Raw genomic sequence first — 144,179 nt, forward strand, 5'->3', positions numbered from 1 at the left:
GAGACTCGGCTTCTTAGATGGTACAGAAAATTTGGCGCGCACTGGGCAGACCCTAAAAAAGTGGCCAGTCTGCCCACAGCTAAAACATGGCCCCACGCCACGATGAACCACAGGCAACACCGCTGGGGAACCACCTCCTCCCACCTGCCTGCACTCGTCCGCCTGCACCAGTGTGTCCACCTCCCTAGCAAGGACTACAGGGGGCATAGTCGCCAAAGCCGCAAAAACTCGTCCATCGACCGTAGAGATGGTGAATCGGCCGGCAGGGAGAAGGCCCAGGATTGGGGATCACCTTTAAGGAGGGATATGATTAATCCCACCCGCTGTTCTTCACTCCCTAATGAACGAGGGCGGAGCCTGAAGTGTAGCTTGCAGGCCTCCTGAAAAAAAACAAAAAATGATCTCTCTCCAGAAAACCTGTCTGGGAGAGATAACTTGGGTTCTGGTTGAGTCTGAACCTGAGCTGAGGCCCCGAGTCCCATCAACTGCTGCAGCTGCTGCTCCACCACACCACGTAGCACCCCACGCTCCTTAGTGAGGGTCTGCAGCAATTGGAGACAGGTCTGCATTAGAGCCATGGCTCACCAGAAAAAATGGGCGGTTGGTAATGATGTCACGGGGCAGTTGCGGGGAAACAGGAGACATGGAACCTGGGCCCCTGAACTGCCAAGACACAGAAGTTGTCAACACTGTGCAAATATTTAAAGACAGATTTTTTAAAGGCTTAATACACTGATGAGATGAGAGTGACTCTTGACAGACCAGATGGATGGTCCCGTGACTGGATCAGTCATGGTCACAGACCTCCACTTCGACTCAGACACTAGTAAGATGAAGGAGTGAAACTTCTATGTTCTGGTATTACTAAAGATAAGCTAATTTGACCTTTTCAGACTGAAGAAGGACTCAATGTCAACTCTCAAACCTACAGCCAGTGGTACAAGAAAAAAATCTTCATCTTTCAAGAAAGCCATGATTTTCATGCAGGACACTGCTCCATCGCTTGCACTGAAGTACCCCACTGATTGGCTAACCAGTAAAAGCTTTAAAGATGAAAGATTAAAGAATAATGGCATGGTCTCCTTTTTCACCTGACATAAACCTTATTGAGAACTTTTTAAATGGGAGATTTACTGTACAGTGAAGGAAAACCAAACATCTCTCTGAACAGTGTCTGAAAAGCTGGGGTTGGTTCTGCCCAAAAAATTGATCTTCAAGAGATTAAGAAGCTGACAGGGCTCCATGAATAAAAGGCTTATGACTGTTATTGAAAAGAAGGGTGGTTATATTGGTCACTGATATTTTTTAAAGGTCGGAAATGTAATTTTATAGATTATGATTTGTTTGTGCATGATGGACGGCTATGGGAGGTGGGGCCCAGATGCTACAGAGACATGATTGACGGCAGAGAGGCGGCTGCTTCAGGGGGACACACCATACCTATGGGACGCATTACAGGTATGAGGACCTATTTATAAAAATTAATATTTCGGCGTTACTGGGGGTCAGAAACAGAAGAGCCACCTTCACAGAATGCAGCCTTAGTGCTGCTGAAAGTGGCTCTTTTAGCTAAAAACACCCAGGGAGGTGACAGGTTCCCTTTAACAGATAAGGATAAACAACCTGAGATGGGAAAATTTAAGTTTTTTTATTTAGCTGCATAATAATTCTGAACAGTAATAGTTGCCCAATAATTCTGCATGCATAAATATTCTCATTATCTGTATTCACTTTAACTCTTTAGAATATTCAGGTTTATTAACCTTTTCGATTGACTGATAGGGCTGTAGTTATTAAGTAATAAAATTAATCATCAGAAATATGAATTACCTAATTATTGTGCACACAGGGTAGATTACACCATGAATGACCAGCGAACAAAATGACAATACTACAAATAAGTAATGGATGTCAATCAATTGAGATAGTAAGCAGACTGCAGAGATTAGGCCGAGGTCAAACTTGCAACTGAAATGAGAGAAACTCGTGCGACTCTCTCGCATCAATACCCGGCACTACCACCTGCACTCGGATCGGAGCACTCAGGTGCATAGAAATACCTGCAGCCGCACACTACGGTCCCGAGTGCCAGTGGCAGTGCCAGGTACTGATGCGACAGACTTGTGCAAGTTTCTCGCATTGCAGTTGCAAGTGTGACCCCGGCCTTAGAGTGCATCTTGGCTAAGAGTTATGTTGTATTATACAATTAAAATACAGGTTACAGGTAAAACATGATGGTTACATTAGTGCATTAACCCTTTTGGGATAGAGGTGCACTTCTTTGCACATAATACATTTGTTTTTTACTAGCTGATTCACAGTTTAGGTGACGGATCAGTAAAGGTCCACTTTCATGTGCCAATTATGATTGTGAATTGCATACAGTGGGGAAAAAAGGTATTTAGACAACCACCAATTGTGAAAGTTCTCCCACTTAAAATGATGAGAGAGGCCTGTAATTGACATCATAGGTAGACCACAACTATGAGAGTCAAAATGAGAAAACAAATCCAGAAAATCACCTTGCCTGATTTGGTAAGATTTATTTTGCAAATTATGGTGGAAAATAAGTATTTTGTCACGTAAAAACATGCAAGATTTCTGGCTCTCACAGATCTGTAACTTCTTCTCTGTCCTCCTCTCATTACCTGTAGAAATGGCAACAGTTTGAACTTGTTATTAGTATAAAAGACACCTGTCCACATCCTCAAACAGTCACACCCCAAACTCCACTATGGTGAAGACCAAAGAGCTGTCGAAGGACACCAGAAACAAAATTGTAGCCCTGCACCAAGCTGCGAAGCCTGAATCTGCAATAGGCAAGCAGTTTGGTGTGATGAAATCAACTGTGGAAGCAATAATAAGAAAATGGAAGACATACAAGACCACTGGTAATCTCCCTCAATCTGTAGCTCTACGCAAGATCTCACGCCTTGGGGTCAAAATGATCACAAGAACGGTGAGCAAAAATCCCAGAACCACATGGGGGACCTAGTGAATGAGCTGCATAGAGATGTAACCACAGTAGCAAAGGCTACCATCTAGTAACACACTACGCCACCAGGGACTCAGATCCTGCAGTGCCTGATGTGCCCTCTGCTCAAGCCAGTTCATGTCCGGGCCCATCTGAAGTTTGCCATAGAGCATTTGGATTATCCAGAAGAGTATTGGGAGTATGTCATATGGTCTGATGAAACCAAATTAGAACTGTTTGGTAGAAACAAAACTCATCTTGTTTGGAGGAGACTGCATGCTGAGTTGCATCCAAAGAACACCATACCTACTGTGAAGCATGGGGGTGGCAACATCATGCTTTGGGGCTGTTTTGCTACAAAGCAACCAGGATGACTGGTCCATGTACATGAAAGAATGAATGGGTCATGTATCGTGAGATTTTGAGTGCAAACCACCTTCCATCAGCAAGGGCATTGAAGATGAAACATGGATGGGTCTTTCAGCATGACAATGATCCCAAGCACACTGCCAAGGCAACGAAGGAGTGAGAAGCATATGAAGGTCCTGGAGTGGCCTAGCCAGTCTCCACATCTCAACTCCATAGAATACTTTTGGAGGGATTTCAAAGTCCTTGTTGCCCAGCCACAGACCCAAAACATCACTGTTCTAGAGGATATCTGCATGGAGGAATGGGCCAACATATCACCAACAGTGTGTGCCCACCATGTTACGATTTACAGAAAACGTTTGACATTAGTCATTGCCAACAAAGGATATATAACAAAATATTCAGATGAACTTTTGTTAATGACCAAATACTTAATTTCCACCATAATTTACAAAATAAATCTTGCCAAATCAGACAAGGTGATTTTCTGGATTTGTTTTCTCATTTTGACTCTCATAGTTATGATCTACCTATGATGTCAATTACAGGCCTCTCTCATGTTTTTAAGTGGGAGAATTTGCACAATTGGTGGCTGTCTAAATACTTTTTTCCCCACTGTATTTCTGATTAATATTATAAGTAATTACTCAGTGTAAGAGCTCAAGGTCATCAACGTATTAAATGCTAGTTGATGTACATTGGTTTTCATGCATACAAAGTTGTTATTCTTACATATGAAACTGCATTGCTTATATTGGTTTACTTGCATTAGTTTTAGTACAATACCACAAGCTCATCCATTTTTGGCTTGTAATCATTTTGCCCACCGAGTATTCCTTATTGGTGGTGTAAAGTGGCCTAAAGCTCTATCACAGAGGCTTGATTAGTGTCATTAAGTCATCTTAGAGGTGTCGTAATTAAAGACTTATAGGAGCAATCATGTAATTAGTTTTACGCCAATGCAGCAAAGAATAGTAGAGCCACTGGTGAAATTGTTTAGAAAATGGGATTTTGCTTAAGCTGGTCATACATGGCTTGATTTTTTCCTATAATCTGATGAGCCAGAAAATCAGAAGACTGTGTAGTGGACCACAAAGGAGATTTTCTGATCACCCAAAAGGAAACCTCAACAGGTTTTAAATCTCTGGATGGCATTAGTGACCTTTTCTGTTTTTTAGATCCACTTGCCATGTCCCTATCTTTTAAATAGTTGTGTTATGAATGGATTATCCCTTTAATTTATGCAGTAGGTATTCATTATAAATTAAGTGTAATTGTTCTCTTACAAAAATAACCACCTCTTATCACTATAATGAAGGGGCACCAGACTGATCGCCAAAATGAAGGTGCAGAAGAGCTAATCAGCTATGTGCCATATCTCTCTGAGCCTAAAGAGCAACTCTATAAACTTTGTATTAAGCCAGTCTTCAGTCTCCGAGGAGAGAGGCACTTGGTTGTGGGTTCCCTTGTTTTAGTGATCAGTGTGGTTCAATCCAGGTAAGTTTACCTAACAAAACTTCTAACAGGTTATATGTCTAGTTTCCTAAGTGTAAAAATTAAAAAAAAAAAAGATTGTGCCATATTAGTATGTACTTTTTTGTGGCATGTTGTTAGATTTGAATTTCAATTCAGATACTTGTTCTTAGGCTACCTTCACATTTATATTGTACACGTCCATTTGTTGTCAATTTTTTAAAAGCACAGCACATGGACTCATAGAGTTTCATTGATCATTGATTAGTTGTAGGCTGTGTATAGGCTGGCTGTTAATTGTAGTCTGGGTATAGGCTGGTTGTTAGTTGTAGGCTGTATATAGGCTTGCTGTTACTTAGGCCTCTTTCACACTTCCGTTTTTTACAATCAGTCACAATCCGCCAGGTTTTGGAAAAAACGGATCCGCAAATTTCTTTTGAGGATCCGTTTTTTTCCCCATTGAATTTCATTAGTGGCGGATCCTGACGGATTGCTGTCCGTTGCATCCGTTTTTGTGAGGATCCGCCGTGATGTTGCTGTCCGTTTCCATCCTCAAAGATTTTGAAACGGAGCTTGTAACGTTTTTTTTCCCAGCGGATCCTCCAGACACTGAATTAACCCGAAATTCTGTCTGGGTGCCGGACAAAAAAAAAATTCTCTCTCTCTCTCTCTCTCTCTCCTTCCCAGCCAGCGTTTCCTTTAAACTTCCTCATTTTCAGGATCCGTCTGAAAACGGATCCTGTGCCATCCGTTCACATCAGTTAAGAACGGATCCGCTTTTCTAACTTTTTGGCGGATTTGAACTGATGCAAAAAACTGAAGTGTGAAAGAGGCCTTATAGGCTGTGTATAGAATGGATGTTCGTTGTAAAATGTGTATAGACAGGCTGTTAGCTGTAGGTTGTGTATACACTGGCTGTGTATAGGCTAGCTCTAAGCTTAGGCCGTGTATAGGCTGGCTGTTAATTGTAGTCTGGGTATAGGCTGGTTGTTAGTTGTAGGCTGTAAATAGGCTTGCTGTTACTTATAGGCTGTGTATAGAATGGATGTTCGCTGTAGAATGTGTATAGACAGGCTGTTAGCTGTAGGTTGTGTACACACTGGCTGTGTATAGGCTAGCTCTAAGCTTAAGCCGTGTATAGGCTGGCTGTTAATTGTAGTCTGGGTATAGGCTGGTTGTTAGTTGTAGGCTGTAAATAGGCTTGCTGTTACTTATAGGCTGTGTATAGAATGGATGTTCGCTGTAGAATGTGTATAGACAGGCTGTTAGCTGTAGGTTGTGTACACACTGGCTGTGTATAGGCTAGCTCTAAGCTTAAGCCGTGTATAGGCTGGCTGTTAATTGTAGTCTGGGTATAGGCTGGTTGTTAGTTGTAGGCTGTATATAGGCTTGCTGTTACTTATAGGCTGTGTATAGAATGGATGTTCGTTGTAAAATGTGTATAGACAGGCTGTTAGCTGTAGGTTGTGTATACACTGGCTGTGTATAGGCTAGCTCTAAGCTTAGGCCGTGTATAGGCTGGCTGTAAGTCATATATCTATCTACATCTGCTTTTCTATACACAGGTTTCTATTTTGTCCTTATTCCAGCAAGGTACTATGAAAAAGAGCAGCACTATGTCAATTATTTATTAACACTTTAAGCACCTAATTTTTCTTACTTCCTGTTCTAGTTTGGTCAAAGTGCAGTGGGCAGAGAAGTCTAGGGTATTAGCACACTTTGAAGATAAGTGGACAGGATCAAATTTCAGTTTTCCCTGAAAAAAATAGTATTAGTATCTTGAATTAGTAAGATTTACACCCCTGTGGTTGCTCTCTACTTTGAAAATCCTTTGGGTACATATTCACATGGTTTGAGTTGGAGCAACAGTGTGACAACATTTCATATTGTCCAATGTGGAAAAGCGACGACTTTATGAATTTAATTGTAGAATCTACTACCAGCACTTTAGATGGAATAGTATTTATTCTTTCTGTATGAGAATATCAAATGACAGACAATGAATAAAAGATTGCCATGGAAAACGCGAGCGGCCCATTCACTGCATAATAATAGAAAGTGTGTCATCACACAATTACGGAAAACAAGGTTTGTCACCAGCGTGCGTCAGCTGTCGTGTCATCCATGTAGCTGCACGGTAGGACTTAAGGACCAAGTGTCAAGCGCTACACATGGTCAGCGTAAACAAGAGGTTGGTCACGAAGAAATCAACCGAATGTTTAGGGACCTGCGTTACAGTCTTCCATTTAGGAACCAAAGAAGAAAGCGAATTCAATTACTATAAGATGGTGTTTAGTAATATTTGTAGAGAGGCGGCTAGAAGGAAATGTCGAAATGTGTGCGTAAGAGGAGCTGAAAGGGGGAAGTAGAGCAAGAGCACTGTACTGTAATGTGATAGTCAGAAAATCAGCTATCTAATCTCGCCTGCAGATTCCTTCCCCCCTCTCTCTCTCTGCATGACAGAAGGCAGTTTACTGGGTTGTAGCTGGAGGCAGTGTCTGTGATGAAGCTGCAGAGCAAGCAAGTAGTCAGCCAGAATGCCAGCATGATCCACTCCACAGCTTTAATGCAACCCAGACTTCTGCTTACTATTGTACAACCAAAAAAAAATGTGAGGCTTTATGTGGGAAGCCCTGAGTAGGGAACTGATTTACATTAGCCAGGCTAGCAGTCAGGCAGAGCTCCTTGTCAGCAGACACTACTTTGGGGTTGGTTCTCATGCCAGTCACGTCCACCATTTGGAACAGTGAACAGCAACACCGGGGCTTCATCAAGTGATGAGAGCAGACGTCAAACTGCCCTATGAATATTGATGTGGAGGCTAGTCTGCTTTCGTAGAGGAGCAGAAGGAAGCAAGATGGCTGCCCTTTAGGATTTGTTAGAAAGGAGACCAGACTGTTTGCTGGATTTCTGCAAGGCAGAGGGGACATATAAGAGGTCAGAGTGCTATATTTATGCCCATACGTCCTTCCTATCTCTCTCTTCCCTATTTCTTTCTCACACTTTTCGGAGACACATCTGTTTGTTCAGTGTGTGCAAGAATAAAGAGGAGAAAATACTGATCCTTCTCCAACATGGCTGACAAGTGTAGTTTTTTAAATAATAAAGAGCCTTTTCTTTTCATGTTTTTTTTTCTCTGTCTTTCCAGAATGCTTTTTTGGTTTTGTTTTTGCTTTGCGCTTGATATTTATAACATTTCAGTTTTTGTTGTGTTTTCTCAATGTTTTCTGTTGTGTGTAGGAAAAAAAGTAAAACCTAAACAGCCTTAAACTCAGCTTAAATTCACCTCATTTCTGATTCTAGGCTTGGCTTGAATTTGCTAGAGCTTTTTATATTTCTTTAGAGAGAATTTTTAGTGTTTTGCTTTTGCCTTTTTCTCCATGTAAGTTTTTTGTTCTCTTTTTTTTTTTATGTACTGTAACAGATAAACCCATACATTTGTATCTGGTCAGCCTACATGCCATGTGACTGGGCAGGAGATACTTTTCAGAGAGACATCTTGCTCTGTTGTATCTTTCAGCATACCTTGAACATTTTTAAGGCATCATTCTGCCTTTGTGCTGCTGTGAATCAGCTTTCCTTTCGATAGTCGCTGAATGACATGCAGACACAAAGGCAGGCGCAGTCAAAAGGACTTGGACATAAACATACATTTTTGTACATTTTATCAACTGTAACCTTATTGCGCCCTTTAACAAAATGTAATTTGTGTTTTATTTCTATTTTTTTGGTGATAAAAGATCTGATGTCAGTGCGCAGATTTGACAATCTTGAAGATTGGGCTTTGTTTTGTTCTTCAATTATAGGGCAGTAATTGGCCTTTTCTCATCTTTAATGACATACCGATAAGCATGTGATAACAGTTTATGATCATCTCATACATGGAAATGTTTGCGCCTGATCATTCCAGTTAATTCTACGTGGGTGGTGCATTGTATGATTTTTGGATGCTTAGTGGCCATACAAAGCTATAGAAAATGGATAAATCCATCTAGAGATGAAAGTGGCCTGTGCCATTTTCAACGGATAGCTAAAGGGAAAGGGAACCTCCATCACAGAACCGGCAAACTGCTCATTGTGACACCCAAGGAAATTCTTCAATGCTGTTGGTTTCGTCACACTTTGGCTGAACCGTATAAAAAGTGAGGTAAGGCAACAGCACAGATTCATTCAGAAAGCCGCATCCCCAGATCCTCTCCCAACAGTGGCTTTTTCTCCATTCCTTGGGATTTAAAGATCTGTTTCCTGTCGTTAGCTAATGGAGGTTGTTCCATTTGCATCTTAATGGCTGTCTGCATTGCTGCATAGTGGGGAGGAACTATGCAGATTCAATTGTATATTTACATGTGTATCGCAACATAGGACTTTCCTTTGGAACTGACAGAGATTGGGATAAAAGGGGACAATTCTAAACCTTTTTCTTTCATTCAGTGAGGCTTCTATCCTGGAACTTGAAACATGTTGGGAAAGTTAATCCTTAATGGCAAGACAATAGCCATGGAAAGGTGTGTAAAAGGCATCAGTGTTTACAATCAGGCATCACTAATGTGCTTGCAGATGGGCCGTTAGCACCTTGTTTGCGCCTGCTTTTGAAATGATAATTTGTATCTTAGCTGTCTTATCTTAAGTATTTAGCTATCTGTACAACATCTTACCAATCTAAATTTGCATTGGAAAAACTGAATGTTATACTTTTCTATTTTTCAAACTTATCGTTTGGTTGACTTTTGGTTTTGATACCTGAGTTAGAGTGATCTTGAACAGAACAGTCACATTTGCCCAGGATATGTCCATGGTCTTAGCATTTAAATCATCTCTTGATATCTGTTTGGAAAGTTTTCTTTTTTTTTACGAGATATAGTGTTGGCATTGTTTCTATGACTTTTGGCACCTAGCCAGGTCACTGAAATAGTCTTGATGCGGTGTAGAACTCTGGCATGTCAACATTGTTTAAAGAGCAGGCAACATGCGCCGGCTCAAGGCTCGTTACCACGGAGGTAGTATGAACGGTTGTTTGTCGGATTTATGGTTCAGCTCGGTAACTAAGGTCACTAAAGTAAGATATAGCTTAAACTTCTATCATGTCGTTCCAACTATATACCTCTAGCTTGGCAAATATTTTTGCGTTTAACCTCTTTAACCATCAGACTGCTCTTTGATGCTTGCTCATGTCTTTCGTTACAGAAAATGCACCAGCTTCGTTAAATTTGAGTTAAAATTCTTACTCGACGAAGTGTAATAATCATCACAGTTAATGGAACTGTATTCTCAGCTGATTTCAGAAAAGTCACTCAAAAGTGTACCGAGCCTTGTGTTCAGGAAGAGAGCTGCCAAGGAAACAAGGAATGTCAGTGGTAATCTTTGGAAATAATTCTGCAAAACATTACCACAAATTGTTTAGTCAGATTCACAGTGTCCCTACTTCTCATTGTGGTATATAATCATAAGAGGGCAGAAATCCAGAATACAGTTCTTTACCATCCACAAACAACTGCTTGCCAGAAATGCACCTTGTAGGCCGCCAAAAGACATAACTTTAGAAAGACTAGGAACCTATAAGGGGCAAAGTGAGTAAGACTAGTCATTGGGTGGTATAATCAAACTTCAATAAGACTTAGTAAGAATATACTCATGATCAGAAGTATAGCACATTTTATCAATTAAGTATTGGTAAAAGGCCTAATGGTGTTGTTATGACTTTCTATTAAACTAGTAATTGCGTAATATGTGGTGGTGTAATATGGACGGGGCAGACACATCATTGGTGCAACCTGTGCAGCTCCACAGAGGCCCAAGAGGTAAGGAGGACAGTTTCCACCTCCAAAGAAGGGCCATTATGATGAGCTATTGGACTGCAATGGGCCTACATATTGTTCTTGCACAGGGGTCCTCTTCTGTCTTTTTCCACCAGTGATTTGCGAATTGTAAAAATCAGTATGAGAGTACTGTAGAATGTTATTATTTTACTAGCCCTTAATGGTATTATCTGGACATGGTTCCATAAGTTCAAGGGAACTAGTGCATACATGGACATGTTTTACCAGAGCTTGACCTAGTTTTGACCCTCTCCGATTGAATTCACTTTAAAGCCATGTTTCTTTATGGCAGATTTACCTACAAAATGTGATATATATATATATTTATATATATATATATATATATATATTAGATATTTGTTTCACAGTAAAAATACAGCTGAAATTAGCAAAAATGTAAGAACATGATCCATTCCTGGTGGACTGGCAGCGGCATCTTTCCCTGTTCCTATTGCGACCACATACATTGTCATTCAATTCAAGTGTGTTTATGGTGGAATTAGAGAAAATAGCCTGTAAGAGTGTTGAAGGGATTATCCAGGGCTAAAATATTGATGTCCTATCATTCTGCTGATCGATGGTGTTCCTGGGTGTCAGACCGATAAAAAAAAGCATAGGTCATCTAAGCGAGCAAGTAATCCCAAATCTGCTATGTCATCAGCTACTTATAGTGAAGGCCGCTGCCATTTTTATCACTAAACTTACTATATATTCACATAAAAGGCTAAGAGCAACAATAATAGTACACCTAGCGTCTTACTGCCAAGGTGAAGTGTTGGAGGCAAGAGATGGGATTCCACGTGTGGCTCTTTAAATGTAGCGTGATGTTGCTTGACTGGTATTATGTAATGTTGCGAGCTTTAAAACGAGTTTTGTAACATATTCGTTTGACTCAGGGTGTGACTTTCATTTTGATATTTAATAAAGTCGTTAGTTAAATATTCAAATTTTGTCAGTAAGGATTCCAGTAAAATAGACTAACTCCACTTGTATAACTATCTTTGACAGTGGCCACCCCTTAAATATATAGGAACTGTATAATACATAATAAAATATACTGTATATAGTGTTTGGTTGTTCCTCTTTGAAATGTATGTTGTGAAGATATTGAATCCCATGGCCATAGGGTGACTTCACACCTTGCGTGCTAGACTGCCCAGCTATCATGCTAAAGTAATTCAGCCTGTAGAAAAATGCTTTATTGGTAGATGTTTTGCTTCTATCCATGAATCAAGGCTGGGGTATTGTGAAGATAGTGAATCCCACGGCCATAGGGTGACTTCACACCTTGTGTATTAGACTGCCCAATTATCCTGCCAAGTTTAGGCCAAGTTCACTAGCACTAGTACCAACACATAGCGTCACCATTACTCTGCTGCACTCACTGATTTCATGTGGGTCGTGGCTATGATGGCAACTAACTAATCGGATCTCTCTCAATGACATTTTACTTGACTACTCTGAGGTTGAGGGGCCTAAGATGACATTGAGTTTTTGTAATATGAGATGATTGAATGCTTAACTGGTAGCGAAATAGCTAAAAGTTTGACTTCAACTTAAAATTAGTATGCACAAAGTAGGCTTAAAGGTGACCTGTATTTTTTTTTATTTGTAACCAAGTCCCGCTCTCCAGAATCTTGAGTTGTTTTCTTTTTTATGCTGCGCTGCATCTCTCCATCCATGAGCTATGGATCCCCTTTTCTGCTAAAAATCTAGTCTTGTTAAACAAAGGGGGCTTCATCCTCAAGAAGTTTAGAATTGAGAACCAAGTCCATTTGGCTAACAAGACTAGATATACAAACATAGCTCTGGAATGCGGAACAAACGCTAAATAACCCCAAATTTAGGAGAACAGAAGCATTTAGACTTGGTTAAAAATAAAAAAAATTACATGTTTAAGATACGTGATAGGTCTGCCTTATGTGCACATCTTCTAGTTGTCTCATTTAAGTATATATATTTATATGAAGTTCACTGATTGCTCAACATACATATACTATAACGCAGTAGATCAGTTATGTCATTTTCTTATTACGAAAGTGGATTGTTTGGCAATGCAAGCGATATAACAGCATTTTTACTATTGTAAGAAACTTCGGAAAATACAACATACACTCAGTACTTGCTTTTTTTTCCCATAGATTTTCGAGGGTTATGTCATATATGGTATATATCATTTATAGAAACCAAGAATCTATGATGCCTGAGGCATCTAATTGGTGATTTTTTTATAGGCCATGCATGTAAAATCTGAACTGAATTTCCTACAAAAGGTTACCTTGAAAAAATAGTGTTTCGCTATTGACACCATTTCTTTAGTTTTTATGCCATTGTTTGGAGGAAAAAAGAGTTAATGTGATGTGCTACCGGGAGACACGTGGACGACACGCGCACATGTCTACACTGTTTACAAAAAGACGGCCCAGAATTCCCAGGGACATTTACGTAACTGTCTCTATGTGGAAGGGTTCAAATACTTGGTGCTGCCTGCACTGTGTGTGCTGGTAGTCTACCTGAGCGTGCTTCCTAGGAAGGTTGACCCAGCAGGATTTTAGCTTTATTTTGTCTTTGTATAATCATGTGAGCGATATCGAGCACCGTGACTTGGATAGAGGTCATCTGCGGTGAGCCAAAAATAGATTCCAACCGGTCTCACAAACACAGGTCTGGTGGTTGTTGCGCTACGCATTGGCAATAGAAAAACTGTTCTGCTTGGAGCATATAAATAATTTTGGCTGTGCTTTAAAAGAATTGGAAGGCATAGAAACCCTTTGAATCTGTAAACAAAGAGCTCCCCATTAAATAAAGTTGTTGTGAGGAGATGGTTTGCCCATGTTATAGCAGTATGTTTGTGCCGTTCTTTCCAGACAGATCATTAGATGCCTGCAAGGTTATTGTTCTACATATAAATAAATTAGAAGCAGGCATCGGAGACAACATAGGAGAAAATAGCACAGAGAGACTATTTGGTACGTTATACTCGTAGCACGTACATACATTTGCGTCAAGACTTAAATAGATCTGGCCTTGAACTGCTCTTTATCATTTTTATACTACCTTTATCTCATTTGTTGCTTATTGGTAACTGTTTGGGCTGGTATTCGGACAGCTCCGTTGATGAGTTAATGCCATGTCCTAATTTGACCTCCTATTTACTGCTGACATCATTAACTTACTTCTCCTCTGTTCTTTGCTCCTAGGAAGTCATTTCACAAAAAGGGCAAGTCACATTTATACTAAACCGATAAGTGAGTTGCGCACACATTGGGAAATATGGCATAAAAAGAAAAATGGAGACATGGCAGAATTAGGAATACGCGTCATGCATGCATGATACCATCGATGGTAGTTCAGATCATGCGGTAGTAAATGAGTCGAGACGCTTCTCAGACGGTCTTACCATTCTGCTGAGTCATATCAAGATTGATTGATGCAGCAAAGCAAAAGAGGCGAGCACTTCGCTGACAATGTGGCTGAGGTTCCTCCTTAACATTAGCAGACCTTGTGCCGCTCTTTAGGCTTCAGTGCTTGGAATCGACAAGAAGGGAGGGAGTTAAAGATTTCTGGCGTTGTTGCATTAATATCGGTGCCAGAGGTGACTCCACGAATAGGATATTCCAGGTCACTGTGACGCCTTCTCACGTGGTAACACGCACATGGCTACACTGTTTACAAACATGATTCCAGAAATACGAGGGGGAAACTGGAGGGTGTGTCAGTCCTATTAAGTGTCACAAGTGCCGAAAATGTCTAGACCGGACCGAGGCAGAAAACAGAATCGGACATCCTGTAGAATCTGTTATCATCGAAAACGGGCAACTGTTAATGCTGTAACGTTGCCAGATTGTTAGATGACGATACCTGCAACGTGTGGTGACTATTGCCGAAGAGCAATTTAAAGGGTCCGTCTCCGGGAGAGAAAACCCAGTATAAGCAATATTGTTAGTAGCAGATATTAACAAACATGTCTGACCCGCTAAGAACAATCCTGTTAGAGAGATTAATCGCTGCCTTAGCGACTTGTTGCCAATGGTTAACCCTATAAATATTGCTGTGTTGTATTTTTGGATCCAGCTACGTAAGAGCCATTTACTTCTCGGCAGTGAGCCACAGTGGAGGTTTTTTTTCGAGGATACAAGGAGGCAAATTAACTGTTCTGTTTGAAATCACTGGTCATAGGATGTGCAGAATGTAAGAAAAACATTGCGCATGTCTTAGGAAGGTCAATCTGGGACACTAGGAAATAAAGCATAAGGAGTAGCATCACACAATGAGTCCTTTCTGTGTGACTACGAACAGATTGCTTATATTACCTGCTCCAAAACCAGTTACCGAGTGTGGTGGGATACACAACGATGCCTCGTTTTGTAGTGAGGTCACTTTACCTTTTTTAATATGTTTATTATGCTGATGTTTGCAAATATTTTTTGATTTACCTTTGTAACAATTTATCATACACTTACAACGCTTCTTATAATTCTTGAAAATGTGATTGCAGAGAAAATACACATAACACATGTAGTATCATATTGTACATTGCATCCTGGAGTGGAGGCTGTATTGTTATAGGGTCTTTTAAAAAGAGGCCAGTCACAAAGTATCTTCCTCCTGAAACCCCAGCGACCATTTGTAATCTGTGAGAAAATCTGTCAATAAGTTTTAGTTTCCCTGCAGTGCCTCTAAAGGAGAAATTAATTATTACACAGTGCCCATCATAATCAATGAGCTGTCCGGTCTTCCAGAGTGAGCGACACACTCTTTGTAACCACTCTTGTAGTCGAACGTCGTTTTGTAGTCAACCTGATGTTTTTTGGTTCACAATTTTTAGGCAGTTTGGTTTATACGTTTGTTCTTTAATGACCCATTACTTGTTTGAATAAAAAATAGCAAGCTGTACCATATGTGATCGACTTAAATGGGCTGACCAGGCTTATGATATTGATGACCTATCCTTAGTATAGGTCATCAATATCAGATTGGTGGAAGTCTATCATCTGCAACCCCAATCATCAGGTATTGTCAGCTCTGGTGGCAGCCTGATGTAAACAGTGAATGGAGCGGGAACAAGACTGCTCCATTCATTCTGTAGTGTCCATTACCAAGATCTGTAACTTGTCTCCTATCAATTCAATAGCTGACCTCCATTTTTGGTAACAGCTGCTACACAGTGTATGTAGTTGTGCAGTTCCAGCTCCATTCAAAGTTTCACACAAGGCTGCCGTGAGAGCTGAAAACAGCCCCTTGTCCTCGCTCCATTGGAGGTTTACATCCACTGATCATGAGGGTGCCAGGTGATAGACCTCAATATCTATTGATGACCTTTGCACATTATGATATTACTGACTTGTAGATAGGCCACCAATATAATAAGCCTGGGCAACCCCTTTAAGGCCTTATTCACACACTGAAAATGCCATAATGTGCAAATAAAGGGCAAAGGTATGTAACCTTTAGCTACACTTTTGATACAATATTTTAATGTATTGTCAAACTATCTCAGCAGGTCTAAGTCAAAGTGGCTCAGTGCTTAGCATTGTTGCCATGGTGCGCTGGGTCTTGGGTTTGGTTATGACCAAGTACAACATCTGTATGGAGATTGTATACTCTTCCCATGTTTGCACGGATTTTCACTGGAAAAAAGTTCATATCTACAACTAGTGAGAAGTTCGGCACTATCTTGGTCCCATTGGCTTCGGAGTAGAACATTAGACCAGAAACCATTTCTCTGTCACATTGTAAGCAGTCATAAACTGGTTCTTTTATCTATCCATGGCATATTGCATTACCTCAAAGACTGATTCAGGAATGTTAAAATTAATATTTTTACATTATCATGATTTCCTCTGAACAAAAGCCTAAACAGCAAGTGTCCCTATCCCTTTGATATCATAACATGCCCTGTCTCTGTGGTTGAAGTATCTTGTAATTAAGGAAAGGTATCAGCCTGCCTTACTTAGGAAAATAATACATTCTTTCATCTTGGGATCTTTCCGCCAAAAAGGCCTGCATGCATCTAAACCTAAGAGCTGAAAACATCTGGGAGTCTTTTTAGATGACTATTAGAAGACTATTTTTACATAACATTTATGGACACAGCACAAGGAGGTCCCTCGAATTTAGCTGGCTTTTTGAACCCATGGCTTGTTGGGATTGTTTATAGTCAGCTGGTCATTGACATTGTGACTGGCTGATGTCTCCCGAAAATGCAATTCGCCCTTTTTTGGATTTTTAACTCCTCGGTAGTTTACACTATATGTGTATGGTGTAATCAACTGGTGGCCCCCATATTTGACACATTCATGATGTACAATTGACTGGATGTATGGTGGTCGGTCATGTAAAGAGGTTTTCTGGCTAAACATACTATGAACAACTATTTGAAAGGTAACCCTATTAACAAAATGGGATTGTCAAAATCAGACGAAGTTTTGTTATATCCAAGATTACTAGTTTATATCGCTATAGCCCCACATGGATAGTGCGTTTTGCTTGGACATTTTTACAGGATATCACAAGAATTGTTGAATGATGGAATATATAAAGATGCTTCCTCAGTTTTGGTTAGAATTTGCAACATATTTTATTTTCCTTCCTCTGTTAATTTTATATACATTTTACATTGTTGCAAAAATATAACAGACATATAATATTCTGGTCTTTTAAAAAATCTATATAATATCAATCCACACCTCTAATCTAATACAAATATGCTAGCATGACTATTATAAAATGGATTACTCTCAAAACAAAAGCTAGAAATAAAAAAAATAATAATATTTCACATGTGATATTGGCTGTATATGCTGTAAATTAATTAATAATTTAAGGTGTAACTATTTTTTTTAAATTTAATTATGAATTATAAATTTTTGTAACATACTCCATTATCTTATCTTGCTTCTCTTTCTCCCCAAATCTATGCTGAAATTGATATTTCAACTGGCTGTCTCTTTTGCTTAGAATAGCTGATTTGAACTGCAACTGGATCCAAAATCTTTAACCCTGGGTGAGCTTGTTTGCTCCATTCCTCGATGTTCAGACAGGGACAAAGCCTGTAAATAGTGTCTGATTATGGGGGAGCTCACACAAGAATACAGATATTTGTGAGACCAGAAGTTCAAAACAGTTTCTCTATAGCACATGAACCGGGCAGTTAAAACAGCCCTTTTAGCATGGTGATTGAGAGAGGGAACCCGTGGACGTTTGGGTTTAACCAAACTTTAGTCCAAAGTTCGGTTCAGGTACCGGAACTGTACTCGAACTTGAACCTCAGCCTCAACCCCATAAAAGTCAATGGTGACCCGAACTTTTGAGCTGAAAAATCTCTCTCCGAAATTCCAGGAGAAGTCCGTGTTCCAAGTTAATCACCGGACACTGTCATCTCTACTCTTTAAGCTTATTATTACAGATAGTTTCTGTAATCACAAGTTTTCCTGACTTTCGTTAGCTAATATGAAGGTGTTCATACACCTTAGGTAACTATCGGCCTAATAGCTAAGTCACCTGACTCCCCCATACACGTAATGGCTTATGTCAGCCAATCATTCACATATCTTTTATGGGAAGAGTGAAGTTAGCTGCTGCCATATTGTTAGGGTTGGCAGATTGCACTAAATAAAAATGAATAATAAAGTGCAATTGCAACCCAGGGTTCACCGTGCAGAGATGTATAACTGCTGCTGCTAGTAAGCAATGACAGAACAAAACAGCGAGCAATTGCTTGAACACACTGTGTTAACGCCACACAGTGTGAATGGAACACTGAGTACAAAGCTCCCTTAGAGCACAGAGAGGTATTGACCAAAAGAATACTGAGTGCAATAACCTGTTAAACGTCACAGGGTTATAGCACGAGGATCAAGCTTGCTCTGCAACTGAACAGTGTCAATCGCACACTTAAACGAATCAGATGCAAGTCGGGAGAAGAACTCATATGATGCTAGATATACCCTGACTAAGGGTTTGTCACGCCTCCGCATACTCACCCGGTCTCCGCTCCCACGCCGCGGCCCCCCGCCGCCCGACAGCCACGGTGGTCCCTTCTGACAGGCTCGTGGTCGACAGGGTCTCAGGGTCTCTGCATGCAATGTTCATGCGCCATAGGCCATGGCCGCGCCTCCCTCCTGTTACTTGTGCTCTGGCAATGCCCTGACCCAGAAGCACCTACAGACCAATGGCAGACCTGACAGGGCCATATCAGGCTGTTTCCCCTGAGGCATGCGCCTGATCATTGTGTTTGCTAGCACACTGGGCCCTGCTTCCTCATGTGCTCTCTGCAGTCTTGCAGTCCTACCTTCCGTGGTCCCTGCAGTAGCCCCGCAGTCCAGTGTTCCTGCTCCATCCTGCTATCCACACTCCAGTCCTTCAGTTCTACTCCAGTCCTGCCTCCAGTGTTCCTGCTCCATTCTGCTATCCACACTCCAGCCCTTCAGTCCTACTCCAGTCCTGCCTCCGGTGTTCCTGCTCCACCCTGCTATCCACACTCCAGTCCTTCAGTCCTACTCCAGTCCTGCCTCCGGTGTTCCTGCTCCATCCTGCTATCCACACTCCAGTCCTACAGTCCTACTCCAGTCCTGCCTCCCGTGTTCCTGCTCCGTCCTGTTGTCTATGCTCCAGTCCTGCAGTTCTACTCCGGTCCAGTCTCCAGTGATCCCGCTCTGTTGTCTACGCTTCAGTCCCGCACTCCTACTCCAGTCCATCCTGAGCCGCCCCTCTTGGTACCGGCTATCGTGGTACCCGAACCCCTGGGCCTGCTCCTAACGATCCCTGTATAGGGGTCGGCTCCACCTGGCAGCTCGCCCGGGGCCCCTCGGTGCCACGGTCCAGAGGGTCCACTCCTGGAGATTTGTCTCCTGATCAGCCATGGTAACAGGGTTGAAATTGCCCTGTAACTCCACCGTGCTAACCGCACACGTGTAGGAAACAGGTGCTAAGTCAAGAGCTAATTGCCCCCACTGACGCTAACTGCCTGCCAACGAGTACAGTCCCAAACCTAGACAGACTCACACAACCTGCAGACAGATTGGTAGAGTATCCACACTCACACCATAACATACATGATATTAGCGTGCCGACGTGCGCCGCTGAGAGCCTTTTATACGTTAGGCTCCACCCCAAATACTCTCGCCAAGTCAGTTGAGTCATTGCCCGCGGGCCAATCTGGAGCTGCCACATCACCAGAGCAGCTGATGTCCGACCACCAATAGGAAGACGCCACATCACAGACATGCTCAGTAAGGTGATTTCCAGATTTAGACTCCAGAGGACAAGAGTGCATCTGAATATGAGTATTTACCATAGACGCACCAGCAATCCTTACCAGGTCGTATCGTTGTCGGGATCGCTGGTGCGTCGCTAAGTGTAACGGTACCCTAACACATATATTTCTGGCATAGGCTTGGCTGCCTAAAGAGCAAATGGATTAGAATAAAAAATTGTGTGAGAGTCTGGTTTTTCTTCGGAATTTTGAGGCAGATTTCACTAATTTAATACATCTATTTTACACACTTATATAGTGCCTTTAGTTCCCTAGCACTTTACAGACATTATCCACATTGTCCTCATATTGGGGCTCACAATCTATGTTTTTGGAGTGTGGAAGGAAACTGGAGGAAACCCACACAAACACGTAGAGAACATACAAACTTCATATGGATGTTGTTCTTGGTGGGATTTGAACCCAGGACCCCTGTGCTGCAATGCTAACCACTGAGCCACCGTGCTGCCCATATGTTGAGATTCTGCAGCAAACATTGTATTGTGTATTGTAATTTTTGAAGATTCTGCAGCTAGTTTTTTGAAACAAGTAAACAATGTGTGAATCCACACACTACTATTTATCAGGTGTGTAGGTGGGATTACAAACAGGGCGACAATAAAACTTATTTTCCAGTTCCCCAACCCTGTCCCCAAGTTATATAAACTTCTAAGCACCATGTGTCACTACATATACAAGTAATAAAGGTCCATTAGATAACCCACTAATCAGAGAATGAGTGATCATAGGAAAACTTGTTCCCAATTACTGGCCCGTCTAGACAGGCAGGCAATCACCAAATGTACAAACAAAATGCTCATTCGCTGGTTAATTGCATTGTTATTGCTTGTGTAAAAATTCTCATTATCGGCAGCACATTGTAAAAAGTTTTGGGCTGCCAATAACATGATATTCTATGCACAAAGATTGATCGTATTAGCGATTGTTGTGTGCATGTAGACTGTTTGTTGGTTTGTCTGAACAGGCCAAGAGATAACCAATTGGTGGTCGTTACCAGCCTGAAAAAGCCTGTCTAAATGGGCATAAGAATATTTTTTAGTTTCTTATATGCATTTTGATCACAATAAGTTAAATTTTTCTCTTGAGACCCTGGCATAAAAGGTCACTGACTTCATTACTAGTTTCTTTGATAGTCAGAGTAATTTTTAACCTTTACACTAGTCATAATGCAGTAATTTAAGGTGACATTCAGTGGTGGTGTTCAGTCTTCTGAGGACAGGGTGACCTGCCTGTTGCCTGCAGTGTTGTCAGCACATGCAAATAGTAGCTCCAAAGAACAATCGTGAACAAGTACTATCAAGGGTTGGTCACCTGAAGAGAGAAAATCCTGCTTAGCAAGTTAAAATAAAGACACACCTAGCGTGCCGTGCCCTTTTAAAGTTTTGATATGAGTGTTGTTCCTGCAGAGTATGAATACTCGTTTATCATATGTCTACGTACATTTATATTTCTACGTACATCCCAATAACAAGCTAAGTTTTTTGCTCAAAATGTGATTTTATGTCCACATTGGATTTGTACCCAATGATCCCTTTATTTTACTGTTACCTTAAATCAAACTGAAGGAGGTGCTCCCTATTTATGCCATAATACAAGTCGCTTAGGCTAAACACTTTGGTTATTTTCATTTCTGCAGCCAAATAACAGAGGTGACACCAGAGTGAAATAGACAAATGTTTTCCTTTAGCGCTTCAAAAAAAAGAAAAAAACGCATGGAGTCTAGGGTTTATGTAAAACTAGCGAAAACTAGAGACAAGGACAAGTAAAGCATCTCTGCAGGATGCAAAATCTAGGAGTACACTAGCGGTCAGCCACTGTGACTCTTGTCAGCATGACATAGTGGAAGTGGCATATGTAAAAGCTGTAGATTTAGCTTGTTGGGGTCACTCATTACAAAAAGGAATAAAATAATACTTGTTTTTCAGTGCCCCACCACTATTCCGCAATTTTACACTATTTGTCATAACGGACTAGTGAGATGAACCAGTATTCGGCAAACAAAACCCTCCTTAACTTATCTTAATTGGTAAAAAGAAGTCTTCTTTGGAATACCTTGTGTATGGATGACCAAAAAATACCATACACTAAAATACCATAAAAATGATGATCATCCTTAAAGGGAACCTCCAGATTTTCTCAATATAAAGTATGGCCACCACCATTCAGGCCTCTTTTACAGTGTTCTAGTATGCTGTATGTATGTTCTCAATCCCCTAGCACAAAAATGATGTCCCCAAAAAAGCGTCTCCATCCTACTTCCCTGCTTCATGTGGATGATGCGTCCTACGCCATCCACACAGTGTCTCCCAATTGAGCTCCTGCGTAGGCATGCTGAGGGTTGACCAAAGTACTGTAGTGTATATGTGCTCGCTTTACTTCCGGGTCATCAGCGCATTTCAGTACTTTTTCCTGGCTACTGATTCGGTGACAATGTATTGATGACGTAGGATGCATCATTCACATGAAGCAGGGATGGAGGACGGCGATTGTAGGAAGAGTAGCGGCACCTGATTAAGACAGCAACGCCCATTGGACCGGACTGTGACTGAGACACTTTTTTGTGCTATGCAAAGGGAATTGGGGACATACATACAGCATTCTAGAATTCTGTGAAACAAGCCTTAAAGGTGGTGGCCATACTTTTAATTTGGAAAACCTGGTGACAGGTTCCCTTTAAATTTCTTTCAATATTGTCAGGCATTTTTAGCACCGAGCTCCCACTCAGATGCAAGTGTTTGGTTTCTGGATATTTTTTCTTATTTGCTATAAAGCCTACCAAATCGCGATATGGAATTTTAGTCTCAGTTTAGGGGCAACATGTATCTTTTTACAGACTTTTACATAATGATTTTGTTTACCTATTCTTCGTTCAGATCAGCAATATCTGAGCATAATACATTAATATGTGAAGTTCGTTACGTAAGTGATCGAGTGGAAAGGAATGTGTTAAGTTATATATTGCACATTAAACTGTGGGAAACATACTTCCTGAGCCACGGCTATTTAAGTCGTTGTCACATTAATGACTCGAAATTGATAGCGCTGTATGTATACCCTATGACCTACATTCTGATATGTCATTAGTTCATTCAGTTATCACAGTACCGCTACTGTAGAGTCTGTCCCTATGTGAACTCGGCACAGCTACGGCATCATCCAGCTGCATGGAAGTGCCTTCTACACCTAGGATAACGTCAGCTCATCTAGATATCAATCTTATGCATTGACCTTTAGAATTTTTGCTGCACTTTTTGCATCAATTAATCCAATGTAATGTTTCGTCAGTCGTCAGCTGGTAGTAAATATACATCTAAAGTTATCCAAGAAGTATTAATGCAACAATGGTCTGAAGAAGACCTTGTATTATGTTTGCACAGGAAATGGCATTGATATCAGCTTTGTACCACAACCTCATGGTATGACTTTTTCCTTTTTTGGGTTAGTCAAGCTAAATTAGCCAATCCCTAGACCTTGATAATTGCAGCTATGCATGACATGGACTATCTGGCACTTTTCCCTTTAACGAGTGACTCAGACACGCTTTGCCTCTCCTGGCTTTATGCCCAAGTGCTGTAATAATGATTCAATTTTTGAGCAAGAATGTTTTGCCAGACTTGTGATACTGTGCCCATTTGGCATTGAGACCATATAAACAGGTTCCCAAACGTACCTTCCTGCCTAATGTGGTGCTACAGGGTAAGGTACTGTATATTATTCATATTAAAATTCATTGTGGCTTTGGATTTTTACTTTAGATTTTGGATTAATTTATGAGATCACTCAAGGTGACTATTATTTTCTCTTAGTTTTTATCATTTTTTTTTTCCTATTGTGAAGTGTAGGAAGAAGGTGAGCGTTCCCACGCATGGAGTATTGGAAGCTCGATGTCAGATGAATGACGGCTTTTACCAGCTTTAAAGTCAAAAAGTGACATGGTGAAAGGACCACTGAACATGTAAAGTATGGCTTCTCCCAATTTGAGATTTATTGGATTAAAAAAATCATATTAAAAAGCCTATAATAGATTAAAATGCACAAAAAGTTCATTTACAATTTACCCTTTGGCTTGCACAAGTATAAGATCAATATAGAGGAGGGCAGAATACTTATAATCTGCTTGTTTTGTATAGTCTCCAATAAAATGTGGGGAACACACGCAGAATCTGCATGATCTTTAAGGTCTTCAACCTCACTTACCTACAATGGTATTGTTAAACTGACAGCTAGACATTTTTTCTTGTCTGCTCATTAGCTGCTATAACCGGAGATGCAATTTTGACTGGCACAAAACAAGTTGACCACAGTCAGATGAGTTTCTTTGGGGACTTGTTAAAGAATGCAACTTCTTTCTTTGACAGCATATCAATGTGCATTCCAATCTGTTCGAATTGTCACATGAAAAACAAAGTGCCGTACTTGGAATCATACTAAAGTAATAAAAAAAGGCAGGCAAAAATGGTGGGTGCTAAAATAGTGGGAAACATTAAATTGGTCATCTGCATGTGTTTTCCATGTGTCCACAGAGTAGTCACTCTGGGATCATTTTATACCTCGAGCTTTCAAATCATATGACTTACTGATTTTAATTAAGATGGTCACCTACAATTAGCCAGAGAGTCTATCTGCTGGTAGCAAGTATATATGTGGACCCTTTCCAGTCCAATAGCTCCTTATAATGGACAAGTCCACCTGCTTTGGAAATGTAAATGGGCCCCTTCTCTTTGGACTATGGCTGCTGCACAGGTTGCACCAATGGTATGTCTGCCACTGCTACCTGTCTACACCAATATATCCGACTTGTTGTGCTTATTGTATACTTTCGTTATCAAAAGCCCCAGCAAACTCTGTTTTGGCCAGATACTGTTCATGTTCAAGGTGCCTCCTAATTCATATGTTTTAATGCCTCGTTGTGGAAAACTATTACTTCTAGGGACAATATGGGCTCCAAACAGTGGCACACAGATTGCAGGCACATAATATAAATCCACTGGTTACCACATATTGTACAGGTTCTGTACATTCAGCTTTACCATGTGCATGAAACCTTGTAGAAGTATATTCCTCCATATCCTAGTGTTTGTTGTGACTTTTTTATGGTTGTCCTCTTACATAGGTATTTCATGAAGCCGGTTATACAAGTAGCAAGTTGATCAGTCTAACAGATGTTCATAGTTAAAGTATTCAACAAGGACTATTCTGGGGATGCTGAACTATTTTCACAGTAGACATGCCCCTTTCAGGCTCTTGTTACATTTAAGGATCATGGCTAGGTTTTTATTTTGTTTTTAACAAACAGATACAGTATACTGCTATGTATTACACTGTGCAGTGTAAGGGGACTGACCAGCAGCACAATACGACCCCTGACCGGTAAAGTTTTACCGATCGGTGTTTGTATGGTAGACCGCAGTAAACAATGCGTACTGAGCGACCTACACTAGATAGCTCTGTACACATAGGCTTCCATGGTTCTCAGCAGTGCGAGTCCCGGTTACACAGAGCAATGATACTTTGCTCTGAACAAAAGTTCATTTCACATGATGAACAAGCTTTTTGCTCATTCATAGGGTGATCGACAGTCTTTTTAAACAGTAAGATAATTATAAATGACTAGAATGATGAAAAGAGGCGGTACAATGCAACAAGGTGTAATGAAGTAGCTATAATTTATCAAAATGCATTGGGTGAACCCCCATTTAATAGGGACATCAGAGTTCACCTGAAAAGTGAAAACCAAACAGTTCAAATCAGCTTTCTTCACAGAAAGTGTGATGGAATAACATATCCACTTTTATTTCCATATGGGGACAGTAAATGGACAATAAATTTGACAACTACAATTGCCCAAGTGTGCAACATCAAGGAATTGGTGACATTCATCTACCATCCATACCAGTGGATCAAGATCGACAAGAAAAAATCACCCTGTTGCAGTACTATGCATACAGGCTTGCCATTCATGACAAGTTCAATCCCTTTTTAAATGCTGGGAAGTTGACGCAACAATTTATCGTTGACAGGTTGACAGTTAAGTCAAAATTGAATCCGACAGGATCGAATATATAAAACAATATCAAAAGGCATTACGCGTCGACAGTTATGCCGGCGTTATGGATCACATCCATAATGCTGCGTTACACCAAGGGCTAAAAGCTGGGACACCAGTAATTTTACCATCCAGTTTCATTGGAAGCCCAAGAGCGCGTGGTTACACCCCATTACGAGGTCAGTCTGATGCGTGGTTACACCTCATTGCGTGGTTCGTAATCCCAGCGCGTGCCCGAAGGGCACGCAATCACTCATAGTAACTAGTAGTGGCATCACTAGTTTTTAGCAACGCCATATTTAATCCATTGCAAATCGAGTCACACAATCAAGTGCAGCAGCCAGACCAGTGATCTCTGGCCACTTGATGGAAGCCATGAAAACCGCCTCCTTCCTCCCAGCATCCGTGGCTCTTCTTTTGATTATTCGTAAAGACTCAGATCAATAGGAATCGGCATACAGGAGTGAAGATACAGTATAATCCCTTAAAAAAGTTTTAATGATCAATATTAAAAAAAACACCTTCCCAGTGAGAAAAAATGGCAAATGCCAAAATCTAGAAAAAGACCTACTCTGAGGTGCTGCAAGGCCCTAATCTAGGCCTATCTTTATCTCTGCCTGTCTGTGGAGGTTGGCACCCTAAACAAATATTTTTTTGGTGCCCCCACTCAAAGAGGACTGTCCCTCACTACCCTACCCATCCCTATTCTCATAGGCAGGAAAACAATTTCATGATAGTGCAGAGATGAAAAAGAACAAAATGCCCTAGGATCAATCTATGCATGCATTCTCAGAAAATATATATATATAATAAAATAGTAACCAGGTAATTCCACATCATAAAAAGTAAAGACCAGAAGCATGCCTGATGAGTGTTATGACATTCGCCTCATACTTCAGCAGAGGACCCATTAATAATTGAATCAAAGAGGCATAAAAGCCGGTCATCATGAGCAGATACACCCCGACACGTTTCCCCGCTGTAACGGTTCATAAGGAGGTATGAGTGATGACACAGATGTCCAAAATGCCGGATGCCATGATGTTGAATGATCTTTTGATTACCCAGCATGGGCGACGGCCTCCAGTTCACTCATATTTTTGGATGTGTGTCCTATAGCCGCGTTCTTCAAATCCCTCTAAAGATTTTCTTTGGGGTTCAAGTCAAGTGACTATGACATCCAATGCAGAATCTTCCAGGACTTCTTTTGAATCTATGCCTTGGTGAACTTTGAGGTTTGCTTGGGATAATTGTCCTGTTGGAAGTCCGAGTGACGCCAAAGCTGGTGATAGCTTCCTTTTTCTGCCACGTTCAGGTAATGTAGCCAGTGTTCCATTAACATTATACTTGTGGACCGTGGTTCCAGCAATATCTCTAGGAGCACTTCAATGTTTTTGCTATCTTACTGCTTCTTTTAACATCATTTAACGACCTGGAAACCCTAGAATATTTGGTGAACTGGAGGTCATTACCTATGAGGAATGGGCTAAGATTCCTCAGGAATACCGATATAATCTAGTGTGTGGCTATACATCACATTTTCAGTAGTTTATAACAGCCAAAGGGGCTCTACTAAGTACTAAAGATGCTTGTCATGAGGGGGTATGTAATTCTGAGTGTACAGTAGTCATTAATAGTGGGGTTTTGTATTGAATTTGGAGAAACCACTTACTGTATTAGTTGTGTTGAGCTACTTGTACTGTTCTTGCTTGATTGGTTGATTGCAAACAGCAGAAAATTTCTAAATTTTGCTGATAAATATTATTTGTAATGTTGTTGAATAATTTCAATGGCAACTGTATGTGGACTAAATTGGTGAAGCTCAGTAGTCATTATTGCCTCATCCTGACATATATACTTACACCATAGCTGTTTTTTACTTTGTACTGCTTTCTGAAGAGAAACACAATAAGCAAAGCACACATTGGGCTATTTCTATATATTATCAGGTCCTCCCTATCCTATGAAACATAGTTAAGTACATAGTCCAAAACTATTAGGAGAGGGCAGGGAGGATAGTTTCAAAAGTTTGACGTGGACTGCAATTTGTGTGTTGCTAATGTGCAATGTGGTATAAATTTGTGTTTGTGTATGTACAAAAACATATATATTGTAAGGTAGCGCTTGTCATTCAGGTAGGGGATACTCGCTAGGCAGCCGATAAATCAGGTCCGGCACAAGTTTCTCAACAAAACTCAGTCCATTCGGTTTATTATGCAGCATAAACTATCAACAGCAACAGAAAGTTCATATCCAAACAGCATAACGTCCATGACAGAGCTCCGCTCTGTTAACTCTGTGGTCACACAGGTTTTGTTATCTCCGGTAGACAGGCTCTCTAGCCTCACAGTTATTTCCCCTCTCCGGGTTACCTCATAGCTGCTTCTCAGTCCTGACGTTCATTCCCTCTCCTGGGAACTCTCAGACATGTGCAGCCATGATACACAGCGTCTCCACGTGCACTCAGGAAGGCAGACACATCTTCCTGCACAAGACCTTCCATACGGACCAACTGGGTCCAAGCATTCACTCATGTGACCTACCCTGGCCACCTTATATGGTCCATAGCCACGCCCACCGGATCACATGGTCATTTAGGACCCTGCTCCTGTTACCACTCTGGACATGGCTATCCGTCCTGGGACACCCACACAGCGCCCCCTAGCGGACACAGTGGTCACTACACCACTATATATATATATATATATATATATACATATATATATTTATACACACTGTATATATGGAAGAATTGTAGCACAGTCGAATTGTTTTTGGTGCTACTTCATGGTACAAGTCTTTTTACAGTGTCCCTCTATATAAGTCAGTGCAGTCTATGGTGAATAATCCAGATGGAAGGCAAAACAACACATTTTTGGCCTCTATTGAATGAATGGAGGCCTATGGGAATGGTACACTATGCGCTGAGACAGGCGCCTATACTGTCAGATAAGTGCTTAGACATAAGGTGTACATAATCGTAGCTTACTTAGGCTCTTTGACGGTAATCAGTCAGGAACTGTTCAGTGTTTATTGAGGTCTTTTTAATCCCCAAAAAACATGATTCCGACAGAACCCCAACTGAGCCACAGATTACAGTGACACAAGCAGAGTTCAAATAGACTCCAATTGTACGTTTTTTTGGTGCCCAATTTTTCAGACAGGCACAAGAAGGGAGACAACTACGCTTTTATGTCTGTATGAAAAAAATGGATTCCTTTGAACCAAAACAAAAAAGAAAGAGAGCTTGAACTCCATTTGTGTCATGGCCCCAATTTTTGGGAATTCAGATGGAAGCTCTGAACATACTACATAAATTCAGTGTGAACATGGCCTTACAGGAAATGCTTTTTAACCTATATCAGTTCCTCAGAGACTCAATTAGCTCCAGTGGGGAAGTTAGATTATAAGTGCTCAAAATTGCTGAAGGTTCTGGAGAAATTAACAAGTATCTGTCCAATGCCAGAGGTAGTCCAGCAATAAATGCCATAAAGGATGCAGCCCACATCACTGGTTAACAAGGGGATATCCTGAATAGGGGATCCGCACTATTAATTTAAAAAGGACCTTTCAGCAAGTTGCCAAAACTGACCACTTTTGACCTGGTGACTAGTCCACCTTAATATGCCTTCATGCCAGGGGCGGCTCTGGGCCCCCTTTACTTGCGATACTCACCTTTCCCTGTTCCACCACTGAGACGTCTTCTGTCCTCTGACTGTGATGTTCAGGACAGAGGGTGCGATGACGTCACTAGTGTGTGCCCTCTGCTTGAACGCCTGAACAGTCACAGAGCAGAGAGCCGGAAGAAAGCGACGCTGAGGAGTATGGAGCAGGGCAGCGGTCAGCAAGGAGATGTGAGTATTTCCATAATACTGTATGGAGCAATATATGGGGCTCATTATGCTGTATGGAGCACTATGTGGTGCCTATAATACTGTATGGAGGAATATATTTTCCGGTTTCTGAGCTATTGTAGAATATACAATAGATATGACTCAGTAATGTAAGACGTGAAATCTTTGGCATAGTACTATAACTATATTTCTCTGCCATATTTGTGCATCATTAATTGTGGTATGTGTTAAAGGGGCCCACTGAGACTCTTTCGCTCAGGGCCAACGAAAACCTGGAGCCAGCCCTGCGTTATACCATAGGTTATTTAAAGCAGTAGCTTAGCGCTGATCGACATTATAGAATGTTGACTGCCACTTGTTTAAACTGATCTTTTATAAGAACAAATGAATGCTGTATGGGGACAGTTACACATTTCCATAAACTTTGAATGAGCGCCGATTGGCCACATAGCAAGTGATAGGCAATTGTTTGAAAGCTCTTTTACATGGACAGATGCACACTTTTACATGGACAGCTACATATTTATATAAACTTAATCCATTTCCTTCTGTTGTGAAAGTGGTTCTCTCGGAACAGAATTAAATAAAAAATGCTATTATAAATACATTCCTAAATAAATTAATTAGCAAATCCTTTTTGTTTTGTTTAGAGAGGTAATCACTGTAGAACATCAAATTTACCTTCATCTTGTTATACTGATGGAAACCTATCCTTGAATTTAGTCCAGGCTAAGCATGTGCACTTGGTGCTCGACTGTTGTGACCTGGAGATACTTTCCGTATATCACATACTGTCAGTCTCAAGATCACAGCAGCTGCTCAGCATTCAGAAAGATAGGGTAGAAAACAGAGTGAGGGGCCTCTTCTTACCTCATCACACCAGACATTAGATCAGAAAAACAAAGGGCACAGCAGTGTAAGTGGCCTCTTCCTACCTCAAGACCCATGGTATCTCCTGTATTAAATCAGAAAGAAAGGGTGGACCGTGGACAGCAGTGTGAGTGTTCTCTTTTTATTGTGGCACTACTGGGATCTCCAGTAGTAAATAAGAAACATAGGGTAGGCAGCAGTGTAAACAGTGTCTTCTTACCTCAGTGCCGCTCATATCTCCAGTATTGGCTCAAAATGACAGGGTGAAAAGCAATTTGACCAGCCTCTTTTTACCTCAGCACCCATGGTGTCTCCAATATTTGATCAGACATGCAGCTTGGGGCAGCAATGTGAATAGACTCTTCTTACCTCAGCACTCCTGTTATCTCCAGTAGTAGATCAGTAAGACATGATGGACATCCATTTCTGGAATCTCATAAAGATGGGGTTGACATCACTGTGAGCAGCCTCTTCTTACCTAAGCACCCCTGGTATATCCAGGACTAAGCTAAAAAGCAGAATGGACAGCAGTGTGAATGACCGCTCCTTACCTAAGCAACCCTGGTATCTCCAGTAAGTAAGAAGAGGCTGCTCACACTGCTGTATACCATGTAGATTAGAAATACATGGTATACAGCAGTGTAAGCAGCCTCTTCTTACTTCAGGACCCCTGGTTTCTCCAGTATTAAGTCAGAAAAACAGGGTAGACAGCGATGTGAGTGACCTCTTCTTACCTCAACACAATTGTTACCTACATTAGTAGATCAGAAAGACAGGGTGGACATTAGTGTGATAAGCCCTTTCTTACCTAACCACTTCTGGAATCTACAGTAGTGGATCAGAGAGGGAGGACATCAGTGTGAGAAGCCCCTTCTTTCCTCACTACTTCTGAATCTACAGTAGAAGATCAGAAAGACAGGGTGGACATCAGTGTGGGCAGCCTCTTAGCTCACTTCTGATATCTCCAGTATTAGATCAGATAGACAAAGTGGACAGCAGTATGGGTGGCCTCTTTCTACCTCAACACCTCTGGTATCGCTAGTATTAAGTCAGACAGTCAAGATGGACAGTAGTGTGAGCAGCCTCTTCTTACCTCAGCACCTCTGGTATCACTAGTATTAAGTTAGTCAGACAGTGTGCAGCAGTGTGATCCGCCTCTTAATACCTCAGCACCTCTGGTATCGCTAGTATTAAGTCAGACAGTGTGCAGCAGTGTGAGCAGCCTCTTCTTACCTCAGCACCTCTGTATCACTAGTATTAAGTCAGACAAACTGTGTCCAGCAGTGTGAGCAGCCTCTTCTTACCTCAGCACCTCTGGTATCGCTAGTATTAAGTCACAGTCAAGATGGACAGCAGTGTGAGCAGTCTCTTACCTCAGCACCTCTTGTAGCTCCAGAATTTGATCAGAATATTCACTAGAATAAGATTCCTACACATGAAGAATAGAAGGTGGAGCTTCCTACTGCACATGCTCTCTCTATTAACATCCTAGGCATGGTTTCTGTCAGTGTAAGGCTGCTTTTACACTTGCCGTGTTTTTGTGGGATGATTTTGTGGCCCCAATATATTTCTATAGGGCCGCAAAATCAGCCCGCAAACATTCCACGGTGCGCCGTGTGCCGCATGGCCATGAGGGCCATATTTGTGGCCGTGATAATAGATCGATCTTGCTCGATCTTTTTAATGGCGTACGGACACGGCCCCCATTGAAGATCACCGTGACTTCCGGTTTTGCCGGACGCCCTTTTTTATCCAATACTATTTCCATAGTATTGGAAAAATTAAAAACAGCGATTCGCAAGCTTTTTTGTGGTCCGTTATCCCGGCAGACCGTAAAAATTGTGGCAATACGGGCCGCAATAACGGGCCGCAAAAAAGCGGTAAGTGTAAAAGTAGCCTAACAAGACAATGGCCATTTTAATTTTATAATGATAAAACAAGTATGATTTGCTATTTGAAGATATTTAGGAATTTTATGTTTTCTTTATTACTATTTGTATTTTCTTTTATTCCCAGAGACCTCTTTTCATATGATCATTCAGTTTGCATATTGCCATCTGCACATCCCCCATCTTAGAACAATCTTTATATTTGATCAGTCACAAAAATTGTGAATAATTGCTTTCATGCAATATTTTAGCGCCATCCTACCATGTAGCGCAGTATAGCTCTTGTGCTTATTACTCCCACAGCCTAAAGGCCCCGTCTCACTAAGCAATCTCGGTAGCGAGATCGCTGCTGAGTCACAACTTTTGTGACGTAACAGCGATCTCACCAGCGAGATCGCTGTGTGTGACAGCGATCAGCGAGCGGCCCCCCTGCCGGTATCGCTGATCGCTGCAAGAAATCTCTGGACATTTCTTTGGTCGCTGGTCTCCCGCTGGCCAGCACGCATCGCTGTGTGTGACAGGCGGGAGACCAGCGATCAGGTGTAAAAAATAATAAAAAAAATAAAAAATATAGTTATTCTCACCTTCCGACGTCGCGTTCAGCCATCCTGCCTCTCTCCACGCTCCGGTCCCAGTGATCCTTTGCACGAATGACCGCGAGACTTTGTTATCCCGCGAGACTGTGACATCTCGCGGTCATTCGTGCAAAGGATCACTGGGACCGGAGCGTGGAGAGAGGCGGGATGGCTGAACGGGACGTCGGATGGTGAGAATAACTATATTTTTTATTTTGATTCTATTTTTTACAGGATGGCCAGCGATGCCGGGCGCTCGGCATCGCTGTGCTGATCGCTGGTGAAGCTGTCTGTGTGACAGCTCACCAGCGATCACATAGCGACTTACTAGCGATCCTGACACCTTGATATCGGTGTCGGGATCGCTGGTAAGTCGCTTAGTGAGACGGGGCCTTAGTTCATATAGTAGAAACATATTCATATAGGTGTGATTACAGTGCTTTATCCCATTTATTAAAACTGTACACTGAACCTTTCAAATGCGATTGTGATGTAAAATACAACCTAGAATTATATATATTTTTTAACCTTATGGATTTTTGTTTTATTTTCAATGTCTTTATAATGAGGGGGAACATTTGATAACTTGTCTTTCCTTTCAGTGTAACCCTGAAAAGCTACGTGCAGTCTGAGAAAAGCCTTCCTCTGTACTGGTGCTTGTGCTGGTATAAAGGTTGTAAGAAAAGATCCCATCAGTTGTCTTGTTTCTGCAATGCTGAGGAGGGAGGAGGGGAGCAATATGGGTGTTACACCAGTGACATCAGCAGCCAGTAAGCAGCAGCAGTAGTAAAGCTCCGGACTGGATCGCTGCAACTGCTGGAAGGGCGAGCAGCTGATTAATCTTCTCGCATACAGTTTACTCTGAATAATCCGAGATGTTGCTTTGCTTTCATGCAGCGTATTAGTGTTGTTTTATTACTACAGGAAAGATGCATATCTTTGCACCGTGTTAGCCAGTAGATAGAAGAATATTTAGAATTGAGAGTCCTCAGTAGTTGATACCTTTTAATGGCTAACTGAAAAGATGGTAACACATTGCAAGCTTTCTCTGGTCCAGCCTGATGAAGAGACCTGAGCAGTCTCGAAAGCTTGCAATGTGTTACCGCTTTATTACGATTCACTTTTAGAGGTGGTGCCTGTGTAATGTATACCAGAGACGAGGGATTTCTGTGAAGATCATGTAGATGAATGGCAATGCTCACTAGCAGAGTAGTAGCCCTTCCCATTAAATCACTAATGAAGAATGGCAGACTGGGACATGAATTATGGCCTGAGCCCTTATCAAGCAGGGTGTGAAGACAGAAAGGAGGAGAGTAGGAGGGCTGCTTGTCCTCATTTTCTGACAACCCCTGTGTTTGTTTAAGACTACTAGGTCACACTGCTATAAACAAAGCGCCATGGCCCTAGTGTGGAATGCAAAGTGTATACACTGAGAAGGACGCCGTCTTGAAGGCTGAAGGCCAACTCTAGTATCCTAGCGAATATTTAACTGCCAGCATCAAGGCAATATCTACCATTCACCTACCTATGAATTGTCATTCTAAATCTATAGACATCCTATAAGGGGGATCAATAAGTTTACACGCTACCAATCTGCAAAGATCTGACTTAGGGCTCGCTCACACCATCGCATTATTGGTCCAGGTACGATCCGACAAAACATTGGATCGCACTTTGACCAGTGTTAGTCTACAGGGCTGTGCACATGTCAGATTGCAGCGAAAATCACAGCGAAAATCGCAGCACATCCGAGTTTCTTTCGATAAGTCAATGAGCGCGTGGAAGTCCTCGGACTGCATTCGGATGACATCTAAATGCAGTGCAATTTCAGTCCTTTGACACAATGGAGGAGATGGAAGAGTTATATTCTCCATCTTTTCCTCACAATGTTCTCGATTCTCTCATCCGATAAAACTGGATAGCACTATGCTGACACTCGGATCAAACTCTAATCAGAGAGTCATTTGCACAATCAGCCTGATTCTCTCGGATGAGAGAACGTACTGCCGTCTGACCCTAGCCTTATGGTTAGAGAAGGATGAATGTGTTATTTGGAATGTGAATTATCCAGCAGAAAATCCACAGCATAAAAAAAATTGCAGTGGACTTCATTGCTTAAATTCTACAGATTTGCATCACATTTCACCCTTTTGTTCTGTCCCAATGGCCACAATCTATGAAAAAAACGGATGATTTTTCATCCATATTGTCATGCATATGTCTGATTAGTATATGCATGTGGCCTCCAATTTTTACAAGAACAATCTAATAAATAATAAAAGGTCAAATAAAGTTTCCTACTTCAAAGGAAAGCTGTCATGTCAGATAATGGTATTAGCTCGCAGATATAGGATTGATCTACAGGTTAATAGCCTTTAAGAAGGTGTAATAAAAGTGCGGCTCCCAGGAAAAAATGAACTTTATTTCTCCAAGGAGCCGCCAGCTTTCAGTTATGCAGACTTAAGAGGTGGGTGTAAGCAATTCCCATCAGTATGACTGACAGCCATCCCTACGCTGATGAGCCGCATGTCGGTCTAACTGCTGGGTGTGCTTATATCCACCACTCATAGTATAGTAGCAGAGAATGTAGCCTGGCCGCCACATCTGCATGACTGAAAGCCGGCGGCTCCTAGGAGAAGAAAAGTTCATATTCACCTGGGTACGAAACTTTCAGTACAGCTGCCGGGCAACTTCCTAATGCTATTAACCTGCAGATTAACCCTATATCTGTGGGTTAATAGCGTTATCCATCCTGACAGGTTCACATTAATCATTGCAAAGGATCCATCAGAAAGTAATGATATACGGATGGCAACCTGTGATGGGTCTGATCCGAAATACAAATCAAAGTAGTGAATGCTGTGCAATGTCATGTAGTCGCTGTGTCCAGCTATTATGGTAGAAATGAAATGGAGGCGCTGCTGGTGCCAATGGCTTTATTGATTTTCATAGGTCAGTGTGCTGTCTATATGCCACCCAGGGGCAGACATATCATTGGTGCAACCTGTGTGACCGCACAGTGGCCCAAGAGGTAAGTGGGCCTATTTCTACCTCCAAATCAGGAGCAATTTTGCATTTTTCGGAGCTTATGTCAAATGCTTTACACTGGTAAATTTACAGGGCACAATTCTAGGATCTATTAGGTGAGATTTCATTAAATTTCATCCACTTTGCTGCTACTGAATTTCCTGCCTGGATAGAAAACCTGTTACCTACTGCATATGTCCCTATGACTTCCTTCACACATAGGTTTTTTTAATTTTTCGCTTTTAAGTACAATGAAATATACGCATTTTTACAAGCGTTTAAGTGTTTTTTTGGCAGCCTTTTTTTAAAATTTTAATGCATTGAACCCAAAAATCGCAGTGACTCAGTGAAGAAAAAAAATCCCAAAACATACAAAAAAAAAATCATTTTAAGTACATATTATAGTTCAATTCTGTCTCTAACCAAACATCTGGCTGAAGTATTTTTGTAAAAGGAAACCCTAGATTTCTATGTTCCGGAATAAAAGCTGTAAAAGTATATGTGAACACAGTTTTCTTTCTGGCAGCGGAGCCACCAAGTTTTTATAGGCTTAGTCACTTCTGAAAAACGCCGGCGGACTTTTTCCTGAAGTGTTTCCCTGGTGGCCTTGCCTTAGGGTTTTTGTGGCTTTTCCGCTGCCAGTGTATTTTCTCTTCGCTTTACGCTATAGTGGCAAGCAACCTTCTAGTGGAAGAGTGAACACGTTACTTCTCTCAACAGTTTCACAATTTCCAAATCCTGAAGAGGTTAAAAGAAGTAACAGAAAGCATTGCTTTGTTTTTGCAGCGCTTTTTTTGGCACTTTTTCAGGCAACAGCAGTTTTCCTAAATAACTATGTGCGATCCCCCCTTATGTGATGTGCACACCAAGTTTTTCAAGGAGTATATGAGTATAGAAACTTTCTAAATCCTCCTCTAAGGCTTCTTTTACACTTGCCGTGTTTTTTGCATCCCGTTTTTGCGGGCCTTTTTTGCGGGCCGTACTGTGGTCATTTTCACCGTCTGCCGCAAAAACGGGCCGCAAAAATCTTCTCGGACTTCTGCAGGCCTTTGAAGTGATAAACAGGAAGTACATGGGAGTGTCCTAGTAAAAATACGGTCTTCACGGTGTACTGCAAAATCAACACACTGGGCAAGCTTCCGCTGTTTTTGCGGCCCCATTGATTTCAATGGGGGCCGTGTCCGTAAGCCGTGAAAAATATTGAGCAGGCTCGATATTTTTTCACGGCCGTAAATACGGCCCTCACAGCCATATGACATACGGATCTCCAACGAATTTTTACAGCCCGTTTTTGCGGCACCATAGTAATCTATTGGGGCCACAAAAACACGGCAAGTGTTAAAGAAGCCTAAGTCTCAAAAAATTTGACATTTCTGCTCCGAAAACTCAGCAAAAAGACTCATATTGCCCCATTATGCTTCTTGATTCCCTTATATCATTACTGTGAGGAGTCTAGGCACCCTAGCAGTGTAGCAATCTGGCGGTTGTAATATGGTGCCCATAAACTTCACTGACTTTGCTGTACATTCGTCTACCTCCAACTTCATGTATGTTTATTTTCATGTTCAGACACCATATTATGAGGGGCTTTTATTTGTATGCAAGCACAATTCTTGAGACTGATAATCAGGGACCATAGGCAGAGACGAGACTAGCCAGCTTCTCCTAGCGCTGCTAGAGGTGACTGACAGGTTTCTCCAATCGACACTAACACGTCAATCACCTAAAGCAGTGTGGGAGAAGCCCCATCTCTGGCTATGTTCCCCAGTTGAATATTTAGTGTAAATTTTATTTTATATAAATATACCTACAGTAGCTACAGTTGTGCAGTCAGACATTGATTTATGCAGCGCGCGGTTTAGACAGCATGAATTTGCTGACAGATTACCTTCAACATTGCAATATCAAAAGTACAAAGATGCATAGTGAGTGTTAAAGCGGTGATGACGGCACGCTGTGAGGATTCTCCAGTGCCGTCATCAGCAGGTCATGTGACTACAAGTATGCGATTTGTATACTCCTGGTCACATTCCAACTAGACGTGTCTGGCCTTGCTCAATACATTTGCATTGAGCGAGGCCGCACATGTCTAGTTGGCACGTGACTGGATGTATGCAAATCGCATAGTGGTGGTCACATAACCCCACAGGAGAATCCTCACAGTGAGCAATGTGAGGCTTCACAAGTCTGCAGTCTCATAAAGTGACTGCAGACTTGTAGCTTAAGGCCAAATAACCTATTTAAGGTCAAGTGGCTGTCAGTCTGTTAATGTAATAGAGCATTGCTCTCTTCATACTTCGTGACTTCATGTTTGACTCCTTGCTCGCACAACTCCATGGGTTTCCTTGCACCCAATATATGTCAACTGATGGCATAACTTTTTTTTGCCAGTATTGGAAAGCATAGTCTGCCATGTTTTCCTAAATATAGCTGTGGCACCACGCGGTAAGCGATTTCTTTTCTAAAGGCAGTCAATAACCAATGCATGCCAGTGTTTGTCTAGACAGTGTCATACATCAGGGGCTTCCATCAGGAAAGGAATACTTCCGACATCTATCTCCGATGGATGAATACAATGACGTGTGAACAGGGTCAAAAATACAGATTCTTAACACGATTCATAAGTTTATATTCTGTAGGCTGACATATTGCACAAGTCAGCTCGCCCTCCTGCTCAGGACATTGGTGGCGGCTGTAACCTGACTCCTTGGTGTGTTTACAGTGAGGCATGGCAAAGGAAGCAGGGATAGTATACAAACATGCCTTTGTGTTAACCCTCTCGCTGCTGGATTCTCTCCAGGCACCCTGCCCAAATACATAAGGGAGCACTGTACAAGAAAAAGCATAATCGGGATGTCATTCCAACATTAGGGGTGCGTAGTGTGCTTCCCGTGTCTTCTATTCCCTGCAGCTGGCCATAGGATAACAGCAGCATCCCCCAATACTGGAATCTCTGTGATTATCGCATGTAACATTGCATGTCTCCCCCATAAAGAATAATATTAATCACATTTTTGTGAGAAGCCTTAAAGGAGTACTCTAACAGCAGAAGTCGATGACAGCGTGCCATTAGTTTATCAAACCTACAGAAGAACAGGGGGCTCGTGTACGGCCTTGTATGAGGTCAACTTTTCCATTTAGGTCATTTATTTGTGTGGCTGTCTGTACATTTCTTTATTGAGAGAAAAACCTACTTATAAAGCTAAATAGGGCACTTACATTTTTATTTTTTTACTATGATTTTTATCATTTTATTTATGTACTTTTTATTCTCCACTAGAAGAATTTCTGATGTGTAAAGACACAAAAATCATCTTCTCTCATATTACAATGTTAGACCCAATTGATGGAGATTGGCCCATGTATATACGGTAGTGTATAGCCTTGTATCTGCTCTCAATTCTCTCAGATATAAAATATTTGACATAGTGTCTACTTATAGACAGTCCTAAACTCCTCAGTGAGTGTCCCTGGGCTGTTGAGTGGTACCACCCTTAGAGGTTTTCAAGGACTTTACTATGGGCCTCAAATCTAACAGGCAGATACAGTAGTTGCTAACAAAGGCACTTACTTGCCTGTTCTACCTGGCGCAGGTGATACAGCTGCTCCACACCTACAGACCAGCTCTTCTTCTTCCGGGCTGCTCTGTTAACGGGGCTTGACTTCCAGCCAGTGTCAGACTGGGTTGCCAAGGGCCCACCAGTTACAGTGACTTTGGGGGGAGGCACTTTTCATCTGCATACAAATAATACACTACCCTTGTTCACAAATTTACCTATATTTCTATATAGTAATAAACTAGGTAGTTTGGTTACAGAATGATGAGATGCTGCTTTTTTTCTGTACAGAGTGAATCATGCCAAGTACTGCCCATACAGTGAGGTTGGGGGCCCAGATCTGCACAGGAGCCCACCGGGGAATCCCCCTGTTGCTCTGTGGGCTAGTCCGAGCATGCTTTCAGCGTCATGCTGATTGACAGCTGGCTTTCCATAGTTAGGCAGCCGGGAGCTGGATGTCTAACACCATGACGTCGGCAGTCATGCCCCATCAACAGAGCAAAGGTAAAGAAAAGCCACTGCCCTGTTGACGTGATGTCAGTGGAATCGCCGACAGGAGCACTCTGAGACCGCTCAGTGTCGACAGAGATTGGCGCCGGACACATCAGACAGCTAGTTACCATCTGCCTGATAGTTCTTAATTCTTAAGCACATTGTAAAAACATAATGTCCTGGATAACACTTTATCGTCTTGTGATTGTTAGTCCTCGGAACCCCTTATGATATATATAGGACAGATCAATAGCCAGGAATTCATTGCATATCCACATAATCTCTTATTCACTCCTCTTTTAAGGTTGATTCGAAACTCATGAACAGTCCCCGTACATATTAGAAAAAAGTTGGATAAAGTTTTGACAGGATCCCCAACCATCTAAGGCTGGTTTCACACTTGTGTTTTTTTTCGCGGGATTTTAGCGCTAAAAAACGCATGCGATTTTTTTTTCCTATACTTTGCATGGGATGCGCTTATGTGCGCATACACACGCGTTTGTATGCGTTTTTGCGCGCATGCGTTTTTTTGCGGTATGCGCTCGGGCGCACAAAATGCATCCTGTTGCATTTTTTGGGCGTCCGACTTGCCTCAAAAAAACGCATGCGCGCGCAATGCGTTTTTTTACAGCAAGACACCCATTATAAGTCTATGGGTGCGCATATGTGCGCATTGGCATGCTTATGTATGCGTTTTTTTGCACATGCGTTTTTTTTTGTTAACCATGGAATTTAGGGGTTTGGGTTAGAGTTAGGGTTAGTTAAGGGGGTTTAGGGTCAGGGTTAGGGTCAGGGTTAGGGTTAGGGTTAGGGTCAGGGTTAGGGTTAGTTAGGGTTTAGGGTTTGGGTTAGGGTTAAGTATGGTTTGGTTAAGGGTTAGGGTCAGGGTTAGGGTTAGGGTCAGGGTTAGGGTTAGGGTCAGGGTTAGTGTTAGGGTCAGGGTTAGGATCAGGGTTAGGGTTAGGGTCAGGGTTAGGGTTAGTTAGGGTTTAGGGTTTGAGTTAGGGTTAAGTATGGTTTGGTTAAGGGTTAGGGTCAGGGTTAAGGTTAGGGTCAGGGTTAGGGTTAGGGTTAGGGTTAGTTAGGGTTTAGGGTTTGGGTTAGGGTTAAGTATGGTTTGGTTAAGGGTTAGGGTCAGGGTTAAGGTTAGGGTCAGGGTTAGGGTTAGGGTCAGGGTTAGGGTTAGTAAAGTCATGGTTTGGGTTAGTGTGAGGGGCCACCTAATGTTTGGAAAAAACGCAAACGCGGTAAAAACGCACTAAAAACGCATACAAACGCATAAAAACGCTGCGTTTTTTTCACGCATGCTCATAAAAATGTTTGAAAAAAACGCAGCAGTTGTATGCTTTTGTATGCGTTTTTTCAATGCGTTTTTTTGCGGGAAAAACGCGCTGCAAAAAAAAGCAAGTGTGAAATTAGCCTAATGCATATGGAGATCTTCCAGTTGTTCCTTGACTTGTAAGGATAATTTGGTTGGAAATCAATTGCTCAATCCTTTTGTTTGGATAAAAGCCACTGTCAAATGATTTAATGGCCTTTTGATATTTTTTCCTGAGACTAGCAAGGCCAATCATTACATTATCCATTGAAGGACACAGACCAAAAAGGCCCCATTTGCAGGAACAATATACGGGCCATTTTCTTCCCAAGAGCTCATCATAATGCACAATTCAACCAGTTTTTGGGGTGGAAATGGGCCCCCTTACCTCTCGGGCACCTGTGAGTCAGCACGCGTTACGCCAATGATATGTCTGCCCCTGCCATTACCTAAGATAAGCATATTGAATGCTAGTACCTCTTGATTTTGCCACATGATAAATAGCTGTTCTCACTGTGCTGAGTTTTCGGTTTGGTTGTGCACTATGTTACTTTATATAGACATTAGATTTCTCACTTCTATTTTTGTTTGTTCCTATCTGAACTCATTTGTAAACTATTTCTAAAAAAAAAAAAACAGTAGTAAGCGTCTATTTACACTGACCGATATGAACCACATGTTTCTGAAATTGCCATACTAAAGACTCAAGAGCCTTTTACGTAGACCAATAATCGCCTCGCTCCTGTAAGGAGGTGGCGGGGAACCTCATGTGCCTCCTCTCACTTGGACACTGTTTGTACAATCACGTGCGGCACCCTGACATTGTATTAATGTTTCATTATTGTGTGTGTACTGTAATGTGTAATGTCTAAAGTGTCATATGTAATATGTACATAATTAGTTCAGGGATAAGAAGAGTTAACTGGGGGGGAGGCTCAACAGGCTGACAGGGAAGGAATTTCCTGTTCCTGCAGCAGAGCCCGGGCAGGCTTGCCCGATGCAGGACATGCTCCACTGCCAGAGGCAGAGGGTACCCCGGTCCAGGGGGTACACTAGCTGCCAAGGACTGCCGGGCAGTGTGAATGGGCCCTAGTGTTGCGGGACCGTCCCCAGAAGGACATTTGTGGCTCCCAAACCCGGATGGGAGCTGGTGATGCAGGGCCGGCTCACAAAGTTGCAGGGACAGAGCAGGAAGCATTCTATTATATAGAGTAAAGGTTTTCCGTTGGAATCGAACTGCGACTGTGGTGTTTTCCTGCGAGCTCATCCCCCAGCGGCTGGAGTACACGTATGATGGAGGGAAATGACCATACCACAGGGCTTGGACTTCACTTGTCTGTTTGTGTGTAAAAGGCCGGGGTGCTCACTGTCTGTGTCTTAGTAAACCAGTCATGACTACCACCCCGTGCCACCTTGTTACACTCGTACAAAATGGTCCTTGCCTGGTGTAAACCTGCCTGTCAACCAGAGGGAATTTTTTTTTGTTTTATCATTCTAGTAAAAAGATATCACTGTTTGGCATTACTACTGCACAGACGGTTATTAGCATGCACCCCCTTCCAATCATTGTTACATGTAAGTGAATGAGCGCCAATTGGTTTCATATAAAAGACAATTTATGGAACTGCGTAAAAGACCTCTATTGTCCACTGTAAATGGAGCAAAAGGTCAGTTAAAAGCCTCTTATATAATTGACTTTCATTGCTGCTGTAGTAGTTATGGCTATGGGTGATTAAATATAGTTCAGGGCAAATATTTTCTGCTTTAAACGGCAATAGCCAGTAATAATGCTCCTCACCGGACAGCTTTGTGTTTCCATCCACCTTTCACTTGAAACATATATGAGTGTTCAGCTCAATTATAGACAGCCTTACGGATCCACACATCGTGTAAGGTCAAAAACCCCAGGAATGAAATGAGATAATCAAAATATTAATTTACAAAAGCAGATAGTCCCGCACTCTATATCCTAAAAATGGAGCTCTTAAAGGAAATCTGTCACCAAGCTTTTGCCACCTAGTCTGATAGCAGCATAAAGACAAAGATACTGATTCCAGAGATGTGTTACTTACTGGGCTGACTATTGTATTTTGGATAAAATCACCGTTTCATCAGAATATTAACACTGGGGGAATAATTTGCTTCTGTGTAGCTGTAGTGTACCTGCTGCAATGAAGTCCTGCATATTCATGAACTCTTTATTACCCTTCCCTACCTCTGGCAGCTTTTTGCCTATGTTTAAGGAGACTAACATGTTGCCCATGTTCCCCCTAGAAGAAACAAGTTTAATGTTATGTGGTGTAAGGTGAATTGTGATGCATAATATGAAGTGTGATGTGCATTAAAGGTGTTAGCAGTATTGGTAAGGTGTGTAGTTTGAAACTAAGGATAGTGAGAGTGGATGTTTGGGACTAGCCCAGAGTGGGGAGGCCAAGTTGAAGCAAAGTGACGGCTTCCTGTCAGGAAGTCAGATATGGCCTGGAGTGCATAGTAAGAGGACTTGAGGTCCAACTTCAGCAGTGCCGCATTCTGGGGTGTCCCTAAAGTTACAGGAGACCGAAGGGAAGGATAGCGAGATCCGGAGCAAAAGTGTTAGAGTGATCTAGCAGAGATGGGTCATGGGAGTGGACACCTAACCGCAAGGCCCAGAGTTTATAACTCACAAGGTAACGGGCCTAGACAGGGCTGAGTACAAGAGACAAATAGATTGTCCCAGGTGTCAGCAAGCTGAGAAGCTAAGTACAGACCATAGTGGATCCTTTAGGGGAAAGAAGACGAGGAATTGCAGGACGAGTACATGACTCTTGCTAAGCAGGGTTGTAGTGTAGGTAGGGGCACCGACAGGGGGGTGGTCCGCTTCTTGCCGCAGACAGACTCGAGACAGAGACAGGATCGTGTCCAACAGGTCTTCTTTATTAGCCATCGTCACGTCGACCACAGCAACACACAACAGCAATTTACACTCTCCGTACACAGGCCCGGGTACCTTCACTTCCTCCTGACTTCCTTGTGACGACCCCCGCGGCTCTTTCACTGCAGCCTCCCTAGGCCTATCTACTGCAGCGCTTCACCAGTCCGAGTCCGTCCACCTTGTGGTACCCCCAGGCTGTCTCTGTCTGCGGCTTCTATCATCAGGGCCACCCCCCTTGACCGTCTCAGCTGTCAGTCCCCTCCGGAGCTTCTTTCCTGTCTTTTCTCCTCAGCAGATCTTCCTGTCGCCTGTGCTCCTCTCACTGACAGACCTTTCCAGAACCTTCTCTCCCTCTTTTATATCCTTCTCGTTCTGGTAACCCCACCCCCATGACTTGACAGTTTCTTTAGCCAATGGCTGCTGTTCAGTCCTATCCTCACAACTCTCCACTGCCCTCTAATGGTCAAACTCCAATTTTACACTCTTCCTCTTTATCTCCAGCTGTTTCCCATCTTTCACTATAACAGTCCACCTACAATACGCTACACCTCTGCCTTCCTACTGCAGACAGGTCCGTACGTTAGTCCACCTTCCCTACACTAGTGTCAAGCTGCATTGCGGTGAAGAAGTGATAAACAATGGAAACAGAGGACTAGTAGAAAGAGTAAAGAGGAAAGGTGAAAATAGAGGACAAGAGAGGAAAGAAGGAAGGAGACTATGCGGAAAATGCTCTGAGTTGTAAAGGAAACATTCATAAGATTGTGTACCCGCTATCTCTAGCATATATTCCCAATAAAGTTTCCGTTAAGCTTATTTTTAAATGGTGGTTTGACTCATTGAACTGTTCAACATCAGGTCTTGGTAAACCAGCAGCATTGGTCACATGTGGCCTACACGGGAGTAGCGCCGGGGCACAGCAGACGAGTACCTCACCCACAGCTACCGCTCTGCGCCATGTTACATATACAAAGTGTACACAGTAAGCTGCCAATCACTGGTGTTGGTAGGGGAATACTGAACTTAGCATTCAGAAAACTGGTAGATCTGCAGCAGATTTAACTGTGATTTTAATAAAACTGCAGCAAGCAGCTCACAAAGTGATACATCGCTGAAATCAGGGCATCTGCCTTTACATCTTTTGTCAGATGAGGCACATCAACTTAAATGGACATATTCCCTTTAAAACAGTAATATTTTATACTTTTTAAAAAGTTCATTCCACATGATTAAATAAAGGACTTCATGACAAAAATATTCTTCCCTGCAGGACAGAAATATATCATTAGACCAGCAGTTAGATCTTTTCGAATCATTCAGTAGCCAATAGTTTTGTGAGTTGTACTTTATTAAGAGGTGTTAAACTTATTAGAAAAGAGGTCATGGGGTGACTTGGAGCAACAACTCTTGGTGGTAAACGCAGACTCATCCTCTGACAGCTGTGCCTCTAAGGCACACAAGCTCCAAGTGTGTAAGTGCTCTCAACTGACAGAGGTGACACAGCTTCTGCCAGACCTTCACACTCGTACAGTAAGATAGCCGATTGGCTCGTTAAATTCAGCTGACTTTCTTGAGGCACATAAGCTCTTCTGCTCATCAGTTATGAATGCAATGTAGTTTTACAATCTTATGATGGCATGCACATTTATTTTATACTAGAGTTGCACAAACTGTTTTCGTCAAAGTGAAAATTTTGTGATTTCACCTTTCATAAACAACATAGCGCTCCTCTGTATGGAAGCGTCTTGAGTGATAGCTGCATGCAGAACGATCTGCCGAACCTGTGACCACCAGCCATCTAATACGTATGGGGCCCCTGAGATGGTGTGTAGCGAACAATAAAGTTATTCTGATTACTAAAGTTGTTACAAATAGGGATTTTCCAAATTCCATGATCTTTGCTCCAAGGATTAGACAACTGCTGGGTGTGGTGGAACACTGACACTTATGGCTGGCTTTAGATAAAAGACAATTTATCAGAAATGAACATTTGTGAGAATTGTTCTTATTCATTTTTTATCTGAAAATTACTTCATTGTACATTGCATGCTAAAACATTTTTGTCACATACTAGTTTTTTATATGGACTAGAAGTAATTTTAGTTTAGTTCTCAAAAAACACGATCCAAATTTCTGCTTAGTGAGATGTATGTTTTCACCACAATCCAATTTACCAGCAGTTCATTGTAAGACAGTTCAAGATGTATAAAACGAAGCACGAGAAGGGCGTGTATGTCTATAAATTCGTCTATATTCATCTTCAAACAACTGTTCTTTATCCCCATCATCCTGAAAATGTCTAGAAATTCCACATAAGGCTTGTATCTATAAATATGGAACTACGCATACAATACTGAGGCCATAAATCAATATTTTTAATAGATGGCAATGAATGTGGGGGTGTATACTTTATTGTTTTAGTTGCTGAGTGGACTGAAGTTGCACATGATAATGCTGAGTAGGCACACTGACGCTCCAAATCTAACATCTGTATAAAATTATAGCGTATTGTATAATAGCCTAATTGGTTCTAACCCCATTGTACACCAAACTTTATTTTACTGGATAGGCAAAAACTAACAGGAATAAGGACTTTAAAGGGAATCTGTCACCACTTTTTCGCATATTAAGTAAAAATATGATTGGATTCAGTGTCAACTATGCATTATAACAGTACTTTTCATACCTCTTGACTCCCCACCTTTGATCAATAAATACCTTTTAGATTCCTCCCGCGGCGTATGTAAATCTCCTTGATTCAGTACGATGGGCGGGCTTATTGTTCCTCTCCCCCCCCTCCAGGTTTGCGCTATGCATTTATTTGGTGTAATTCCTGCGTTCACGTAGATTTAGCACACGTGCACATTCAAATGTCCCCCCGCGTGTGCGCAGTATGCTTTGCCCACAGTTGGGCAAAACATAAAATCATTATTGCGCATGCGCCGGCATACGCCATTACGTTCTATGGCCCGGAAGTATCGCAATATACTGCATAACTCTCATGAATGACACCTCCATGAATGAACAAAACACTTGTTTGTCAGGTGAAATGATATTTTGTGGTGTAACTCTCAACTGCGCAGAATTTGCACTGCCAAGAACTATGGCAGCCTATGCGCACTGACCGATATATCACAGATCATTCAGTGTGCATCTGAAGTCGGGTTGTCCTGTGTAAAGAGGTTATTAACCCCTTAAGCCCCAAGGGTGGTTTGCATGTTAATGACTGGGTCATTTTTTACATTTCTGACCACTGTCCCTTTATGAGGTAATAACTCTGAAACTCTTCCATGGATCCCAGTGCTTCTGACATTGTTTTCTCGTGACATATTGTACTTCATGTTAGTGGTAAAATTTCATTCATATAACTTGCGTTTATTTGTGAAAAAAACAAATTTGGCGAAAATTTTGAAAATTTTGCAATTTTCCAACTTTGAATTTTTATACCCTTAAATCACAGACATACGGCACACAAAAAACTTGATAAGTAACATTTACCACAAGTTTACTTTACATCAGCACAATTTTGGAACCAAAATGTTTTTTTGTTAGGAAGTTATAAGGGTTAAAAATTTACCAGCGATTTCTCATTTTTTCAACACCATTTTATTTTTACGGACCACATCACATTTGAAGCCACTTTGAGAGGTCAATATGATAGAAAATACCCAAAAGTGGCACCATTATAAAAACTGCACCCCTTAAGGTGCTCAAAACCACATTCAAAAAGTTTATTAACCCTTTAGGTGCGTCACAGGAATTTTTTGAATATTTAAAAAAAAAAAATGAACATTTAACTTTTTTTCACAAAAAAAATACTTCAGGTTCAATTTTTTTTATTTTACCAAGGGTAACAGGAGAAATTGGACTGCAAAATTTATTGTGCAATTTGTCCTGAGTACGCTGATACCTGATATGTGGGGGGGAACCACTGTTTCGGCGCATGGCAGAGCTCAGAAGGGAAGGAGCGCCGTTTGACTTTTTCAATGCAAAATTGGCTGGAATTCTGATCGGACGCCATGTTACGTTTGGAGAGCCCCTGATGTACCTAAACAGTGGAAACCCCCCACAAGTGACCCCATTTTGGAAACTAGACCCCCCAAGGAACTTATCTAGATATGTGGTGAGAACTTTGAACCCATAAGGGCTTCACAGAAGTTTATAACGTACAGTCGTACAATTAAAAAATCATATTTTTTCCACAAAAATGATCTTTTCACCCTCAATTCTTATTTTTCCAAGGGCAACAGGACCCTAAAAGTTATTGTGCAATTTGTCCTGAGTACGCTGATACCCCATATGTGGCGGTAGACCACTATTTGGGCGCATAGCAGAGCTCTGAAGGCAAGCAGCGCCATTTGACGTTTTTGGCTGGAATTGAGATCGGACACCATGTTGCGTTTGGAGAGCCCCTGATGTACCAAAACAGTGGAAACCCCTCACAAATGACACCATTTTGGAAATTAGACCCCCCAAGGAACTGATCTAGATGTGTGGTGAGCACTTTGACCCCTCCAGTGCTTCACAGCAGTTTATAATGCCCGGGTGCGAAAATAAAAAAATCGTATTTTTTCCACAAACATGATCTTTTAGTCACCAATTTTTTTATTTTTCCAAGGGTAACAGGAGAAATTGGACCCCAAAAGTTGTTGTCCAATTTGTCCTGAGTACGCTGACACCCCATATGTGGGAGAAAACTACTGTATGGGCACATGTCGGGGCTCGGAAGGGAAGTAGTGAGGTCTTGGAATGCAGACTTTGATGGAATGGTCTGCGGGTGTCATGTTGCCTTTGGAGAGCCCCTAATGTACCTAAACAGTGGAAAACTCCCACAAATGACCCCATTTTGGAAACTAGACCCCCTAAGGAACTTATCTAGATGTGTGGTGAGCACTTTGAACCCCCAAGGGCTTCACAGAAGTTTATAATGCCCGGGCATGAAAATAAAAAATCTTATTTTTTCCACAAACATGATCAATTAGTCCCCAATTTTTTATTTTCCCAAGGGTAACAGGAGAAATTGGCCCCTAAAAGTTGTTGTCCAATTTGTCCTGAGTACGCTGATACCCCATATGTGGGAGACGTCGGGTCTCGGAAGGGAAGTAGTGACGTTTTGGAATGCAGACTTTGATGGAATGGTCTGCGGGTGTCATGTGCGTTTGGAGAGCCCCTGATGTACCTAAACTATTGAAACTCCCCACAAGTGACCCCATTTTGGAAACTAGACCCCCCACGGAACTTATGTGTGATGAGCACTTTGAACCCCCAAGTGCTTCACAGAAGTTTATAACGCCCGGGCGTGAAAATAAAAAGATCATTTTTTTCCACAAAAATGATATTTTTGCCCTCAGTTTTTTATTTTCCTAAAGGTAACAGGAGAAGTTGGACCCCAAAAGTTGTTTTGCAATTTGTCTTGAGTAGGCTGATACCCCATATGTGGGGGTAAAACACTGTTTGGGCGCATGGCAGAGCTTGGAAGGGAAGGAGCACCATTTGACTTTTTCAACTCAGAATTGGCTGGAATTGAGATCAGACGCCATGTTGCATTTGGAGAGCACCTGATGTGCCCAAACAGTGGAAACCCCCAATTCTAACTTCCACCCTAACCCCAACACACCCCTAACCCTAATCTCAGCCCTAACCCTAGCCCTAGCCCTGGCCATAACCCTAATGGGAAAATGGAAATAAATACATTTTCTTTTAATTTTATTATTTTTCCCTAACTAAGGGGGTGATAACGGGGGTTTGATTTACTATTTATGGCGGGTTTTTATGTTTGGCAGCTGTCGCACACTAAAAGACGCTTTTTATTGTAAAATAGTTTTTGCATCACCACATATTGAGAGCTATAATTTTTCCGTATTTTGACCCACCGAGTCATGTGAGGTCTTATTTTTTGCGGGACAAGTTGACGTTTTTATTGGTACCATTTTCGGGCACGTGACATTTTTTGAACGCTTTTTATTCCGATTTTTGGGACGCAGAATGAACAAAAACCAGCGTTTCATGAATTTCTTTTGGGGGGGTGCGTTTACACCGTTCCGCGTGCGATAAAATTAATAAAGCGGCTTTATTCTTCGGGTCAGTATGGTTACAGCGATACCTCATTTAGGTCGATTTTTTATGTTTTGTCGGTTTTATGCAATGTAAACTATTTTATATAAAAAATAATTATTTTTGCATCGCTTTATTCTGCGAGCTATAACTTTTTTATTTTTTTGCTGATGCTGTATTGCAGCTCGTTTTTTGCGGGACAAGATGACGTTTTCAGCGGTACCATGGATATTTATATGCGTCTTTTTGATCGCGCGTTATTGCACTTTTTGTTCGGCGGTATGATAATAAATCATTATTTTCTGCTACGTTTTTTATTTTTATTTTTTAAGGGGTTCGCTAAAGGGGTTAACTAATGGGACAGTTTTATAAGGCGGGTCGTTACGGATGCGGCAATACAAAATATGTGTACTTTTATTGTTTGTTTTTTTTATTTCCAAAAAATGAATTTATTCGGGGAGTATTTTTTTTTTTGTCTAATTTATTTGGCGATTTTTTTAAAATTATTTTAACACTTTTTTTTCAACTTTATTACATTGTCCCAGGTGGGACATCACTGTCCTGTGACAGATCGCTGATCTGTCACATCAGAGATCACTGTGACAGATCAGCGATCTGTCACAGGCACTGCTGCAGACTTCCTCATGCCTGTGCTTTACAGGCACTGAGGAAGCCGGCTCCCTGCAGGCCCCCGAAGGTCCCCGTCGCAATCTTGGATTCGGGGGCCTGCAGGGAAGGAGACCCCCGCAGCAGCGCTGCACATTGCGCTGCTGTGGCGGGCTCAGGGAAGCACGGAGGGAGCCCCCTCCCTGCCGATGCTTCCCTTTAACCCCGGTACACCGCGATCATGTTTGATCGCGGTGTACAAGGGGTTAACGTGTCAGCGGCGGTCCGTGACCGCCCCTGACACCTTGTGCCGGGTGTCAGCTGTGATAATCAGCTGACACCCTGCTGCGATCAGCGGCGCTCACCACGTGGTCGCCGCTGATCGCTATGACGTACTATCCCGTCCCTGGGAGTAAAGTCCTAGGGCACATGGACGGGATAGTACGTCTCATGGCAGAAATGGGTTAAACTACTTCCATTTGGCATGCATGTACAGCGCGCATTGTAAACAGACCTGAAGATCAATCTACCACCATAAACTGTCAATGAAAAGAGGAGATGTCGATGCACAGTTAAAGCTATAAGGGTATATTTATACTGTGTAATGCCAAGAGATAGACAACATGTTTGCTGATTGGGTGCCTGGGTTCAGATGCGCCCTGACTGATCTATAATAGATAGTTCAGTATACCTAGGCTGCCATTGACCTTGGCAGCGTGAGCTCTCTTTACACAGGACGATGCGCTACTGAGAACAAAGATCTTTTGTGTAGCACAACAGCAGATCTTTTCACCCTACAAACAAGCATTTTGTTCTTACTTCGGGTGACCATTCACGATGGTCGTGCAGTGCAAATGGGCCTTTAAACTCACTTGCATTTGCACACTTAGCCTGCAGTATACATTGGGAGCTTTTCTCGACATATACTGATTCCTAGCGTTGAGCGACTTTAGTCGGATCGGGTTTCATGAAACAAAATTTGTTCCAGATGAAACTGGTCCGACTAGGGCAAAAAAAGTCGGAGTTTCGTCCGAAACCCGACCCCAATGCAAGTCAATGGGGAATAAAAGTCGGCATTCAGTGGATGAATGTCACATAGACAGCCCCTCCAGCGATCAGGACCAGTGAGCAAGCTGGTTTCCAATGTAAACAGCGGGTATCTAAGAGCCATGCGGCACTTGGATACCCGCTGTTTACCTTGGAAACCAGCGTGTATGCGGGTTTCTAATAGTCGCGCGGCTCTTAGATACCCGATGTTTACATTGGCAACCAACGTCCAGCATCGCTGATCGCTGGTCTCTCGCTGCCACACGCAGCGATGCATGCTGGCCAGCGGGAGACCAGCGATCAAAAATCGGCCCAGGACGATAGTGCATGATCAGCGATAACCGGCGGGGGGGGGGGGGGGGGGGGGCGGTCGCTGGCCCCCGTCACACACAGCGATCTCGCTGGCGCGTTACAAAATCAGCGATCTCGCTAGCAAGATTGCTGTGTGTGATGGGGCCTTTAGATATGAGTGTCTGAGCAAAGGGTCTGAATACTTATGACCATGTAATATTTCAGTTTTTCTTTTTTAATAAATTCTCAAAAATTTCTACATTTCTGCTTTTTTTCAGTCAAGATTGTGTGCAGAGTGTACATTAATGAAAAAAAATGAACTTTTTTGAATTTACCAAATGGCTGCAATGAAACAAAAAGTGAAAAATTTAAAGGTGTCTGAATACTTTCCTTACCCACTGTAAGCCAGTAAAATAAAAATTAGAACAGGAACCAAAGTTTGTCTGTGTTTGAATTTCTAAACATCAGTGACAAACTGGAAAAAGAGGATAGGTAGTAGGGTTAAAATGATGGCTGATTGAGGGCTTAGCTGTCAGCTATCCCATATGTATGGCCAACTATTAAACAAGACATACATGCTCATCCACTGTTCTGTGCAACTCCTCACCACGGTCAGCAAGGCCCTAATCATTCTAACAATCATGTGGATCACATCAAAGGTGTCCTAACATACTATTGTAATCATGTAGAATATGCCATCTTGAAAACTGATGTTATTAGTGGGACAAATTATTAATGGTCTGAGTTTGTGTCTTATCCACTGTTTAAGTAAAGGAATCCATACATATTAGAAAGCTGTCAGCAAAAGGACCGTTCCATCAATATTTGTCCCCCCTGATTGCACCATATACAGAAATGCTTGGCCAAAGGCATCTGTGTTATTTATGAGAGAGCCACTGACAGACCTACCTTCTGGAGAACAAAAGAATTGGCCGCAGGAAATCTGGATCCTTCTCTCACTTACATCACTTGTCAATGGAGAGTCTAGAGGCACCATATACATATACAGTAGGTGTTGGCCAAATTTGCCCATATTGGCAGGTTTGTATGACTTTAGTCTAATGTGTATGGGAGCATTAACTCTAGTGTTGTCTCTTTTGCCATATTGTTTCACACTCAAAACACTACACAGCATGGTCCATTGATCTCAGTGAAAGCCCTAAAATGCTTTGTTTTCACTCCAGGGGTACTGTTATTGTGAGGAAGACTAATTAGTTAAAAAGAGATTTACATTTGGTTATCTTTGCAGATTCTTGTTTTACATTAAACACCTGTTTTTCTAGTTGGCTGACAATGTCACATTCAAGAGTCCCAGGCACTGGCGATAAGGATAAAACTTTACCTTTTATTCATTCCATCAGATTAAAGGATGAAAATAGTATCCTAACAATATAGCAATGTTTCGGCCACACGGCCTTTATCAGACAAGACACAAATAAATAGCAGCCGAAATGCTGCTACATACACTTTGAAGAGCTGTCGGAAGTACAATGGCTCGGCTGACAGGTATCTTGCCTGGTTCTCCCTTACATAGTAATGCTTGCTCGGCTATGTGCTTCTGTGTTCTCTATGAGATATTTACTGGCAGACTTCCCAAGCTGCATTTGTCTCCAGAGAACTAAAGGATTAGCAGTCCAAAATTGGACATGGCAGATTAAGGCCCCGTCACACTAAACGATGCACCAGCGATCCCGACAACGATACGACCTTGTCAGGATCGCTGGTGCCTCGCTGCATGATCACTGGTGAGCTGCCAAACAGGCAGCTTCACCAGCGATCAGGACCTGCGAGGATGCTAGTATCTAAGGTAAATATCGGGTAACTAAGCGCGCTCGGCACTTAGTTAACCGCTGTTTACCTTGGATACCAGCGTCCTAGCGCAAGCACACAGGTATCTAAGGTACACAGCGGGTAACTAAGTGACGCGCGCGCTTAGTTACCCGATATTTACCTTAGATACCAGCTCCCAGCATCTGCTTACAGCACTGGGAGCTCGCTGATCGTCGGTCTTCCACTGCCACATGCAGCGATGCGCGCTGGCCAACGGGAGACTAACGATCAAAAAATGGCCCAGGACATTGCCGCACAATCATTGATACCCAGCGGGGGGGCCGGTCGCTGATGTGTGTCACACACAGTGAGATCACTGGCGAGATCGCTGATGCATCACAAAATCAGCGATCTCACTGTGTGTGACGGGGGCCTTTTACCAACCAAACAATCATCTGTCGGGAATTGTAGTACACATCAGTATCAACAGGTTTGGCCAATTGTGAGCCAAAACTGTAGTACATTATGGTGATGCCATACTTATTTTCAGTGTCCCTTATTGGACAAAGTCCAAACAATGTCTAAAACAAATGATAAATGTTGTGAAAGTCATGTAAGTCAGTTTTTTGGTGTAAATTTGGCACATATAGCTGGGCAAAGAATCAAGGGAAGAGTCCCATGCACTGAAAATTAGAGCTCTGTACAAACTTGCCTTGACTTTCCACCAAACCAAATAAACAATGCCCTAGTACTTAAGGCATCGGGCATAGGTTGAAACTTCATTTTTTTATTCATTCCTTCAGGTTAAAAGACAAAAATAGCACTCAAAGAATGTAGCAACATGTCAAGTAGAAAAGTTAAAAGTACAAAAAAAAAACAGGTGGCTGTCAGTGGTTAACTTTGTTGCTTTGCAGCACTGGGTTTCTAGGTCTGCATCTGAACAAAGACGATATGCATAGAGTTTGTATGCTCTCCATATGTTTGCGTGGGTTTCCTCCAAATCTTCCCACACTTCAAAAATACACTAAAGGTACTGTCACACTTAGCGATGTACCAGCGATCCCGACCAGCGATATGATGCGGTCAGGATCGCTGGTACGTCGCTGAGTGGTCGCTAGTGAGCTGCCACACAGGCAGATCTCACCAGCGACATCGCAGGGGTCGGGGGTCGCTACTTACATGTCAGACGAGGCGATGAAGACGTCCCCCCGCCCGCGTCCACGCGTCGCTTGTCGTCACAGCAGGAAGCCCCAGCAGGAAGTTGATGACGAGAAATGATCCAGGACATTCTCGCGCGATCAGCGATAACCAGCGGGGGAGCCGTTGGAGGTAAGTATCAGACATAGCGATATAGCTAGCAATATCGCTATAACGTCACAAAAACCAGTGACGTTATAGCGATATTGCTAGCTATATCGCTTAGTGTGACAGGCCCTTAAGAAGTTTTTCTATAAAGTTCACGCTAGTGGGTGTTGGGGATGAGTGTCTAGAATGCAGTCACGGAACCTCCGCTCCACAACTCTCCACATAACAAGAAATCCCTCATGAGTGCGGATATTTTATACCCACCATATTCTACTACAGATTAGTCTGCACCACTTGTAAATACAGTAAGGTATTTTTCTTACAAAATTATATGTTTTGTGTTTTAAAGGATGGTTCTCCTTGGATACCACTTTTCCATTATCTAAAAACAGGTTGCAGTAATTTTGTGCTCCTTTGATCAATAGTTGTCACCAGTGAAACAACTTACTAAATGATAGGGAGTGTTGCACTGCACCCATTGAAACCCTTGGGCATCAATGTATTGCTAAGTTGTCACCAATCCTACACAGTTACCCTTTGCAGTAGCTTTTATGTACACATAGAGCTTTTGAATAGCGAGTGTGTATAGAAGAGAACCCCTATAAATGTATGTTGTCGGAATCTGTGATTGTATTACATTACTCAGCATTTAAACTGCAGCACCATAGTGTCCCAAGAACTGTTCTTAAAACAGGACAATGTCAGGTTGCATGTTGCTTGTGCTACTATGAGCAGCCTGCTTGGCCTATGTTCAGTTATGTATTTTCGGTCAAGGATCACACTCCTTGGATATCTCCAGGCTTGTTTATTACATGAGACTTGTGATACATTCCTCCATTACAAGATGTCTGCTAACAACAACTAACCAACAAGTTCTTACACTATATTACACTCATCAAAGTAGTGAGACCCTTAGAGGCCACATCAACATATAACATATTGCTACATCCTTTTTCTTTTAACTGAAAGAACAATAAAATTAATAAACAATGTATACCATGACCAAGTTAGAGCTATAACATAATAAGTCCAGTTAGATATAATCCTTGAGGTGCGCCGGCTTTCTGATAATTCTGCCACATCTAGTAACATAAGATGTGTCACTGCCTACATCTGGTAGTTCTTCTGATTCTGGTAATATGCCTTCTGATATTGTCTGTCTCTGGCAAGAATCCTCACCCTGATGGTCAGGTGTCACTGTTGGTACTTGACTTGTACTTGCTGCCTCGTTGTCTTGGGTGTCAGGATACTGCTCAAAAGGCCATGAAAATGAATTATCTCTTTCTTGTGATTTCCTCAGATATCTCAGATTTCTCCTTAGTCTTCTTCCTTCCTCTGTTAGAATTTCGTAGGACCGAGGTCCTAGTTTCTGGACAACTTTTGCCTTTTGCCAGTGTTTGTCAAACGTGCTGCTTGGCTGCAGCCGAATGTTGTCATTTCTCTGGAGCTCAGGCAGATCCTTTGCAGATTTATTGTAATAGAAAGCTTGCCTATCTTGATTCTTCTGTAATTTAGCTTTGATGTTTCCCTGCAACTTTGGCTTTAACAGATGACTAGCAGTTGGTAAGAGTGTCTTTGTACGCCTACTCATGAGCCTCTGTGCCGGACTGCTGTCTAGGCCTTGAGTGAGTGGGTGTGTTTCTATCATCTAGCATAGACAGATATACATCAGCACCTGCTTCTTTTGCTTTCTGCATGAGTCTTTTGGCTGTTTTTACTGCTGACTCTGCTTTCCCATTACTCTGAGGCTGTGTGCACACGCTGCGGATTTTGCTGCGGTTACGCAGCGGTTTTGGCCGCTGTGGGTCCGCAGCAGTTTCTGCTGCGGTGTACAGTACCATGATTCCCTATGGGAATCAAAAACCGCAATGCAGACGGTGCGGAATTTTCCACGCGGATTATCTGCGGCTTTCAATCCGCAGAAAGAATTGACATGTCAATTCTTTCTGCGGATTCTGCTGCGGTTTGCCATCTCCTCCATTGAGGAAATGAAAAACTGCAGGGCAAAACCGCAGAGCAATCCACAGGTAAAACCGAAGGTATTTTGACCTGCGGTTTCACCTGCGGATTTATCCGCACCTAATCCGCAGCGTGTGCACACAGCCTGAGGATATCTGGGAGAAGACGTCTGGTGTTCAAATTCCCATTTATTGCTGAAGGTTTTGAACTCTTCCGAAGTAAACTGCACCGCATTGTCTGAGAAAACGACATCTGGAATGCCATACCTGGCAAAATGGGCCTTGAGTTTTTTAATCACTGTTCCCGCCCTTGTGTCCTGCAACAAATCAACCTCCCAGAAGTTAGAGAAATAGACCACTGTAATCAGGTATTCTTTGTCATTCCATGTGAACAAGACCATTCCTATTTTTGACCATGGCCTATGTGGAATTTCATGTGGTTGCAATGTCTCCTTTGGTTGCTTATCACTGCAGGATGCACATATTTCATATTGTGCTATAGAATTTTTAATGTGGTCATTCATACCTGGCCAATAAACAGATTCTCGCGCTCGACGTAGACATCATTCCATGCCTAAGTGAGAAGAGTGCAATGTTTTCAGTATGTCTCTTCTGAGAACTTCTGGTATAACCGCCCTGTCTCCTTTAAAGATGATTCCTTGCTGCAGTGACAATTCATCTCTTATGTGGAAGTGGGTCACCCTCTCACTCCCAGGGCAGCGGGGTACTCGGTACCGGGCCGGTGTCCGGGGGAATGTGTGTCACAGCAGCGGTGACCCAGTCCGTGGCCCTGGGCGCCCAATATCAATGGTGGTGATGTTAATGTTGTAATAGTTTATTTGGATAGTTCGTGACGCCACCCGTGGTGTTTGGCAATATAAGATGTTGAGCCAACACTGCATGCAGATCCGCTGGGACTGATGGTGTGGTGCAGCAAAGATGGTGTAGCTCCCCACAGGTGGAGCTGTAGTCCCAGGGCAGTGTAGGTGCAATGGATGAGGAGAGGCGCAGAATGGTATGGATGCTGGTACTCAGGTGTAACGGTGCGGGAATAACTGGAGGACATGAGAGTATGCGGTTCCAAAGCTTTACTCACTGTTTGCAGTTCACACAACTGCCTGCCTCCGAACTGTGTTCTCCAGATCAGGGCTCCAGCCAACCTCCAGGCAGGATAGGATTCTCCCTTCCACACTCCGCCAACATGTACCTTACTGAACGACTCCTCCAATGTGCCTTTAGGTGCAAAGCACTCCAGTACTTAGTTACCCTGGAATGCCTCTCTCTAGGTGTTCCTAGTCTTTACTTGAATGACAGACAGCTGTAGCCTGCTTCGGTGACTCCACTCTGTGTCCCGGCTCTCTATTCAGTTGCTGTTGTGTCCCAAGTCTATGATGGGAGCAAGGAGTTAGTAGCTCACTACTCCTCCGGTGTCTGTTGCCGGACATAAAGATCCAATCAACCTCGAGGACCGAGCCCCGGCCTTTGCGCTCTGGACTGGAAGAGTTCTCTATCTTTCTTCAACCAGCTTCCCACCGTCCTTCTATTCTCCTTCGTTCTGATCTGTTCTATCTCTCTTATGGAAGGTTAGGTTATCAATCTTATCAGTCTCTTTCTCTGGTCTTTCTTGTGCCAGCAGTCCAGATCACTGGGACCTGCTGCAGCACGTCCTTCACACACCCATCTTCTCCCTTCTCCAACTAACCAACAACCAACCCCTAACTCTCACTCTTCCCACTCTTTTATATCATCTCACTCCACCCGCCTCCCAGCACATCTCGTGTTACGAAGCAGGGTTCCACGAGGGGTGCTCTGCTAACCCCCAGCCTGAAGCTGTTAGGTGGCCGCACTGAACTATCCTGTGTGTGGAATGCAGGTGTGGAGTGTGGTCAGGAGTTCCCACCTTACCTGGATGGTGGGGCACTACACCTTAGGAGAAGGTGCAGTACCTCTGTGGAGACTGAAGCCTCAGGGGTGCCACATACCCCCCCATTAAATACAGCACATCCGCGGGCTGCAAGACAACAAAAGTACAATACAGGAACACACAAAAATTTTTAAATGCTGTTCAACAATACTTATCTAATCTTCCTAATGTAGGAGGCACATTTCTTAAACGTTACAAACAGGCTAACTTCATATCTTGGTATCAAAAATTTACTTAAGTGCAATTCTTAATTCAAAGTGCTATACTCAACACATTTTCTTTATTACATTTTCTATCAATTATTCTCTTTTCCTTTTTCTCTTTCTCTACTGGACGCAAGACACTGACCATCTACACTTGGCCTGTCACCTGTCACTTTCAGTTCATCAGTCTTTATTCAATTCTCACATTCTATCTCAAAACTTTTCTAATTCTCTGTTTCAAATATTCTATAAAAGACATTTACTTTTCATAAGACACAACATTATCAAATACGTTATCATAAAACATTCAAAGATTCTTGCAAAGTGCTGAACACTGCTCCCAGCCGGGATTTCTTGCAGTGTCCCTTGACGTAGACATCATGCTTCGAAAATTGTCCATTCAAAAACATCATCTTCGCAAAGAGTCTTTATATGTAAAACCAAGAGAGAGCACCCAAAGGGGTGCAAACTATTTACAAGAAAGTTTTGGATCACACAGCGTTCATAATCTCCACAGTTCCATTTGTAGAAAAGCACTGCCAATCAGAAGCAGGCAACAAAAGTGCTACCGTAAAAACATGATAGCAAAACAAGGCACAACTGGTGCAAACAAAACCCTCCTGTGTAACGAGATTTAGAAATTGTAAAGTGTAATTCTTAGTGCTGATTCCCTCCTGGGGTTCTGGAATTGTTCTCAGAGGTGGTATCTTCGTCCCGCTGTGGCAAATGGAACCCATGATGTATTTCCATACCCGTCATCTGTCCTTCCCCAATAGGTGGTTCCACTGTTCTGGTACGAGGTCTAGCTCCTTGGGCCTCTGCAGCTTGCCGGCTCTGACAAGCCACTGCCTAGGGACTTGGCAGTGAAGGAATCCTGAGATCACCGTCCCAAAACGATCCAGACCCCCCTCTGGCCTGTAGATGTCGGATCGGGCATGCCAGCTCTAGCCGTACCCCTAGCAGCATGGTCCTCCTCCCCATCAACCCATTAGGAAGGCCGGGGTAGATACCTGGGAGTTCCCGGTGGCGCGGTCTCTGCTCCGGTGCAGGTGTGGGGGTAGCGGGGTCTGCCCGGAGAGATATCGGGGATAGCAGTGGAGCCAATAACAACAATAGCAGCTCCGGTTCTGCGGGGGGCGGCTGGCGGGACCTGCGCAGCCACGCCAGGTCCGAGCAGGGGTTCCTCTTCCTCCGCTTCAGCTCCCTGGGCTGTGCACAACTCCTCCGGTATCAGCGGCAAAGAAGGGACAGAGTACGCTGCTGGTGGCATGGCAGCAGCTCCAAGCTCCGTGGAGTCTGCCAGGAAAAGATCCGGTGCAGCAGCGGCAGGTACTAGTGTTACGAGTACCGCAGGTGTAGGCCCCTCCTGGGCGCGCTGCCGGCTCAGTCTCCCCAAGGCCTCCTGCCTCAGCCGCAACCGGGTGGTCAGTGTGACAATTTCTTCTTCCAAATGCCGGCAGTTCATCTCACGGATCGGGTTGGAGCTGTCAGCCATGGTGCCGGGGGTTTGCACTTCCCCGCGCTCCGCAGGCCTCCTTCCCTCACTCTCCAAAATGGCTTTCTTCTTCTTGCTCCGCCTTTCTGCTCGCCACTGGCTTTCTCTGCCCCTCCTTCCGGGGGCGGCGTCTTCTTCCAGCGCCTCCATACCAAGCCAGTATACGAACCCCTTCGGGGGGTGGGCCATGCATCTGTCACATAGTAATTCAGGCAGGGACGGCCCAATTCTCTTCGTGGTCTTTTCTTAGACCTCCCATCTCTTTACGCCCTTCTTCTCTGCGCCAGCGGCCATTTCTAATGTCCATTTTACAGTCTATTAAATTTGGTCTTTTGCAAACTTTCAAAAGTTGTAAATCCAAGGCACACAGAACCCGATGGCATCAGGTCTCCTCATCCTGTTCGTGACGCCAAAATTGGGTCGCCCTCTCAAACCCAGGGCAGCGGGGTACTCGGTACCGGGCCGGTGTCAGGGAGAATGTGTGTCACAGCAGCGGTGACCCGGTCCGTGGCCCTGGGCGCCCAATATCAATGGCGGTGATGTTAATGGTGTAATAGTTTATTTGGATAGTTCGTGACGCCACCCGTGGTGTTTGGCAAGTAAGATGTTGAGCCAACGCTGCATGCAGATCCGCTGGGACTGATGGTGTGGTGCAGCAAAGATGGTGTAGCTCCCCACAGGTGGAGCTGTAGTCCCAGGGCAGTGTAGGTGCAATGGATGAGGAGAGGCGCAGAATGGTATGGATGCTGGTACTCAGGTGTAACGGTGCGGGAATAACTGGAGGACACCAGAGTATGTGGTTCCAAAGCTTTACTCACTGTTTGCAGTTCACACAACTGCCTGCCTCCGCACTGTGTTCTCCAGATGAGGGCTCCAGCCAACCTCCAGGCAGGATTCTCCCTTCCACACTCTGCCAACATGTACCTTACTGAACGACTCTTCCAATGCGGCTTTAGGTGTGAAGCACTCCAGTACTTAGTTACCCTGGAATGCCTCTCTCTAGGTGTTCCTAGTCTTTACTTGAATGACAGACAGCTGTAGCCTGCTTCGGGGACTCCACTCTGTGTCCCGGCTCTCTATTCAGTTGCTGTTGTGTCCCAAGTCTATGATGGGAGCAAGGAGTTAGTGTCTCACTACTCCTCCGGTGTCTGTTGCCGGACATAAAGATCCAATCAACCTCGGGGACTGGGCCCCGGCCTTTGCGCTCTGGACTGGAAGGGTTCTCTATCTTTCTTCAACCATCTTCCCACCGTCCTTCTATTCTCCTTCATTCCGATCTGTTCTATCTCTCTTATGGAAGGTTAGGTTATCAATCTTATCAGTCTCTTTCTCTGGTCTTTCTCGTGCCAGCAGCCCAGATCACTGGGACCTGCTGCAGCACGTCCTTCAGACACCCATCTTCTCCCTTCTCCAACTAACCAACAACCAACCCCTAACTCTCACTCTTCCCACTCTTTTATATCATCTCACTCCACCCGCCTCCCAGCACATCTCGTGTTACGAAGCAGGGTTCCACGAGGGGTGCTCTGCTAACCCCCAGCCTGAAGCTGTTAGGTGGCCCCACTGAACTATCCTGTGTGTGGAATGCAGGTGTGGAGTGTGGTCAGGAGTTCCCACCTTACCTGGATGGTGGGGCACTACACCTTAGGAGAAGGTGCAGTACCTCTGTGGCGACTGAAGCCTCAGGGGCGCCACAGAAGAATGGTGAAACTTCCCTTAGAGCATGTTGCTTGTATTTTGGCCAGCCCTGCAAGATGACAGTCTTTAAACTCTGGAGACTTTTATCCTTCTCTGTGAAAGTCTGTATTTTCTTCAACTTTTCTTTTGACACTGCAAGATAGTTACACATATTGATGGTTTCAGTGTCTTTCTCCTCATCATTTGTGATAGGAAGGACAGTACCCTATGTCAAAATCATATTTCTGAAGTCGTAACAGCATGCGCTGTAGTCTCTTTGGGGCATTCAGTAGTGGTTTCTTTGTAATGCTCTCCAAAGGTTTGTGATCCGACTGTACTCTTACCCGTCAACCATAGGTGTATTGGTGAATCTTCTCCAACCCAAATACCACTGCCAGTAGTTCCTTCTCAATCTGAGCATATCCCTGCTCTGTTGTTGTAAGAGCTCTGCTTGCAAATGTGAGTGGCTGTTTGTTCTGCATAAATGTAGCTCCAAGGCCTTTTTCTGAAGCATCACATTGTACCACTGCTTCTTGATCTGGATCTAAATTCTTTAGAGTTGCTGCATCTGCAATAGCTTTCTTTACTGATTGGAAAGCAGTCTTCTGGATTTCCATCCATTCCCAGAGCACATCTTTGTGGATTAGCTGTCTCAGTGGCTCACACATGTCTGACAGATGACTGTAAAGTTTGGAGAGATAATTTACCATGCCCAAAAATCGTTGTATTCCACAAACATCAGTAGGGGTAGGCAAATCTTGTATTGCTCTCACCTTTTCAGGATCCACTTTTACACCGTTTGAAGTCAGACGATGTTCAATATAGGCCACTTCTGTCATTTTCAGTTTGAATTTGTCCAAGTTCAGCTTTATGTGTTTTGCTCTGCATGTCCAAAAATTGTATCATCTTCTGATCGTGATCCTTGATTGCAGATTCCATATCTTCACCTTCTCCCACTATTAGTATATCATCTGCTTTTGTCTTCACTCCAGGAAGTCCTTCCAAAGCCTGCATTAATGTCTGCTGGAACACCTCTGGAGCAGGTTTTAGTCCCATGGGCATTCTCAGGGATTTAAAACGTCCAAATGGTGAAGAAAATGTTGTCAATAAACTTGATTCTTCAGTCAGTGCCACATGCCAAAATCCATTTTTCACATCACATACAGAAAATATTTTAGCTTTTGATAGATCTGGTAGAACATCATCTAATGTCGGCATGGGGTAATGATTTCTTTTCAGCGCCTTGTTGAGTGGCTTAGGATCAATGCATATTCTTAACTTGCCAGATGGTTTCTGCACTATGGCCAAACTGCTGATCCAATCTTTGCTCTTATGGACTGGTGCTATCATGCCTCTTCTCTGTAAATCTTGCAGTTCCACTTTCAGCGGTTGCATTAAAGCTACAGGCACTCTCCTTGTAGGTAATCTGGTAGGCTGCCCAAAAATCGTTGTATTCCACAAACATCAGTAGGGGTAGGCAAATCTTGTATTGCTCTCACCTTTTCAGGATCCACTTTTACACCGTTTGAAGTCAGACGATGTTCAATATAGGCCACTTCTGTCATTTTCAGTTTGAATTTGTCCAAGTTCAGCTTTATGTGTTTTGCTCTGCATGTCCAAAAATTGTATCATCTTCTGATCGTGATCCTTGATTGCAGATTCCATATCTTCACCTTCTCCCACTATTAGTATATCATCTGCTTTTGTCTTCACTCCAGGAAGTCCTTCCAAAGCCTGCATTAATGTCTGCTGGAACACCTCTGGAGCAGGTTTTAGTCCCATGGGCATTCTCAGGGATTTAAAACGTCCAAATGGTGAAGAAAATGTTGTCAATAAACTTGATTCTTCAGTCAGTGCCACATGCCAAAATCCATTTTTCACATCACATACAGAAAATATTTTAGCTTTTGATAGATCTGGTAGAACATCATCTAATGTCGGCATGGGGTAATGATTTCTTTTCAGCGCCTTGTTGAGTGGCTTAGGATCAATGCATATTCTTAACTTGCCAGATGATTTCTGCACTATGGCCAAACTGCTGATCCAATCTTTGCTCTTATGGACTGGTGCTATCATGCCTCTTCTCTGTAAATCTTGCAGTTCCACTTTCAGCGGTTGCATTAAAGCTACAGGCACTCTCCTTGTAGGTAATCTGGTAGGCTGCACGGCGTTGTCAATTTCTAGCCTATATTTACCTTCAAAGCACCCATCACCTTCAAATAAATCAGCATACTTCATTTTTATTTTCTGAATATCCAAGTTGTGCTCTGCATTTAGTTTGGCATTTGGTATATCCTGGGAAACTTTAACAGACATAATATTCTGTGGCTGTACTTTTATTAAGTCCATTGCCTGAACAGCTTTTACTCCAAATAATGGTACATGGTTACCACCACGCAACACGGTAAATTCAACTCTATAACTCTTTCTGTTGCATGGGTTCCGTATTTTGAGCTTACATGTCCCCATCGGTTTCAGAACACTTTGATTGTGCATCACCAGTGCCTTGTCAGTTGTCTCAATAGAAACCTGTTTGTTCAGCAGAGCAGATGGAATTACATTGCAGCTTGCTCCACAATCCAGCTGAAATCTAATGGGCTTTTCATCCAACAAGAATGTTGCATAAAGCTGCTTGGCATCCTTGCCTACTGACTGCCTGACTACATTGACTTTCTCTGCTGCAGGCTGCAGTTGTAGCCATGTAATGTCCTCTGCACTGTCAGTGTCTGGTGTCACATTGTGGAGCTGTCTGTACTGTTTGCTTGTTCCTTGCCTGCAGACAGCTGAGAAATGATTCTTCTTTCCACACAATCTGCAGGTTTCACCATATGCTGAACACTTGGTTTTGCCTCTCTCATGTCTTTTCCCACAATACTTGCAGTGGATAGTGCTAATAGGGGAGCTTGGTCTTGTCTTTCCTTTCATAGATACTGCATGTACCTTATCATCATCATTATCACTGGTGCCTGCCATCATCTTCAGGCTGTGTTTTGTCAGTTCAGCAGCCCTGCAGATTTGCATGCATTTCTCTAAAGTCATGTCTTCCTCTCTCAGTAATCTTTCTTTGAGATGACTGTCTCTTATGCCACACACCATTCTGTCTTTGATTAGACTGTCCCTGATCTCTCCAAAGCCACATGTTGTTGCCAGCCTCCTCAGCTCTGTCAGATATCTGTCCACATTTTCTCCATCCTCCTGATGTCTTGTGAAAAAGTTATATCTTTCCACTGTCTCATTCTTCTTTGGGTCACAGTGTTTATCAAATGCCTGCACAATATCTGCTAGAAAGAGGTTGTCTGTGTGTGGGAGTAAGGTGAGGGCTAATTCTCTGCCATTTTCCCATTAAGGTAATAAAACAGCTTCACTTTTCGTTTGTCATCAGTGGGGGCCACTGTGAGATCCACATACAGTGTAAACTCTTCATTCCAATGTCTCCAAGTCTGGGACAAAGTACATGAAGTCACATCCAGTCCCTGAGGGGGCTTCAGACCAGTCTCCATTTTGTAGTAATGTCAGGGAGTCTGTACTTACAGGTGCTGTGTTTCTCTGTGATCCTCTGTACAGTCCCAGCCTCACACAAGCTCTGAGGATTTGCAGGTTCTGTGCCCAGCTGCCACCATGTTCTGTTATGTATTTCTGGTCAAGGATCACACTCCTTGGATATCTCCAGGCTTGTTTATTACATGAGACTTGTGAAGCCTTCCTCCATTACAAGATGTCTGCTAACAACAACTAACCAACAAGTTCTTACACTCTATATTACACACATCAAAGTAGTGAGACCCCCTAGAGGCCACATCAACATATAACATATTGCTACAGCCTAAACATGCTATTAATGCCTGCAGCGTCTCTGGACTTATTTCATTGTAAGCACAAGTGGAACATCATTGGTTGGCAATTGCAAAGCGAACTGCCAGAGGTGGATCTTAATGATTTGCATGCCCAAGTACATTCAGCATGACAAAAAATGCCTCAGACAACCATAATAACCACATTGATAGCAGCCAAGGCATCTAAGTACATGCACTTCTATACATAGTGCTTATACTCTATACTGAATACTTAGCTGGACTGTCAGTCCCAGATCGCTGCCAGACGTAGATCCAGCTCTGTGTTTTCTGTTTCTCTGTGCCTTGTGCTTTTCTTGTGGATCTTTTTCCTGTATAACCTTGGGCCTCCTTCAGACCATCCGTTTTGCCTAGCCCCTTTGCTCTGATCTGTTATCCTCCTGGTATTCTGATCTCTTACCGTTACCTGACTATGCCTTCGTCTCTTCCCTCTGTTTATGACGTACCTCCATGGCTCTTGACCTCAGACTCCTTAACTACCCTGAATCACGGCTTGTCCATGAGACGGGACTCAGCGTCACAAAATCAATATTTTTTTTTACATTTTGTTTACACTTTTTCATTATTTGTAAATCATTAACATTTCAATCCTGTGATTTTCATTCTTTTTGTTGCAATTTCAATTTTGTAGACACTCTATTAGTCTCTAACATAAATATCTGAAATCAGTGCTTAACAGCCACATAGAAATGTATTTATTTATAAATTTTCAGGAGTAATGAACTACATTACATTTTTAAAAGGCATGGATAAATTGCACATTTGTTGCAGGTATATTCTTCAGATGAGAATCTTCTCCAATGTCTACATAACTAGTCCACTGTGACTACTGTAAGATGGCCGCTGGACAGGTCCTTGTGGTGAGATATGTTTCATCAAGGTTGGTAGCCTCAGTGATGTAAGCCTGGAAAAGCAGGTTCCAGCACATATAGTGCTAAGAGAGTTAATACTGCTTGTCAGTACCCGGTTTACGAGCAGTCAGAGAGATGGCTGGGACTGGCTGCTCACATATCGCCACCCTGGGACATGGTACAACCGATCACAAGGAGACCATTTGACTCATTCAGGGTCTGTGTGTGGAGGTGTGTAGACCACCAGTGGCGTTTGTCTTTGTTAAAGTCTATAGAGCTGGATGCTAACCTGAGCGGGCAAACTCACCCTACTGTATTGACAATTTACTTTATGTTTTCACTTTGTGATGGAAGAGGCCGGTTTTTGTTCTGTTATCCTGAGCGGTTTATGGTGTCTTAATAAACCAGCCTGGACATTTACTGAAAACCACCATGCATACCTCAAAATGCAACTGAGGCTGGTTTCACACTTGCGTTTTTTTCCCCGCTGGATTTTAGCGCTAAAAAACACATGCGGTTTTTTTCCCTATATTTTGCATGGGATGCGCTTATGTGCGCATACACATGCGTTTGTATGCGTTTTTTTGCGGTATGCGCTCGGGCGCACAAAATGCATCCTGTTGCATTTTTTGGGCGTCAAACTTGCCTCAAAAAAACGCATGCGCACGCAATGCGTTTTTTTACAGCAAGACACCCATTATAAGTCTATGGGTGTGCATATGTGCGCATTGGCATGCTTATGTATGCGTTTTTTTGCACATGCGTTTTTTTTTTTACCATTAGTTAGACAATGGAATTTAGGGGTTTGGGTTAGAGTTAGGGTTAGTTAAGGGGGTTTAGGGTTAGGGTTAGCTAGGGTTTAGGGTTAGGGTTTGGGTTAGGGTTAGTAGGGTTTGGTTAAGGGTTAGGGTTAGTATGGTTTGGTTAAGGGTTAGGGTCAGGGTTAGGGTCAGGGTTAGGGTTAGGATCAGGGCATGGTTTGGTTAAGGGTTAGGGTCAGGGTTAGGGTTAGGGTTAGGATCAGGGCATGGTTTGATTAAGGGTTAGGGTCAGGGTCAGGGTTAGGGTTAGGGTTAGTAAAGTCATGGTTTGGGTTAGTGTGAGGGGCCACCTAATGTTGGAAAAAAACGCAAACGCAGTAAAAACGCACTAAAACCATACAAATGCATAAAAACGCTGCGTTTTTTTCATGCATGCTCATAAAAATGCTTGAAAAAAACACAGCATTTGTATACGTTTGTATGCGTTTTTTCAATGCTTTTTTTGCGTGAAAAACGCGCTGCAAAAAAAAGCAAGTGTGAAAGTAGCCTGAGTGAGTAGAAACCCTACACTACCTTAATTTGAACCTTGCATTGTCTGCTGATTCTATAAAGAAGTTCAAATTACACGAGCCCCAGCATTCAGTAATATAACTCAAAAAAGGAAGGTGCAATAGGAAATGCTAAAGGAAGGTACAATAGGAAATGCATCCCCTTAACTGCGTCAACAGGGACAACGCTCATGTTAGATTTTGAAACAAGTGGGTCAGCTGCTGCTCCCCTGCCAAGCCCCAGTGATGTTCTCACAGCTCTGACACAAATTGAACAGAGTGTCTGATCTCAGTGCTGGAAATAGAGAATTTACATCTTCAATTGGCCACACCATACTGCAAGTATCGTAAATTTCATTAAAAAAAGCAAGCTAACAAAGACGATTGTTGTTTTTGTTTATCAAATTATGATTGTTCAAAAACATGCGCATTATGCCTATATTTGCTGGGTGTATTCAGGCTCAGTGCCTCGGTGGACAGCATTGGCTATATGGATTTGAGGTGAACAAGTTTTATTTATGGCAGATTACACATGCTGGCACATATTAGCATTGAATGCTGGTAGATTTGTCAGAAATGGAGAACAGGGAATAGTTACATTGGTGAGGTAGGCTGGAAGGCCAGTTTAACGAAATGTGGTAGTACTTTCCAGAGAACTGGTGCAGTATGAGAGAAGACTTGGAGATGAGAATGGCAGGTTTGTATTATAGAGGATGTTAGTCTTAGGCCATTAGTAAAACCAAGAGCACAGGTAGGGGGATAAACAGAGATGAGGGAGGAGATGTAGGCCAGTACAGAATTGTGGAGAGCTTTTTGGGGGGGAAGTAAAATTTTTATATTGTACTATGTGTGGCGCCCCTGAGGCTCAGTCGCCACAGAGGTACTGCACCTTCTCCTAAGGTGTAGTGCCCCACCATCCTAGGTAAGTTGGGGGCTCCTTTCCACACTCCAACACTCGCATCCCGCACAACAGGGTAGATCTGCACAACCACATAAAAGAGTGGGAAGGTTTAGAATTACAGATCAGTCTGACAGGAGGTCAGATCAGTCTGTAGGACAGTCAGTCAGGAGAGTCTGAGGACGGGTCTGAGGAGAAGGATTGCTGCAGCTGCCTCAGTGATCTGAGCCAGCTGGCACGGGAAAGGAACAGAAGGAGAAAGACGTAGAACTGCAACCTAAGCTTCCATAAGAGAGAGAAGGAACAGTGCGGAACGAAGGAGTAGGAGAACAGAGAGGAGATGTGGGTCGGAAGAGGAACCCTGCCTATAGGTTCTCAGCGCAAGGCCGGGGCCCGGTCCCCGAGGTTGTATGGACGCTTATGGTTCTGCAACAGACACCGGTGGAGTAGTTGGCTGTAAATGCACTACTCCCATCTAAGACTCGGGGCACAACAGCTCTTCACACCTTATGGCGCAATAGAGGAGTCGTTCAGGAAAGGTACATGTTGGCGGAGTGTTGGAGAGGAGAATCCTGACTTGCCCGGGAGGTTGATTGAGTCTCTGCCCCGGAAGACACGGCACGGAGGCAGGCACCAGTGTGTACCACGGACTGTGAGTAAAGCTTTGGAACTGCAAGCCCTGGTGTCTTCCCTTCATTTGTGCACTAACACCGTCAGCACTGCTACATCTGGGTACCAGCATTCCTCACACCGCCTGCGCCTATCCTCATCTGTTGCAATTACACTGCCCTGGGGTTACAGCTTCACCTGTGGGGAGCTACACCATCTTTGCTGCAACACAGCATCAGCCCCAGAGGATCTGCACACAGCGTTGGCTAAACATCTTGCTTGCCAAACACCACAGGTGGCGTCACGAACTGAACATACTAAGTATATCACAAACCACCATTGATTTGGGCGCCCAGGGCCACGGACCGGGTCACCGCTGCTGTGACACACATTTCCCCCTGACACCGGCCCGGTACCGAGTACCCCACAGCCCTGGGGAGGGCGACCCGCTATGTAGTGGTTGGGTAACCAGTGCAATATCTGGCACAAGGTGGAGGCATTGGTGTAGCAGCTGGACAGAAATAGAATCATGGCTGCTTCATTCAGAGTAAATTGAAGAGGGGAGAGTTCAGTCAGAGGGAGACCAAGTAGAGAGTTGCAGTAGTTCAGATGAGAATCAGTAAAACAGCAGTCATAGTTTTTTAAAATGATGGTCATTATCACTTATTTAGTATAAGGGGTAATTCATACACCAGACTATAGCAATCTATACAGAATCCCTGACTTTGTGCAAAAAAATTAGGATATTTAATGTTGTTTTGAAGGCAAAGAGTGGTCACACCAAATATTGATTGGATTTAGATTTTTCTTTTGTTTTGGCATTTTGTTAACTGCTAAAAATCAACTATCAAAAATTCTATTTTTAAAGCATTCTCACTTTGCAACATTGTCCCCGCACCTGTCTATAACTTGATATCTGTCACGGTATGACTTGTCCTCTGTGCCGCGACCCGCAAGACGGCACTAACACCTGGACACACAAGGGGAACACCGGGGAAACAGTTACAATGGTGGGCCCTGCAATAGAGAATGGGGACGTGGAGACCTCCTGCACTCCCCTGAGGCAGTGTCCCTAAACACTCCTAACGATCCCTATGCAGGCTCCTCACCTGTCGCCGAGCTGGATACCTTAATCCTTAGCTCACCCTGCACCTATCCCTTACTAGTGAACTGGACGGTGCAGATATTAATCCCATCACTGTACTAATACACACAAGGAAAATACAACAAAACAGGGAAAACACACAACTTAGCTTTGCTCTGCTGCTATTGCTCCAAGCAACAGAGTACGGCACCTGGACCTAAATAGCTGCTACTCCAAAGCTCTGGCTGAGCTGCAAGGAACTCCTCTCAATAGCTCCTTTCACCACCAAGGTTGATTGGGAATGAACAATATCACCAACAGTGATTGAGAACACCTGACACTCCTTTATGGGTAGGAGCCAGGGTAATCACACCTGCTTGGTAATTTATGAGTAATAACCCCAGCGGCCACCGGGGGCAAAACCAGAACTAAAGCAACTACAGTGTAATAACCCCAGCAGCCACCGGGGGCAAAACTAACCTTAAGCCAAGGGCTTAAAGGAAAAAAAAAAAGGTTATATGTGCTAAATCTGTCACAATCCAATATGGATCATGACAATATCTCTGTACATTCTGAAGAATATATATTATTTTAATCAATAATTAGATGTTTATTTTTTAAGGTAAAGAAGATTTTGTTTGTGCTCTTACACTTTCTATCTTTTACATCGTTCTACTGCTATAGGGAGTAGGATTTGAGTGTTCTTATCACGAGCTGAGCTTGTGACCAAGTCATATTGAATAAGTAACTATGATTTTCAGTATAATAGTTACTTATCAAGCAAAGCATGAAATATGTGTCACCCTCCTATTCAGTATTACACAGAGCAACTTTTATATTCTACTGTGCAATTACCATAATCATGTTATTATTTTAGTGTATATTGACTTCGATAGCTTTACTTACCATTACTAGAATGGTAATTCTGTATTAATGTCCATTGCAAAAATAAATGCATCTTGGTTACTACTGTGGATTTTATTTTCCTTTAAAACAAATATTGGGCTCTATGCACATTGGTTTAAGGGTTCCATTTTCACAAAATCCAAATGCACTTTCTAAATTCCTTTTTTTAAGATTTACTTTAAAATGTGATTGGTTGCTGTAGATCTTTTGAAAAATTTCAGCTGGTGTTTAATTTCTAGTTCTGGGTAGCTTTTTCACCTTTCCTTCTACTAGGCTTTGACACGTTTTTAAGGAAAGGAGTAGCAGATGAAATGAAATGCAGAATTCTGCTACTCTGCATTAAATACCTATAGAAAATGATGGTTATACTTGTATAATAGGAAAGAAAATGAAGGAGGAGTGACAGTGTACTATAAATTTATCTTCAGTGAGGTTAGTCATGTTAATCTCGTGGCTACAATTAGAGATGGGCGAACCCGAACAGTAAAGTTCGGCGTCCGTACACAGACACCGAACACGGACTTCACCAGGAAGTCCGTGTTACTATTCGAGTTCAGCTGCCCGATCACTAGGTGTTTGTCTCGCTGTCATGTGCATGACAGCGCGGCAAACATCCCCGCCAGTCAGAGAGTCGAGGTTCCCACGATGTCAAAAGACAGCGAGAGCACTCAGCTGTGATCGGAGGTACAAACTTTACCTCTGGTCAATGGCATCAGCGGATGGGACTACTGCTCCCATCATCCGACACCTGCTACCGCTAATTACAGTGAGAGCAGGAGCTGCAGATGGGAGTATTTATCAGAAGCTCCTGCGCTGTAAACAAATAATTAAAAAAAAAACGGAGTGCGTTCCCCTTATTTTTGCTAACCAGTCAGACAAAACTCACAGAGGGGGGATGCAAACTCAGCTGTCAGCTTCAGCAAGGCTAGTTATCAAGAATAGAGGGGTCCCTACACTGGTTTTTAAATTTAATTAAATAATCTTTAAAAAACGGCATGGGGTACCCCCCATTTTTGACAACCAACCTTGCTAAAGCAGACAGCTTGGGGCTGGTGTACTCAGGCTGGTAAGGGGCCATGGATATTGGCCCCCCAGCCTGAAAATAGCAGCCCACAGCTGCCCAGAAAAGGCGCATCTATTAGATGTGCCAATTCTTGCTCTTTTCCCGGCTCTTCCCACTTGCCCTATAGGTGGCAAGTGGGTCTCATATTGTAGGGTTGAAGTCACCTTTGTATGGTCAGGTGACATCAAGCCCATGGCTTAGTAATAGAGAGGCATCTATAAGACTCCTATCCATTACTAATCCTATAGTTGTATGGTAAATAAAGACACAGCCACAATAAAGTCCTTTATTTGAAACAAGACTAAACACAGTTTTCCATTTTTATTTAAACACCTAATTCCAGCAAAGCCCTCGCTCTCCTGTAATAAAAGTAAAATAATAAAAAACACAATATACCATACCTATCCATTGTTCTGTCCCACGCCGTAATCCATGTCTGGGGGGTAAACAGTTTTCAACCTGGACGGTGCTAAGATGCGACCGTACAGGCTCAAAACCACTGGTGACAGAACTGCTGCAAGCGCAGCCTCAGAGACCAGTGGTGACGTCATCGAGGTTACCTCCGGTCACTGAGGCTCCGTTCTCAGCTGGCCTGAACTGCGGTGACCTCAGTGAGATCCCCACTAGCATCATGAGAAAAATGTGAAAGCGGGGCTGCGGAGTGATAGAGTGGGACGGAGCATGGAGAGCGGGGCTGCAGAGGGAGAGAGCGGGACGGCGGGAGGAGAACGGTTCTCGGAAGGAGAGAGCGTGATGGCGGGTGGAGAGCGGGGCTGTTAATGGAGAGAGTGGGACCCACAATTCGTTACTATGTCCGGGAAGCGCCGGGCTCTTCAGCTAGTTGAATATAAGCAAGGTTGCTAAATTCTGGACGACTAAGTCTGCTTCTTTCCAGCTTCCAGGGATCAGCAACATATATTTGCCTGGTGACTATTAATAACATTACACATGCACATTTTTATTGCCCTATTTATACGGGTGTTTATTGTTATCAGTATGTGCTAATACAACCATCTTCTTCACCCTAATTGGCACAAGTGCCCTTTTTGCTCTTATGTCAAGTTGTCAAACATATATTTCCCATTCATTTCTATATGTTGATATAGCTGTTTAGCGCAATATTATTTATTCCTCTAGTTACCCATCACCCTACGTCACACAGGACCAATTTCACTGTCAGCAGCATCCAGCTTATCAAATTTTTGAGCACTAGTGTCTTATACCTTTTTCACATGTTACCATGTCAATAGCACCTTTAGAAATATATTTACATAGAAAATTGATGACATGTTCAATACTTATTTCACACACTGTATATGCAGCAATATCATTACTGCGGCATAGGTGCATTACTTTACAGTTATCAACATCAAATGTCATCTACACATGCAAGCATTTTATCTAAATCCTCTTCTAATATTATGGCATGGATCCATAAGTAATTGATCAAACTTGCAGATGCAGCGCTATTGGTACTTGAAAAAAATCCGATGCCATCTGTATACGACCCATGTGCTGTCCGATTTTCACATTTGATTGATAGTAGATGATTCAGAAACCTTCCTTTATGTAAAAAAACACTGATGAGAAACTCTGATGCCAAAAATCAAACACAATAAAAATATGATTCAAAACGCTGTTGAAAATTAATAATTTTTTAATTGAGTATTAGAAAAATCATTGAAGTCTGGATGGGAAACCCTATTTTTATATCTTGCGCTATTAATTGCATTTTTGCTATATTTGTGATCAAGGCTTATCTTTTTAAAAAATTTTAAAGAATTTCCACTTTTATTAGGGTTATAACTGTATTTATTTAACAAAAAATCATTTTCAAAATTCCAATTAATTGCTCAACTCCACATATAGTGCTGCTCTAAAATAGACTTTATTTTGGTCTCTATGGATGTTGATTTACGGTATTAAATGTCCAATTTAGAGTAATTGGTTTGAGGGACAGGCAATGAAACAGCATCTTTTTGGGGTGGGAGGGTATTTTAGACACTTTTTTATGTGAGTGTAGTTAAATCCTGTCACATTTAACCTCTTCCTACCATGGCCAGTCATCATTTTAAATATTTGCCATAACTTTTTTATTTTTCTGTCTAATTCCCATTTGATGGCTGACTTTTTTTGTGAGACAAATTGTATTTTTCAATGGCACTATTTCTTTTATGATGTATAGGAAAAATATTAAAAATTCATTGTGAGATGGAATTGAAAAGAAATCAGACAGGTATACATAAGTATTAGTGATGAGCAAATATACTCGTTGCTCAGCTCGGGTCAGGGTGTCCTCCGAGTATTTTGTCGTGCTCGGAGATTTAGTTTGTGTCGGCACAGCTGCAGGATTAGTCGGTCATCACTAATAAGTATACCTTTTTTAAAAACTGTATGTAAAAGCGCGCCCAATCTTTTGTTGTTAGGAAAGATAAGCTGTCACCAGAAATGTCTGACAGAGGCTTAAGGGCCTGTTACACATAGCGATATCGCTAGCAATATGGCTAAAGCGTCACCGATTTTGTGACGCAGCAGTGATATCGCTAGCGATCTCGCTACATGTGACACTTACCTCCGACCCGGCTCCCCGCTGGATATCGCTGATCGCACGAGATTGGCCTGGTCCATTTCTCGTCGTCGGCTTCCTGCTGGCGCCGATGATCGAGCCATGGACACAGGTGGAAGACGGTCATCATCGCTGCGTCTGAAAGGTGAGTATCGACCGCCGACCGCTGCTGCATCGCTAGTGAGATCTGCCTGTTTGGCAGCTCACTAGCGACCATTTAGCGATGCACCAGCGATCCTGACCGGGTCATATCGTGGTCGGGATCGCTGGAGCATCGCTAAATGTAACGGGGCCTTTAGTGCCTCTCCCAATTCAGAACAAATACATGCTTAGTTTCTCAAGAATAGCGGTTGACTGTTATAGGAAGTGTATGCCCACCTAAAAACTAAAATACCATATTTTGCAGGTTATAAGATGCACCGGATTATAAGACGCCCCCAAATTTTGAGAAGAAAAATAGGAAAAAAAACTTTTTTTTTAATAAAATGGTGGTGCTTCTTATAATCCATGTGTCTTATTGCTTACTAGGGGTGGTGGCTTCTGAGAAGCAGAGTCCCAGGGTCGCTCCTGGAGAAGGCAAGAGCGGAGTGTTGCTGCAGGCCGCAGGCTGGGATGAGGGGGTGTTCCGATGTGCGCCGCTGCTGATGTTCGGTGGTGCGGGGGCTCTGCCGACATTTTGTGAAAGCACAGAGACCCCACACTTACATGGTTTACTGTGTGGTGGACTCCATGAAAATGGCTGCTGGGGAGATGGAAGAAGAGATCTCAGAGCTGAGATCTCATCTCCCGAGATCTTGGTGCCGAGATCTCTATCTGCGCTGTCCCCGGCAGCTATTTTCCCGAAGTCTACCGCACAGTAAACCATGTAAGTGCGGGGGCTCAGAGCTTTCACAAAATGTCGGCAGAGCCCCCACACCACTGAACACCCGTGGCGGTGCACATCGGAACACCCCCTCGTTTCAGCCTGCAGCAACACTCCACTCTTGTCTCCCCCAGCAGCTACCCCAGGAACCTGATCCACCATGGCCGGTAAAGTATATCCGCATTATAAGACACACCCCCATTTCCCCCCCCCCAAATTTGAGGGAAAAAAGTACGTTTTATAATCCAAAAAATACGGTATGTCTTTAAAACTTTTAGGAATAAATGATATTTCATATAGAGTTGCATTGGACTTTATGTACCACATGCTCAACCTTCCATTGACTTTTTTCAAGGCCATCATTATCATATACAAAGGACTCTTGGCCATAGTCATGATCAATAATAAAAATAATCTTTAAAGAGCGCTAACATATTCCGCAGCGCTTTACAGTTTGCACACATTATCATCACTGTCCCCGATGGGGCTCACAATCTAAATTCCCTATCAGTAGGTCTTTGGGAGGAAACCGAAGTACCCGGAGGAAACCCACGCAAACACGGGGAGAACATACAAACTCCTTGCAGATGTTGTCCTTGGTGGGATTCGAACCCAGGACTCCAGCGCTGCAATGCTATCCACTGAGCCAATCAGGAATGGTACTACCTAGGGGTGCCCACTTTCACCAACACAATATATTTTGAATCTGGTGACACGTCTACAAAAATTCAGAAAGGACCAGAAAATCCATGGATTCAACACTTGCTTGCAGTTGCATTTAGTTACCGGTATACCATTTGCAGATGATTTGCTCTTATAGAGTATTCATCAATCTAATTTTTTTATTCCATAAATCAATAATATGTGTGAAAATAAGCTCCTTTGTAACATATCTTATCTGAGAAATCTGCTACTTTCTCCTCCTGGAATGATTATTCATTTTCAAAATTCTCAATCAATGGGTAAAATCTGTATTCAGTGAAGACAGATTGATATATTACTGAGTTAGGAGACATTGATGAGATTCTATCTTGTTGGGAGATTGAATTCCTACCTTAAATTTGAGCAGAGACTTGTATAATAAGAATTTATCATATAGAAATAGTTAAGAATTGGTGTTATGGAAGCTAAAAAGTATACTATGGACAATTTGGAACAACTAGTAACTTTAATCTTGATAAAAATAGTTTTCTTCCATCCATAGTATATTGTAAGGCTGGTTTCACATTTGCGTTAAAACAACGCTGCGCCCTGCGTCGTTAAGCCCCGCCCCGAGCCGGCTCCCTGCCCGCCCCATCCGGGATCACCGCCTACTTTCGCATTTGCACGCATGCGATCGGCGCACCCTATCTTTAGCATAGGGTGCGCAGATCATGCGCTGCCAGTGTGAAAGTAGCGTGCTGCGCACTTTTGACGGTGCGCCGTGCGCGCCGAAATGCAACATGCTGCATTTCGGCGCGCACGGCGCACCGTCAAAAGTGCGCAGCACGCTACTTTCACACTGGCAGCGCATGATCTGCGCACCCTATGCTAAAGATAGGGTGCGCCGATCGCATGCGTGCAAATGCGAAAGTAGGCGGTGATCCCGGATGGGGCGGGCAGGGAGCCGGCTCGGGGCGGGGCTTAACGACGCAGGGCGCAGCGTTGTTTTAACGCAAATGTGAAACCAGCCTAAGCTGTTAAACTGGCTAAATACATCCTAATAACATAATACTGTGTATGAGTAAATGAAAGTGGATCTATAATATTATATTATAACCATTAATATTGCATTAAAAGTCTGTGAAGGATATATATTTGGAATTTTTTTAACCCTGGTTCTGTGAGCATCACCAAGAGGCCAATGACAATACTAATAAATCTTTCACACAAACATGTGTAGCAATTCAGATGGATTACAAGGTTCCAGTACATGCCCAAAACGATATGGAACGAAAGGACTTCATAGTCTTAAATAACTCGCCAAAATATAAAGTAATAATATTAATTTTGGAAATAATATTTAGAAACATGTTTGGCATTCTTCTGTATTGTAATTAAGCAGCAACCTAAAAGTATAGATTCCTTGCAGGGGATCAAGTTTTGGCATCTTGATCCATGTTTTCTAAAAACACTGATTTTGCCTAGAACAATTTCACAATTTCTCTTACATCTGTAAGTCCTTGTTTTGAAATTGTTATTACATTTTATATGCTAAATTATATGCAAGTAGTACTGTAAATGTTGGAAGTTAGACATGAAGCAGAAGTCGGAAAAAACGCCTGCATTTACGTTGTGCATTTAGTACATAAAACCAATTTTAATTTAAATTTTCTTTTAATTCTCTTCTAGAGGTGTTCACAGGGCAGCCTTGTGGATGGCCCCGGAGCAGTCCCGATGGAAGAGGAAAGAAGCCACCATGATGAGGGAAGTAGATTGAGTCAATTGCTAATACATCCATCACCTGCTTGCCAAAACAATCCAGCAAAGTTACAAAATGGGAACCTGCCAACCGATAGAGTCCAACCCCAAGTAAATGGAGACAGCTGTTTACAGACAAAGAACAGCTATGGTGTCACACACATGAAGGGAAACCAGGACTGCTCTGACCTCATACCTGAAAACAGAGTATATCCAAATTTACACAATGGTGCAATAAAGCGCACGCTTAGTGAACCTTTGCTGTTAGAGTATCTTCAGCAGAAAAAAGTAAAAACAGTTGAAGAGGTGAATGGAGAAAATGAGGGTGAAATCAATGGACAACATGTCAATGTCCAACCCAGTGTTTCTAATTTGTGTAGCCAAGATAAAGCTGTGAGAACAGAAGATGAAAACTCATTCATTCAGGTTCCCAATGAGCAGAACAAAGACCTTAATTCCAACAACAATGATAATGTCTCGTCAGATGAGACATTTCCATTGTCCAATGGTGCTACTGGTTTTGCTTCTTCCTTGAATTTGACTCATGGTGCATTATCGGAGACGGAATCTTCTCAATATTACCCTGAGAAGGCTTCTGTTGCAGTGCAGAATAACACACCTCACACTGTTGCCATTAAAACGCTAAATGATGCTAGCAATGATATGTCTCCCCAGACAAATCATTTAACACATACCTCAGGGCAGATTACTTCCCAACTCTCCTTGAACTCGGTGCTGTCTGAAGGGCCAGGTGCTATGGCTATTGAGGCCCCCAATGGTGACAAATGCAGCGAGTCAGCTGTGAAGCCAGGAAGCTATTCACTTCACATACCAGAGCAGAAACCACTTCCACAAGAGATGCCCAACTATTCGCAGACTATAAATGAAAAAAACTGTGATGCACTTGAGACTGGGCAACCAATGTGCTCGGAACAAGTTTCTGTTTCTTCTAATCCACCGTACCATGGTCTCCATAACAGACCTAATGACAGCTTTTCTGAGGCTTTTAATAAAGATCATTTTACTTTAATGCAGTTGAATAAATTACTGTTTGCCCAGGAAACTGAGAGCTACAGAACCATCCAAAACTTATGTGGTGACAATTTCTTACCCTCTCAAAATAATGAATCATGTCAGTCATTTGATCCAAGAATTATTTCTCAACCGGCTTTTTTGCAGTCTCAGAACAGCAAGATATTACCCAGCATTGGGTTGCCTTCTCTTCACTGTTCAGCAGGACCCGATCCACCCCAAGAACACAAAAGGCAGACAAATTGTCCAGTTGACAATTATCCAGAAAAGCTAATTGAGCATAATCCACAAAAAGGGAAAGATCATTGCAATGGGATGGAAATAGATGCTATGGATATGATGGAGCAAAGAAGACCTTTTTATAAGTCCAGCTTCAGAGATTTTCGACGAAATCATGATTGTCTGAAGGAAGAAAATAAACAATCTTCAGAGGACTTGCTGAAATTACTTGAGCTCTCTCAGTCACAGAGTCAAAAGAAACTTAGGCAATATACAAGAAAACAGGGTAACATTAATCGGGGACATGCTAGTCAGGACTTAGATGGGCAGCAAATTAATTTCCAAAAGCACTTATCCCAAGAAGAGGGCACAAATTCACAATTGCAATCCTATGACCTGAAAAGTAGTAATAATCTTTTCCAGCATCAACGTTTAGAGCAGCAAACCGAGCACGTATTTGACCAAGCTTTCAAACGGCACTTAAACCAAGAAACATCTGAGGGTGAACATTTTCCACATAATGTACGAACGTCTTTACACCCACAGGGTTTGCATTCGAAACAGGATGGGAATTCACAGTTTCGTCCTAATCCACATTTTCAGCAGAGACAAAATAGAGATTTTAACATGGTCAAAAAGCACTTTCATCATCAATCACCCTACAGTAACACAACACATAGGGCAAGTCCTCAGAATCACTTAAAAATTGAGGAAAGCTCTCAGTCGGTAAATCAGTACCAAAATATGCATCAATACGAGGGGCAACTGAGACAAAGTTCAAACAACACAAATTTACATTTCAATCAGGGCTCTTCTGGATCACATAGAAAGGATCAGTATATTTCAGAAAATCTAGAGGCCGGTAAAGAGCATATACAAATTAAAGCAGAAACTATTGGGCAGTACTATCAATCTACTAGATCCCAGCAACATGACCAGCACGGTTACCAAGAGCATAAAATCAACAGCAATCTTCCCATTTTGAACCCCAATCACATGACACAAAATCAGGACAGGTCAACCCCACAAAATACAATAAACCAAAATAGATACTTACCACAAACCAGCCCTACTGCTCAGTCTTTGCAAGATCAAACAGGATATCATCCTCAGTTTGCAAATCAGATGAATTGTATTCCGAAGTATGCTGCTTTAAGAAATCATTTACTCCAGCGCAGGGAGCAAACCAAACATGAAAGACGCAGATCCATCAAAGTGGAGAATAGCTCACGGTCTATATGCATGCAGACACCCAATGAAAGCAAAACAGGGAAAAAAATCAAACAAGAAATTCAGCATTTTGGCCCAGAAAACCTACAACATAGGAGTATTCTCGAAACAATGGAACAACAAATGAAACATTATCCTAGTAAATCATTGTTTCATCATCATGTGTCTACCATCAAATCGCCCAAGCACATGAAGGTGGAGTCTTCAGGTCACGTTACAATTTTAACTACACACACTAATTCTTCAACACTAGATCATCACAGTGTCCATCCACAAGAAAGAACCCCAACGAAAAGAGCAGCAGGATCTGCTCTGAGTAATTTCTTGGAATCTCCTTCAAAACTTCTAAGCACCCCTATCAAAAACCTATTGGATACGCCTGTGAAAACTCAGTATGATTTTCCATCATGTAGCTGTGTAGGTAAGTGATCTTGCTATACACTCATGTTAGATCTGCCACTTCTTTCATAAATAAAATTTGATTTTTTTTATTAACCAATAATCTGTTCAACTCAAAAAATCATGGCCATTAGTTACAGCTGTATAGCTAGGCTTATTGTCACTCAGGACAAACATTGGTCAACACAACTAGTCTATAATATTGTCACTAAGGAAAAATGGTAACAGTTTGCTGTTACAACCCTATGCCTAAGTGCCAGGATAAGGTAAAATGGCTTGTTGGCTTATATTGTCTAAAGGGCCATTAAGGTTTTCAATTGTTTTTTTATGGTGCAAGCTTAATACATCTTTATAACCCAACAGATCAAAATCACCCCTTTTCCAAGTAGGAGAAATCCCAAATTATAGCAGGTAAACAGCTGTGGTTAAGTCAAATCTATGACTGTAGCCATATAAAAGAGTCACATGATCAAGGGTTGCGATTATGACAGTCTGTCTTTTGCTTATGAAGACTCAGCTCTTGAAAAATATCCCATGAATGTAAGCAACCTTTGGTAGAGAGACTATGGGGATTTAGAATTTTTCAAGAGCTATTGACTATTGATTGATTTCCTGCTTAGTATGCATGCATTTCTTGTGGTCATAATCCTGGAAACCATGATGGACTCTGCCAGACCCCAATATAAGTCAGTGAGGTCTGTCAGGTGCAACTGGGACCAATAATACAATGGAACAACCACAGAGTTGTGGACAACATGAATGGAGCCACAATTCATATGTGACTAGAACCCAGAAAATTTGACCCTTTTTACAAAGATAGCTCTTAATTTGCAAGTTTAATGTATACATTTCTACAAATTCGGAACAAAACAAAAGATTTCATTTTTTTAACAGATCAAATCATAGAGAAAGATGAAGGACCTTATTACACACATCTTGGTGCTGGTCCTAATGTGGCAGCTATAAGAGAGATTCTGGAAGAGAGGTAATTTCTTTATCTTAAAAAAAAACAATCATTTTAGCTAATGTCATTTTTAAGGCTTTTTTTTCACAAGAACAAGATCACAACCGGTGTGACTATATATTTTTTTTCTACAAATAGATAGTAAATCTCATAATGGCCAAAGTATTTTGGTCCAAAGTAAGTTTCAATTAGCTTTTTCAAGCAGTTTTGCACCTTTCGCAGTTGACAACCTATATAAGAAAACAGGCCCTCCAAGAGGTTTTATACTTTAAAAATAGATTTTTGTTGAACAATGTCATTACACAAGTTAAAAAAGGGATGATGACATACAGAAAAAAATATGCACCCCTTCTGAGGAAGAAATTCGAAACGCGCGTCAGGGGCTACTTTGTGGCGGCCTCTGGACATCTGGTAAATATTTGCACCTCTACTTTACTTTTTGTATAGCACTTAGCATTATTTATTTGTTCCATTTGCATGGATTTTCCAAGCATGTTAGACCATGGTGTGCAAAAAAAAGGGACTTATAGGCTGTGTACTATATTTATGAATAACGACTGGTGCAATCTTTATTTTGCAAATCTGCATAGATATTGAACCTTGGCCAGGTGTCCTCTTGGATTGGTTTTGTGCCCTTAGCTATGATTTGTAATTTTTTTTTTTTTTTTTTTATTATCTATCAGCATATATAGGGCAAAAAAACTTTTCCTCTCCGCACAAACTTTTGCATTTATTTTTTTCTGTATGGCATCATCCCTTTTTTAACTTGTGTAATGGCATTGTTCAATAAAAATCTTTTTTTAAAGTATAAAACCTCTTGGAGAGCCTGTTTTCTTATATAGGTTGTTTGTTGTCCACAGTCCTCCGTGTTGATTCTTTGGGGCAATTACCTCTGACCTTTCGCAGTTGGTTTAAGAGCCCCAATGTTGATATCTTCAGCTATTATATACCATATATACTAGAGTCTATACTATGAGAGTGAATACATACTGTATTCTAAATCTTCCAAGCTCAATATGTGACGACTTCCACTAACTGGAGGTTTCATTCTCAGGTTAGGTGAGAAAGGCAAGGCCATCAGGATTGAAAGAGTGGTATATACAGGAAAAGAAGGGAAAAGCTCTCAGGGATGTCCAATTGCAAAATGGGTAAGTGATATGTGTTATGAAATGCACTCCATAATATACTAAAATAGTAAAAGCATGTATAAATGTTAACCTCTTCCTGACATGGCCAAATTCCATTTTTGCTAGGTGGGCACCTGTATATAACTAGTCTTAAGGCCCAGTCACACATAGCGATCTCGCTGCAAGAAACCTCTGGACATTTTTTTCGTCGCTGGTCTCCCGCTGGCCAGCACGCATCGCTGCGTGTGACAGGCGGGAGACCAGCGATCTGCTGTAAAATAATTAAAAAAATAAAAAATATTGTTATTCTCACCTTCTGGCGTCCCGCGCAGTCTTCCCGCTTCTCTCCACGCTCCCGGTCCCTGTTTGACAGCTCACCAGCGATCACATAGCGACTTACCAGCGATCCTGACACGTTGATATCATTGTCGGGATCACTGGTAAGTCGCTATGTGTGACTCCAGCTTTAAACTTGTTGCCCTCAGACATATAACTAGGAGATTTAGGTCATAGAAACTTTGAACAGGTAAAGTTAATTAATTCGTAGTTCATTCTGATAGTAGTTAGTAGTTCTATTTATGCTGCTCATACTTTATGCAATACGCATGGCTTGTACATTAAAAATGGGTCCAGTGACTCATACATGTCTAGTAATACTACTATTTACACTTTTATATGTACTAGTTTCATTAAAAACACATAACACAGCACCATTAAATCTACTTTTCTAAAGCCATTTCCAATTACGAGTTACTATGGGCCTTATAAAACTTGCTGATTTGTTGACAGGTCATTCGACGAAGCGGAGTTGAAGAAAAAATGCTGTGTTTGGTGCGAGAGCGTGCGGGCCACTCCTGTGAAACTGCCGTGATAGTGATTTTAATCCTCGTTTGGGAAGGCATATCAACAACTCTAGCAGACAATATGTACTCTGAGCTCACTGAAACGCTACGGAAGTATGGAACCTTGACAAACAGACGTTGCGCGCTCAATGAGGAGTAAGCTAATTGGAATGATAGGAAAAAAACAACTGGATTTTGTAATGTTATCAACCCACTAATATATATATTTCATATTATTTAGGCGTACCTGTGCATGCCAGGGGCTGGACCCCGATACCTGTGGTGCCTCATTTTCTTTTGGGTGCTCTTGGAGTATGTACTACAATGGGTGCAAGTTTGCTAGAAGTAAAATACCCAGGAAATTTAAACTTCTTTGTGATGACCCAAGGGAGGTAAGTGTATGTTATTTCAAAAGTAATTACATGAAAAGTAAAAAAAAAAAATGAGAGAGAGAGATCATGGGGGAGTTCTGTGCATGCGTGTGCACAGTCACAGTGCACGTCATGATGTTGTGAACTTTTGGGCAATTGTGGGGATATCAATGTGAGTGGCGGTGATCTGAACACTGGGCAGATAATGCGGAGAGGTTGGAGAGGAGCTGGTGAGGAGTGGAGGGGCTCATGAGGTGAGCGGTAACATGAGTATAAGGATTTTTTTAAATTTTTTTTTTCATTTTTATGGCCCTTTTCAGTTCAGAAAAATGCAGTTGAATCAGCACGGAAGAGAGTTACAAAAAAATCTGCACTCAAATGTATTTGCTCATCTCTAAGATACAGAGATATGTAGATAGATAGATAATAGATAGGTAGGTAGATAGATAGCTAGATAATAGATAGATAGATAATACAGAGGTAGGTAGATAGATAGATAGATAGATAGATAGATAGATAATAGGTAGGTAGATACAGTGCCTTATAAAAGTATTCGGCCCCCTGGAACTTTTCAACCTTTTCCCACATATCATGCGTCAAACATAAAGATACCAAATGTAAATTTTTGGTGAAGAATCAACAACAAGTGGGACACAATTGTGAAATTGAATGCAATTTATTGGTTATTTTACATTTTTGTGGAAATACAAATACTGAAAAGTGGGGCGTGCAGTATTATTCGGCCCCTTTACTTTCAGTGCAGCAAATTAACTCCAGAAGTTCATTGTGGATCTCTGAATGATCCAATGTTGTCCTAAATGACTAATGATGATATAGTCCACCTGTGTGTAATCAAGTCTCTGTATAAATGCACCTGCTCTGTGATAGTCTCAGGGTTCTGTTTAAAGCACAGAGAGCTTCATGAAGACCAAGGAACACAACAGGCAGGTCTGTGATACTGTTGTGGAGAAGTTTAAAGCCGGATTTGGATACAAATTGATTTCCAAAACTTTAAACATCCCAAGGAGCACTGTGCAAGTGATCATATTGAAATGGGAGTATCATACCACTGCAAATCTACCAAGACCCAGCCATCCCTGTAAACTTTCATCTCAAACAAGAAGACTGATCAGAGATGAAGCCAAGAGGCCCATGATCACTCTGAATGAACTGCAGAGCTCTACAACTGAGTTGGGACAGTCTGTCCATAGGACAACAATCAGTCATACACTGAACAAATGTGGCCTATATGGCAGAGTGGCAAGAAGAAAGCCATTTCTCAAAGATATCCATAAAACTGTCATTTAAAGTTTGCAACAAGCCACCTGGAGACACACCAAACATGTGGAAGAAGGTGCTCTGGTCAGATGAAACCAAAATCAAACTTTTTGGCAACAATGCCAAACAATATGTTTGGCATAAAGGCAACACAGCTCATCACCCTGAACACACCATTCCCACTGTCATACATGGTGGTGGCAGCATCATGGTTTGGGCCTGCTTTTCTTCAGCAGGGACAGGGAAGATGGTTAAAATTGATGGGAAGATCGATGGAGCCAAATACAGGACAATTTTTGAAGAAAACCTGTTGGAGTCTACAAAAGACCTGAGACTGGGACGGAGATTTGTCTTCCAACAAGACAATGATCCCAAACATAAAGCAAAATCTACAATGGAATGGTTCACAAATAAACGTATCCAGGTGTTAGAATGGCCAAGTCAAAGTCCAGACCTGAATCCAATCGAGAATCTGTGGAAGGAGCTGAAATCTGCTGTTCACAAACAATCTCCATCAAACCTCACTGAGCTCGAGCTGTTTGCCAAGGAAGAATGGGCAAGAATTTCAGTCTCTCGATGTACAAAACTGATAGAGACATACCTCAAGCGACTTGCAGCTGTAATTGCAGCAAAAGGTGGCGCAACAAAGTATTAAGTTAAAGGGGCCGAATAATATGGCATGCCCCACTTTTCAGTTTTTGTATTTCCACAAAAATTTAAAATAACCATTAAATTTTGTTCAACTTCACAATTGTGTCCCACTTGTTGTTGATTCTTCACCAAAAATTTACATTTGGTATCTTTATGTTTGAAGCATGATATGTGGGAAAAGATTGAAAGATAGATGAGAAAGGCAGAGAAATCTGCCAAAACGTTGCTGCTAATGGATCAGTAAAGCCGTGGTTTTTCACTTTAATTTTTGGAGTGCTGCCTGTTTTTTTCTGATTTTCTATTTTGGAGGTTTGGACATCACCTTAGCAGGTTTTATTGCACCCGGTTTCTTTTGGTAGTGCTGCCAAATTTTCTTTAATTTTTTAGTTAGATAGATAGATGGATAGATAGATAGATAGATAGATAGATAGATAGATAGATAGATATGGGATAGATACACACGTGGTCAAAATTGCTGGTACCCCTTGTTTAATTGTGCTAACCATGAGCCTTACATCAGCTTTATATCAGATATAAGATGTAACCTTTATTAGAACTTATCTAAAACAAGACTACCACACAGAGTAAACAACCGTGCCACCTAACATGGCCCTGCAGAGGAGCCCTGATATTAAACTACCTAACAGCAGAGGTTGGCACCCTAAACACAATCGAGATTGGTGCCCTTGCTCTACGACGGCTGAACCCTAAATCTCCTATATACCCCTGGACTGGTGCAGCATGCAGTCACTCAATTATACAGGAAAGAAGCATATAGAGGTTGCCAAGATAGAGGTAGTTTGGTAGGCAACAATGAAAAAATGTGGAACAAAGGTGCTAGTGACACAGACAATAAAGTGACATGTGCAAAACAAATGAGTACCTAACTATACTGTTCCCTGTGACTGTAAGCCTTCCTGTCAGCAGAGGTTGGCACCCTACTGGTCAGCGGAATGGCGCCCCCGCTCCACGACGGCTGTCCCTTGGAATCCCTGATATGTCTAATGATCCTTAATAAGGGCAGCACAACAATACAATAATATAGGAGGCATGGTTCATGCCAGCAATGTAATATTGTAAAAACACCCAAGAATGGCTAAGAGGAAAACATTGGACTATTCTGAAGTGGCCTTCTATGAGCCCTGACCTACAGTAAATCCAGATGAGCATCTTTGGAAAGAGCTGAAACATACCATCTGGAAAAGGCAACCTTCAAACATGAGACAACTGGAGCAGTTTGCTCTTGAGGAGTGGGCCAAAATACCTTTGGAGAGGTGCAGAAGTCTCATTGACAGTTACAGGAATCGTTTGATTTCAGTGATTCCCTCAAAGGTTGTGCAACAAAATATTAAGTTAAGGGTGTCATCATTTCTGTCCAGGCCTATTTCATGAGTTTTATTTTTTTAAAACTTCTGTGGAAGCATGGTTGAAAAGCAATGTCTGACTTTCATTTGTTCATTTTCATAGATTTTTGATTTATTATTACGTTTGTGAGATTCAAGTTATTTCTGTTACCATTGTGGGTTTTTATGTCATTAATCGAGGGGTACCAACAATTTTGGCCACGTGTGTAATAGATAGATCAATAAATAGATAGATAATAGATAAATAGATTCATATATGTATATATATACTACCGTTCAAAAGTTTGGGGTCACCCAGACAATTTTGTGTTTTCCATGAAAACTCATACTTTTATTAATCAAATGAGTTGCCAAATGAATTTATAATCTAGTCCAGACATTGACAAGATTCGAAAAAAAGATTTTTATTTGAAATAATAATTTTCTCTTTCAAACTTTGCTTTCGTCAAAGAAAGCTCCCTTTGCAGCAATTACAGCATTGCAGACCTTTGGCATTCTAGCAGAAAATTTGCTGAGGTAATCTAGACAACTTTCACCCCATGCTTCCAGAAACCCCTCCCACAAGTTGGTTTGGCTTGATGGGCACTTTTTGCGTGCCATACGGTCAATGAGGTTGAGATCTGGTGATTGCGCTGGCCACTCCATTACAGATAGAATACCAGCTGCCTGCTTCTTCCCTAAATAGTTCTTGCATAATTTGTAGGTGTTCTTTGGGTCATTGTCCTGTTGTAGGATGAAATTGGCTCCAATCAAGCACTGTCCACAGGGTATGGCATGGCATTGCAAAATGGAGTGATAGCCTTCCTTATTCAAAATCCCTTTTACCTTGTACAAATCTCCCACTTTACCAGCACCAAAGCAATCCCAGACCATCACATTACCTCCACCATGCTTGACAGATGGTGTCAGGCACTCTTCCAGCATCTTTTCACTAGTTTTGCGTCTCACAAATGTACTTCTGTGTGATCGAAACACCTCAAACTTGGATTCTTCTGTCCATAACACTTTTTTCCAATTTTCCTCTGTCCAATGTCTGTGTTCTTGTGCCCATATTAATCTTTTCCTTTTATTAGCCAGTCTCAGATATGGCTTTTTCTTTGCCACTCTGCTCTGAAGGCCAGCATCCCAGAGTCGCCTCTTCACTGTAGACGTTGACACTGGCGTTTTGCATGTACTATTTAATGAAGCTGCCAGTTGAGGACCTGTAAGGCGTCGATTTCTCAAACTACAGACTCTAATGTACTTGTCTTGTTGCTCAGTTGTGCAGCGGGGCCTCCCACTTCTCTTTCTACTCTGGTTAGAGCCTGTTTGTGCTCTCCTCTGAAGGGAGTAGTACACACCGTTGTAGGACATCTTCAGTTTCTTGACAATTTCTCACATGGAATAGCCTTAATCTCTAAGAACAAGTTCTTTTTTTCTGGCCATTTTGAGAGTTTAATGGAACCAACAAATGTAATGCTCCAGATTCTCAACTAGCTCAAAGGATGGTCAGGTTTATAGCTTCTCTAATCAGCCAAACTGTTTTCAGCTGTCCTAACATACTTGCATAAGGGTTTTCAAGGGTATTCTAACCAACCATTAGCCTTCTTACACAGTTAGCAAACACAAAGTACCATAAGAACACTGGAGTGATGGTTGTTGGAAATGGGTCTCTATACACCTATGAAGATATTGCATTACAAACCAGACATTTGCCGCTAGAATAGTCATTTACCACATTAACAATGTATAGCATGTATTTCTGAATCATTTAATGTTAGCTTCATTGGAAAAAGCTGTGCTTTTCTTTCAAAAATAAGGAAATTTCTACGTCACCCTAAACTTTTGAACGGTAGTGTATATATATTTATTTACGCTATAAACAACATATTAAAGAGGCCTAATATTCGGGCATACCTCCAGGGGTTTATACTGTTTCGCTATGAGAGTAGAAGCTGATTTGTATCACGTAGTGCTAAAATGGAAAAACAGTTGTTACATTACACAACAATATATTTATAGTATACAGACGGTCATATGAAAAAAGAACGCCATGAAAGTACTGCTAAATAAGTGTTCACAGTATGCACATAGCTGTCCATTGACTTTTAATACCATCATGTGGTTTACAGTTGTAGCATAATGTAATCTCACGACATGCATTGAATGTGTAGAGTTTCACTTCTACATAAACCTACCACAATTATTTCTAGCTTCAGAATCAGTGATTAGTTGGGCATAGGCAAGGGCATTGCTATGGTGTTGCAGAAGTCGCAATAAACCCAGGCACTGGGTAACAGGGAGGAACAAGAGATGACCCCGGTATTATAAATGGCAGATATCAGTTGAGGAAACCAGCCCTAGATTTTGCATTGGATCCGTGTAGATTAAAGTTACACCTCTGGGCATAGGACATGTATGGATGTACATTTGGCCATGAATTCTTGCTTTTGGAGTAGTAGAATATTCCAGATGTTCCATAAAATGAATATACCTTTCAGCAGCCTATTCAGCAGGGCTCTCATCCAGCAGGGTTCCCATCCAGCAACCTATCCAGCAAGGCGCCCATCCAGCAGCCTATCCAGCAGGGCTCCTATTCAGCAGTCTATCCAGCAGGGCTCCCATCCAGCAGCCTATCCAGCAGGGTTCCCATCCAGCAGCCTATCCAGCAGAGTTCCCATCCAGCAGCCTATCCAGCAGGGCTCCCATCCAGCAGTGTATCCATCAGGGCTCCCATCCAGTAGCATATCCATCAGGGCTCCCATCCAGCAGGGCTCCCATCCAGCAGCCTATCCAGCAGGGCTCCCATCCAGCAGCCTGTCCAGCAGGGCTCCCATCCAGCAACCTATCCAGCAGAGCTCTCATGCAGCAGCCTATCCACCAGGGTTCCCATCCAGCAGCCTATCCAGCAGAGCTCCCATCCAGCAGCCTATCCAGCAGGGTTCCCATCCAGCAGCCTATCCAACAGGGCTCCCATCCAGCAGGGTTCCCATCCAGCAACTTATCAAGCAAGGCTCCCATTGAGCAGCCTATCCAGCAGCCTATCCAGCAAGGCTCCTATCCAGCACAGATTACTGTGTTGGTTGATGGACCGGCTTGTGCGAATCGATTCACACCCACTGTAGTGATCAAGGTTGCCAAAAATCCATAAATACCTGGACAGTTATAGGTAAAAATAAGACTTTTTTTCATTGTTGGCAAAAAAGAATGGTTGTCTGATCACTCATTGTAGTTTTCCAATTTGTTCATGAGATGTTGATTGATATTAATTTTTGAGTAACTTGACGAGAAATGAGAAAATTCAAGTGTTCCATCCTGTCCATAAATTGTCCATACGATCATGTGTAAGTGGAGTTACTACACCCATGACAAGAACAATGGTCATTAATTTAAAGGGAATCAGTAATCAGATTTTTGCCACCTAATCTCAGAGTAGCATAATGTAGAGTCATAGGCCTGGATTCCAGTGATGAGTCGCTTTCTGGGCAGCTTAGTGTAGTTTTGATTACAAAAACCCACTGTTTTGTCAGTAGGAGATTATCATTAGAGGACTAGTAAACAGGCTGCTAGGTAGTCAAGTACATTCATGAGCTCTGTAAAACCTCACCCCCACCATTGATTGTCAGCTTTCTGTGTACCCTGTACCTGGGCAAAAAGCTGCCAATCAGTAGTGTAGGCGGTTTTATGCAGAGCTCAACGCATCGAGAACTGCAGCAGATAAAGCAGTGATTTTATCATAATAACAGCAAGCAGCCCAGTAACTGGCACATCACTGGAATTAGGGTCTCGGTCTCTGCATTATACTGCTCTCAGATGGAATAGCAAAATTCTGTTGACAGACTCCCTTCTCAGTCACTATGTTCCCTCTTTATAAAATAATAACAGCTACACTCACGTCTGATGCGAGCTCCATTCCAGTAGTTTCATTGTTGTGACACACTATCCCTACAGTCAATCAGCGACAGCTTCACTCTCTCCTCCTTTGGACAAATCTGGAAGAAGTGAGAGAGCAGCCAGGGCTCTCACTTTCTCCAGATATCAGTTATCTTTGAAGGATGGGAAAGTGAAGCACCCACTGATTGTCTGAGCCATTGCCAACACCACAGGTATGATGGTAGCACTGGAGGTGAGCATAGCTGTTATTATTTCACAAGAGTGGAACATTGTTATTGTGGCCGGGTTGCCCAAGTAGAGGATAACCCCTTTAACTTTCAACTTCATACTTTGCCTCCCATACTAGCAAATCCTAGTCAATATACTTCTTATTCTAAATTGTGAAATAGAAACAGTGGGAAAAATACATTTTCATATACTGTACATCAGAAAGATTCTTCATAGAACAAAATTGCAGTTCTCAAAATTTCTGGACATCTCCTGCTAATCAATTCAATGCCCCACAGAAATTAAATATCCAAATTGCCTCTTCAGAGAATAAGAGGACTTGAACCCTAGTGCCACCTATTGGATGTTGCAATCCTTAAAATCAATATTGAACCATTATTGATCCTTGTCACATGACTTAAGATCCTAAGTCATGTGGCAAGACTTGTTAAATGGTTGATATTGACTTTTAGGATTGCTATTATCGAGCCTTGTCACATGACTTAAGATCCAAAGTCATGTGGCAAGGCTTGCTAAATGGGTGATGTTGACTTTTAGGATTGCTACATCCAATCAGTTGCCCTAGAGTTCAAGTCTTCTTCCTCTCTGAAGAGGCAATTTACATATTTAAATTCCCAGAGGAGTATTGCATGGTCTTTAAGTCTCCTTACACAGGCTTAGGACTCTCAATAAGAAGAAAAGTTTTACCTAAGACCCACAAAAAATAAAAACAATATAAACTCGCCTTCTGTTTTGGTGCTATTCCAGCACAGGTTGTTGTGAGTGATGTGGCATTATTTTGTTATGTGACCGCTGCAACCAGTCAGTAGTATCTGATCTGCTGCTGCTCATCACTGGAATGGTGCTGCTGTGGAAGGTGAATATAAGCTCTTCTTAATTTACTCCAGGATATTGAGCATTTAAGAAAAGGTTATACAAGCAGTGGACAACCCTTTTAAATTTAGACCCTAATAGTTTTCATCTCATTGTATAGCTTACTTGATTATATGTTTGGTAATTTCCCATAATTTCCTGTTGATGGTCTATTGTTAAGATAGGCCATCAATAAATGATTGGTGGGGTCTGGCCATTGGATCCTCACCGATCAGCAGACTGAAGGGGTTAGTCCCTTTTTTTTGTTTTACTTTTTTTGGCTTGGAATGGTATTTTAAGTCGTGTATCTATGGAATATAACTTTAAATTCAAAATTATAAACTTTTTTTTCTAAGCTGCAAATGCTATGAGAAATATAATTCCGAAAATATGGGATTCATCTAATGTTATATGTTTTTTAATATAGGAAGAGAAGTTGGAAGACAGTCTTCAGTACTTGTCGACGTTGATGGCTCCAATCTACAGGAAGCTTGCACCAGATGCCTATACTAACCAGGTATTTAATATTATGTGTGAATTTAATATATAACGCTTCATTATAACTAAAATACTTTTTCTCATATATTTTGCTACAGATGTAAATAAGAACAAATATTTGGGTACAAACTGCTAAGACATTACAAAATTTCCTCTTGCTTTGAAAAAAGTTGTCAGCCTAATAGCCAATTCTCTCTCTATCATTGCCTTGTAGGTTGAGCATGAGCACAGAGCCCCAGATTGCCGTCTTGGCCGGAAGGAAGGTCGCCCTTTCTCAGGAGTAACAGCTTGCTTGGACTTTTGCGCTCATTCCCACAGAGATTTGCACAATATGCAAAATGGCAGCACACTGGTAATTCAGATTTGAATTTTTGGATTAATTATGTAAAATTATAAATGAAGGATATATGTTTGATAGTCTCATAGAGAGGCTTTCAATCTAATAGATACCTGAAAGTCCAGTATATCCAGAAAAGCCAATAAACAAATGTGTCCGTAAAATTAATGATGCTCAGACAATCTGTAAAAAATCCCATTCTGTTTAACGAAAAATGTTGGCACAGTTCTGGTGGTCCCATTCCCTTTGCTGTTGGATAGTGAAAATAACAAGTTATTTCACATTAATTGAGGTTGTTCTCCCCCCATGCACCACGCCACTAAAGGCCCCGTCTCACTAAGCGATCTCGGTAGCGAGATCGCTGCTGAGTCACAACTTTTGTGACGTAACAGCGATCTCACCAGCGAGATTGCTGTGTGTGACGTCGATCAGTGAGCGGCCCCCCTGCCGGTATCGCTGATCGCTGCAAGAAACCTCTGGACATTTCTTTGGTCGCTGGTCAGCACGCATCGCTGCGTGTGACAGGCGGGAGACCAGCAATCATGTGTAAAAAATAACAAAAAAAAATAAAAAATATAGTTATTCTCACCTTCCGACGTCCCGTTCAGCCATCCTGCCTCTCTCCACGCTCCGGTCCCAGAAAGCCTTTGCACGAATGACCGCGAGACTTTGTTATCCCTCGAGACCGTGACATCTCGCGGACATTCGTGCAAAGGATCACTGGGACCGGAGCATGGAGAGAGGCGGGATGGCTGAATGGGACGTCGGAAGGTGAGAATAACTATATTTTTTATTTTGATTCTATTTTTTACAGCGATGGCCAGCGATGCCGGACGCTCGGCATCGCTGTGCTGATCGCTGGTGAAGCTGTCTGTGTGACAGCTCACCAGTGATCACATAGCGACTTACTAGCGTTCCTGACACCTTGATATCGGTGTCGTGATCGCTGGTAAGTTGCTTAGTGTGACGGGGCCTTAACTCCTTACTCCATTAGGACAACTTCCCATCTGTTGCCAAAGATCCACAAAAAGATATAACCAAGGCAGCAGAGTATTGACATTGTTAGCAAGCAAAGGGGTCCGGAAGATGTGAGAATAGTCACAAGAGGCAAAACCTAGCACAATATTTGAGGCTATATTGGTCGTATATATGCCCCCTTTTCTTCTACATATGCACTCTACATCTATATGTTATTTCCAAGACTTTGGATCATTCCAACTAGCAATCAAAATTACTCTGCACATATTTGTTGTACCATATCAGTCCAACAAGCTCAGTAATACTGTGTTCCCACTATCCTCCAGGTTTGCACTTTAACCAGAGAAGACAATCGTGAAATTGGTAAACGTCCCCAGGATGAGCAGCTGCACGTTTTACCTCTTTATAAAGTCTCTCATGTGGATGAATTTGGCAGCACAGAGGCACAGGAAGAGAAGAAAAGAACAGGTGCTATCCAGGTTCTGAGTTCTTTCCGCAGGCAAGTGAGAATGCTGGCAGAGCCCGTGAAAACCTGTCGGCAAAAGAAAATGGAAGCCAAGAAAGCAGCAGCAGAAAGACAGTCAGCAAACTCAGAAAATGGCCCAAGCAAAGGTGAAAAAGAGAAATCTTCTCGTTACAAGAATGGACAAAATGCACATTCTGAATTGGCTAACCACGAAAAACAGCTTACAGGTAGGGAAATATATTTGCTCTGTTTCGAAAGCCAATAATGGCGGCACTCTGGGATGCAATACTCATTGCTTAGCCATTAGTAGGAAATTAATTGGTATATTTGTGAGTTTGTGAGTCTTACTTCATCTAGCCAAAAAAAAAGAGTGACATATTTCTCTGTATGCATGCTAAATCAGAGAAGACTGTCAATCAGGACCAAAGTATGATAATCTATGTGCCTCTGTGCATGTCCTCTATACTATTCTGCCACCAGATACATAAGTATAGAACAGAGAAGCTAAAGAACTAATTGATGGCAATTGACTCATTTTAGGCACTTCTCTTTCAGCCTATAAACTCAAGCAAAAAATACACTTCCATAAGATATTTTGTGTGTCCAGTGTTTCGTTTGTTATATGGGCAGCCCGGGTAAATGATTTCAGAATTATCAGTGTAAAAACTGAGCACATTGTCTGGGAATTTGTGCTAACTATTATTAGCCATGTAAACATAATTTCGAACCACCCTGATGATTGGCTTTTTGGTTAACTCATTTCTGCAAACTTATACACAGTCCTTAAAACTGTTCATATAGTACCTGAAAATGTATATTGAAACTCTAATTACTTTTGCAAAGTGAATGCGTAATTTTGTTTTCTCTTAATTGCAGAACTTTTAAGAATTTCAGGACCAGCCATGCAACAGGGCTCTATTCCTAACCCTAGTCACACGAACCCCATGAATTCATTTCCTACAGCAGATCCAAATAATCATTATGCAAGAATTCCTAACCTGGCCGACCCTTATCAGAATGCCTCCTCCAACTTTGCCGGCTCTAATCATATGGATCTTTTTCATACACCTCCAAACTCAGCAGTTTCCTGTGCCTCCACTCCAATGAACCCTTACCAAGGATCCTTAAATCAAAGTAGTCCATGTCCCCCGTATCAATGTAATGGAAATGTCCCAATGGACAACTGTTCTCCATATCTCAGTCATTATCCTCCACCTCAACAACATATGTTCTACAGGTTTAAAAACCAAGATCCAGCAGCTAATCTTAGTATTCCTCCAGTGCAGTCATTGTACCAGCAGAGGTTTGCTAATAGTAAGGCCTATGGTCATAAATACATGAATTATGGAAACCAAAGCACCCAAGTTGAGGATTTTAATGGCTGCAATCTCAAACCAAACTCCAACCCTATGGGATCATTTAACCCTTATGCTTTACATCAAGGAGATAATCACATGATGGAAGCTGTCTCAAAGGCAAATGCTAGCCTTAGTAATACGGAGTACAATTCTCTAAGTAAAAATGGTGATTACCCCCTTCCACACTCCTTACAGGCTCATGAAAGCAATGTATCTACAGGAGGCAGAGCTGGCCCTCTGCACCTTCATGGTAAAAACAGTGACATGCACTCAAATGTAGTGAATGGAATACCTGAAATGCTTCCAAGTCTTAATCATGACAGAACTATTACGGGAGGTCACAGTAGAGCTAATGGTGCTAATGTTCAGGAAAAGCTATCACAAGCCTCTGCAATTGTCCAAGAAGATCCACGAGAAGTTTGGTCAGACAGTGAGCAAAGTTTTCTAGATCCTGATATAGGAGGAGTGGCAGTGGCCCCAACTCATGGTTCAATCCTCATTGAATGTGCGAAGCGTGAGCTTCACGCCACAACCCCTTTAAAAAACCCCAATAGGAATCACCCTACCAGGATATCACTTGTGTTTTATCAACATAAAAGCATGAACGAGCCAAAGCATGGCTTGGCATTGTGGGAAGCAAAGATGGCAGGCAAAGCTAGGGAAAAAGAAGAGGACTGTGAAAGGTATGGTCCAGATTACGTTGCTCCAAAATCTTACAATAAAAAGGCTAAACGGGAACCTGTTGAACCAACCCATGAGCCTGCTGAACCAACTTACCTACGTTTCATCAAATCACTCACCCAGAGGACAATGTCAATGACCACAGATACACAAGTAACCACATCTCCATACGCCTTAACACGGGTTACAGGTCCTTACAACAGATACATGTAGTCTGTTGGGTTACCTCACATACTTCAGATTGGTGCATCATTTTGTGATAGGCTTCTTCATCTGGTTGTGTGGAATGCTGTGGCTGAGAAGGGACAGTATTTAACTAATTATAAATGTGATCTATGGGAAAGAATACCAGCAAAACCAAGAAAAGGTATTTTTAGCATCATATATCTCTTCTTTGACTAACAGGTCACAGAATAAGTCAAATAATGCAATCACCCTATGCAATGGTGTCGGCAGATATCAAAAATAGGTTTAATGGATGAAGAAAAATTGTATTTTCCATCTTTGACCATACAACATTGTACATCTGTGACCACTTTATTTTTTTTTATTAAAAAAATGCCTAGGTAGGAGCCAGAGGTAAACTTGCTGTAGTATTACAACATCAGGAATCTTACAAAGACCTTGTGGTGCTGACTTCTTAATGTGCTAAATGATACTGGAATTGCATTTTTTTTATCCTAGCTATAATAGCTTAATAATGACCTCCAGTGTACTGAAGTAATGTAGATACACAAATCATAGTTTAAAAAAAACACTGAAAATATTTGGACATTTAGAAAAATTGGTGCTATCATGTGCGTCTTTATGAATTCTTAATGCCTTGAAAGATTAATGCCATTTAATGAGTATAAATGAATTAAATAAGTAAAAAAAAGAGAAAAAGTACACTTTTAAATAAATTCTAATTGTTTTATCTAAGTTCTGTTAAAGACTAATTTAAATTCATAGCATTTAGTGATCACAAGTGAAAGAGCCTACTATATTACCTATGTCCTGTATTGCATAACTAATTTGTATATACTATGTTTTTATAACCAATTCATTTAAATCATTGATTCCTTAAATTATTTCAATTTTTTTCTCTTTGAAGGGATTGTACGGTCAAAAGGTATTGATGACCTATAGGATCGTGGTAATCCAAAAGCTGGCACCCCACATCGATCAGCTGTTTTAATCTCCACCAGCGGGCAGATGTAACCGCATAGAATGGAGAAGCAATGTATAGCTCCATTCAATGTTTAGTGGCCTACTGCCAGTACTGCAGAACAGTGCCTATTCATAAGCGGAAAACAATGGATTGGTGGGGGGTGTCAGTTGTCGGGCCTGAGGTCATCGATATCTCCTTACCAGACAGCCCATTTAAAGTATTCTTTGATGTTAACCTAGGTCAAATGCATAACCCTTAAAGAGTTTATCCAGGACTTTTTTACTATGGTAATAAAACTAACAGGCAGGTACTTTCTAGCTACCTGCCTGTTGCCGATCTGTGCCGTTGCAGAGCAGTCATAGACTGCTCCTGTTGGCGATTCAGCTGTTTCCACTGATGTCACATCGACAGAGCAGTTGCTTCTCTTCAGCCCCGCTCTGTTGACAGAGCATGACTCAATATGGAGAGCTGGCTGTCAATCAGCATGACGTCGGCAGTCATGTCTCGTCAACAGACCAGCCTGGAAAAGCTGCTATGTTGACGTTGAGCAGCTGAATCACGAGCAGGAGCAGTCAATGATCGCTCTGTGTCAGCACTGGGTAAAACAGTCAGATAGTTAGCAACTACCTGCCTGTTAGTTTTTAGGTCCATAGTAAAAAAAATAGTCATGGATAAATCTTTTAAAAAATACAGGATCAATATGATTTTGTAGTATGAGAGGTTTTTGAAGACCTTGTCCATAAGCGAATTCATTTTTAACAGTGATGATAATTATGTTTGAAATTTAACAGCTGAAGCAAAGTCAATGAAATTTCATGCCCATAGTGCATTTTTTTTGTGTTTTTTTTTCCTATAAGCTTCTTTGGGAAGCCTTAAAAAACACAGATAAAAAAGCAGTTGTGCTTTTAACTGCAGAATCTCAGAATTTCTGCATTAAAAAATACATAGAAAAATGCTGCTTCAACTCTAGACCAAAATGCAGCAAAAAAAGCATCTTTGCATGTTGAAATATGATGGTGATATATGGGTATCGAACCAATGTATAGGCTTCGAATTATCCTATAAACCATTATGGCTGCAAGAACTGTGTTCCTTTCCATAAATATCTCTTAGATATATGGCCTAAGCTTTGCATTAAAGAAGCTTTATTAATCCTTACAAAGTTCTATTTTTTTTTTCATGTGTTCACATATTTATCAGATACTAATTCTCCCAATGTTACAGTGGACCCCAAATTGTGTAAAATGCATAAATTAGCATACTCATCAGGTGCTTATTATCACTAGGTCCAGCACTGGCTCCCCACCACTGCTCCGGTCCGGGTGTTTTACATGCAGCAGTGACATCACGGCAACAGCTCGCGTTACCGATCTAGCCAGTCACTTAGTTCAGTGCTCGTACAATGAGTCTGACAGCACGTGATGCTGAGCTCAGTCCTCGAGCTGCTGGGCTCAGTGATTGGCTAGAGTAGTGATGCACGCTGTTGACGTCAAGTCACCACTGTAGGCAAAACACCAGGACCGGAAGAATGGCAGAGAGCTAGAACTATACCCAGGGAGGGTGAGTGCACAGTTTGGGGTCAATTGCCAATTCCTTGTTACCATATGATTAATTCTACTCTACCTTTGGATTCTCCATCTTGCTTTTTCTACATCAACTAATAGTTGATCTGATCCATGAAATACTTACTACTGTACAGTAAAAAGACCAGTGGATATGTAGATGGAATCTATGTGATATAATGAGCACAGGACAAGTACAAGTTTTATATCAAGTCATATGCTAACATTTGCAGCATTGATTTATTTATCATTTTAAGTTATTGAACTATGTACTATTCTTTTAAACATTTTAAATATTATCCTATAATGCACAATTCCTATTCCCAAGTTATTTACTTTCTCTATAGCACTTACTTCTACAAACATACAGACCTGCATTTATCAAGAGTAGCATCATTTCAGCCAGTTTATGGGTTAAAACGTGACAACCTTATTGACATATTGTATGTTATTGCACATTAATAACTATGAATTCTCTTCGGTGCTTAATCTGTCACAACATACATCAACTTTCACACTGGCTCTAATGACGTCACTGTTTATATGCAATGGCCTTTGTACAGATATGACTTTTTGATGATTTGAACAATTTTCGTGACATTATTAAAAAGTCACTTTTCGGAAATCCTTTAATCTTATGTTTAAGCCTTAAAGTCTAAATCCTAGCAAAGCAGTAAGCCACACATGCTTTTCAATTCAGTTTTACAAACTGATGAGCATGGCGCAAATAGCTGTAAAACGTGGTAAAAGGTTACAAAGTAACAATACTTTTTTATTCATCCTCCAGGCATTGCAAAGTTAATAATTTTTGTAATATACTTCATTAACTTATTTTGCTTCCTTCTCTCCTAAACATTATGTTGCAGTGCAGTTAAAGGGTTCAGTTTATGCTTCTTTAGAATCTCATTTTAACTGCTGCTCAGAAATATTTGGACTTTACCTGTCTAAGCATCTTTGCGCCGATCCTCGGTTCTCAGGAAAGACAATTTTCTCACACAGACTGATTGAATATACTGTACAGATATTGCTAAGCATCAGTTGAAAGTAGATTCTATAGGAGCATAAATTGGCCATTGGAACAACCCTGCAGCACAGTATGTGTGACAGAGGGAAGCAAAATAAGGTAACGAAGTACATTACAAAAATTCATAACTTTGCAATACCTAAAGGATGAAAAAAATGTAAAAAAAAAAAAAAGTTTAGTTACTCTTTAAACTACCGTAATATTTTGGATTAATATGTGCCAAATTATTGGATACAAAAAAAATGATGAATGTGGGCCACGGTTTTTGTAGTAAAGGGAATCTGTCAGCAGTCTTTTGCTAATTCATCTGAGAGCAGCATAATGTAAGCAAAGAAAAGCTGAATCCAACGATTTATCACTTAAGGGCCTGTCACACTAAGGGATATCGCTAGCAATATCGCTATAACGTCACTGGTTTTTGTGACATTATAGCGATATTGCTAGCGATATCACAATGTCTGATACTTACCTGCGACCGCTCCCCTGCTGGTTATCACTGATCGCGCGAGAACGTCCTGAGCCGTTTCTCGTCGTCAGCTTCCTGCTGGGGCTTCCTGCTGTGATGATGAGCGACGCGTGGACGCAGGCGGGAGGACGTCAGGATTGCCTCGTCTGACAGGTAAGTAGCGACCCCCAACCCCTGCGATGTCGCTGGTGAGATCTGCCTGTGTGGCAGCTCACTAGCGACCGCTTAGCGATGTACCAGCGATCCTGACTGCGTCATATCGCTGGTCGGGATCGCTGGTACATCGCTAAGTGTGACAGCACCTCTAGTTTAGCTGCGAAAGCTAGCTCCAACCATGCCAGGCTCGTAGTGTACAAAGTACATAGACAGTGAGATGCTTATCACAGGATGTTAATGTCCAGCAATGTTAATCTCTTAATGATAAATCTTTTACGGTTAGTAAACAACAGGCACTTTGACAAGTGACATACCCTGAATTTTGTGTTTCAGAGTCTACCTCACGCTGTCTTCCGATCATATAGCAAAAACCTGCTGACAGATTCCCTTTAATGGGGCAGTCAGAGTTCTAGTAGCTATTAAGAAACTTCAATAATAAAGAAATAAAAGTTTGCCAATCTATAATTATATATACAAATTATGAGATCTCTAGAAACAACCAACAGTACTGTACAATATCATATTAACACACATGCACAAACATAGTAATATACAGTTAGGTTCCGAAATATTTGGACAGTAACACAAGTTTTTGCATTTAGCTGCATACCAAAACATATTCAAGATACAGTTATGTAATCAATGTTGGCTTAAAGTAATTGGACTATTATCGCTAAAGCTCTTTAATAGGTTGTATGGGTTACTGCCTTGCAAATCAATCCTCAATTAAGCAGGTAAATGGTCTAGAGCTGATTCCAGGTGTGGCTTTTTCATTTGGAAGCTGTTGCTGTGAACCCACAACAAATGGTCAAAGGAGCTCTTAAAGGAAGGGAAACAGACCAACATTAGGCTGAAAAAAAGAGGAAATCTGTCAAAGAAATAGCAGAAATGTCAGCAGCAGCCAAATCAATAGATTGGTATATTCTGCAAAAAAAAAAAAGAGTGCATTGATGAGGATGGGAACTCAAAAAAGTACGGATGTCCACAGAAGACCACAGTGGTGGATAATCGCAGATTCCTTTCCATGATGAAGAAAAACCCTTCACAACATCCACCCAAGTGAAGAACACTCTCCAGAAGGTACCGGTTTCAGTCTCTCAGTCTATCATAAAGAGAAGACTTCATGAGGGCAAATCCAGAGGTGCAAACCATTAATCAGCCTTAAAAATAGAAAATCCAGATTAGATTTTGCCCCAAAAAATCTAAAGACGTCAGCCCAGTTCTGGAAAAGCATGCTTTGGACAGATTGAACTAAGATAAACCAGTATTAGAATGATGGGAAGAAGAAATTATGGAGCAGGCTTAGAACGGCTCATGATGCAAAGCACACCAAATCCTTTATAAAACATGGTGGAAGCAGTGTGGTGGCATGGGCATGGATGGCTTCCAATGGCACTGGGTCACTAGTGTTTATTAATGATGCGATTGAAGGCAGAAGCAGCTGGATGAATTCTGAAATGTACATGGTTGTAGTCTCTGCTCAGATTCAACCAAATGCAGCAAGATTGATTGGACTTCACAGTACAAATAGACAATAACCGAAAACATATTGCGAAAGCAACCCAATTTTTTTTTAAGGCAAAGAATTGTGATATTCTGCAGTCAACCACCACATCTCAACCCTATTGATCATGCATGTCACATGCTTAAGGCAAACCTTAAGGCACAAACAAGCAACAACTGAAGTCAGCTGTGGTAAAGGTCTGGTACAGCATTACAAAGGAGGAAACCCAGCATTTATTGACATCCACGGCTTCCAGACTTCAGACAGTCATTGCCTGCAAAAGATTCTCTACAAAGTATTAAAAATTAACATTTTATTTATGATAAAATTAATTTGTCCAATTACTTTTGAGCCTCTGAATTGATGAGGCTTTGTAGAAAAATGGTTGCAAATCTTGAACGTTTCACAGGACATATTTGTTCAACCCCTTTAATGAAATCTGAAAGTCTACACTTCAATTGCATATCAGCTGTTTCATTCTGAATAAAAACCATAATGGCACGCAGAGCCCAAATCAAGAAGATTCGGTCACTGTCCAAATATTTCTGGCATTAAAGGGGTATATACCAGGGAGATAATAATGTTGTTTTCTTCACTGCAGGGTTACTAGCAGGGAACAGGCCACACCCATGCCACACCTCCTCACCTTGGACTGCAAATAAAGAGACATTATCAGGGGGTTGGTGAAACAGGAGCTGCTCTTCACTGCTCACCTATCCATCTGAGATATTATATCAATATGCAGCTCCATGCTGCTACTATCAGCCTGTCAACTGATAACAATTGTTTCTGTGTAGAGAACGAAGGGTGTGGACATGCCACCTTTTCTCGGACTGGCTGTTACTAACAGCGAGGAGCTTCACATTGTTGTGTGACATAATATCCCAGACGAGAGGGGAAGCAGTAAGGAGCAGCTGCTGTCACACTGAATTACAAGTGTTATAAAGATAATAGAAGTGCACTCCGCATCTCATCTTTATAGTTTATGAGGGCAGGGACAGTACAACATTTTATATCTCCTCAAAGTACCCCTTCAATTGTACATGTATGAAAAATATTTTAAAATGCAAACAGACTCTCGTACATGGGGCCGAGATGTCAATTACATTGTACTCCCAGCTACATTAATTTGCTTGATGATTTTGGTGATCATTATACAGGTACTCATTCTTATTTCTAATCTCACACTTCTAGATAACCCCTTTATTTCTACTAAAACCATCAGCAAAAGTTTTACATGAGCAGTCATTTAAACATTTTTTCCCTTGTAAATATCTATATTTATTGTGTTCCAATGGAACTAATGGGCTGTTATGTTTAAACCTGCTTTATGTATGAAATGTTAACTGTATGAATTTTGCTAGGAAATTGTAGAAAAGAGGTGCAAAATCAGTGCTGACAGCATCATGCTTCCAAGAAATAAAAAAAAAAATCAATTAGGCGTTCATTTATCATTTCTAATTGAAATCAAGATCATGTTGGATTCCGTGAAGCTGTTTAGATTTCATACCATGGTGGCATAACTGCTAGCTATGTATAATTAATTGGTTTTGTGACCGCACATAATCCATTTGATATCTTAATGGTGAAGGTTAATGTAGATTACAGTTTATTAATCCTGGTGGAACTGATGTGGAAGTTTAGATTTGATCACAATGGATGCATCTATCAATAATCTTATCACAACTGGCTATTTCGTATAGTGAATTTTACAGCGTTGACTTACTTGGTTGAATACATGTTCATTTAACAGCACATTTTAGGATATAGCAAGGTTTTCATGTTTTAAACTATAGGTAGTTTTATAATTTTTTGTACCAAAGTTTCTCATTCGGATTAATTTTTAATTTATGCAATGTTGAATTTTATGTCACAGTTTACATATGAATACAATAAGCTATCATAAATAGTACTAGCTCAGTAGTACATTTGTCTCAAAGCTACAAAGATAGGGTGTATTCGTAGGTCTGAACTTATTTTTGGTTGTTTACTAACTGCAAAATTTGTGGCTGTGCAAACATTTAGGCCTACTTATATTGTTTCAACTTAGAACCCAATGCATACATTGGCCCTTACCATACAGCTCATAGTACATTTTCATTTGTGTCAGACAGTAAAACAGACATGACCGAGATGATCGAATTTTTTGAAATTTGAATTCGCAAGGTTCATCAACATTTTCCCCAAAATTTGACTCCCTCAAAGATGTGACATCATCTTGCTGTGACTGAGATGAGTGATATGCTCATAATCTATAAAGCCCTCAGTTTCCTCCTCACTATACGCTTGCCGGAGGCAAAGATCACCATTTGTGGGCTATATTAAGTAGCACTAAAGCTGGGGCAGCTCAAGCCAATAATGGTAGTGCTTCTGCTGCTGATAGTGGTTTCCAAATTCTTAGGCGTGGTATGTGTTTTTCTATTTTTCTCTTCCACATGCATTCTCATTGCAACTATTTTTTTACTTTATATATGGTACAACACTATAATTAACTTTTACCAATCTTTTAAACCCCAATTATTCAATGCCTACCAAAAAAGGTTGCAGCAAGCAATGTTATATAGACAGGTAGGTAATAATAATCTCTTTATTTCTATAGTGCCAACATATTCCACAGTGCTTTACAGGTTTTGCACACATTATGAACGCTGTCCCGAATGGGGCTCTCAATCTAGATTTCCTATCAGTATGTCTTTGGAATGTGGAAGGAAACCCACGCAAACACAGGGAGAACATACAAACTCCTTGCGGATGTTGTCACCAGGTTTGGCCGATACGAGTTACGGCCACCGCCTTTCAGGGCTTATCTGCAGCATTTTTTAATGCTGTAGATAAGCTCCCGATCCGACCTGCAAGAGAAGAAAAATAACTTTTCATATACTCACCTAGGGGGCTGAGGGGTGTCACTGGTCCTGGTCCGGCACCTCCTATCTTCTTGCGATGCCACCCTCCTGCTTGCTTCATGGCTCGCCAGCATCTCGCTCTTGCACAGCCGTACTTATGTGCCCTGTTGAGGGCAGAGTAAAGTACTGCAGTGCATTTACACACTGCAGGAATTTGCTCTACCCTCAACAGGACAGATAAGTACTCCTGCACAGGAGCATGATGCCGGGGAGCCATGAAGCAAGCAGGAGGGTGGCATCGCAAGAAGATGGGAGGTGCCGGACCAGGACCAGCGACTCTCCTCAGCCCCCCAGGTGAGTATATTAAAAGTTATCTTCTCTTGCAGGTCGAATCAAGGGCTTAGCTACAGCATTATAAAATGCTGTAGCTAAGCCCTGAAAGGTGGTGGCTGTAACTCGTATAGGCCAAACCTGGTGACAAGTTCGCTTTAAGATTTTTTTTTGTGTTCTGTAAAAATTATAGTGTCGTCTTGCTGCTGTTTTCTGAGAAATGTATTAAGATTTTTTTTTTTAAATTTTAATACAGCATGACAGATGCCAGCTACAGTCATGGCCAAAAGTTTTGAGAATGACACAAATATTAATTTTTACAAAGTCTACTGCTTCATTTTATCTAATGGCAATTTGCATATACTCCAGAATGTTATAAAGAGTGATCAGCTTAACAGCAATTACTTGCAAAGTCAATATTTGCCTAGAAAATGAACTTTATCCCCCAAAACACATTTCAACATCATTGCAGCCCTGCCTTAAAAGGACCAGCTAACATCGTTTCAGTGATTGCTCCATTAACACAGGTGTGGGTGTTGATGAGGACAGGGCTGGAGATCAATCTGTCATGATTAAATAAGAATGACACCACTGGACACTTTAAAAGGAGGCTGGTGCTTGGCATCATTGTTTCTCTTCTGTTAACCATGGTTATCTCTAAAGAAACACGTGCAGTCATCATTGCACTGCACAAAAATGGCCTAACAGGGAAGAGTATCGCAGCTAGAAAGATTGCACCTCAGTCAACAATCTATCGCATCATCAAGAACTTCAAGGAGAGAGGTTCCCTTGTTGCCAAAAAGGTTCCAGGGCGCCCAAGAAAGACCAGCAAGCGCCAGGACCGTCTCTTAAAAGTGTTTCAGCTGCGGGATCGGGCTACCAGCAGTGCAGAGCTTGCTCAGGAATGGCAGCAGGCAGGTGTGAGTGCATCTGCACGCACTGTGAGGCGGAGACTATTGGAGCAAGGCCTGGTCTCAAGGAGGGCAGCAAAGAAGCCACTTCTCTCCAGGAAAAACATCATGGACAGACTGATATTCTGCAAGAGGTACAGGGAGTGGACTGCTGAGGACTGGGGTAAAGTCATTTTCTCTGATGAATCCCCTTTTCGATTGGTTGGGATATCTGGAAAACGGCTTATTCGGAGAAGACCAGGTGAGCGCTACCACCAGTCTTGTCTCATGCCAACTGTCAAGCATCCTGAAACCATTCATGTGTGGGGTTGCTTCTCAGCCAAGGGAATGGGCTCTCTCTCAGTCTTGCCTAAAAACACAGCCATGAATAAAGAATGGTACCAGAATGTCCTCCAAGAGCAACTTCTCCTAACCGTCCAAGAGTAGTTTGGCGATCAACAATGCCTTTTTCAACATGATGGAGCACCTTGCCATAAAGCAAAGGTGATAACTAAATGGCTCAGGGAACAAAACAAAGAGATTTTGGGACCATGGCCTGGAAACTCCCCAGATCTTAATCCCTTTGAGAACTTGTGGTCAATCATCAAGAGACGGGTGGACAAACAAAAACCTTCAAATTCAGACAAAATAAAAGCATTGATTTTGCAAGAATGGACTGCTATCAGTCAGGATTTGATCCAGAAGTTGATTGAGAGCATGCCAGGGAGAATTGCTGAGGTCCTGAAGAAGAAGGGTCAACACTGCAAATATTGACTTGCTGCATTAACTCATTCTAACTGTCAATATAACCTTTTGTTACTCATAATATGATTGCAATTATATTTCTGTATGTGATAGAAACATCTGACAAACACACATAAAAACCAGAGGCCAGCAGATCATGTGAAAATATAATATTTGTGTCATTCTCAAAACTTTTGGCCATGACTGTACTGATCAATCTCACTGTGTCTGTCATTACTGCTGCTAGCACCTTTCCTATTTCTCGCCCTATGAATTGAATCTCTGTATTATTCACAAACTTGTGGACTCATCTCCTTCACTGCTGTTGCTTTTTCTTCCGATTTCTGTTGCTGAGCTGTGAGCTCTGATGTTCTCTCACTATAAAGAACCACTCTAAAATGGCTGCTGCATTCCCTGCCTAGGCTTTTATGCAGGCTATGATAGTTCCTCTTGATTGGCTGCACTATACCATGTGATGGGGTACCTGCAAGGCATTATGGGGAAGCTAGCAGGTTTTTTTTCTATTTTGCGCAACTGTATCGCAAACTGTTCAAATTCACTAGAATTAGTGAATTTTATAAAATTGGACTCTAATTCAATTAGTATTGAAACAATTCGATCATCTCTATAGAGTCATGTTTCACTGGTGATATATAGTAATTGGGAGGGGGCTAGAGCTCATTATCTTTACTCTCTTCCAATCATTTTTGATTATGTAAGGGCTGGCATTTGCACCTTTCACACCAATTTTGAAAACCTCAGTGATTAAAAGTCACATAGTTATGATTTTGACATTGTAAAAATTTTTAAATAACATTTCTACTTGCAGATATTTTAGATATCTCAAACATCTATTTTGACAGCCACTTGTTTGCATATGTGTAAATTACCTCAACTGAGAAATAAGCAAGCAAATAAGAATTTAGTAGAGTTGTCTGGAAATAAACAATTGATGACCTATCCGGGGAGTCAGACTTCAAATAAGACACCCAGCACCACAACTGAAAAGCTGAATTCTGATGTAAAAGAATGGTTAAAAATAGCAGCTATATACAGTTAGTGGCCACTGCCGGGTACTATACCTTATGTATTATTCACTTGAACATTAATTATATCCAGGAACTGCCAAACCAAATTTGTGGTGATCTGTAGAGATCTTGTGTGGGGACATTTAAGACCCACCGATCTCATTATATTATGGATAGACAAATGAATACAGCAGCACTCTGTATACACTAAGATGTATGCAGACAATGAATATTTGTAATCTAAACTAATTACATAGAATAATAATATAGTAATTAAGGTACTTAGAGCATAAATAACCTAACTCATGTGTGCCCACCAGCCATGACAATATGTACCTTTCTCTGGTAGTAACATAAACCTAATATTTATGAAATATTCCTCTACCGGACTACATGCCTATAAATTTTAAGTGCAGGCAAGATCCAGAAATATTTAAAAGCAGCCTTAGGCTAATGGGGGAAATGCTTAGTCAGATATGGAGGCAGTGACCTCCAATAGTAGACTACAAAAACATAAGTGACCAACACCTCATAGCCAAATAAAGCAAGCATGCAAAGGTGCAAGATTATGACTTCATAATACACAAAGTATACAGCAGCACTCTGTTAGCGCTAAGATGTATGCAAGCATTGAATATACAAAATATATACTGCATTACTGATACATGGAATATACTTATAAAATGAAGGCTCTTATTTTGTAGTGTTCTAGTGAAGCTGATGACTGCCTCCATATTTGACCATCTCCATATCCGAGTCCTCCTCCCATTAGCCTAAAGCTATTTTTAAAAATGCAGTCACAGCAGCTTTATCTGTTCACACTTGTTGTATTCTGCTAGGAGATGCTGGTCTGTTTTTTGGTTCTTATGGATAGATCATCAATTGGCAAGTCCTAAACAACTCCATTAATGTTGTGTAAAGTTTAAAGTTAGTGTATTAGGCGCCATGTGCACTTGCAGTTGCGTGGTCTAGCCTGTGGTTCTCGGGAGAAAGAAGCAGCCTTTTAAGAACAGTAACTTTCACAGATATGTATTTTTTTATTATTGTATCAAAAATCGAGAAAACAGAGGCACAGTTTACTTGTCCCATTAAATTCCACCTATCATGTAGGGCACAACTTACAAAGGGCTTGTCGACGATTAGAAAAACATACATGCATTTTTCCATAAACAGCACAACTCCTGTCTATGGGTGATGTCCTATATTTCAGCTCAATTACTTTGAAGGGAATGGGGCTTAGCTGCCAATATTATAAGCCACCTGTTGACATGTATGGTGCTCGTTTTGGAAGAAAGTAACCATACCTTTCTAATTTTGGACAACCCCATTTTAGTCATTTATGGCGTTAGTATGTTTGTCTGCTTTGACAAAATAAAGCAGAGAATTTTCGTAACATCTAGTATCTACTCTGAATGCGTAATTCGCACCTTGTATTGCACAGGCAAGTTATTACTAGATTTTCCTTTTATTATTTTTAACAATGTATTTATTTAGGTTAACTGCAAATTGATAACAGGTAATAGGTACTTTTACTCCCTGTGAACATCAAAACCTGGAATTAAAGTGAGGCATGGAATACATGAACATATATAATCTTTAGCTATAAACTATTCTCTTTTTCTTGGCTTAAAGTAGATGAAATCTTTCAGAAATCTTGGTGCTCAACTAGTCCACATGCAGAGGTGGGAAACTATTTTCTTGGTATGAAATGGGGTGTTATATTTGATTGGCACATGCCTTCTTATCTCAATCGATTGCCTTGCAGATCACTTATAAGCCTGCTGGGGAAGCAGTTACGATAACATGCTTAGTGTTACTTCTAAATGGGCTGCACCTCGAAATGTAGCTACACAATGTAAGGCAGCTGTCTTGGTATACTAGGTTAGATGATGAGTTTGTAAAAGAAAATTAAAAATAATCTAACAAGTAAGGCCTGTATAGAAAAAAATAAATATTATAAATGTATATTTTTTTAGTTTTTTCTTTTAGTACTGTATATATTTTTCTTTTAGATTAAAGATACATCAAGAATCTTAGTCTATTTTAGATGGTGCTATTCACCCTGTTACCGACTTTCACAATGTGAGCTAAAGATACACAATAGGTCTGAGAGCATGTCCTACTTGTCATTTACCTCAGCACTAGTTTGGCAGTAGGGCACAGGGCGAAGTGTGTTGCATGGCATACCATCATCGTGTCCCAAACACCAGTGACAATAAATCAAAGAAACGTAAACTCTTCTAAGTACTTGATAACGTAACAAGTATAACTTGAACTTTAGTCTTTTTCTTCTAAAAATTCAGGGATATTTCGGCTTGTATTCTTTTAACGCCAACCAATCATGTTTTTGTAAGGCTCTCGTAGGCTATATATCCTATCATTTTCTGTTCTTAGGTGCTAGGCTGTTCTGATCCCAGTTTTCATTGTATGTGTATATGTATTGACACATATAATTGAACCCAATTTTATAAATGTGCAAGATATTTTTTTTCTTCTGTCAAACTGTAAAATATGTAAAGTTTAGAATGTTTTTAGTGAGAGTTAAATGCACTGAGATAAATGAAAGGGACAGGTTGTAAGGCAAAGGTTTGGCAGCTCTTCTGGCTCATGCACCAAATTGCATTACTGGTTAGTTCCATTGTTAACTGCCGTTGACTTGGTTTTAACAAGTGTGCCGTAATGTAGCACTTGAGAACTCATCATTTATGAATAAAAGATAAGTTGTGCTGAGTCCTTGTATTATGTAAAGGCGGTCCTAACCATTGAATGAACCAGCCAACCAACTAACAAGAATGGGAGTTGTCCCAACTCTTCTCTGACGGCAGATATCAGGGGAAGGAAGGATTGGGAATGTTGGATTTCAATATGCTCGATCCTTGTGTGCATGTGTATCCACAGGTCAAGAAAAATAGCTGTTGCCTAAATAAGTATTCGGCTAACCAGCTATCTAAATGGTATGACCAACTTGAATCTAGAAAATAATTATATATAGTGGCCCTGTATCTGTTTGGCCTTAAAGTGGACTTATCAGGATTCACATGCTGCCCTATATGGAGGTAGCATGCCAGCAGTGAAGTAAAGTAATGAAGAATGATATGTCTTTTGTATATAAATTGTGTTTATAAGCGTTTGAATATTTAATTAAATTGTAGATCCCAGTCCTTTCTACTCAAAAATGAGTCTACATGGCAGTCTATCCCATTTAGACACAGCAAATGTCAGTTTCTCCTTTAGGATAGTGTCAATGCTTAGTCTGGGAGAAGGTCAGTGCTCTTCTCTAGCCCTGAGAAATCAGTCACGGAGCCAGGATTCCAAAAGTTTATATTTACTCGGTTTGAAATAAAATAGGCATACTGATCTTCTAATATGTCAGATTTTGTTCTCATCCAGAGAAGCCAACTTCAAGCTGATGTCATTGACTGGCATAGATAGCCGGTACATTGTAATCAAAGCTTTTCTACCCTCATCTAGATGACTAACATGGAATTGAGACTGGAGGAATGACTTGCTAGAATGTAATTCAGCGCATAGCATCCTTCGACGTCAGTGTACATAATTTCAGAATCAATACCATACATACATCACCGGGCTTCCGCGATCATTCTTTATAGTCCAAATACCTTTTCACAAGTTGTCATACTGTGCAATATCCATCGTCAAGTCTAGTTCCCATTGAAACGGAATGGGAAATCTGTGTTTTTAACCAGTCATGTATTGTATATATGTACATTAATTTTGTATGAACATTGTGCCTGTGCACACTATAATACCTTCAATACTTTATTTTTTTGTAATATTGTGTTCTGTTTAATTTAGATAAGTCAGTTTTGCTGTCATGTAAAATTATGGTGTTTCCAAATGAGGTATAAAACTCTTACTTGTATTTAGTCTGTAGTAGGCTACATAGAAAGAGTGTTGTGCCCCATAACGAGATGAACATGCTTATGTTATCATTCATGTGACTTTTTATTACTGTTATTTTATTTGTAAAAAAAAAATGAAAATTATAAAGCAGCAACACACATCATTTGCCAAACTGCTTGCAAAATGAGCGGAAAAAAAAACAAAAACAAAAAAAAAACAAGGTTGGCTTAAAAGATCAGTATATTGTAAAAAATAAAATCTGCAAATTGGTGTACAGATCCAGACAAGATAGAAAGCAAAAGAGAAAGCGCTAGTATAGGGTTTGCGAGGCTGACTATAGCCATACTTGAAAATGCTTTGAGTGTTGTCAACTTTACTTGAACGAACCTTTTCATCTTAATAGGTGCACAGTAGTGTCGTCACTTCTAAAGCTAATAGATAATGTGTATAGGAATCCATGCAATTTGACACTAAAGTAATGATTTCATGTGTGCATTTTCTCTGCGTACTTTATAGAGGCTTTTTTTATCTTTTAAGTTTCTTTTTTTTGTTTTTTTTTTTCATAAAATGTTGGTTATGTGTATAAAATCTAATGATGGTTATAAATACTGTAAGTATTGTAATGTAATGAACGCAGGCTATTTGAAAACTGTTTATTATATCATTCCTGATAATGCTGAGATGTGGGTGTTTTTAATAAAATTTATATTTATTTAATGCATATGGGTGATCGGCTGGTGTATGATTTCAAAGAAAGCACGTCATGCATATTTTACTATTCCTGTGTTTAATAAATGGATCACAATCAGTTGTTTCTCAGACTACCATAGTAAGATGTTTAATATGTGGACCAATAACAAGATGAATTCTTAAAGGGAACCTGTCATGTTGAAACTGGTATCTGATCTGCAGGGCGGATGTCATAGAGCAGGAGGAGCTGAGCAGATTGAAAGTCATTTTTGTAGGAAAAGTATTCACAAAACTTGCATTTTATTAATTGAAGTACTAGGTGTTTGTATGTATATGAGTCCAGTGATTGACAGTCTTCCCTATATGACTGTGCATGTAGATATACTGTAGCTTTCAGTCACCAGTAGGACCTTCCACTGGACTCATTTCCTTACAAATACAAAGGATTTCATTGAATAAAATACAAGTTATACGAAATCTTTTCCAACTAACCTATTTATCATCCTGCCCAGCGTCTCCTCTATACCATGCTGTCTACAGATTGGACTGCATGTACACTACCGTTCAAAATTTTGGGGTCACCCAGACAATTTTGTGCTTTCCATGAAAACTCATACTTTTATTAATCCAATGAGTTGCCAAATGAATTCAAAATCTAGTCTAGACATTGACAAGGTTTGAAAGAAAGATTTTTATTTGAAATAATTTTCTCCTTCAAACTTTGCTTTCGGCAAAGAATGTTCCCTTTGCAGCAATTACAGCATTGCAGACCTTTGGCATTCTAGCAGTTAATTTGCTGAGGTAATCTGGAGAAATTTCGCCCCATACTTCCAGAAGCCCCTCCCACAAGTTGGTTTGGCTTGATGGGCACTTTTTGCGTACCATACGGTCAAGCTGCTCCAACAACAGCTCAATGGGGTTGAGATCTCGTGACCGCGCTGGCCACTCCATTACAGATAGAATACCAGCTGCCTACTTCTTCCTTAAATAGTTCTTGCATAATTTGGAGGTGTGCTTTGGGTCATTGTCCTGTTGTAGGATGAAATCGGCTCCAATCAAGCGCTGTCCCCACAGGGTATGGCATGGCGTTGCAAAATGGAGTGATAGCCTTCCTTATTCAAAATCCCTTTTACCTTGTACAAATCTCTCACTTTACCAGCACCAAAGCAACCCCAGATCATCACATTACCTCCACCATGCTTGACAGATGGCATCAGGCACTCTTCCAGCATCTTTTCAGTTGTTCTACATCTCACAAATGTTCTTCTGTGTGATCCAAACACCTCAAACTTAGATGTCTGTCCATAACACTTTTTACCAATCTTCCTCTGTCCAATGTCTGTGTTCTTTTGCCCACATTAATCTTTTCCTCTTATTAGCCAGTCTCAGATATGGCTTTTTATTTGCCACTCTGCCATGAAGGCCAGCATCCCAGAGTCACCTCTTCACTGTAGATGTTGACACTGGCATTTTGCGTGTACTATTTAATGAAGCTGCCAGTTGAGGACCTGTGAGGCGTCAATTTCTCAAACTACAGACTCTAATGTACTGGTCTTGTTGCTCAGTTGTGCAGCGGGACCTCCCACTTCTCTTTCTACACTGGTTAGAGCCAATTTGTGCTCTCCTCTGAAGGGAGTAGCACACACTTGTAGGAAATCTTCAGTTTCTTGGCAATTTATCGCATGGAATAGCCTTAATTTCTAAGAACAAGAATAGAATGTCAAGTTTCACATGAAAGTTCTTTTTTTCTGGCCTTTTGAGAGTTTAATAGAACCAACAAATGTAATGCTCCAGATTCTCAACTAACTCAAAGGAAGGTCAGGTTTATAGCTTCTCTAATCACCCAAACTGTTTTCAGCTGTGCTAACATACTTGCACAAGGGTTTTCAAGGGTATTCTAACCATCCATTAGCCTTCTTACACAGTTAGCAAACACAAAGTACCATAAGAACACTGGAGTGATGGTGGTTGGAAATGGGCCTCTATACACCTATGAAGATATTGCATTGCAAGCTAGACATTTGCAGCTAGAATAGTCATTTACCACATTAACAATGTATAGCGTGTATTTCTGAATCATTTAATGTTAGCTTCATTGGAAAAAACTGCTTTTCTTTCAAAAATAAGGAAATTTCTAAGTGACCCTAAACTTTTGAACGGTAATGTAGACCAGGGGTCCCCAACCGCCGGTCCGCGGCCCAGCACCGGGCCGCTGCAGTGCCCTTGCCGGTCCGCGGACACAAGGGGAGCCAGGGGCGGTCAGTGGCGTAGCGGGGGCTGGGGCGGCGCGCAGCAGTTCTAGCGGCGGCCAGGGAGCGATCCAAGCAGCTCCGCTGCCTGCAAGAGGGAATAGCAGGAGCGGAGCTGCAAGGACCCGTCCAGCTTCCTGCCCACCGCCCGCGCTTCCTGTCTCTGACTGACACAGAGAGGAGAGCGCGGCCGCTGTGTCATAGCGAGGTAGCGCAGGCGGCGGGCAGGTGAGAGGAGAGAGGTGGTGTCTGTGTGTATGTATAATGTGTGTGTGTGTCTGTCTGTGTGTATGTGTGTGTGTGTGTATGTATAATGTGTGTGTGTGTGTGTCTGTGTGTGTGTGTGTGTCTGTCTGTGTGTGTGTGTGTATGTGTGTGTGTTTTTGTGTGTTGGTCTGTGTTTGTGTAGCCTGGCCCTGGAGGAGATGGGGACATGAGGAGAAGGCCATGAGGGGAGTGATGGAGAGACGGCAGTGATGGGGAGAGGGGAGTGATGGGGTGAAGGCAGTGATGGAGAGAAGGGAGTGATGGGGAGAGGGGAGTGATGGGGTGAAGGCAATGATGGGGAGAAGGGAGTGATGGGGTGAAGGCAATGATGGGGAGAAGGGAGTGATGGGGTGAAGGCAATGATGGGGAGAAGGGAGTGATGGGGTGAAGGCAATGATGGGGAGAAGGGAGTGATGGGGTGATGGGGTGAAGGCAATGATGGGGAGAAGGGAGTGATGGGGTGAAGGCAATGATGGGGAGAAGGGAGTGATGGGGTGAAGGCAATGATGGGGAGAAGGGAGTGATGGGGTGAAGGCAATGATGGGGAGAAGGGAGTGATGGGGTGATGGGGTGAAGGCAATGATGGGGAGAAGGGAGTGATGGGGTGAAGGCAATGATGGGGAGAAGGGAGTGATGGGGTGATGGGGTGAAGGCAATGATGGGGAGAAGGGAGTGATGGGGTGAAGGCAATGATGGGGAGAAGGGAGTGATGGGGTGAAGGCAATGATGGGGAGAAGTGGGTGATGGAGCACTTATTCAAAACCTATGGTGAGTTGAGTCACATTATAAATGTTATTTAATTATAAGTATGCACTGCTACACTACAACCGTGTCCATAGCCCCGCCCCCTTATGACCAAAGCCCCACCCCTGCCACACCTCCATCCCCGCCCTGCCGGGCCATGGAAGAATGGTCTTGCTTGAAACCGGTCCCTGGTGCAAAAAAGGTTGGGGACCACTGATGTAGACCATGACAGGTTCCCTTTAAGCCATTCTCTAAGAATATTTTCACCTGCTTGCTGTAACTGTTCATAAGATTGCTGTTAATAAACACATTTTTCTGCATCCTTTAATAACCCCTTTCTGACCTTATTATTCATACGTCCAGGTCGCCTGGTACTTATCAACGTATGTATAAGTCCATGCAATTTTGCATGCACTGACGCTGTGTGTATGCGATCACAGTGTCTCCGTACCAGGAATGGCCCCATACCGCTCCCGGCACTTTAACCCCCTAAATGCTTCAATTGAACTTGATTGCAGTATTTTGGGAGCAGGTAGAGGGAAGAAAGTCCCTCTGCCCTTGGATCGGATACCCGGAACGTTGCCATGGTGACCAGATGTCATCATGAAGATATCCAGGTCACAAGAGCTAGCAAGGTTGCTTGATCATGCTCAGCATGATGAAGAAAGTTTGCCTGTCAGTGCAGTGCTGACAGATGGCATAGCAAAGGGATACTCCTGCATCCCTATGCTATACAAGCAATCAGCCTGCAAAAAATGAAAGTCCCATAGTGTGACAAAGTAAAATAAATTTAAAAAAAATTTTGTACAAAAATTATAAAAAAAAATCTATAGTGCCTATAAATAAATATTTTTATTAAATAAATTTAAACAATAAAAGTACACATATTTGGTATCACCATGTCCGTAACGACCTGACCTACAAAACTGTCCAACTAGATAACCCCTTTAGTAAACACCATAATCAAAATAAATACAAAAACGAGGCAAAAAACAATGCTTTATCATCATACCGCTGAACAAAAAGTGGACTAAAACAAGATCAAGAAGACGAATATAAATCAACATGGTACAGCTGAAAATTTCATCTTGTGCCGCAAAAAACATCAGCTGAAAAATACAAAAGTAATAGCTTTAAGAATAAAGTGATGCAAAAGTAATTATTTTTTCTATAAAATAGTTTTTATTCCCCAAAGAATAAATCTGCCCTATCAATTTCACGGAATGACATAAAACAAGTGGAGTGACATTAAAAAAATCCTGAATAGCTGGTTTTTGTTCGTTCTGCCTCCCAAAAATCAGAACAAAAAGCGCTCAAAAAATGTCTTGTGCCCGAAAATGGAATCAACTTGTCCTGCAAAAAATAAGCCCTCACATGATGTTGTCGCCCAAAATATGGAAACATTATAGCTGTCTAGACATGAGGATGCAAAAACTATTTTTTTTTTTTCCTTTTTTTAAAAAAAAACGTATTTCGTATGTGACAGCAGCCAAGCATAAAATGCCATTATAAATCTGGTAACGCTGTAATTGCACCGACCCAAAGAATAAAGTCATCTAATCACTTATACCACAAAAGGAATGGTGTAAAAATTAAATAAAACCAATTCATCTGCTGTTGATTTGTTCATTCTGCCTCCCAAAGATCACAATAAGATTTCACTCACATCAGGCACTCTGTGCTGAGTGCTTACACCGGGGTTTCTATATACAGTAAATCTTTGAAATAAGTGATTCAGACGGAACCCCCAGAGAAAGATTCCCTATAATGAGGCAGATGGAGGCACTGTGGATGTTGCCTGGCCTGTGATTCTGCAGTGTCTGTCTATTTTAGATGTGACCTTCTGAAAAGCAGGACCACTGAGCAGAGGCCAGAATGACTCCAGAGTAACTCTGCTGCCTCATTCTAGTGAATGGATACCTTCGAGGTTTCATCTGAATTACATCACTCGGACATTTAGATGATACCCCAAAGTAAGTGCTCCAAGTAGAGCGCAGAATAAATGTGATCTAAAATGTTCCTAACAAAAATTTCAACTCAATCCACAAAAAGGCAAGCCCCCACTCAGATCCGCCATCTGTTAACAGAAACATAGGGGACTTCCACGTAACTGGTAGTACAAAGACTCTGGAAAAGCGAAATATCTCCTCACCCTTCAAAAGAAATTTAGCAAATTCTGTGCTCCTAAATTCAAATGCCTCCCTCCCTTTTGAACTCCTGTATGCCTAAACCACATATAGCCTCTGCATGTTTGGCATTTCTGTAGCAATGAGAGCCCGCCTAATTTATGGGTGTGTGTCACCTGAAGCATGAACTGGTCACTACAACATACTGGTCACTATAAGCTACTGGTCACTACAGCGTACTGGTCACTACAACGGCAGTTTGCAATCTTCACTCCGAAACATCCAATGCTGCTTGTTTCTAGAAAATACCCGTGGAGTCAAAATCTTCACACCTGTAGATAAATTCCCAAAATGGTATAATTTTCAAATTGGGATCACTTGAGGGAGGGATTCTGCTCTATTAGCACTTAGGGACTCTGTATATGGAGTCCGCAAACTATTCTAGCACATTATGCACTCCGGCAGGCAAATAGCGCTCCATCCCTCCTAAGTCTCTCCGTATGGCTAAGCAGTATTGTACGTGGTATTATCACGTTCAGTAGAAATTGTGTGACAAATTATGGTGCCATTTTTAGCCACTTTTTGTGTGAAAATGTAAAATCTTGTGCTAAAGCAAATTGATTCCAGCAAATTTTGTGTTCAAAAACTCAAATGATGCTCCTTCCCTTCTAAGCCCTGCTATGCACTCAAACAGTAGTTTTCTTCCTCATATGGGGTATCAGCGTACTCAGGAGAAATTGCATAACAAACTGTATGGAGAATGCTAAATTTGGGGCTAAAAACATTTTTTTGTGGGGAAAATGTGATTTTTTTTTTATTTTCACAGCTCAACGTTATAAACTTGTTAGGGGTCGGATTCCTGCAGCGACACAACAGGAAACCAGAGCCTCACATGCTGCTCTGCAGCAAGCCATTCCTGAGGCTGTCACTCTGCCACTCCACTGAGCATGCTCACGAGACAATCTCCCATTGGAGGTCGGGAGTCACGTGCTCAGGTCCTTCTCCAGATCTGATTGGTCCATCTCAGAGATCAGGAAGGTCCTGGCAGCACACGGCTATAAAAGGTCCGCATGGCCGCTCGTCCATGCGCTAGTATAGACTTTACTTGCTAGATGTGTGAATGGTGATGGATGTATGATTCTGGTGACTGACTTATTAAGATTCCCCTCCCTCTGATATTACGCATGTGGATAGGGAACTAGAGAAAGAGTCAGCGCCAGTCAGTGGCAAGCCTTAGACCACTGTGCACACCGCGCCTCTACACTAGCGTCCGATCGTGCTACGTCTCACGGCACTATCGTATAGCGGCTGTGTTTGCCGCTGCGCTGCAGTCAGCAGCACTTAACTGCATCCGCGGTAGCGACGCCGCACACACGGTAGGACTAGACGGACACCGAACTCAGCCTTAGGTTCGCGTCCTGTGACCGTATATCGTGCGTGCAATTTAGCTGAGATCTGTGAGTCTAACAGGCTCGGTGTTTATGTTATGTTTATGTTACAGCACCTCTGTGAGCCAACAGAGTCCGCTCAGCGCACATCGGGTGGCGTTTAACCCGTGCGCGTTATACCACCATATAGCGCATCTGCCATTACTCGGCAGCAGTGATAACACCTGCACGGTGGACCCCGAGCGGCAAACGCACTTTATTATTTATTTAGTGCATTCCGCCGTTCCTAACATACTAGCGCCAGGGTCTGGCTAGTAATGGCGGACCAGCAGCAGCTTCTGCAGTACATTCGGCAGCTGGAGGGCAGGTTGGCTACTTTCGAGAGTGCCACCTCAGCTGCAGTTTACTGAGACCGCTGCCCAGGCAGTCACAGAGGCTGTCTCACGTGTGTCCACGTCCACGCCTGCACCGACAGTTTCCCGCCTCCCATTGCCCAATAAATTTTCTGGCGACAGCGCCTCCTGCAGGGGTTTCGTGAGCCAGTGCTCCATCCAGCTTGAGTTACTGGCCGCACGATTCCCTACAGAACGGGCCAAGGTGGGTTTTCTCGTTTCCCTTCTGTCGGGCAGGGCGTTGGAGTGGGCCATGCCACTGTGGGAGCGTGGTGACCCAGAGGTTTGGACCGCTGCTCAGTTCCTAACATCTCTGAAGCAGGTCTTTTTGGGGTCACGACACCTCTCTCCAGCTACTGGCATTAACACAGGGATCCCTCTCGGTCAGCCAGTACGCCATCCGTTTCTGGACACTGGCTTCCGAGCTGGAATGGCCAGATAGAACCCTCATCCCTGCGTTCTGGAGAGGTTTGGCGGAGCATGTTAAGGATGCTCTATCTACCAGGGAGGTTCCCGTAAGTCTGGAAGAGCTGATTGTCATTTCTACCCGCATCGTTCTCCGTTTTTTGGAGTGCAGGCTGGAGCGTGCTCAATCCATGCGGAAGATTAGCTTGGCTCCCAACTTCCTTGAATCTCTAGAGCCACCCGAGCTGGAGAGTATACCTCCAGAGCCCATGGAGGTGTCCCGCGCCGGCCTCAAGATGCGTCCGGCTCAAAGCTCCACACGCTGTTACCAGTGTAGACAGTCTGGTCACCTAGATAACAGATGTTTTCAGCAGCCGAAAAAACAATCACGTCCACTGGTAATTGATGGAGGGCTATTCGCTATGGAGACCTTCTCCCCAAAACCGGCGCTCCTAGGGACGTTAGATAGCGGAGATTCCTCCTGAGATGTAAAGGTCACGGTGGATTCTGGGGCAGAAGGGAACTTTATGTCCTCATCCTTCGCCCAACAGCACACTATCCCGTTGGTACCACTTCCTTACCCAGTGCCTATCAGGGTAGTCAATGGGTCGACCTTGTCATCCCAGATTACCCACCAGACAGCAACCCTTAGGCTCTCAATTCCACCATCTCATCAGAAGACGTTGTCCCTGCTCATTATGCCAGAGGGCATCGATCAGGTGCTCCTCGGGGTTCCCTGGCTCCGTTGCCATTCCCCTCACATAGAGTGGTCCTCAGAGAGAATACTGGGATGGAGCAAAAACTGTGTGGGAAGATGCATAGGGGAAAGCATCCAAGTAGCCTCTGTGGAGGTGTCTGCGGATCTTTCCGCGCCCCCTAATGGGAATCTGAAGACCGTGGCTCTGGTCGTCCCCGGGTCAGTGCCGCCAGGCAAGACCTTTGTCCCGCCTCACCTGCGTTCCAAGGTTATCACGTGCGTACACGCGTCCAGGGTGGATGGTCACGTTGGCTACAAGCAGACCACAAAACTCCTGGCAAGGTCTTATTGGTGGCCGCACAGGGCCCGGGACACTAAAAAATACATTCAGGCATGCGCCTCTTGTGCTCGGAGCAGCTCCTCTAAACAGAGGCCGGCTGGGTTACTGTATCCCTTTCCGGTGGCAGACCGGGCAATGGAGGTTCGTGACAGTCTGGGTCGCACCCCACATGTCACTTAAACCTCTAAAATGTGAATGAAGATGCCCGCCGACACACATCAGCGCCCCGCTCCAACTTCTGCTCCTGGCAACTTAGCCATCCCTGACGCCTTCCACGTGTCCCTTTTCAAACCTGTTCACATGTCCCAGTTTTCCAAGTCATCTGCCGGGGCATCAGACTTGTCTTCGGATGAGCCTGAGGCCTACACCTCTGTGGGACATAAGGTGGTACGTGGCAAAAAACTTTATTTGGTGGGTTGAAAGGCTCAGGAGGGAGGGGGCCCTAGGAGGGGGGGTAATGTAAGGCGTCGGATTCCTGCAGCGACACAACAGGAATCCAGAGCCCCACATGCTGCTCTGCAGCAAGCCATTCCTGTGGCTAAGTCCCTCTGCCGCTCCACTGAGCATGCTCACAAGACGATCTCCCATTGGAGGTCGGGAGTCACATGCTCAGGTCCTTCTCCAGATCTAATTGGTCCATCTCAGAGATCAGGAAGGTCCCGGCAGCGCACGGCTATAAAAGGCCCCCATGGCCGCTCGGCCATGCGCTAGTATAGACTTTACTTGCTAGATGTGTGACTGGTGATGGATGTATGATTCTGGTGACTGACTTATTAAGATTCCACTCCCTCTGATATTACGCATGTGGATAGGGAACTAGAGAAGGAGTCAGCGCCAGTCAGTGGCAAGCCTTAGGCCACTGTGCACACCGCGCCTCTACACTAGCGTCCGATCATGCCACGTCTCACGGCACTATCGTATAGCGGCTGTGTTTGCCGCTGCGCTGCAGTCAGCAGCACTTAACGGTATCTGCGGTAGCGACGCCGCACACACGGTAGGACTAGACGGACACCGAACTCAGCCTTGGGTTCGTGTCCTGTGACTGTATATCGCGCGTGCAATTTAGCTGAGACCTGTGAGTCTAACAGGCTCGGCGTCTATGTTATGTTTATGTTACAGCACCTCTGTGAGCTAACAGAGTCCGCTCTGCGTACATCGGGTGGCATTTAACCCGTGCGCGTAATACCACCATATAGCGCGTCTGCCATTACTCAGCAGCAGTGATAACATCTTCTGCACGGTGGACCCTGAGCGGCGAACACACTTTATTATTTATTTATTTAGTGCGTTTCGCCGTTCCTAACAAAACTTCTTTGAAGCACCTGGGGGTTCAATGTGTTCACCACACATCTAGATAAGTTCCCTGTGGGGTCTAGTTTCCAAAATGGGGTCACTTATGGGGGATTTTCACTGTTTAAGCACATCAGGGGCTCTCCACACACAGCATGGTGTTTGCTAATTGTGTCAGCAAATTTTTCACTCAAAAAATCAAATGACGCTCCTTGACTTCTGAGCTCTCCTGTGTGCCCAAACAGTGGTTTTCCCTCCATATATCAGGTATAGGCGTGCTCAGGAGAAATTGCACAACAAATTTTGGCATCCATTTTTTTCAGTTTACCCTTGCAAAAATAAAAAATTTGGGTCTAAGGTAACATTTTTGTGAAAAAAGTTAAATGTTCATTTTTTTCCACAATCCAAAAAATCCTGTGATGCACCTGAAGGGCTAATAAACTTATTGAATGTGGTTTTGACCACCCCCTTAAGGTGCTAGTTTTTAGAATGGTGTCACTTTTGAGTATTTTCTGTCACAAAAACCCCTCAAAGTCACGTCAAATGTAATGTGGTACTAAAAAATTTTGTTGGAAAAATTTGAAATCGCTGGTTAACTTTTAACTCTTATAACTTGCTAACAAAAAATATGTGTTTCAAAAACTGTGCTAATGTAAAGTAGACATGTGGGAAATGTTATTTTTTACTAACTTTTGTGTGACGTATCTCTCTGATTTTAGGGCATAAGAATTCAAAGTTTTAAAATTGCAAAATTTTTCACATTTTCACCAAATTTCCATTTTTTACACAAATAAACATGAGTCATATCAAATAAATTTTACCACTACCATGAAGTATCATATGTCTCAAAAAAAGCAATCTCAGAATCAGTGGGATCTGTTGAAGCATTCCAGAGTTATTACCTCATAAAGTTACAGTGGTCAGAATTGTAATAATTGGGGGTACACCTTGGGGCGGTAAAGGGGTTAAAACACACTGCAAGTTGTGTATGTTGTGGACATCGGGAATTTAGGGCACTGTCCTTTAATGAAAATACACCACTAGGACTAAAACAGTATAGGATATAGTTAGCACCCCTCATGTAGAATCAAGCGCAAGACAAAAATGACAGAGATAATATATTCATAACATAACCAATCAATAGCAGAAAAGATGATATACTGCACCATAATTTCCCAATTATAAAACTAATTTGAGAGGAAAATGGGGGTGCATCTTATATTCGGAAGGTAGCTTACCAGGGGTGGCAGCTGAAGTGGAGAGTGGTAATAGGAGGCAGGGTGGCTGCTTTAGGAGGCTGACGATGGCAGGAGTGGGGTGATCCTGCGGGCCCTGGGATCTCAAAAGATGTCAGCACCCGTGAGCGGAGTCCCCTTTCCCACTGATTTACATCCAACAGTCAGAGATTACTGACCTGGCTGATGGATCAGAGCCACTCAAACTGGTCTACTCAACTCTCTTTACTATTTATAGGGTTTTCCCATGAGCAAAGTTAATTTTAGTCAACATTTTAATTAATAGATCTTGGAATAACAATATGTTCCACACCTGGATGTGTTAAAAAATTTTTTTCCTTTGCTGAGACAATCTTATAAATGTGCCCCTGTGTACTGTGTAATGTTTGTGTCTAACAGTACAGGGACATGGACTGATCATACCACAGCTCTTGGGCAGGAGAAAATGCAAAAGATGAGTATACAGACATTACAGCATGAGATCACAAATAATTCTTTCTTTTAGGTAAAACATTGCTTAAAAACAGGCAGGGAAATGTTTTGCCTCACAACAATAATTATATGCGATCCCGTGCTGTCCTGTCTGTATACTCTTTTGCTTTCTCCACTGCCCAGGAGCTGTGGTATGATCAGACTATGTCCCTGCATGGTCAGACACAGCCATTACACAGTACACAGCAAGGGCACATTTATAAGATTATCTCAACACAGTAACATTTTTTAACACATCCAATTGTGGATCTTATTTGTATTCCAATATCTAATGAATAAACTGTACTATAAAATGTACTATATTCATGGGAAAACCCCTTTAATATACTGGAAATCAAAAAGAAAATTGCCAGCTGTGGTGAAATTGTGAAAAAAATTGAACTCTGTCATGTTTTGGTGAGTTTCATTTTACGGTGTACATTCTGTGGTAACAATTACTCTAAATCATTATTTCCCAAGTTAGTATAATTACAGCAATAACAAGTTTGCAAAGATTTTTTTTATTTAACTGGAGAAAAAAATTCGGAATGTAAAATTTTTTTTTCAAGACTTGTAACATTTTTATTTTGTCATCAATTGACCTGTGGGAGGGCTTGTTTTTTGAATGACAAGCTAACAGTTTCATTGATACCAATTTGGGTAACATACAATGTTTAAAAAAAAATGCAATTCTTGTGTTTTGATCTTTTTTCTCATTACAATATCTTCCAATATGGTTAATCAATTGCATATTTTTAAAGACCGGACTCTTATGAAAGCTATGATAATAAATATGTTTTTTTTTTAAATTTCATTATTTTTTAATGAGAGCACAAAGGGAGGTTTCGAACTTCTATATGTTTTTTAGATATTTTAGTGCCCTTAAAGGGAACCTGTCACCCCCCCCCCCGGGCCTTTTTAAGTAAAAGAGCCATCTTCAGCAGCACTAAGGCTGCACTCTGTGAAGGTGGCTCTTATGTTTATTATCCCTAGGAACGCTGAAATAAAGACTTTTATAAATTGCTCGCCATACCTCTATTGCGTCACGGAGGTATCTTTTCTCCCCCTGTGTCAACCGTCTCGCAGCCGTCCATCATCCCACTCTTGCCTCTGTGCGCCGCCTCCTCTGTTCCTCATTACGTGACCGATGCCTGCGCACCACAAACATTTCTCAGGCATGCGCTGTGCGCGCTGCCCGCGATTTTACACTAGGTGATGATGTAATCATATCGTGCCTGCGTGTAGCAGAGGCTCCAGATCCCGCCTCACAGTGTGTTATGATGTATTCACACTAAGGGACTGGGAATCTGGCGCCTGCGCAGTGAGGATCTCTGCGTCTGTCCCCATCTCCCTCCTTCTTTTTCATCCACCGTAATACGTCGGCACTTGACAGCGTCTTAGAGGCGGTGGGGGGGGCCTGTGCCAGCAGTGGGCCCCCCGATCATCATTGCAGGGTCTAATGTATCGGCTGGATGCCGATACAGCTGACCACATTGATGAGAAGAGTGTTACGCTCCCTCTCCCATCATCCCCCTCTCAGCTTCTGACGTCACCAACGCCGAACTGACAAGGGGTTGCAATGATGTCAGAACCCAATGCCTGCTGTCTGGAGATGTGCGGCTGCTCAGACCACCGTGGGAACAATAAGAAGGAGAGGAGAGGTGAGTATTGGATTTATTTTTTTTATCTGGGTGCATTATACTATACAGGCTGCCTATGGGGGTGCATTATACTATACTGGCTGCCTATGGGGGTCATTATACTATAAAGACTGACTATGGAGGTGCATTATACTATACTGACTGCCTATGGGGGTGAATTATACTATACTGACTGCCTATGGGGGTGCATTATACTATACTGGCTGCCTATGGGGGTGTATTATACTATACAGGCTGCCTGTTGGGGTGCATTATACTATACAGGCTGCCTATGGGGGGTGCATTACACTATACTGGATGCCTATGGGGAAGGCAGTATACTATAGAGCAGTATTCTTATGGGGAATGCATTATACTATACAGGCTGCGTATGGGGAGTGTATCATACTATACAGGTCTATGGGGAGTGCATTATACTATATGGGCCTATGGGGAGTGCATTATACTATACAAGCCTATGGGGAATGCATTAGTCTATACAGGCCTATGGAGAGTGCATTATACTATATTGAGAACTATCTGGTACATTATACTATATGAAAGCTATCTAGGGGGCGATCATATATAGTGGGGATAACAGTGAAGGGGCCATCACACAGTGTTGGGGCCATCAAGCAGTTTGGGGGCTACTAAGGGGTCAGTATACTGTGTGGGGGTACATTAAAGTGAGGAGGCATCATGATATGTATAAGAGAGCATCATACTATATATAGGGGAGCTATACAGGGGGAGACTTGGGACATTATTAAATATAAGGTAGGCACTTACTGTTATAGGGGACTCAGGTTACTATGACTATCAAAGGGGCACACAGGGCACTATTACTTTCTAGGGGACAAAATGTGGGTGCTGTTTTCTAGGGCACTTGCACGCATTACTATATTCTAGAGAGTTGCTTTAGAATTTAGAGGGCACAGAGAACCACACAGCAGGTGCAGTAATAGGGACACATACGGCAGCAGCATTGGGGTACCAGCAGGATGAGGAGTTTGTGCAGGTTGGGAATAGATGGTGACATTCTGAAAATATGAGAAATGAAATGTGTCTTTGTGTAATCTCTGCAGACGAGTCCTGGGTGGAAGAAGTTGTGTCGGTCTGGGCAAGACCGGAAAAGTGAACAACTCCATCAGAAAGAACGTCAGCTGTAAGTCACCATCTGTAACTACTTTGATCTGTTATATGTTCTGCAGGACTGGTATGGTGGTAATATCAATGCTGGTCTTTGTATAGAGATTATTTTCAGTAACAGTGCAGTCATCCGCTGAGGCTCTCCTCCACTATTAGGGTGCGTCACCCAGTTGTAATCAAGGTTACCTGGTTGGGGGCCCACTCAGAAGCTTCACTCACCCCCGAATCAAAACCCTAGCTACGTCTCTGTCTCTTACCGAGATCCGCCATATAAGTACGTCGCTAGCCAGTAGTGGGGGGGTACAGAATAGGCTCTCGAGGTTAGCTCACCCTGTGCCTGGCAGATTATGGTTGTATGTTAAAGCCATCACCTGCATCTGTCTTGATTAACATGTCGTCCCAAAATAATATTTATAAAAACGTCATCTCGCCCCGCAAACAATAAGCCCTCACACAACTCCACCAATCAAAAATAAAAAGGTTACAGGTCTCGGAAAATGACGACAAAAATTACAATCTGGACAAGTTTGGTATCACTGTAATCAAACTTATGAGGAGAATCATATTACTAGGTCACTTTTACAGCACAATGTACGCCAAATAAACAATCCCCAAAAAACAATGTCACAATTGCATTTTTTCCCACTATTTCCAGTACATTTTGTGCAAAAATGAATGGTTAGAAGTACAATTCATCCCGCACAAAAGCCCTCAATAATCTGTTGGGCAGAAAAATAAAAAAGTTATTGTTCTTAGAAAAAGGAGGAAAAAAATAAAGCATAAAATGGAAATTGGCCGTATCGGATAGGGGTTAAAAGTGTTTTCAGTGTTATTTTTTCCCATATCAAACCTTGTATTAAAATAAAAATGAGAAACCTTGCAATTTTACACTGGTCAGCTTTTGTATTGGAGCATCCAATGAACGTATGCAAAAGTAATTGTGAAGGGAAGGGGAAGAGGGTCAGCTGTGATATTGCCTATTATGAGTAATAGATCCCGTGTAATCAATTGTGTGTAGAGGCACTATCAGTCATTGTAATTCTGCCTCTGCTGATAAAGAGCCTGCTGAAAACTCTTCCTGAAATTACAAGTATAAAATAGCCCTAGGAACCAATGTGAAAACTGCAAAATTAGTAATTTTTTGAATGAAGATCATACAGGTGCTTTTCACAAAAATAGAATATCATCAAAAAGTTATTTTATTTCAGTTCTTCAATACAAAAAGTGAAACTCATATATTAGAGTCATTACACACAGAGTGATCTATTTCAAGTGTTTATTTCTGTTAATGTTGATGACTATGGCTTACAGCAAAAAAAAGCCTAAAAGTCATTATCTCAGTAAGTTAGAATACTTCTAAGGCTGGAGTCACACTAACCTGCGCAAAATACGGTCAGTATTTTACATGCGTAATACGGATGACAGACCCCTAAATAGTGCTCCGTATGTCATCCGTAATCAAGGTGTGGTCGCGTATTTTGCGCATGTGAGCATCCGTATGTAATCCGTATGGCATCCGTATGGCGAGATTTTCTCGCAGGCTTGCAAAATGGACATATAATGGAGCCCTATGACAGTTTTAATAAAGAAATGAAAGAATAGATATAGACACATAGAATGCATAAATATATATATATATATATATATATATATATATATTCTATGTGTATATATCTATTCTTTCTTTCTTTATTAAACCTGTCAGTGTGAGTTTACTGTATAGCGCACTGAATTGCCGGCTTTGCTAAAAGACACCTGGTGCGTATTTCTAGCAAGTCACATGTGTGGTCCGTGTGTAATCCGTATTTTTTGCGCACCCATAGACTTGCATTGGCGTACTACGGGCGTAGTACGCTGACAATAGCAGCATGCTGCGAGTGGCACGGAGCGTAGAATACGGATGAGAAATATACGCTTGGTGCGAGGGACCCCATAGAGAATCATTGGTCCGTGTCTAATGCGTGCTTTTTGCGCCTCTCACTCTCCCGTATTCCTCGCCAGTGTGACTCCGGCCTTACACCTGCTTAAACAAACTATTTTAAAATCCAAAATGTTGGCCTAATGGATGCAGTAATTGATGCAAAAGGATCCCCGACCAAGTATTGAATGCGTTTACTGAACATACATTTCAGTAGGGCAACATTTCGGATTTTAAAATCATTTTTTCAAGCTGGTGTTATAAAGTATTCTAATTTACTGAGATGATGACTTTTGGGTTTTCATTGACTGTAAGCCATAATCATAAACATTAACCCCTTAAGGTCCAATAATGGACTCAGTCATTGGACGTGTCCTCTACTTTGATGTGGGCTCCGGCGGTGAGCTCGTATCAAAGCCGGTGTAACAGGCCAGATTTACCCCTCACCCAGAATATACCTGGGGTTAAAGTGGCCTAGGCCAGATTATACCCCTCTGGGCCAGAATATACCCCAGGTATATTATGGCCTAGGCCAAACTATACCCCTCCAGATCAGAATATACCCCAGCTGCTGTAGATCAGATTTTTCACGCTTTTGAGAACCATCAAAAACGGGGCCCCAGGAAGCAGATGGGGGACAGACAGCGAATGAGGTCCCAGGCAGCACACTGGGTCCCAGGCAGCGCACAGGGGGCAGAGACAGCGAACGAGGTCCCAGGCAGCACACAGGGCCCAGGCAGGACACGGGGCAGAGACAGTGAACAGGGTCTCAGGCAGCACACGGGGCCCCAGGCAGTGCACGGGGGCAGAGACAGCGAATGGGGTCCCAGGCAGCACACGGGGTCCCAGGCAGCGCACAGGGCCCCAGGCAGCACACAGGGGCCCCAGGCAGCACACAGGGGGCAGAGACAGCACACGAGGCCCCAGACAGCACACGGGGGCCCCAGGCAGCACACGGGAGCCCCAGGCAGTGCACAGGGCCCAAGGCAGCACATGGGGGCCCAGGCAGCGCACATGGCCCCAGGCAGTGCACAGGGCCCCTAACAGCACACGGGGCAGAGAAAGCAAACGGGGTCCCAGGCAGCACAGAGTCCCAGGCAGCATACAGGGGCCCCTGGCAGCGCAAAGGTCCCCAGGCAGCACACAGGGGCCGCAGGCAGCACACGGGGGGCAAAGACAGTGAACAGGGTCCCAGGCAGTGCATAGGGCCCCAGGCAGCATACAGGGGCCCCTGGCAGCGCACAGGGGCCCCAAGCAGCGCACAAAGAGGAAGAGACAGCACGCTAGGGGGGAAGAGACAGCGCATAGGGCCCCTGTGCGCTGTCTCTGCTCCCCTGTGTGCTGTCTGGGACCTCCTGTGTGCTGTTTCGGACCCCCTGTGCGATGTCTAGGTCCACATTCTTGAGTATATCACTCAATCCTGTGGGATGTCTAGGGCACCTGTGCAATGTCTGGGGCCCCTGTGCGATGCCCCTGTGCGATGTCTGGGGCCCCTGTGTGCTGCCTGGGACCCCGTTCACTGTCTTTGCCCCCTGTGTGCTGCTTGGGGCCATTGTGTGCTGCCTGGGGCCCTGTGCACTGCCTGGGGCCCCCGTGTGCTGCCTGGGACTCCATTTGCTGTCTCTGCCCCCCCGTGTGCTTGCTGGGGCCCCCGTATGCTGCTGAGGCCCCTGTTCTATGCCTGGGGCCCCTGTGTGCTGCCTGGGGCCCTGTTTTTGATGGTTCTCAAAAGCGTGAAAAATTTGATCTACAGCAGCTGGGGTATATTCTGACCCGGAGGGGTATAATCTGGCCTAGGCCAATTTATACCACAGGGTATAGTTTGGCCTAGGCCATAATATACCTGGGGTATATTCTGGCCCAGAGGGGTAAAAACTGGCCTAGTCCACTTTAACCCCGAGTATATTCTGGGCGGGGGGTTAATCTGGCCTGTTACACCGGAGATCCATTTAAGAAGGAAGATGTGCCTATGGGATGGAGGATGTGTGATGGGTATATGGGCATGGGAGGGGGGATTCATTTCTGTAATGTGCTCTCTGCTCCTTTCTGGGGGGCAGACAATGGCTGGGAGCTTATGTTTCCGGGGATGCTAGATTTCTCCCACCCGGTCAGTGTCTGCTGTGGTGTTGTCGTGGAGTGGGAAAACTTTTGCTCATAGCAACCAATCACAGCTCAGCTTCTTTTAACCAGCTCTGGTGAAATGAAAGATGCTTAGTGATTGGTTGCAAGGAAACCTGTTGCTCATAGCAATCAATCACAGCTCAGCATCTTTTAAACAGCTCTGGTGAAATGAACGATGCTTCGTGATTGGTTGGTGATTTACACATACACACATACATTCAATTTTATATATATAGATTTTTATGATGTTCACTGAAGGGGTTAATTAGTGGGACAGTTTTGGACATGGCGATACTAAATATGTGTACTTTTATTGCTTTTTTATTATTTACATAAAGAAATGTATTAATTGAAAAAATATTTATTTATTTTTTTCTTTATTTAGGAATTTATAAAAAAAATATTTTTACACTTGTTAATTTTTTTTAACTTTTTTACTTTGTCCCAGGGTGGGACATCACTACATAGTGTAAGACCGCTGATCTGACACTTTGCACAGCACTGTGTCAGATCAGCGATCTGACAGGCAGTGTAGAAGGCTTCTCATCCCCTCAAATCCTCCAAAAATACAAAAGACAGCAGAAAAAAAGTCTGTGTTGCCTGTTCACATGGGATGCATCTTGATAGCGTTGGGCAGCCCGCCTAATCTAATAGAAGGGGGTCACTAATAGGCTGGTAACCTGGATGCTGTGAATCTCCACTGTGTGAACAGTGCTACATAAAAGTCCTCAATCATATACTAAGCAGCTGCCCCCTCCATGGATTGGTAGGTAGTGAGTGGCTGTCTCATCAGTATTTTTGCACCTGTATTACTGCCATCTTAGGCTACTTTCACACTAGCGTCGTGCGACGCACGTCACCCTGCATCGGGGCGACGTACTGTCGCACGTAGTGAAAGTTTTGCCCAACGGAGGCAGCGGATGCAGTTTTTCAACGCATCCGCTGCCCCATTGTAATGTCCGGGGAGGAGGGGGTGGAGTTTCGGCCGCGCATGCGTGGTTGAAAATGACATACACGACGCACCAAAAAACGTTACATGTAACGTTTTTGTGTGTGTCGCGGCCGCCAAAACACAACGCATCCGTCGCACAACGGATGCGACGGGTGGCAATACGTCAAAATGCATCGCTAATGTAAGTCTATGGAGAAAAAACGCATCCTGCGGGCAACTTTGCAGGATGCGTTTTTTTGCCAAAACGACGCATTGCGACGTACATTGGCCAACGCTAGTGTGAAAGTAGCCTTTAACCACATGGGCCTGTGGCACCCTGAAGTACATTTGGCTGGGGGCCTAGGCAGGTAAATACATTGCTGCCTTTTTTTCTGCTGTCTTTTGTATTTTTGGAGGATTTCAGTCCTGTTTTAGTTGATGTCTATTGATATGGATTAGGGTTAGGGACTCGCAAGTGTGGGGATCCTTGACGTTGGATTGCGAGCTTGTATACTTTGGCCAAAATATCGACTAATACCTCACATATTTCATATGTTGTTTTTTTTGCACTTTAATATCAGGGTGCAGCTAGGCCCATTGTCTTGTAAACTGTGGTGCCTGTTCACATGGTATGCATCTTGATAGCGTTGGGCAGCCCACCTGATCTAATAGAAGGGCATCACTAATAGGCTGGTAACCTGGATGCTGTGCATCTCCACTGTGTGAACAGTGCTACATACAAGTTCTCATTGTGCAAACATATACTAAGCAGCCACCCCCTCCATGGATTTGTAGGTAGTGAGTGGCTGTCTCATCAGGATTTTTGCACCTGTGTTACTGCCATCTTAACCATGTGGGCCTGCTGCACCTTGAAGTGCATTTGAGTCCTCTTTTAGTTGCTGTCTGTTGATATGGCCATTTTGGATCCAACTTTATTTTTTTCAATGGGAAGAGGGTCATGTGATACATTAAACTTACTGAGAATTTCACAAGAAAAACAATGGTGTGTTTGGTTTTAACATAACTTTATTATTTCATGAGTTATTTACAAGTTTATGACCACTTATAAAATGTGTTCAAAGTGCGGCCCATTGTGTTGGATTGTCAATGCAACCCTCTTCTCCCACTCTTGACACACTTATAGCAACACCACAGAAGAAATGTTAGCACAGGCTTCCAGTATCCATTGTTTCAGATGCTGCACATCTCGTATCTTCACAGCATAGACAACTGCCTTCAGATGACACCAAAGATAAAAGTCTAAGGGGGTCAGATCGGGAGACCTTGGTGGCCATTCAGTTGGCCCACGAAGACCAATCCACTTTCCAGGAAACTGTTCATGTAGGAATGCTCGGACCTGACACCCATAATTGATGGTATTGTGTGGTATATGGGGTACAAAGATAGTGGGGCCATTCTTCATCAGTGGAAACCTCAATGCCACTGGATATCTGAAATTGCTACATGATGATGTGTTGCCCTCTTTATGCATTGAAGATGGCACATTCCCTGAGTTTTTCCATCAAGATGGTGCACCACCACATTATGGGTGGAAGGTCTGAGCATTCCTACAAGGAATCTGACCCACTTAGACTAGCATTTCTTCTATGGTGTTGCTATCAGTGTGTCAAGAGTGGGAGAAGAAGATTGCATTGACAATCCAACACAATGGGCAGCACTTTGAACAAAGTTTATAAGTGGTCATAAACTTGTAAATAACTCATGAAAGAATAATGTTACGTTAAAACCAAGCACACCATTGTTTTTCTTGTGAAATTCTCAATAAGTTTGATGTGTCACATGACCCTCTTCCCATTGAAAAAAATAAGGTTGGATCCAAAATTAGACACCATGAGACTAGTGATGAGCGAATGTGCTCAGATAAGGCGCTATCCAATCATTCTTGGGTGCTAACCAAGTGACTTTAGCATGCTTGAAGAATATATTCAAGTCCCCACGGCTGCATATCTCGCGACTGTTCGAAATCCACAACACATGCAGGGATTGCCTGATTATTCAAGCACGCCAAAGTCACTCGGTTAGCACCTGAGCATGTTTGCTCATCACTAGATGAGACCAAATATGTTTTTAAAAAAATATATAAATATATTTCTTTATTTTTGAAAAGGGAAAAAAGGCGATTTAAACATTTGTATTTTTTTTTACATTTTTTAAAATAATCTCTTTATTTTTTTTGTCTCATTAGGGAACTTGAACCTGCGATTGTTCGATTGCTTATACTACCATATTTCATGGATGTAATTGTTAAATCTATAAAGCCATCTCATAGTTGTCATATGCGAACACTGAAGCAAACTCGCACTCCATAACCTCCACATGACCATTAGGCCATGTGCACACGCTGCGGTTTTGCTGCGGTTTTGACCCTGCAGAACTGCAGCAGTTCCGCAGACATGGTACTTTACCATGTTAGCCTATGGGTTTTCAAAACCGCAGTGCTCACGCTGCGGTTTTTTACCTGCGGAAAAGCTGCGTTTTTTTTTTCGCAGCATGTCAATTGTTTCTGCGGATTCTGCTGCGGTTTCACACCTTTAACATAGTAGAGGTGTGAAACCGCAGGGAAAAACCGCAGGCCAAACCGCAGCAAAACCGCAGGTCACTTTACCTGCGGTTCCGCGGGAAAAAACCCGCAGGTGAATCTGCAGTGTGTGCACATACCCTTATTCTCGACTGGGACTTCCCCTGATGCAAACAGGTAATTAAATTTGGTTGTGCGATGGATCGCAGACCAAACACGGCTATGAGACGGATTTTATTAACTTATGTTAATAAAATCAAATACTAAGCTACTGTATAATCATTGTCAGTCCTGGAAGATACAATTTGCTTTAGTTGTGTACCATTACCTGCCAAAAACGAAGCGCTCCCTTTCATAAGAGTCAGAACCGATCCTGCGACATCAAGGCTTAGTACATTTCTTCTGTTTATCCTTTTTTATTTTATGTAATTGTATATACTGTATTGTTTTTTTCCCCACTTTGTAACATATTTGTATATTTTTATAAACACTGCCTACTTTTCGTATTTAATTTATAAAATGTAATAGCTCTCTTCCTCTTGCTCTAAAACCGCACCCCTGAAGCAATATGCTATCTGTAACGGGTGTCCATATATTCCATGAGTTGGAATCGGATGTGTATATACTATACGCTCACTGTGAGTTTCTCAATAAGGCCGGAGTCACACTAACCTGCGCAAAATACGGTCCGTAGATTACAGGCGTAATACGGATGAATGACCCCTAAATAGTGCTCCGTAGGTCATCCGTAAGCAAGGTGCGGTCGCGTATTTTGCGCATGTCTGCATCCGTATGGCATCCGTATGCAATCCGTATGGTGAGATTTTCTCGCAGCCTTGCAAAATGGACATTTAACGGTTTTGAGGCCTGCTAAGAATTTAAATCATTAGCCTGCACCCTATTTATACACTCAGGAACAGGTGGCTGCCTCCATTCTGTCCATTTGTGACCTTGCTTTCACGAGGTGTGTTGGTGTTCTTTGTGCAACATGGCAGAGGGTCTGAGATTCAATACAACTGAGCAGGTTCTCTTTAACTGGCTTTTGTCACAGCGCTTTGGGCAACCATACCCAGTGATAGTGGATCCGTGGAGGAGGAGAACGCATGTGGGTCCATCCACTTTTGAGGCAACGACTCACAAGAGGTCATTTTCTCCGCCTCTGTTCTTCTCTGCGGGAGCATCCTGAGAAATTTTACCAGTACTGTCGCATGAGCATTTCCACATTTGATCAACTCTTGGAGACAGTGCGCCCTGGGATAACCTTTCAGGACACAAGGATGCGCAAAGCGATATCTGCAGAGGAGCGACTTCTACTCACATTACGGTATGTACTACACAACCACATTCTCTATGTTCATAATGTGTGTGCTAAAGTATGATTTTTTGCCTTCTTGGACAAAGTTTAATGCCCTCATCTTACTCCAAATATGTTTCAACTTACACACCAGAATGTTAGCTCTAATATGTCCTGCATATCACATAGTCATTGTGCAACCAAATATGTGTGTGTTATTCTATGTCAATTGCTACCAAGTTTGGTCGGCATGTAACTGATGTTTTTGGACTTTATGCATTCTAAACTTATCAATTTATGTTGTTCTACAACTTCCTGTCCACTGGCCTGTCTTATGCCGCCCTCCGCCATGAGTTTCTCATTGGAAGATCAACCATTTCAGGCATAGTGAGGTCTACATGTGCAGAAATCTGGACAAGACTCCATCAAGTGGTCATGCCCGAGCCCAGGATGGAAGACTGGTTGAGGATATCAAGGGACTTTGAGGAGGACTGCCAGTTTCCAAATTGTATTGGGGCCCTGGATGGCAAACATATCCGGGTGCGTAAGCCGCCGAACTCTGGCTCCCAATTCTTCAATTATAAACAATACTTTTCTGTTGTATTGTTGGCTCTGGTAGACCCTCAATACAAGATTATAATTGTTGACATTGGGGCCTATGGAAGGACGGGAGACTCTAGAGTCTTCAATACTTCCATAATGGCTCGGCGGCTACGCACCAACCAGTTGGATCTACCACCACCACGCCAGCTACCAGGCTCCCCTGAAGAATCAGTCCCTTATGTCCTTGTGGCAGATGAGGCGTTTCAGTTATCGTGCAATGTCATGAGGCCATATCCCCGGCGCAACCTGGACCACAGGTGCAGAATTTTTAACTTGCGCCTATCATGTGCTAGGCGACTGGTGGAGTGTTCCTTTGGGATTCTTTGTGCCAAATGGCGGGTACTCCAGTCTGCCATTCAGCTGAGTGAACAAAATGTGAATGAAGTTGTGAAAGCCTGTGTTGTTCTGCATAACTTCACCAGGATACATGATTGTTCCTCCTCTGATGGTGTTGTGCGTAGGCGAGACAATGTGCGTAGGGTGAGACCACCTATGAACCCTCAACGTAGACCGCTCTCTGGCCTCAAAGTGCGTGATATTTTCACTAATTACTTTATCTCACCTGAGGGGGCAACTTCTTGGCAAGAGCATGCTGTGTCTATGTTATAATTTGTTTCTTTAAGTGTGTCTAAATATATATTACTCAACCCCTTATGATTCTACGACTGTTTCATTGCATTGGTTAGTGTATGTTAGTATGTTGACAGGGTTTTTGAAAAATCACACAGAGACGTTAACTATAGTAGACAAAGTTTTAGTTTTGCCTTTTTTTTTGTTTCTTAAAGGCAAACATAATTTTGCCATATGAACATTTTGGCAATGGGTAAAATGGCCCTTTGTGCCTTCTTAAACTTTTTTGAAAAGTAACATTACATAACATAACCCAAAAAAACATTAGGCAATAACAACATTGCTGCATGAGAATATTTAACTAGAAAGGAAAAAAATAGGTGAGCTCCATCAACAAAATTAATGCTAAAAGATAACACTCACATTTCTTCAGAATGTTTTCCAATCATAGAAATATTCCACCATGACAGGCAAGGCTACCTCACGGCTTTCAGACAGATATTACCTGTCTGTAGAACAGAGAATATTTAACCATGCTATACTGGAAAGGATGAAAAAACAAAACTCACTTGTTAAGACATAGAGAGAGCGTGATATTCTGAAGGCTTGTTGCCTTGATTTGTTACTATAGATTGCTAGCAAAAAAGGTGACTACTTCACTAAGGCCAGCACGCCTTTCCTAGGCATTAGCAAGTGAGTAGTGTATTTTCATCCTTTGACTTTACAGTATAGCGCGTTTAAATATTCTCTTTTGTACACACATGTAATATCTGTCTGAAAGGCGTGAGGTAGCCTTGCCTGTCATGATGGATTCTTTAATATGATTGGAAAACATTGTTAAAAAATTAGAATGTTAAATTAGGTAGCAAAGTTTGGTGATGGAGAACACCTGTTTTATCCTTTGTATTTGGAGCACCAGTTAAACCGCACTGGACATCTACGGCCATCAGACTTATAAATCCTCATAGGTTGGGGAAGGGCAACGTGGAAGAGCAGCCTGCGGGTGCTGCTGGACACTGTGGCCAACATCGCCCTGTGTGGGGCCATACTGTTGCCCATGATGTTGGAATTGTCCTGCCTCCTGGGACTGTTGGGGATACTGGCCAGAGTAATGATGATGGTGAGGGGCATCTTGTTGGCTGTGGTAGGCACGTGGCTCATACCCACCAAGATAGCCAGATCGTCCCCAACTAGGTTGGGACCAGCCTCCAACACTGGGTGGGTACAAGTGGCCATATTGGTGGGGTTGGCTAGAGGCTGACATTTGTGGCTGCTGAATAGAAGGTTGGGTAGTGGGAGGAAGGGGTTGAGGTGTAGGCCCACGTATTAGAGGATGTTCGGACCCTGCTTGAGCAAGCATCTGTGTGGATGGTCTCATGTGCATTTGATTTCGGGGGGAGAGCTGCCACCTCTCCAGATATTCAAAAAGCTCATATGGGGTATTGGGGGGGTGCTTGCATCAAGCAGGATCTGAAAACATCCCCTAATACGGAGCCTGACCTCATGGGTAAGGGTACGGAGATAAAGGGTGAGGCTACGTGAGTAGGCCTCCTCCCCATCATCTGTAGTTACTCTTGATAAATAATTGAGCACCCCTGTGTCCACATTGGTCCTGCTCTCTTGAACAGTGACCTGGCGCCTTCTTCGTGTTCGCCGGGATGTAACAGCAGCCTGTGGGGATCCCCTGATATGGCCAGTTGGGCTGCTGCTCAAGTTGCCCGGCTCTTCCAGGATGGGTGATGGGGCAGCAGCAGACCGTCCTGGTGGTGTTGTGTGTTGGGCAGCCAATGGGTTGTCCTGTGATGCCTCATCTTCTGCCATCCTTCTTGTAGGGGGAGAAGATGGGCCAGCCACCTCATCCCCTACAGGATCTATTATGGGCTCTGTCTCTGAGGCCGTTCCTCGATCCGTAAGGTTGGCTTGAGTTCTGTTATGAAATAGAACAGAGGCAAAAATACATCAATACTTTTGGCCCTGTAAAGTATTTGTGTAATGTGGTGTGAGGTATCTACTTACGGTCTCAGATCCAGAATTGGGGTGAGGAAGGAGAGCCGGTCATAATAGATGTATTTCCTTTTTACATATCCAGCATCCCCACTCCTGGACCGCTGCTGGCGTTCCCGACGGTACTGGTCCCGGATGCTTCACCAGCGTTTTATCACATCTTCCACTGCAATGTGACAGGAAATATTGTCAAATTCACATATTTGATAGGTCACATTTGCTACCAGTAGTCTAGGCATGTGGCCTTCTGGGGTGTGCTTTCTACCCATGGTGGCATACTGTATATAATTGGGCAGATACACAGGGTCTCTTTAGCTACACTTAATAATTGTTTTGTCTAGGAGGATGAGGAGCTTGTGGCCTAACCCCAAATTATGGCTGTGTGAATCCACGTGTCACATCCAAATCTAATGGCCTCATGAGGCAAAAAGTACATGCACAGGAAGGGGGGGTGCTGATTCTATATTCCTTTTTTGTTGAGCGCTAAGGTTACTCATGTTTTGCGTTGTACTTACGAATTTTATGCTGCTTCTCACGTGGTCGGTCACCAAAGTCATGGTACATCTGGCGACAGATGCGCCTCCATGATGCCTCCTTTCTTGCCCGGTTTGCATAATTTGCATCGCGTTGGTCCCAGATTTCGGGACGCTCCTGCACCAGGACAATGAGCATCTCCACATTTATGTAAGTGGACGCCATGCTGCTGCTGTACTCCGTGGAGGCGTACTTCCGGGATGTCTGGAGCGCTTTTTGAGCTCATTTGCATGTCTAGGCTTCCTGATGATGGATTGGCCCATTTCCTGTCACCAGCCAAAAGACCTGCGTATTGCTCGCAGGTCACACATCTGGTCCGTGTGTAATCCGTATTTTTTGCGCACCCATAGACTTGCATTGGCGTACTACAGGCGTAGTACGCTGACAATCGCAGCATGCTGCGATTGGCACGGAGCATAGGATACGGATGAGAAATATACGCCTGGTGCGAGTGACCCCATAGAGAATCATTTGTCCGTGTCTAATGCGTGCTTTTAGCGCCTCTCACTTGGCCGTATTCCTCGCCAGTGTGACCCCGGCCTAAGTGGCCTAGTAGTGAAAACAGCCGTGACTTCATCTATCACTCGTCAGTCAATTGCGTAATTGTCCTGACAATTGGAGGCGGCTGTGTTTCCCTGAAAAATTGGTGACAGCGGTGTGATCTGCACGCTTCTTTAAATGCGGATATATTGGATATATTGCAACGATCGGAGAAAGCTCTGGTTGCTGTTGTGCTGTGCAGAGGTGGTCAGCACAACCAACTAAACTCAGTGTTTGGCTAGAACAGTGATAGGTGCTGAAACACTGCAGGGAAGCCAGCGTTGGACTCAAGGAGGGTGAGTATCTCTTGAGTTTGTTTTGTTTCGTGAAAGTGGACAATCCCTTTAATTGCAATAACAATTGATGGACAAATGAAAGAAGACTATCGTTGCAGTTAAAATTGATACATGCCTGGAACCTTACCACAGACCACAGGACAGTAAGGCTACAAGGCTATGTGCACACACTGTGGAATGGGGTGCGGATTTGGCCACGTGGATTTTGTAAATCTGCAGGTTAAAAGACCTGTGGTTTTACCTGTGGATTGCTCTGCGATTTTGCCCTGCGGTTTTTCATCTCCACAATGGAGGAGATGGCAAACCGCTGCGGAATCCTCTGATGTAATCGCACATCAGAGGAGAGAGAAATAGGGTCCCCGATCCCCCCCCTGCACCTCCCGGTGGTCCTGGATTCCCTCCCGGTGGTCCTCTGTCCCGCCTGCGTCCTCCAGTGGGCGCCGCTATCTTGGATCTGGAAGAAAATGGCGGGTGCATGCGCAGTGCGCCCGGCATTAATCTGGCTGGCAGATTCCATTCATTCACTTTGATGACTATGATAAACTATCATAGTGATCAAAATAAAAAAATAGTAAAATAACCCCCCCCCCGTTTATCACCCCCTTAGTTAGGCAAACATAATGAAATAAAGAAAATATTTTTTTTTCATTTTTCCATTAGGGTTAGGGCTAGGGTTAGGGTTAGGGCTGGGGATCGGGTTGGAATTAGGGTTAGGGTTAGGGCTAGGGTTAGGGTTGGAATTAGGGTTAGTGTTGGAATTAGGGTTAGGGTTAGGGCTAGGGCTGGAATTAGGGCTAGGGTTGGAATTAGGGTTAGGGTTGAAATTAGGGTTAGGGCGAATTAGGATTAGGGTTAGAATTAGGGTTGGGATTAGGGTTTAGGGGTGTGCTGGGATTAGGGTTGGAGCAAGAATTGAGGGGTTTCCACTATTTGCCAACTTTGGGGGTTTAACTTCTGTTACCCTTGGGAAAGTAAAAAAATTGGGGGCTAAAAAAATCTCTTTTGTGGAAAACAAAAAGACTTTTTTATTTTCACGGCTCTGCGTTATAAAATTCTGTGAAGCACTTGGGGGTTCAAAGTGCTCACCAGACATCTAGATAAGCTCCTTGGGGGGGTCTAGTTTCCAAAATGGGGTCACTTGTGGGGGGGGTTTATACTGTTTGGGCACATCAAGGGCTCTGCAAACGCAACATGACGCCCGCAGACCATTCCATCAAAGTCTGAATTCCAAAATGGCACTCCTTCCCTTCTAAGCTCTCCCATGCACCCAAACAGTGGTTCCCCCAACATATGGGGTATCAGCGTACTCAGGACAAATTGCACAACAACTTTTGTGGTCCAATTTCTCCTGTTACCCTTAGAAAAATAAAAAAATAACGGGCTAAAAATCATTTTTGAGGAAAAAAAAATTATTTTTAATTTTCACGGCTCTGCGTCTATAAACTTCTGTGAACCACTTGGGGGTTCAAAGTGCTCACCACATATCTAAATAAGCTCCTTCAGGGGTCTAGTTTCCAAAATGGGGTCACTTGTGGGGGGTTTATACTGTTTAGGCACATCAGTGGCTCTGCAAACGCAACATGACGCCCGCAGACCATTCCATCAAAGTCTGCATTCCAAAATGGCGCTCCTTCCCTTCCGAGCTCTCCCATACGCACAAACAGTGGTTCCCCCCCCATATGGGGTATCATCGTACTCAGGACAACTTGCACAACAACTTTTGTGGTCCAATTTCTCCTGTTACCCTTGAGAAAATAAAACATAGCGGGCTAAATTATCATTTTTGAGGGAAAAAAAGTGATTATTTTATTTTCACTGCTCTGCGTTATAAACTTCTGTGAAGCACTTGGGGGTTAAAAGTGCTCACCACAAATCTAGATAAGTTCCTTAAGGGGTCTAATTTCCAAAATAGTGTCACTTGTGGTGGTTTTTCACTGTTTAGGCACACCAGGGGCTCTCCAAAAGTGACATGGCGTCCAATCTCAATTCCAGCCAATTCTGCATTGAAAAAGTCAAACGGTACTCCTTCCCTTCTGAGCTCTGCCGTGCGCCCAAACAGTGGTTTACCCCCACATATGGGGTATCAGCGTACTCAGAACAAATCGTACAACAACTGTGGGGGTATGATTTCTCCTGTTACCCTTGTAAAAATAAAAATTTGGGGGCAAAAAGATCTTTTTTGTGGAAAAAAAAATGATTTTTATATTTTCACGGCTCTACGTTATAAACTTCTGTGAAGCACTTGAAGGTTCAAAGTGCTCAC

At 42.4% G+C, this 144,179-nt stretch overlaps 1 protein-coding gene across 1 annotated transcript; it reads left to right on the top strand.

Annotated features, from left to right (window-relative positions):
• Positions 1-7,467: 7,467 nt before the first annotated feature.
• On the top strand, positions 7,468-106,637 carry TET2 (tet methylcytosine dioxygenase 2). Its single transcript, XM_073571810.1, has 10 exons — positions 7,468-7,753; positions 79,106-82,076; positions 82,949-83,039; positions 84,073-84,166; positions 84,935-85,143; positions 85,229-85,379; positions 94,032-94,121; positions 94,317-94,454; positions 95,744-96,110; positions 96,760-106,637. Exons 2-10 carry the CDS (start codon positions 79,151-79,153, stop codon positions 98,133-98,135), a joined length of 5,442 nt encoding a protein of 1,813 aa, XP_073427911.1. The 5' UTR covers positions 7,468-7,753; positions 79,106-79,150; the 3' UTR covers positions 98,136-106,637.
• The last annotated feature ends 37,542 nt before the right edge of the window (positions 106,638-144,179 follow it).

This window comes from Dendrobates tinctorius, unplaced genomic scaffold, assembly GCF_039654945.1.
Source record: "Dendrobates tinctorius isolate UK_male_01 unplaced genomic scaffold, ASM3965494v1 ptg000030l, whole genome shotgun sequence".
Classification (NCBI taxonomy): domain Eukaryota; kingdom Metazoa; phylum Chordata; class Amphibia; order Anura; family Dendrobatidae; genus Dendrobates; species Dendrobates tinctorius.

Bases quoted from the DNA above. Each gene is read 5' to 3' on its own strand.
- TET2 (XM_073571810.1), top strand. From the start codon at position 79,151: ATGGAAGAGGAAAGAAGCCACCATGATGAGGGAAGTAGATTGAGTCAA. The intron at 85,144-85,228 runs GTAAGCTAATTG...CATATTATTTAG, and splicing joins CGTTGCGCGCTCAATGAGGA to GCGTACCTGTGCATGCCAGG. The intron at 85,380-94,031 runs GTAAGTGTATGT...TTTTTAATATAG, and splicing joins TTTGTGATGACCCAAGGGAG to GAAGAGAAGTTGGAAGACAG.